Source organism: Hemiscyllium ocellatum, chromosome 46 (assembly GCF_020745735.1).
Source record: "Hemiscyllium ocellatum isolate sHemOce1 chromosome 46, sHemOce1.pat.X.cur, whole genome shotgun sequence".
NCBI lineage: Eukaryota > Metazoa > Chordata > Chondrichthyes > Orectolobiformes > Hemiscylliidae > Hemiscyllium > Hemiscyllium ocellatum.
Genome location: NC_083446.1, coordinates 19458134 through 19602312, shown reverse-complemented (window position 1 = coordinate 19602312; position 144179 = coordinate 19458134).

Sequence of the window (144179 nt, the reverse complement as noted above, 5' to 3'; positions counted from 1 at the left end):
GAGGGGATGAGAGAGAGGGGTGAGATAGAAGGGGTGAGAGAGATAGAGGGGTGTGTGAGAGAGGGAGGGAGGGGTGAGAGAGAGAGGGTTGACGGAGGGGTGAGAGGGAGAGGGGGTGAGAGAGATAAAGGGAGTGAGAGAGAGGGGTGAGAGAGAGGGGGAGGGAGAGGGGGATGAGAAAGGCAGGCGGGTGTGAGAGAGCGAAGGGGTCAGAGAGGGGGTGAGAGAGGGGGGATGAGAGAGAGGTGTGAGAGAGAGTGGTGAGAGAGAGGTGGGGTGAGAGAGAGGGGGATGATAAAGGGATGGGAGTGAGTGAGAGAGAGGGGTTGAGACAGGTGGGTAAGAGAGCAAGAGGGTGATGAGAGAGAGGGGGTGAGAGAAGGGGGTGAGAGTGAGGGGGGTGAGAAAGATAGAGGGGTGTGTTTGAGAGAGAGAAGGGGTGAAGGGGGTGAGAGAGAGGAGGTGAGAGAGAGGGGGTAGTGAGAGAGAGAGGGGTATGAGAGAGAGGGTGGTGAGAGACAGAGGGGGTGAGAGCGAGAGAGGGTGGTGAGAGAGAGAGGGGGTGAGAGAGATAGAGGGGTAAGTGGGAAAGAGGGGTGTGAGAGACGGAGGGGCTGAGAAAGGGGGGGTGAGAGAGAGAGAGGTTGTGAGAGAGAGGGGGTGAGAGAGATAGACGTGTGTGAGAGAAAGGGGCTCAGAGAGAGGGGTTGAGAGAGAGGGGTGTGAAGAGAGAGGGAGTGAGAGAGAGGGGCTGAGGGATGTGTGAGAGAGAGAGGGGGGAGGGAGGTTGAGAGAGGGGTGAGAAAGAGAGAGGGGGTGAGAGAGAGGTGGGTAGTCGATGGTGTTGGACGAGGTTGGGGAGGGGGCGGTGTTGGACAGGGTTGTGGGCGGGGGCAGTGTTGAACGGGTCTGGGGAAGGCGTGCTGTTGGAGGGTGTTGGGGTGGGGGCAGTGTTGGATGTGTTTGGGGAGGGGGCGGTTTTGGACGGGTTTAGTGGAGGGACGGTGTTGCATGGATTTGGGGAGGGGCTCAGTGTTAGACAGGGTTGGGGAGGGGTCGGTGCCAGACAGGGTTGGGGGAGTGGGTGGTGTTGGAGAGGGCTGGGGAGGGGCGGATTTGAATGGGGTTGGGGGATGGGGCGGTGTTGGACGGTTAGGGAATGGGGTGGTGTTGAACGGGGTTGAGGGAAGGAGGTGGTTTTGGACGTGGTTGGGGAAGGGGTCAGTGTTGGACGGGGTTGGCGGAGAGGGTGATGTTGGAGGGTTTGGGTGAGGGGTCAGTGTTTGACAGGGTTGTGGGCAGGGGCAGTGTTGGACAGGGCTGGTGAAAGGGGTGGTATTGGATGGCGTTGCGGGGAGGGACGGTGTTGCATGAGTTTGGGGGAGGGGCCAGTATTGGAGGGATTGGGGAAGGACGGTGTTCGACGGGGTTGAGGGAGAGGGCGGTGGTTTGATAGTTTTGGGGGAGGGACGGGGTTGCACGGGTTTGGGGCGGGGTCATTGTTGGACGAGGTTGGGGGAGGGGCGGTGTTGGACGTGGTTGGGGGAGTGGACGGTGTTGGACGTGGTTGGGGACGGGTGGTGTTGGACGGGATTGGGGAGTGGACGGTGTTGGATGGGTTTGGGGGAGGGGGCGGTGTTGCACGGTTTTGGGGAGGAGTCATTGTTGGACGGGGTTGGGGAGGGGTGGTGTTGGACAGGGTTGCGGGAGTGGACGGTGTTAGATGGGTTTGTGGGAGTGAGTGGTTTTGGACGGGGTTCGGGGAGTGGGCAGTGTGGGACAGGTTTTGGGGAGGTGTCAGTGTTGGACGGGCTTTGGGTAAGGGTGTGGTGTGGGAAAGGGAAGGGGAGAGGGCGATGTTGGACGGGAAAGGGGAGGGGGCAGTGTTGGAACGGGTTGGGAAGTGGGCAGTGTTGGACGGGTATGGGAGATAGGGCTGTGTTGGACCGAGTCCGAAGTCGGGGACACTGAGAATCAGGCTGGTGGTGGTGTGTGGATGGTGGTGAGTGTCCGGCTGGAGGCAGTGTGTGGACGGCCGTGAGTGTCAGGCTGGGGATGGTGTGTGGATGGCGGTGAGCATCAGGCTGGGGACGGTGGTGAGGGTCAGGCTGGGGGTAGAGTGTGGACAGTGGTGAGGGTCAGGTTGGGGGCCCTGTGTCGATGGCAGTGACGGTCAGGCTGTGGGCAATGTGTGAATGGCTGTGGGGTCAGGCTGGGGGCCTGAATCCTCAAGTGGCCAGGAAGATGGCTTTTGGAGGAAAGAAGCAGCATTCGTGAGAAGGCTGAACAGGAAAATATTTCATAGGTAAATCGCACAGCAAGATCCCAGGTTTTCCCCACTCAGAGAGACAGACAATTTCTCAGCAACATCCAAACACAAACACTTCGGGTGATGAGTTGAGTTTTCATGTCCGTGTATGGGTGAGTGAGACCATGCCTCTGGATGTGTGAGAGAGAGAAAGTGAGAGAGAGAGAGAGAGAGAGACCATGCCTCTGTGTGTGTGTGTGTGTGTGTGTGTGTGTGTGAGAGAGAGAGAGTGAGATCATGAATCTGTGTGTGTGAGACAGAGTGAGACCATGCCTGTGTGAGTGAGAGAGAGTGAGACCACGCTTCTCTTTGTGTGTGTGTGTGTGTGTGTGTGTGTGAGAGAGAGAGAGACCATGACTGTGTGTGTGTTTGAGAGAGCGAGAGAGTGAGACCATGCCTGTGTGTGCATGAGAGAGAGTGAGACCACACCTCTGTGCGTGTGAAAGATAATGAGACCATGCCTCTCTGCGTGTGTGTGTGAGATAGACCATGCTTCCGTCTGTGTGTGTGTGATAGAGAGTGAGACCATGCCTCTGCTGCTTCTAAAGCAATTTTGTCTATTTACTCCAGTTAAGGACATCAAACTGCACAATGCACAAAGAAAGCAACTGTTTGCAATTTCAATGCTTTCGCAGAAACAAAGCGTTATTTCATTATCTTCTGACACTTCCTCTATCTGCATGATAACTTTTTTTGTGATTAATGAATGAGGACAGACAAATCTCTCTGGATCACCAAGTTGTGGTATGTCTCTCCATTTCAATCTTTTACTGTTGTTTGATCCTTCGTGACATAATATTCAAGTTCCCATAATTTATGTAATGCTATTGTTTCTGATGACTGCTTTTTCACTCACTTCCCCTGCCTATGTCCCACCGGAGAGTCTCGTACTCCACTTGACAACTTATGGAATGACTACCTTGATGCATGAGTTAATTGAACACAATAAATTAACTGCCCTCATCCAAATCATTCAGAAAGTTTGTAATTTGTTGAGCAGCCTTCACTGATATCTGTGGCTCTCCACTAATTACAGCTTTTCAAACCCTACATTTATACAGTTATCCATAGTTTTTACTACCTTAATGTTGAAGCTTTAAAAGGGCTCCTTATGTGCTCAATAACGTAAACTTGATTCTATTTTGTATTTTAGAGAAAATGAATGTTCTATTCGAGGCTAGCAATCCTGGGTGATTGAATAGTCTTCCTCTGCCACAATAGCAGCCTCGAAGGATTGGCTAAGAAAGTTACACAAGTTAAAAACAGTAATTGGCTGTTGTGTCCCTCGAACCTGCTGTACTATTAAGAGATCATTGCTGATGTGATTGTGGTTGAACATCCCGCTCCTGTCTGTTCTAAATAAGCATTGGCTCCTTTGTCCATCCGTGAACTTTGAAGCTCAAATTGAATAGTTTCTATAAGCCAGGCAGTCCTGCTTCCTGGGAATGAGAATTTTACATTCAGCACAGTCCTCAGGAGAAAAGAATATCCTTATGACAATCTGAAAAAGGAGAGTCCTTATATAGAAATTATTTTACTTCACACCAGATTAATAGCTGTGTGATACAAATGCAAATATAGGAGCATATGCAGTTCATTCACTTGATCAATCCTGTTCCACATAACCTTTAATTTAGTATTCAAACAGGAATCAAAAGCTTCTATTGCTCCCTAGAAAGATCAGCTAAAATTACAAATTACATTTGTGATGATGCTTTCACTTTAACAAGGTGAGTTTGTCTTTTTTTTTAAAGAGACGTCCCAAAGACAGAGGTTCTGAGCGGTCTCGGAAGAGCTTAGTTTAATCCCTAGAGCTTTGTTTAGCAAGGGCAGGAGAATGGCCAGTTCTCCCAGTTCAGCTTTTTTCCTCGTTTGCTCTACCTATGGCAGTCACAAGATGCTGGAGACTAGGAAGTTTGCAAGCTTTATCAAATGATTCCTGATTGTCTTTCTTTGGGTTTGTGTTTGTCTGAGATAAGGAGAGGTAATTACAGCAATAGCTTGGCATTTAACTTTGGTGGAAATGCCATTGGAATCTTTGTAAATGACTAGAATTCAATGGCAGATGAGGCAGGTTGAACACGAAATGGAACAGAACCAGTATGAATTACAGTTAATTCCAGAAGAAAAAGAAAAACAATGCATCACCTTCGCAGAACAAAAAAAAGAAAGATTCATTTGGCCAGAACAAAACGAAAAGAGGAAAGATTAGATTACTTACAGTGTCGAAACAGGCCCTTCGGCCCAACAAGTCCACACTGACCCGCCGAAGCGCAACCCACCCAGACCCATTGCTCTACACTTACCCCTTCACTAACACTACGGGCAATTTAGCATGGCCAATTCACCTAACCTGCACATTTTTGGAGTGCGGGAGGAAACCGGAGCACCTGGAGGAAACCCACGCAGACACGGGGAGAATGTGCAAACTCCACACAGTCAGTCACCTGAGGCGGGAAATGAACTTGGGTCTCTGGCGCTGTGAGGCAACAGTGCGAACCACTGTGCCACCGCCACCGTGCTGCCCACAAAGATAAGGAATAAAGGGAAAACGAGAGAAAAGAAAGGAATGAAGAAAGAGAGAGAGAGATTAAAGTTAAGAAATTGGCACTTAGACAGTGAAGTCGCCATAAGAAGATGAAAGTGAAGGTTGTACGACGGCTTAATGAGGAGCAGATGAGCAACCACTTCATAGCCAAAGTACTGGTTAGGATCTCTTCAAACATACCCAAGCATTGCCTAAATTTGATGATACGAAAGTAGAAACGTTTTCAACTTAATTGAGTAAGTTGTTAAACAAATGAAGTGGCCAGTGACCATATGGGTTTTGTTGATCCAAGTAAAGCTGGAAGGTCGAGTTAGTGAGGTACTCGTATCACTGTCAGAGGAGGTATCTGAGGCATATGAGGAGGTGAAGAAATCCATCTTAAGTGCATATAAGCTTGTGCCAGAATCCTACAGATAGCAATGCAGAATTCGAAGGAGGGACTGTAGTCAAGCGTAAATTGAGATTGGAAGAATCAAAGTAAGGAATTTTGATAGGTGAATAAGGGAATTTAAAAAAAGATGAAACATGTGACACTCTTAGAGAGGCAATTACTTTGAAAGAGTTCAAAACTTGCTGAGATAATGAGAACTCAAGTGGAAGATCAGAGAGTTAAAACAGCAAGATTAGTATTGAAATGGCTGATGATTATGACTTGGTTCATAAATCAAAGTTGGGCTTCCAAAATCAATTTCAATCCACGAGGGATAGAAATTGAGAAACAGAGAAATCCTCACACAGTGAGGGAAAGATAGATCCCGATTAAGATAATAAAGGGTAAAATGGAAACCCACGAAGGGGAAAGAAAAGTCAAAAGCTCCGGTGTTTTCATTGCAATAAAGTAGGCCATATGAAGTCACAGTGTTGGTGAGTCAGAAGAAGTATTGCGAAACTTGATTTAGGAAAACAGGTTAAGCAAGAAGTCATTTTGAAGTAGTAAAGGAAAGCACAGTGAAAACGATGCACCACAGTGTACAACCTGGTCGGAGGCTGGTTAAGGAAGAAATACCAGATTTTCTTAAACTATTTACATGCAAAGGGATGGTTTACTCACACACGCCAAGAGCAGCAGTTAATGAAATTACATTATTTAGAGATACGGATCATGTCAGTCTTTGATGGTGAGACTTGAGGAAATATGTAACTACACTGATGCTTAAAAATATCAGAATATGAGATGAAACAGGAAGCAGATAAGAAATCAAAAACTCTCACAATTTTGCTATCAGAGGTAAAGTGTTAATATTGCTTCCAATGATATGTGAACATTAAAAACAACATTTCATTGACCTTATTGAGTCGAAAGGAGATTGAGTGAGATGAACTATTTGACAAGGACTCCAGGCAGAAAGTAGTCTCACAGATGTTCTTCGACCTAACTTAGTACTTGTGTTTTACATTTTTAAAATTTAATGAACAGAGTGATTTCAATAAATCATGTAATCAAGAAAAAAAACACTCACTATTTCTAGTTACTACTGTAAACATAAAGTAAGGTTACATGTTAAAAACTATAGCTTATTGTTTCTGTGCTGTGAAATAGGTTCCTCCATGGTCAGCTGTGAATTTTACTGTTTTTTAATTTTTCCTAGACGCACTCCGATGTGCAGAGATCCATGAACTCAAGCAGAAATGGCAGTAGCTGCGCAGATTCACTTCTTTGTCAATTAGCAGTTTTGCAGAATTCAGCAAATTGGTCGAACGACTTCAGGAGAGAGGCTTGGTGATAAACCTGGCTAAGAGTGAATTCGCTAAGGACAAAGTCACGTAATGGGTCATGTTATCGGACCTCACAGAATGTGAAAACACAGATTATTGCTGAGATTCCCATACCCTGTACAAAAAGGGATTGCTGGGATTGAGTGGGTTATGTTGAAAATTCATTCCGAAATTTCAAAGTGTGGCTGCTCCACTCACTGAATTATTGAAGTAATGCAGGAAATTTCATTGAACGGCACGCTGTCAGAAAACATTTGACAGCTGTGCTACTCGCTGCCACTGTATTAGCCACACCTAATTATGCAAAGTATTTCAAGGTGGCTATAGGTGTGAGTGATGTGGGTGTAAGTATTGTACTCTTACAAGACGACAACTAGAAGATAGAAAGACCTATTGAATGTTTCTCCAGGAAATTGAAAATTTGTCAACAGAAATATACAGCACTTGAAAAGGAGACTTTGAACTTGGTATCGGCATTAAAACATTGAAACATTGATGTGGCCAGTAATGTGACTGATTCGAGAGTGTGGTGCTGGAAAAGCACAGCAGGTCAGACAGCATTCGAGGAGCAGCGTAATCAACGTTTTTATCATAAGCCCTTTATCAGAAATGAGGCTTGTAGGTTGATTGCATGAGAGATAACTGGGCGGGGAGTGGATCTGGGGTAATGTAGCTGAGAGTGTGATAGGTTGATGAAGGTGAAGGTGAAGGAGGTAAGTAGGAGAGAAGGTGCAGTGGATATGTGGGAAGGAAGATGGGCAGCTAGTACAGGTCAAGTGGTTGGTGCCAAGTTGGCGATTTGTTCTGGGATATGATGGGGGGGGAGGGGAGAGCGGAACTGAGGAAACAGGAGGCATCTGCATTAATGCCGTATGGTGGAGGTTCCCAAGGTGAAAGATGAGGTGTTCTTCCGCCTGGTGTCGGTTGAATAGCGTTTGTCGATGGAAAAGGCCCAGGACCTCCATGAGCTTGGGAAGGGGAGTTAAAGTGTTCGGCCACGGGGCGGATGGGCTGGTTCATGCATTCATCCCGGAGATATTCTCTGAGCCATAATCCAACATTCCAACTCAGCACCGCCCTCATGACCGGTTCTACCTGTACATATTCCTTCCCACATATCCGCTGCACCCTCCTCTCTGATCTATGATCTCTCCCCCAGCTTCATCTACTTATTGAATGCTCAGCTCCATTCAACATCACCCCCCCCCCCCCCCCCCCCCGCATCCCTCATTTATCTCTCAACCCACTGGCCAATAAGCTTCATTCCTATTAAAGGGCATATGCCTGAAACGTAGGTTCTCCTACTACACGTATGCTGCCTGACATGCTGTGCTTTTCCAGCATCACACTCTGAACTCTGATCTCCAACATCTGCAGTGCTCACTTTCTCCGAGTAATGTGTCTGAGACAATCATATATGCCGATTATAACCAATTAAAACTGTTGACGAAAATTATAGACTGTTGAGATGAAGCTTATTATTAAATCTATTCAATTGGAATAGTATACATGTGCTAGGACGAGAAAATGTAAGTGTTGATGGCGTTGTGGAGACCGATTTCTGTTTGTTTTTTATTTGCTTTTGAACAATGGCATATGCAGATTCTCACTCGCCTTTAATCAATGGGATTATAATTCCTAAACAAATTTAATTCAACAACATTTGATCATATTTCGCTCTGATGCACAATGTATCATAAAGATCTTCAACTCATAAATAGGCCCTTCAGCCCATTGTGTCAAAGGAAGGAATGGAATTCGCCATGCACAATTTTCCACTCACTTGTCTAGATTATTCTATTTTCCCTATATATATAATATATATATATATACACACACACATACATACATATACATATAAATATATATACATATACACACACACACACACACACACACACACACACACACACACACACACACACACACACACACACACACACACACACACACCAGCAGGTTAATTTACTTCCCAAATTTCGTACTCTGCAAATTGCGAAAACAATTTGATACTGAATTTGATGGAAGTTAGAATGAACCTGGTCAGTATCTGAGAACATTCGACTGGAATGTTACAGCAGTGGATCAGAATATGAAAATATTAAACTGGCATGTTATGTCAATGGACAGGAGTTTATCCCTTGGTCTTTCCTGGCTTTCTCAGGATTGGCCATCCTTGCCAACACGGATCATGTGTGTACTTTAGGTGATCCAAGCTGGCTACTATCCCATCCTCGCTAACGTTGGTGTCACTGGTAAGTGTCTCTATCATACTATTTATTGTATTAAACGTTTTGCACAGAATTACTGTCCTTATTTTAAATTCTAAAAGGATTGAAACAAGTGTCATAATATCCTGTCTTAGCTTTATCTCTTATCAACCAAGTTAAAGCTAAAAACAAAGATCAGCAAGGCAGCCTACATGTAGAACCCCAGGAGATGGGGGAGGTTTAATTGACAATTTTGCATTAATGTTTACTGTGAAGAAGGACATGGAAGATTATAGAATGTGGGAAGTAGATGGTGAAATCTTTTTTTTTAATCAAAAGTTCATATTACAGAGAAGGAGGAGTTGGATATATTAAATGCAAATAGATGGACAAATCCCCAGGACCTGACTAGGTGTACCCTAGAACTCTATTGGAACCTCGGGAAGTGATTGCTGGGCCCCTTGCTGAGATATTTGTATCATCCCTCGTCACAGGTGGGGGGCAAAGAGACTGGGGCTTGGCTAACATGGTGCCACTGTTTCAGAAAGGTGGTAAGGAAAAGCCAGGGAAGAATTGACCAGTGAACCAAACATCAGTGGTGGGCAATTTGTTGGAGTGAATCCTGAGGGACAGGAATTACATGTATTTGGAAAGACAGTTACTGATTTTGGCTGGACAACATGGCTCTGTGTGTGCAAAATCATGTCTCACGAATTTGATTGAGTATTTCGAAGAAGTAATGAAGAGGATTTATGAGAGTACGTGTGATCGATATGCATTTCAATAAGGCTTTCGACAGCATTCCTCGTAATAGACTGGTTAGCAAGGTTAGATCTCATGGAATACAGGGAGAACTAGCCATTTGGCTACAGAACTGGCTCAAAGGTAGAAGACAGAGTGTGGTGGTGGTGGAGGGTTGCCATTCAAACTGGAGGCCTATGACCAGGGGTGTGCCACAATGATCAGTGTTGTTTCCATTACTTTTCATCATTTATATAAATGGTTTGGAAGTGCATTTTGTAGTATAGTTATCTGCAGGTGACACCAAAATTGGAGGTCTTGTGGACAGCAAAGATCGTTATCTCAGAATAAAATGTGCTGAGGAGTGGCAGATGGAGTTTAATTTAGATAAATGTGAGGTGCTGCATTTTGGAAAGGCAAATCATAGCAGGACTTCTACAATCAATGGAAAGATCTTGGGGCTGTGTTGCTGAACAGAGACCTTGGAGTCCAGGTTTATAGTTCCTTGCAATTGAAGTCGCAGGTATATAGGAAAGTGAAGAAGGCATTTGGTATGCTTTGTTTTATTGGGCAGAGCATTGAGTTGGGAGTTGGGAGGTCAATTTGGGGCTTTACAGGAATGGTTCAGCAATATTTGGTAAATTGTTTGCTGTTCTGGTCTCGCTCTTATCGGAAGGATGTTTTGAAAGTTGAAACAGTTCAGAAAAGATTTACAGGAATGTTGCCAGTGTTGGAGAATTTGAGCTATAGGAAGAGGTTGAATAGACCTCTTTTTTTTTCCTGGACCTCCGGAGGCTGCTGGGTGACTTTGTAGAGGATTATAAAATCATGAGGAACACGGATAGTGTTAATAGGCAAGGTATTTTTCCCTAGAGTGGGCATATCTAGAACTAGAGGATATTTGTTTAGGGTGAGAGGGGAAAGACTTAAAAGAGATGTAAGAGTCAACTTATTCATGCAGAGAGTGGTACGAATATGGAATGAACTGCCCAAAGAAGTAGTGATGCCTCGATGGATATATGACTAGGAAGGGTGAAGAGGGATTTAGGCCTAATGATGGCAAATAGTGATGGGTAGCCACAGAGAACGGTGCTGGGAGCCCAGCTATTTGAAATACATATTCATGATTTGGATGAAGGAGACAAAATTGAACATCTCACGTTTGCAGATGCAACCAACTTGGCTGGGAGGGTGAACAGTGACGAGGATGCAGAGATCCTTTACCATAATCTGGGTGAGTCGGACAAATCGATGGCACATGCAGTATAATTTGAATAAATGAGAGGTGTTTAAAATTAAAGCAAGACAAGAAGATGTATTATCGTCTGAATGGCTGTAATTTGGGATTCTGGAGTTCGCAGCGGGACCTTGGTGCCCTGCCTAATTAGTCTCTGATGTTTGTCATGCAGGAGCAGCAGGCGGTAAAGAAAGCAAATGGTATGTTGACCTTCGTTGTGGGGAGCAGGGATGTGTTATTGCATGATTCCAGGGCATTGGTGAGGCCACACCTAGAATTCTGTGTGCAGTTTTCGATTTCTTTTCTGAGGAACGATTTTACTGCTCTTGAGGGATAACAGCGAAGATTTACCTGGCTGATTCCGGGTTTGGCGGAACTGAAGTATGAGGAGTGTTTGACTAGGTTGTTTTCACTGGAGTTCAGACGAATGAGTTGTGGGATCTCAGGGTGAGTCATAGAATTCTAACAGGACTACATAGGGTAGATGCAGGGAGGATGTTACCGATGGTGGGTGTGTCCAGACCTGTCAGTGTCCAAGGATTCAGGGTGGACCATTTACATCAGAGATGAGGAAACATTTCTTCACTCAACAGGTGGTGAGCCTCTGGAAATAATTGTCACAGGAAGTAGTTGATGTAAAAAAAAATAAATGTTGTGAAGAGGTGGGTCGCTATTGCACTTGGGGCAATGGCATTGAAGGATATGGGGAGAAAGCAGCATTAGGTCACTGAGTTGGATGATCAGCCATGCTGCGATGAATGATGGAACAGGCTCAAAGGGCCGAATGGCCTCCTCCTAGCGTCTGTGTTTCTACGTTTTCTATGTTTCAATGTTACTTTAATAGGCACCACTGGTGCTAGTGTTTAAGATGCTGACCAACAGAAAATGGTACAATATACACTGTCATTCATTTCTCTGGAGAGATTGAGTGTCTCAATATTCAGGTTATTGAGATTACTTGAACATCTGACACTGTCTCCAAAGAAAGGGAAATGGACAGAAGAGATCAAAGACAGGGAATGAAACTACTTTAATCACCAATAAGTGGTCATGCTGTGTATGTGTGGAATGTAACTTACTTATCTCTATGGAAAGTAATTGGAGAGTTGTGCTGGAGCTGCAGCATAGATTCACTGAGGATATGAAATGTGACTGCCAAACTGAGCAAACATTTTAGAATGGGGAAATCCGTGTAAAGAAGTAGGAAGCTGATATCGTGCTCGGGCAGGGAGTTGAGGCAGTTTGGATATGACCAATACATCCTGAGTTTTCCAGGAACACTTTCTCAACAAATTGGGAAAGCAGTAGCACAGAGTGAGGGAAGTCTTCTTCAAGGAAGAGGCTGTGTCACAGATGTGTCACCCAATTGCTTTCAACACATTATTTACATTTACACTTGGTGAAGACTGGGCTCACATTAAACATGAAGGTCACAGTTTTATTGAGTGCCTATGACGCAGAGCTTCCCAGGCTTGATTGTTTCTTGGTCAGCTGATGGCTATTTGGTGTAGATGGAACCAAAGTGCCATTCAGAGGGAATTCTAAGATTTCGACACAAAAACCCTGAACGAACAATATGTTTCAAAGGCAGGATGGGCAAGTCACTTGCAGAGAAACTTGTCAATGATGATGTTCCCACCTATCTGCTGATTTGTCCCTCGGGGTGGATGCGTTTGTCGGTTTTGAAGGTGCTGGCTAAGGAAATGTAATGATTTACTCTGAGGCATATTGCAGATTCCATGGCAAGTAATTACAAATAATTGCATGAATTTAATAGGTGAGGAATAGGGAGCAAGAGGAGCTGAATACGTGACTAAAGGGAAGATGCAGGATAGACGGTTTGGATTCGTGGATAACTGGGTCTCTTCCTGGGGCAGATAGAACATCTCAAAACCGGATGGTCTTCACTTGAACCAGAGGGCTACCAATAGCCTTGGTGAGGGGGAATTTGCTAATACTCTCCATAACAGTTTAAGCTAATTCCGCAGGAGTATGGGAAGCGAACTTGTAGTTCCAACATACAGGAGGTTAAGAATAGTGAGGTAAGAAAAATTGTTTGAACGTCACAAGAGGGCACCGTCAAGCCAGAAGCTGGTTTATAGTGTGTCAACTTTAAAGCAAGGAGCATGCAGAATGATTTGGCTGAACTTACAGCATGGGTTAGAATGTGGTAGTTCAATGTTGTGGCCATTTCAGAGACATTGTAGAGCTGAGATAGGAATGGTTATTGCAGGTTCCGGGATTTAGATGTTTCAGTAAGAAGAGGGAAGATGGTAAGAGATGGGGGCCGTTGGGGGGATGGTGTGGCATTGTTAATCAAGAACAGTATTACAGTGTCAGAAAGGACGTTTGAGGACTCGTCTGCTGAGGTAGTAAGAGCTGAGGTTAGAAACAGGGAAGGAGAGGTCATCCTGTTGGGAGTGTTCTATAGGCCTCTGAATAGTTACGGAGATGTATTGGAAAGGATAGCAAAAATGATTCTCGATATGAGCGAGACTGACAGCGTAATTGTTATGGGGGACTTTAATTTTCCAAATATTGACTGGGAATATTATAGTTCAAGTACTTTAGATCTGTCAGTTTTTATCCAATATGTACACAATATGTAGATAGACTAACAAGGAGGGATACTAGATAATGAATTGAACAAGATTTCAGATTTGGATGTAGGAGAGCACTTTGGTGGTAGCGACCACAGTTTGATTATATTTACTTTAGCGATGGAAAGGTATATACGGTATACAGTATATACAGCAGGGCAAGAGTTGTAGCTGAGAGAAAGCTAATTAGATACAATGAGGCAAGATTTAGGATGCATAGGATGGGGAACTAAACTGCAGGGATTGGGTACAATTGGAATATGGAGCTTATTCAAGGAACAGCTACTGTGCGTCCTTTATAAGTAAGTGCCTGTCAGACGGGAAGGAAGTGGTCGAGCGAGGGAGCTATGGTTTATTAAAGAAGTTGAATCTTTTGTCAAAAGGAAGAATAAGTCTGATGTTACAGTGATACAAGATGGGTTCAGTTAGAGCACTTAACAGCTACAAATTAGCCAGGAAAGACCTAAAGAAAGGTATAAAACGAGCCAGGAGAGGACATGAGAAGCCGTTGGAAGATAGGATCAAGGAAAATCTTAAGGATTTTTCAAGGTATATCAGGAATAAAAAAATAAATAGACTAAGATTAGGGCCAATCAAAGATAGTAATGGGAAGCTGTACATTGGGTCAGACGAGATGGGAATGCGCTAAATAATATTTTACGTCATTATTCACACTGGAAAAAGACGATGTTGTCGAGCAGTATACTGAGACACAGGGCACTAGACTAGATGGGACTGAGGTTCAAAAGGAAGAGGCGTGAGCAATTATGAAAAGCGTCAAAATAAATAAGTCCCCTGTGTTGTATGGGTTTATCCTAGGATTCTCTTGGAAAGCCAGGAAGGAGTTTGCAGATTCTTTGGCTTTGATATTTATGTCGTCATTTTTTACAGGAATCGTGCTAGAAGACTGGAGGATAGTAAATGATGTTCCTTGTTCCAGAAGGGGAGGAGGGAGTAGTGATGTCGTGGATATGGATTTCAGTAAAGCATTTGATAAGGTTCCCCACGGTAACCTATTTCACAAAATACGGAGGCATGGGGTTGAGGGTTGTTTCGTGGTTTTGATCAGAAATTGACTAGCTGACAGAAGACAGAGGGTGGTGGTTGATGGGATATATTCATCCTGGGGTTCAGAAAGGATCTATTTTGTGTTCACTGTTCATTGTCAGTTTTACACATGAGCTGGTTGAGGGTGTAGTAAGATTTGTTAGTAAATTTTCAGATAATACTAAGGTCAGTAGAGTTGTGGAGCGTGCCGAATGATGTTGTAGGTTGCAGAGGGACACAGATAAGATACAGAGCTGTGCTGAGAGATGGAAAATGGAGGTTAATGTGGAAAAGTGTGAGGTAATTCACTTTGAATGGAGCAATACGAATGCAGAGAACTGGGTTAATTGTAAGATTCTTTGCAAGGTAGATGAACAGAGATATCTCGGTGTCCATGTACATAGATCCCTGAAAGTTCCAACCCAGTTTGATAGGGTTATTAAGAAGGCATACAGTGTATTAGCCTTTATTAGTGGAGAGATTGAGTTTTGGAGCCATGAGGTCATACCGCAACTGTATAAAAATCCAGTGCGGCTGCACCCGTCGCCGCATTATATAAAGGATGTGGAAGTATCGGAATGGGTACAGAGGAGGTTTACTTGAATGATGCTTAATATGAAGGGAAGGTCTTATGAGGAAAGGTTGAGGGACTTGAGTCTGTTTTCGTTAGAGAGAAGAAGGCTGAGAGGTGACTTGACTGAGACATATAAGGTAATCAGACGGTTAGAAAGGGTGGACAGTGAGGACCTTTTTTTCCACGGATGATGATCGCGAGCATAAGGGAACAGCATTTTACATTGAGCCGGGTAGATATGGGACAGATGTCCAAGATAGTTTCAGCACTCAGAGAGTAGTAGGCGTGTGGAATGACCTGCCCGCAACAAAAATAGACATGCCAAATTTAAGGACATTTAAATGACCTTTGGATAGGCATAAGGATGAAAATGCAATAGTGTAGGTTAGATGGTGTTTTTGAAGTTGGCTCTGTAGGTTGGCACGTCATCGAGGGCCAAAGTGCCTATACTGTGCTGTAATGTTCTAGGTAATATTGATGAAAGGGAGGTCATCCGGAAAGTAATTGTACAGGAATATGGAACTAGAAGCTGATGTGGGCGATTTGGCACCTCGCTTTCTGACATTCAACAAGATCGTGATTGTCTCCTTTCTAATTTGTATCTAACATTCTCCTCTACCCTCAAAATGCTTGATCCCCTTCTTAACAGGAATATGAATACATGCGCCCCCACCCTTAAACATATGCAAATAATCCATTTCCATCACATCTTAATGGTTTGAAAAACGTAATGATAAGTCAGATGAACAAGCTGAAGCAAAGGTATGAGATGAGGAATTGCGAAATCGTCAATTAGAAGAAAGAAAATAAGATTAGAGATGACAGAGTTATAGGATGCAATGCAATCTGGGTGCACTTTTGCTTTATTTGCAAAACGTTATATGCAGGTACAATAAGTAATGAGGCAACGTCACAGAATTATATCAGTTATTGTGAGCAACATTGAATATAAATGTAGATGTTAATGTTTCAGTTGTGTCAGGGATGGGTGTTGGTAAGTTAAGTTGCCGAGATAGCTACTTTATCAAACAGAACGATACTAATAGCATGGGTTTAATTCCTGCTCTCGCTGAGGAAATTGATAGTTTAATTGTGAATAGCATGTCTGCAAAAAAGATCCGCTGAAAGAGAAGCATTTAGGATCTATTTTGGGGATGATGACCTTTAACCAGTGCAGTGCCACAGGGACCAGTGCTGGGACCGGAATTGTTAACTGCACAATGACCTGGGTGATAGAAATGAAGGTACTACCTCCACATCTGTGAGTAACACAAACAGAAGTGGGGAAGGCAAATTGTGAGGATGATGCAAGGAGTTTAACATGAGATGAAAAAAAAGTGAGTGCACACAAAATTGGCATCTGACATATAGCATTGGAAAGTTTATATTGATCAACATTGTCAGGCAAAATACAAGAGCTGAATCTAATTCACAAGAAAAAGGACTCAGGAATTTCAGGCCCTCGGCTGGACAGTCAAAAAGTTGGCATGCAATTAATCAATGATAGGAAATTGGATTGCACTATTAGCAATTATTTTAACTGTGGTGGTGCATAAATATCATTCTAAACACGTACACATTTCTCCGCAGACTGAACCTGCACAAATGTGAACGGTTCTGGTCTAAATTTCTAAGGAAATATGTAGAGGAGATAACAGACGTGTTGGTAGCAGATGGGAGAAGCTCCACAGAATTAATCCTGAGAATTGAGATATTTTCTTATGGAGTGAGCTTGAGTAGCTTAGTCAAAAACTCATTGGAGTTTGGAAGAATGAGAGGAGATCTTAATGAAAACAAAATCAGATTCTTAGTAGGCGTGACAGGGTTGTCTCAATTTGTGGGAGAGTCCAGGACCAGAGGCTATAGCCTCAATCAAAGGGAGCATATCTTTATGATGGAGTTGAGGAGTACCTTCTCTGTCAGAAGGTTACTGAATGGTAGGCCTGTTGAAACCCTGTCGCTAAGTCTAATCAATGCAGATGGTGGACAGATTTCTAAGCAGTAACGGAATCAAGACCTATGGGGATAAGACAAGAAGCGGATTTGACGATCATCAATCAGCCATGATGGTAATGAATTGTGGAGCAGACTGGATTTGTCGAATAGACTATGTTGGCTCACGGTCTGATAAACATCCTGTTGGATACTGACAGTTTAGCTGTGGATAGAATGCTTCGAATTACGTGTAACATGCAAACTTATAGTTCATTTGTTAAACATGAGGGATCACCCATTCAAAACATCAATTAACTTTCGTTTCTGCAGGTGATTTTATTTTGGATTTCTCTCCCTGAAAATGTTGTGTAAGCAGAGACCCTACACACCATTTTTAAAGGCAGAAGTAGATAGGTTCTAAGTCAGGAAAGAGCTCAATAGATCTGCAGAAGAGTTGGGAATACAGGTTCAATGCTATAATAAATTCAGCGTGATCTTATTCAATCAGGTTAAACACAGGGGGCTCAATGGCATGCTCCCAGTTCGGCTGCCTCCGTTTGTACGTTCTTTAACATAGTGTTAAAAAATCGTACACAACTCATCTATGATATCAAAATATAAATAGCAATGTTAAAACTGTAGGTGGACCCAACAATAATTTATATCATCATTTTCACATGCACGTTGTGACTATTATACAGCGCTTTATGAATTCATTCCTCTTACCTGAGCACACTCATTTAGACAAGGCCAGTTTATCACCTTCTCTGAAAAGATAACCTGAATATCTGAAGCTTCAAATGAGTAAACTTCCTTTGGACAGCATACAAGGTATTTGCATACTTATAAAAACGACTGACAAAATGTGCAAATAGGATTCAAGGTGTAAACTGATGAATCCCTGCATAACTGTAGTCCAGCATCCTTACTGAAATGTTCAATACCACTCCCCACCCACCCCCATTTCCGCGCACACATACAATGAGGGAGTTGTGCTCTGCATCTTACACAGGCCATGCTTTTATTTTGATGATCAATCTTCTGGAAGCTGTAATATTGTCAAAATTGTGAAGTCCTTCTTCTAAGTATCGTATCAATGATATAATTAGTGACATGTTCTATTTTTATCAATTCGTTTCGATTTCTGCCTGCTGCTCCATATATAATTCCTGCTTTAATTAGTACTGACTGTTCTGTTATAACACAGGAGCATGTATTACCAGACTCTTCTGTGATCTCTCACATGCACTGACTTTATTCCTCTTCCAGCTTTTACCTGAGCTTGAACAAATTTGTGTATAATCTCAACATTCTATTTAAAAGTGAATTGAATTTCTTCATAATGTTCGTATCTGACACCGAAACGTTCCCCATTTCCCAGCTCTATTGCAGACTCGATCTGTATCCCTGCCTTAGACACTCTGCTTCTGAAATCTTCATCCATGTCTGGGTCCACTCCAGTCTCAACTATTCTAATAATCGTCTCATTCGCGTCTCACTTTATACTCTCCATGAACCTCAGCTTATCGTCAACTCTGCTGCTTGTCCATCAACTCACACGGAGTCTAATTCAGTTTTCACCCCGATAATCGTTGACCTACAGTGGCTTCTGGTGTGATAATATCTCATTTTCAAGTTCTCATTCTTGAAGCTCGAGAATCACTCCTCCAATTAGTCTCATTCCTCAAGTAATTTCTCATAGATCCCTCAAGTTTGCTTTCCCTTCCAGAATTGTGCTTAAAATGGAAATGTTTCTCTCTGTTTCCCTCCTTGACCATGATTTAAGCCCCTGTACAGTTGGTGGTACTGTCTCATTGTTTGTATTTTTGTTCACTTCCCAAAGTGTCACATCTGAAGCTCCCTGTCAGACAAAGACATCATTGACTTTGACTCATGACTTTCACAATTATTCTCTGTCAATCCATTGAAACGCCATGTCAGTTATCGTCAGCTCATCATACTTTAATCCACATGGGAAAAGCCCTTGGAGGTTTGAGAAGAATCAGGCATGAATTACAGAATTTTGGTCTGCAAGGACAAGAAGTGGTTAGGAAGGCAAATGTAATGTTCTCCTTTTTTGCTGAAGGGGTTGAGTTTAAAAGCAGAGAGGTAATGTTGCAGCAGTACAAGGTGGTGGTGAGATCACATCTGCAGTACTGTGTGCAGATTTCGTCTCCGTACTTGAGAAAGGATGTACTGGCACCGGAGGGGGTGCAGAGGAGGTTCGTTCCGGCGTTGAGGGGGGTTTATTTATGTGGAGAGACTGAGTAGATTGGGATTATATTAATTGGAATTCAGAACAATGAGGGTGATCATAGAGAAACATATAAAATAATGAAGGGAATGGCTCAGATAGAAATAGAGAGGATGTTTCCACTGGCAGGTGAAGCTAGGATAAGAGGGCACCGCTGCAAGATTAGCGGAAGCAGATTTAGGACTGATTTGAGAAAGAATGTCTTCACCAAGAAGGTTGTTAATCTGTGGAATTCCTTGCCCAGGGAAGTAATTAACGCTATTCAGGAAACTGTTCTATGGTAACGTAGTTTTCTTCTCTAACAATGGAGGAAATAACGGATACAGTGAGAGGTTGGGTAAGTGGAGCTGAGTTCACACAAAGATCAGCCATAATCTTATTGAATGATGGAGCAGGGTCGAAGGGCTGGACGGCCTACTCCTACTCTTAGTTCTTATGTTCTAATCAACAGCTTCAGCACTTATTGTTAACAATGAGCTGGAAAAAAAAGAACGAAAGGACGTTCAGTTTACCATTGGCAGACATTTAAATTAACATTTCACAATGATCAAATATGGTGGGGAGACGATGGCCTTGTTGTGTTATCACTAAATTGCAAATCTATAGACCCTGATAACGTTCTGGGACCCTAGTTTAAATGCTGCCACGGCAGATGGTGAAAGTTTATTTCATTAAAAACAATCTCGAATTAAGAATCTCATGATGACCATGAATCCATTGTCAATTGTTGGACAAACCTCTCTGGTTCACTAAAGTCCATTAGGGAAGGAATCTGCCATCCTTACTTGGTCTGGCCTACATGTGACTCCAGTCCCACAGCAATGTGGTTGACTCATAGCTGCCCTCTGTGCAATCAGAGATAGGCAACTAATGCTGACCTAGCCAGTGATTCCCTAATTCCGTGAACAAATTTAAAAAACATCAAAAAGGAATTGATGAGATGGTAAACTGTGTATGATAAGCAATTGTAGTCAGGGTGAGTACCCAATGAAAAGAAAGGCGCAAAAAAATGATGAAAACTGCAGGTAGACCAGAGGTTTGGGACTTTTTTTGAGAGCCCACCAGAGGAAAGACGTAAAGCGAATAAAGTTGGATACAATTAATTTAGGAAGGTTAATTGTTGTAAAGTATAAACAAAAATAGGACGAGGCTCCATGTGTAAATAAAAATAAGGAAAAAAATGATAGCTAAAATATTTTTTGGAACAATTTGAAAATGACATCGGCAAATTCCAGAATAAACGGAAACTCTCAAATAACTCAAACAACTATTATGTATTGGTTTTGAAGCTGTTTTGACAGAGAATATTCCAAAGGATCGCAGGCCTTATCTTCAACACAACCCGTTTGATAAAAGATATGATTACGGATAAACTATCCACCAAAAGCCAGTGATCTGTTTCCTGGATTTCGAAAGAATGTGCTCCAGACATATTCCTGGCATTTGTTGAAATATCACTACAGTCCATGGGGATTACAGTGGATTCAAAGGTGTTACTGTGATGCATGTCTTCAAGGAGCGGGTAAGGCAGAAAGCAGGAAAATAAAGGCCAGGTCGCCTTATGTCTATTATTCGGAAACTGCTCGATCCCATTATTCAGGAAAATAAAGTGTGAATTACAATAATTTATTGGAATCAAAGAGACTCAATATAGTTATCTGAAAAGGAGAAGCATCGATAATAAAAGTGAACTCTTAGATTGTGTAATTAAATTTGGTAAGCATTTTGTAAAATACCAGAAAAGCATGTATTGCACAATGTTGAAACTTGGGGGTTATTGCTCATTGTAATAAAGTGTGAAGTCAAACACTTCAGAAGGAATAATAAAAAAAGCAAATGGTTATTTATATGGAGAGAGACTGAGAAAACAAAAGACCAGCGTAGAGAGATTTGGTTGTTGGTGTGCGTGCAAGGTCTGAGAAACCATAAGGATCGATCAATTTCCAGGACCAGATCATGTGTATGCCAGGGCATTGTGGAAGGAAAGATGTGTAGGTTGGAGAGTTGGACTGAGAAATTGCAGATAGGGTTCAATCCTATCAAATGCGAGGTCATGCATTTTGGAAGATCCAATTCAAGAGCGAATTATACAGTAAGTGGAAATATTCAGAGGAAAATTAATGCACAGAGCGATCTCTGGGTGTTCAAGTCTTTTGATCCCTGAAGGTGGCAATGCAGGTCAATAGATTTGTCAAGAAGACATATGAAATATTTTCCTTCATCAAACGAGGTATTGAGTAGAGGATTTGGCAGGTCATGTTACAGTTCAATAAGACTATGGTTCAGCATTATATCTGGTACATTTCTGGTCGCCCACATTACCAAAGCGATGTGGATGATTTGGAGATAGTGCAGAAGAGGTTCACCAAGATATTACCTGATATGGAAGGTGCAAGCTATGAAGAGAAGTTGAGTAATTTCGGATTATTTTCATTAGAAAGACAGAGATCGAGGAGCGGGAATCTGAATCAGGTCTACAAAATCATGAGAGGTATAGATAGTGTGGATAGCAAGAAGATCATTTTTCCAGACTGGCGTATTGAATTTCTAGGGGCCACGAGTTCAACATGAGATTGGATATGCTGATGGGAGGTATATGTGGTAAATTCGTTATGCAGAGGGTGGGGTGCTTGGAACGCATTGACAGTAGTGGTATTAGTAGTGGGCACAATAGCATCATTTAAGATCTATCTAGACAAATATATGAGCGGGAAGGGCGCAAAGGGATACAGATCCTTAGAAAATATGCTTAGATAGAAAAACTGGATCGGCGCAGGCTTGGAGGGATGAAGGGCCTGTTCCTGTGCTGTAATATTCTTCATAATTGTTTTCTTTGCTCTTTGTTCTTGGAAACTATGGGAACCCAGCAGACATAGTTGAATCATATATACACACAAGTGAAGTACTGGAGACTGCAGGGTGGCTAATGCTGTGCCTTTGGAAAAGCATGGAAACAATAGACTGTGTGTCTGACTTTGGTGCTGAGTAAGTTGTTGGAAGAGATTCTGAAGAAAAGATTTACATGCATGGAGAGGGAAGGGCTGATTTGTGTTGGTTAGAAAGGTTTTATTTGAGAGGAATCATGTCTTATAAACAGGCTGTAGAGATCGAGGGATTTTGGTACATAATTCTTTGAACTTTGTATCACACTTGGAAAAAGTATTTTAGAATTTATTTAGCACGTTTGCCTTCGTCGCTCAGACGTTTCACTATTGGAATCAGTATTTCGTATTGAGGTTGTCCAAGGTATTGATAAAGCCTCTTTTGAAGTACTGGGTCAGGTTCTGATCACTCAGTCAGAGGAAGGACATTATGAAGTTGTCAGTGTTAAAATATATTTACCGGAATGTTGCCAAGAACGGAGGGATTGGGCCATAAGGAGAGATTGGATCGGATCATACGTTTTATTCTCTGCAGAGCAGAAGATCCAAGGGTAACATTATAAAATCATGAGGGATATTGATAAGATAAATGGCATGTTTCTGTTCCCTCGGACGGAGGAATTCTAAACCAGCGAGAATATTTTAAAGTGAGAAGAGAAAGATTTCAAAAGTGCATGCGGGGCAATTTGATCTTACATCGAGCTATTAGTGTGTGTAATGCACTTTCAAAGGAAGTGGCGGGTGCAGGTACAGTTATAACATTTAAAAGACGTTTGGATAGGTACAAGAATAGGAATGGTTTGGAGGGATGTGAGACAAACTTAGGCTGGTAGTATTAGTTGAACAAAGGGTGTGCTTCCATGTTGTTCGACTCTATGACCATGATTATTTTGCTTTTTATAAAAAAGTTAATGACTTTCCATTATCTGTGTCAAAGTGAATACTTATTCTTAAAATGGTTTTCCTAGTTTTAGTCTCCCATACAAGTGGGAATGTCCATCAGGTATTCACCTGATGCACGGTTTTCAAGTTCTTGTTTAGTACAGCAGAAAAATCACTTATTCTGAGACCGAAAATGCATATCCTTCATAATACAAGGCCTTCAACTCAGGAACAATAAAATGAAGTACCTTCGGAAGTTTCTAAATCAAATGTTTGGTTTTTTTTCCCTGGAAACCAAAAGAACTGTGGATAACGGATATAGATTGATTCCTGGAGCACTCCACTGGCTTCAGTTTTCTAAGCAGAAAATCAATATAAAACTCTACTCACAACGCCTTGCTGACAATCAAGAACAAAAAAAACAAGAATCTCCTGGAAAATCTCGGTGGATCTGGCAACTTCTGTGATGAGAAATCAGAGTGAACATTTTGCGTCTGGTGAACCTTCCTCTGAATGGTGTCTTTCCTCAAATTGAATCTTTCTTTTTGTCAGTTTAGGATTCAAAACAGTTCACACTGCATCAGGTGTGATCTCAGTGATTACCTGTACTGATGCAGTAAAACATTCCTACGATTTAACCCGATACCCTTTGCAGCATCATTCCATTTGCCTTCCTAATCATTTGCTGCACATGCTGACTAACTTTACATGACTAATACAACAGTACTCACGAATCCTTCTGTGTCCCTGTTTCCGCAAACTCTCACATTTAAACAGCTACTGCTTTTATATCCTTCTGCCAAAACACTAACTGTCATAATTCACATTAAACAGCCTCTGTTGAAGATTTTCACACTAAGCTACCCCTGTCTGTATCCCATTGCTGAGTCTCTATGTCCAGTTGACAATGTATTGAATGGCTATATTGATAAATTAGCCCTTTGACCTTCAATCCATCGGGTCATTCAAATAACTGTAACCAGTGGAGTGTCTCAGAGATTAATCTGCATCAGTTCTCCAACCTGCAAGCCAATATTATCTCTACGCACTACTTCCTGTTATATTAAAGGATCTGCTGTGCTTGTGCAGCACCTGAGGCAGTTTGATTGGCCTCGTCCTGTGACGTGTAGTGTGTACCGAAGTGCTGAATAACATCACCATGTTTCTGTCTAAATTCTTAGAGTGGCAGAATGGACTCCCGCTATCTCATTGCCTCCCTAGCTGAATATCGTCTTTCTCTCCTTTAACTACATCGAGGAGTGGATTGAGGGAACAACACTGCAGCTAGAATCATCATTTGGCCAATTGGCCCCTCAGGCCTGCTGCAACATTCAGAATGCTCCTGGCTGATGAGATTGTGTCTGAGTATCCCTTTCTTGTCTGTTCCCAGACTCTGTTGTCTACCAAAGTTCAGTTGAGCTCAGCCTAGAATACCTTACTTAACCCAGTCTTCACTGTTCCCTGGGAATGAGAAAATCCCCAAGCAGAAATAGTGATCCTTAACTCAGCCTTAAATGGAAGCTGCTTTTTTTCTATAATCTGGTAACTTCACAAAAAGAATACCACCACTTTGCGGAACAGGAAACAACAATAATTTGGAATAGGCAAATACCATTCAGCCTTCCAAACATGCCCCACATTACCACTGACTATGATTTCGTTAATTAACTATTAAAGCTAGCATGCACAGCACACTCACAAAGACATTTCCAGTTATCAAAGAATCATAAGAGACGAGAAAAGAATTAGGAAATTTGCTCCGCCCAATCTGGTCTTCTGCTTAATCATGGCTGGTTTGTTTCTCAACAACATACTCCTCAAATCTCCCCACTAACCTTGATTCCCTTATTAATCAAAAGTTTACATAACTCTATCTGAAAGACACTACCGTGTCAGTGTGCTTGCATGTTTGTTCATATATAAGTGTCTGTATGTGTGTTTGTGCGAGCATCTGTTGTAGATTTAAGGATTTTTTTTTATCCTGGGCTCCTTAAAGTAGTTTCCAGGCACAGGTACCGAGCAATTTTCTGGAGCAAATAGTTTGTGAGGCCTTGGGTTTTTCTCAAAGTTGGAACAATAGAAGCAGCCTCAATGAGTACAGTCAAGGTCTCATAGAACCAGGGCATATAGTCGGCAGTTTTCAGCAGTTGTAGCCGGGATTTCACCAGGGTTGGAAACTGTACCACATGTCGCTGGCAGCTACTCTCTGAATTTTCATTTCTGGGTTGAAGGAGTTGCGTGTCCTGCAATTTGTTTTTCTGAATTTTGTGTCCAGTGTGTATTTATGAGCTGTTCCCACACTGGAACAATTACTCTTTAGGAGTAAAATAATTCTTTAAGTTTTGCTAAGTTTTCCAATAAAGTTAAGTTATTCCACGTTCATCTTTCTTTGATTATACTTTTACTATAGTGTTCGAATTATTTGTGTTTTGCATTATGTCAATTAGTTTGATCAATTCAGTTAGATCTGGAACACAGCACCTTACATTTACCTTGAAAATAAGGAAGTGTTAGAGTCCAGGCTAACTTCTTAATCACTTTTCAGAGTCCTGATCTCATCTGTGACACTGTGTAATGGGATCGCTCTTATTTTAGGGACAGTGGATTAATTGAAATGGGGGATGATACCTTGTTTTATTGTGTGTTTGAAATGATGTAATACCGCCCTCTGCTGGTTCACCAACCCCACTGTGCAAGCAGCAGTTTTCATAGAATCCGTTCAGTGTGGAATTCAGTCCATCTAGTTCACACTGACTTGCGATAGAGTGTCGTGCAATCATTCCCATCCCGGTAACCCTGTGTTTCACATGGCTATTCCATGGGCATTATGGGTAATTTTGCCTGGTCCGTGTACCTAACCTGCACATCTTTAGACTGCAGGAGGAAAGTGGAGAACTTATCATTTGTTTGAGAATGCATACATGACTATGAATCAGCCACATTGTGTGACTGCGCGATTCTTCACAGAATAATCTTGGCAACACAGAGGAGTTTGTCTGATCCCTTGCAATGCTTTCACAATTATCATTTGTCAGAGCGTAGAGCAAATAAAATGCAAGTAAGAGAACGTGCAATCAAATTATCTCGTCTCATTCCAGCATTGGTTCACTGGAGACAACGGCTGTTGAAACACTCCTTAATATGTATACTGTTTGTCATTAATACCTCCCAAAGACAACTTAATTCTACATTGCAGAGGGAGCCCAGACGTTTCTCCATATAAGCCTCAGGACAACTGCAATTCTCTCTGTACCCCTCTAGACAGAGACTGTGTGTGTGTCTGTGTCTGTGTGCCTGTGCATACTCTTACTGATGTTGCTGTTAGCTTCTCTGATGCTGTGACCTGTTGCCCTCCGTCTCTGACTGAATTCTAGACGGTTTCACCCTCCATCACTGTCTGTGCAATGGAGTGAAAAGACCAGCAGAATGTAGAATTCCATCACATTATGCAACGCAGGGATTAACACACCAGTCCCACACAGAGATACACACAAAAGGTAATACACACAGTTACACACACTAATACATACACGCAGATGCAGTCATCCGAATAAATGGGCGTGCGCGCACACACACAGACATATACACTGACATGAGACAAACATGCGAGTCGATCGGTATTTCTCTTTCTCTGTGGCTAATAATCTCTATTTCACCTACTCTGTAAGTTGGGCAACATTGTTTCCATTTCTCTGTTTGCAGCATGTCATTTCTTTTCTCTGGGTCTTTGGGATGTGTGTTGTTATTTCTGACTCTCGTTTGGTATCAGTGTATGCCTTAATCACACCCGTGAGTCTGTCAGTATTTCAATTGTTCTGCAGGAGAAAGTAAGGACTGCAGATGTTGGGCATCAAAGCTGAGAGTTTGGTGCTGGAAAAGTACAGCAGGTCAGGCAGCATCCGAAGACCAGGAGAATTGGCATTGCAGGCATAAGTCCTTCATCAGCCCTGTATGCAATCCGAATTCTGACTGGCCTGTTGTGATTTTCCAGTACCAAACTCTCGGCTTTGACGTCCAACATCTGCAGTCATTACTTTCTGACCTGCTGTACTTTTCCAGCTCCACATTCTCTTTCAGTTATTTTGACTGGAGTGTGGCACTCTAACATCTTCGATACTTGTTGATATCACCAAACGTGGGAGAATTGTAAAGTGTGTGGAGGACAGAGTACAACAACAATAGGACAACGCTAACTTGGTGTAGAGTTCAGATATATTTCATACGACGATCAATACAGGACAGTGTGAGGTGATGCGCTTTGAAGGGAAAACTAGCTGTACCGTTATAAAAGGGATGCAGGAGCAAACGGACCTGGGTGTATTTGAGCACAGATTATGGAAAATGTCAGGACAATTGGGGAGGGCAGTAACTATCACAGATTAGTTTCAGTATCTGAGCTGTTTACAGGAGGAGGTGTAGGAGGGAGTCACGGTGCTCCCTTCCTGGGAGGTGGTGGTGACGACGTGTTTTGAGCCCATCCTCCTCCCCACCGAAACCATGTGGATTCCAGTTGTACCAGCTCGACACAGAAGTGGGGTGGCATCACGGCCATGGCTTCTAAGTTGTGCCGGGGGAAACGGAGGTGTCAGTAGGTTTAAAGTGAGAATTGCCCTTCACTGAACATTGCTCCTTACTCGGTCGGTGGGACGTGCATGTTTCAGAATTTCCACACGAAGCGTCTCGGCTGTCTCAGCTCATATTAGGGTCCTCCCCACATGGCGGGGGAGGGGGTAAGGGAACGGATATTCGGCACTCCACCAACCGGCCTGTCCTTTTCTGTCCTATTCCAGGCTGTTCCCCCTGTATTGGGAGAAAGGGAGGGAGAGAGTGAGGGTGGGGATTGCTGATAATATGCTCTAGGTGTGGGGGGGGCGCAATGAAGAGATTTTTGGTGGGGGTCTGTCCACAGTGTTGTGCATATGAAGTGTTATTAGTGTTGGGTGTATACTGGAGATGAGAGAAGCAGAGAGAGACAGAGAAAGGGAAGATGCTGCATGCATTAGTGACAGAGGTGAAGCATGAGACTTGTTCGGGGCTGGGTGCCATAACAGATATACAGTGAGTGTGAGGGAGCAGAGAGAATACAGTGGCCCTTATCCTGACAGCGTTGGGAAAGTTATTCATGCTTGTCCTGTGTTTCTGGATATTTCTTCAGACTGAAGATACTACACTGAGCTGGGTGGTGAGCTCAACCCTCTGCGAAGAGAATGGTCCTTCTCTTAGCTAGCTTACTCACCAGGACCTCCGTGCATCTGTCTGCAAACCGTGGTGTAATTGCCCCTTATCTGCCATGCTCGGGGTAAACTGTGCAGGGCAGGTCCGAACCGAGAAAGCTCAACCGTGATCCTGTTCCTGTGGATACTTTGAATCCAGTTCAATTCCTGTCTCCCTCCTTGCATCAGCTGTGTTACTCATGCGTCTCTCTGTTGATCTACTCTGTTGCAAATGTGAACCATTGTCTCTCTGTCCTTCTTATTTAAATATTGGGAGCTTGGATGTCATTGTAGTCTATTATGTTTACAAACTCCATTTCCTTCCTGGGATTCCATCCCATCTCGTGCCAACATAATTTATTTTCATTGATTTCTTGGACTTGGGCATCGCTGGCTGGCCAGCATCGATAGCCCATGCCTACTTACTCTTGAGAAGGTGTTGGTAAGCTGCCTTCTTGAATTGCTGCAATCTACATCCATCGGTTGACTCATAATGTCGGTAGGGAGGAAAATCCAGGATTTTGACTCAACGACTGTGAAAGAACAGCAGGGGAACTTGCAGGTGGTGTTTGAAACAGATGAATCACAACTTTGGTGATCCGTTTGGTTATGAGCTTATTCCTGACAACGTGCCCTGACAATTGTTAACTTTTACTGCACACTGCTACAGAATAAACGTCAGTGTTTTGACTCATCTGCTGTTTGAACCTTGAGCTGTGAAATACAGTCTTAATGATGACAACAATCTGCTGCTGACACTCTCAGGTTTAAACCTGCAGAAACAAATCTGATTACAATTCAGACCCAAATCCCATCCGTCTGACATTCCTGTGCATGCTGATCTATATTGCTATTGTGTCTGTAAATGCCTCTATTTCAATATTCTCAAACACTTTAATTCATCTGTTCATGAAACTTCCCTCAGTCTCTCTGTGTCGATTATCCAAATCCCTGCCATTGGTTCATATTTAACCTGGTTTCCTTCACGTGTATTTTCTCTCACGCAATGTTTTTTGCATTCAACCACGCCAAATGCATCACACACAGACACAAACGCACGCGCCCGTGTGCTTGCGCTTGCGCGCGAGCGTGCACACACACACACACACACACACACACACACACACACACACACACACACACACACACACACACACACACACACACACACACACACACACACCGTCCCTTATACTGGTCCAATGGAGATAGAAATCCTCCTCTTATCGACAGTAATCTGATGAGTGTATCGTCTCTACATGATAGTAAAGTTTTGCAATACTCCCCATGCTGGGCAGATAGTGTAGTTTTGCTGACTATCACATCAACATAGTCTGCACAGCTGTCCATACTGGGCTGTCATCTTGTCCCAGCTTATGTTGTTTGAAGTGAAAGGTGAAGAAGATTCAGAAGTTGATTGAACAAACCATTTCAACTCATCTGAAATACCTTTATTCAATGTTCCCAATCTTGTAATTTTTCTCTCGAAGGATTCATTCCTTCAGTTAGTCCCACTGCCCTGACTTTTTGTCCATATTTCCACAACATGCTCACAGGTACTTAACTATCTGTTCCTGTTTTTAATTTGAATCCCTCTGACCCTCTGTACCTTTCCGTGGCCTTGGTTTCTGCTTCCCTCGTGTATCACCGCTGGAATTGTGAAGCTCAGAAACAGCGAAATGGTGTGTATCAGGCTGTTTTTCACTTCTCGTTGTTTCCCATGTGGTGCTCCATGGGCAGTGGTGTGTGTGTCGAGCTGTTGTTCACTTCCCGGTGTGCCCCATGTGATGATCCATGGACAGTGGGGTATACGTCGAGCTGTTGCTCATTTCCCAGTGTGTCCCATGTGGTGCTCCATGGACAATGGGGTGCGTATCAGGCTATTGTTAACTTCCAGGTATGTCCCATGTGGCACTGCATGGACAGTGGTGCGTATGTCAGGCTGTTGTTTATTGGAATCCCTATCAGAGGAGGTATCTGAAGAGTATAAGAAGGTGAAGAAAGCCATCTGAATTGCATATAAGCTTGTGCCAGAAGCCTACAGACAATGTTTCAGAAATCTAAAAAATGTCCCTGGTTAAACGTGCATTGAATTTGAAAGAATCAAACAAAGTAACTGTGACAGGTGGGTAAGGATATTGAAAACAGAGAAAACCTATGACACTCTCAGAGAAATTCGTATTTTGAAAAAGTTCAAAAATTCATTTCCTGCAATAGTAAGAACTCGTGCAGCAGAGCAGAGAGTTACAATGGCAAGATTACAAGCTGAAATGGATGATGATTTTGAGTTTATCCACAAATCAAAGTTTAGTTTTCATGAGGGATGGCGAAGAGTGTGTGAGATCTCACTGGCATATGCCACCAGCAGCAGGTAAAGAGGTTACAGCATTAAGAGGTACAGAAACGTGTAGTTCTTTTATGCTGAGACATGAGGAGACATGCCATTGAGAAGGACTATTGGCGAGATGAGAAGTGCTCCATTATGTAACGTGTGTTTGGTGTGTTCAGTGAATCCATCAACAGAAATATTTCGCAATTGGGAAGGAGACTTTGAGCTTGGTGTTGGTGTAACAAAATTTCAGAATTTAAATTGCCAATAACGTTTAGGCTGTAGGTTTGCTCGCTGAGCTGTCGGATTGATATCCAGACTTTTCATTACATGGCTAGGTAACATCATCAATGGCGACCTCCAAGTGAAGCGAAGCTGTTGTCTCCTGCTTTCTATTTTGTCACTTTCTCCTGGATGGGGTTCCTGGGGTTTGTGGTGATGTCATTTCCTCTTCGTTTGCTGAGGGGTTGACAGATGGTATATAGATCTATGTGTTTGTTTATGGCATTGTGGTTGGAGTGCCAGAGACATGCCAGAGAATTCCTAGAAACCTGTCACTCCAACCATAACGCCATAAACAAACACATAGATCTACATGTCATCTATCAACCCCTCAGAAAACGAATAGGAAATGACATCACCACAAACCCCAGGAACCTCATCCAGGAGAAAGATATAAATAGAAAGCAGGAGACAACAGCTTCGCTTCACTTGGAAGTCGCCACTAATGATGTTACCTAGCCAGGTAATGAAACGTCTGGATATCAAACCTACAGCTCCGTGAGCAAACCTACACCCTAAACCTCAACCTGAGCTACAAACCTTGCCAAAAACGTGTCTGAGATGAACTGATATACTGATCAAAATGTCGAAATGCTTTGGAGAAATTTAGGGAGAAAACGTCTAGTCTATTCAATTTGGAAGTTTTACAGGTGACTAGACGAGAAGCCATAATTGCTGACAAGTCGTCGAGACTTGGATGAAGAAAAACAGAGGCGTTCTGTGGCAGGAGTAAACTGGCTGAAATAGAATGGAGTTGTGAATATTTGCATGCTTACTGTCAATGTCATATATAAGTATTATACTCTACTAAAACAGTCAGAATAATGAGTTTAAAATGTGTATTGATGGCTCATTTTCTCCAAGGGGGTTTTTGTGAGGGTACTGTCATTTTGAAAATGATATATTCTCTTGTGTTTTTTTTTGAAGAAATGTCTTAAAGGCTGAGATGCCGAACTGCCGATTGAAAATGGCTGAAGTAAATAACTGAGGAGGCCTTTAGGTTTTATTAAAACGGTGTTAACATGGAAGGACAGCGGCCAGCTCTCCCAGACCAGGTCTTCTCGTTTTGCTTTGAGCTGCAGCATTCGGAAGCTGTTCGGTGTCCCAGAAGGGCTGGAAGTTTCAATACATAATCCCCAACAGCTATTTTCTTTGAAAACTCGCTGGAAGTTGCTTCCTCTTGGATTGGAGTACTGCACATAAGATTTTGTGTTTGAATTTACATTTTTGCCAAGGGGTACGTTTATGGGGTGATCATGTATTAGCACAGTTAATTAGTAGAATGTAGTATATCAATTGTTTGTTCCAATAGAGAAGCTATTCAACTTATTCATCTCCTTGGTTGTGTTTTGATTAGAGTGTTTTAATGGACTGCATTTTGTTTAACGTTGAAAGCGTTGACCAATCGCAACACATCTGGAACACACAGTTCACATCTACGTTTAAAATAAGGAAAGGTTGGGGTCGAGCCTGTCTTCTTAAAATATTTTGTGGTTGTCTAGCCTGTCCCATAACACTTGAAGCTGAGAAGCTTCCGATTGTCTCCTGTCATTAAAAAGTTAGTGGAAGTGCCGGGGATGGTTTGCTGGAGGTTGTGCTGTGAGTTACATCAGACTTTCCGGGAGACCTGAAGATTTGCTGACCCAACTCTGGATGAAGCATGGGGACTGTAGTAACAGCATCTGGATGTGTAACAAGAACAATAGATGGAGCAGAGGCCGCAGAGAGGGGAAGCTCTGAAAACACGGAGTGAGTGTGGGTGGGGTAAGGGATCTGCTGTATCGACCCCAGGTTTTCCAGGAACAGCTTCCCAAGCTACACTTAACCCAGGAGCAGAGTGTGAGGGGATCCTGATTGAACAAGGAGCTGGTCACAGAGCGATGTCACCTCATTCAACACGACCTCAAGCTCCAAACCAGTGGGAGGACGGTGCTGCCAGTGGCTGTTAGGGTGACAGTTTCATTCAGCTTCTATCTTCTGGAACTTTCCGAGCAGGAGTGGGTGACCTATCCCTCATCTCCCAATATCTCAGCATCAATGTCACCATTCAGTAACGAAGGATTTATCTGGTGTATGAGGTGAATGTTTTCTCCCTCAGCAAGGAGATGCCAGGTGAATCCATGTTTTGCCAGTATAGCAGGGTTCCCGAAAACGTACATGGCTCTGTGGGGTCCCACTATCGGTATCGAGAGCTAGAGGAACTGAAGGACCTCTCGCCTCATTAATGTTACAGTGTTCCCATGCACGGGACATCATGTTGGTGAATTCTGACTGCCCTGGCAGCAGCCACAGCATCTTCATTCAGAAGCAGTCAGCCATCCCCATCGTCTTTAGGTCTTCTTAAAATATCGTATTGAGAAGGTTCTCGGCCATGATGAAAATGTGGGAGGCTCACCGTGTTGAATTACCTACTCCTTTCCCAATGTTTTTATGCAGTCTGTGGGAAAGCTATGTCAGTGTTATCACAAGCTCTCACATGTTAGGAAGGAGGTCTCTGTAGGGTTGACAGGCCTGTGTTTCCCTTTCCCAATGCAGAAGCTGGTGCTGAGTGTTCTGTCCCGTTTTATCCTTTAAAACCTCGGAGCAATTTGATACAATTGAGTGCCTTGCTTGGCTGTTTCAGAGACCATTGAAGAGTTTATCACACGCCTGTGTGTCTGGAGTCACTTTTAGGCTAGACCTGGAAAACACGGGAGAATCACTTCTTGAAAGTACATTGGGGAATCAAATTGGTGTTTATGATTGACATTGGGCTCAAGGTCATTATTACTGACACAAGATTTTAGATCTCGATATTTTACTAATTGTTATAAACGTCCACTAGCTGTCAGAGCATTAGTCTGTTCTGGATTAGAAATCCAGGGACATTTCCATCTCCACATAGTAACCTATCACAAACCACACTGACCAGTTTATTTCTGTGCTGCTTGACAACTTTGTCAAAAAGAACCCCCAACAATGTGACTGTCATGATGCAATTGAGGGGGTGATGTTGATCATACTGTAATTATTCTCCTCTTAAGGCACTTGTCATAGTTGAGTAATTTTCCACATGGCCATGTAGATGTCAGAGTTGGAACTGGAATGAAACAGCTTCCCCAGGGGCACGGCTTGTTGTACATTGCCTTTGTCATATCTACTGTGTTAAGATGTTTCTTCAGTCACATAGAGCGAATCAGATTGTTTGGAAACTGCCATTCAAAGTTTGTGAGAAGATTTGTAGCTCGGGTGCTCGTTGTTGTAGTTCTGTTCGCTGAGCTGGGAGTTTTGTTGCAAACGTTTCGTCCCCTTTCTAGGTGACATCTTCAGAATTACTGCCATCTGTAATTCTGTGGGCATCCTGACGAGGTGAGGTAGATCATTGACTCAATAATTCTGGCTGAGTATGTCGCAGATAACTACATGGTTGCCTTTTGCACTGATGTGCAGGGCTGTTCCATTATTACAGAGGGGGACATGTGTTGAACCCTCTCCTGCAGTGAGTTGTTTAATCCATTTATGACTGGATGTGTCAGGACAGTAGAGCTTCGATCTGATCTTTTGGTCTTGCAATCATTCCGCTCTCCCTAGCAGATGGTAGTTCAGCTGTTTGGAATGTAACCAGTAAAGTGTGGTAGCTCTATGGTTTGCTATCAGTTTTAGGTACACATAGTTCTGCCCTGGCATGTTCACCACACTCATAACTGAGGCAGAGATTCACCTATTGGTAATGGTAAACTGAGGGATAATCCAAGGCAAAAAGTTGCAGATTATGCTTGAATATAATTTTGCTTCTGTTGCTGTTGTGGTCTACAACATAACATGGAACACACAGTTTGAGCTTCAAAGTCTACAATATAGTCCTGCTGCCTGTCCCCCAGTTCACACCAAGTCCCACCTAACCATCAGCCCTGTACTCAGTGACCTACCCTGGTTTCTGATGTGGTACATTTCTAATTTTATACTCTCATTCTACTGAGGGTCTCTCCATGGTGTCACGTTTATAATTTGTCTTATTGCCCAACACCCTTTAACAGAATCATCTGAATCCTTTCCTTTCCAGTATATGGTTAGAGTGAAGGCATGTCCCTCTGTTTCTCTCCCTGACTAACAGTAAGAATTCTGTAGTGTCAGTGATGCCAGCTTTACGTCATTTCAGAGACACGGAGATTGTGCATCTTGTGTCATCTTTCACTTCCCGGTATATTGCGCTCCAGGTTGAACAGGGCATTTGAGCGACATGACACATGTCTTTGAAACGTGGTGAAAAGCAGAAATTGCTGGAGAAATTAAGCAGGTATGGCAGCATCAGTGGAGTGAAATCAGACTTAATAATTTGGGTGCAGTTACCATTCTTCAAGGATCACAGTTTTGTTTTTTTTGTTCTCGTTTCAGATTTCAAGTATCCAGAGTTATTTGTTTTATTGAAAATGTGTTTTGTTGATTTCTGGAGAAACACAGCAGATCTGACAGCATCTGCAGAGTGAGAGAAACACAGTTAGCGTTTAAAGTCCAGTGTGACTCCTCTTCAGAACAGAAAAGGATTGGGAAATGGGCTTTTAAACCCCGTGACCGAGGGAGAGGAGGTGTGACAGGAAGCAAGATGGTGTGGAGGAGCAACGTCACTGACAAATTGACTTTTATTTCTGGTAAAAGAGAATGAAATGTAAAATGTGTATTAATTAGATTGCGAAGGGGGAAATGGGTTCATTAATTAAGTGCAAGACAAACGATTCACAAACAGGGCGAGTTCATTGGGAGACCAGGAGAAAGAATGCGTGAAGAATGGAGAACAGCCATAATGCGGTCAGGCTGTGGAAGTATGGAATTGAATAAAAACTCCTTCAGGATAGAACGTACCAAGGCCTAAAGTGAGGTTTACTTGAGGTTGGGCTGTGCTTCATTGGAGCATTACAGCAGCCCAGGACTGAAATGTTAGCATGAGAGCAACGTAATTTATTGAAGTGGGGAGCAATGAGAAGGTTAGGGTAATTCCCACAGACAGAGTGGGAGTTTTCCTCAAAATAGTTTCTGTTTGGTCTCACCAATGTAAAGGAGACTTCATTGTCAGCTGCAATGACAGGAGACTGGATTGAAACAGGAAAAATGAAATGCTGTTACATCTGGAAGGTGTGTATTGGGTTGTTAAGAAATAACGCATATGTCCACGATCATTTCAAATGTCCAAATTTGTTTCTTCTTATATGTAGACCACCTAGTTCCACAGCTTGTAGAGAGGAAGTACTATAGGTGCGGGAGGCCAGAGTTAATAAGCTTGGAGCTGGATAAACACAGCCGACCAGACAGAACCAGAGGAGCAGGAAGAGCAATATTTTGATCTTGGACCTTTCGTCAGGACTGGTGAGGGGGTGAGGAGCCCAGAAATGAAGTTATTGGATATGGAAGGGCGGCGGGTAAATATGGTGGTGGTAGGTACATGCAGGTATGAGGTTACTGTGATTGGTCAGTGGGAAGGGTGGAGAAGATACAGGTGTGTCTGGTCAGGGAAAAGGGACATGGGATAAGGCTGTGGGTGGAGGGTTTGTGAAGCGGCTTCAGGCAATATTGAGGCCATTGGGCTATCAGCTCCAAAGGTAAACTCTCAGGTGGTGTTCCTCTGACAGTGGACAGGCTAAGGATGGGCATGTCGCCGGGCAACTGGATGTTGGAATTAAAATGAATGGTGACTGGAAAGTCGGGTTGGTTGTTTCCTGCAGAGCACTGATGCTCCACACAGAGCATGATCCCTGTCCCACCGAGCTCGTCTCCAACTCCCAACGTGGTCTCCTTTATGTTGTGGAGACGGAAGGGAGACTCAGGGACATATTCATGGAGCATCTGCTCTCTGCATGATTTAACAAACTCAGCATTCCAGTTATCATCCATTTCAATCACTCCCCGCCCTGTGTTCATCCGGCAACAGGTACATCTTTGGCCGCCTCCGCTGTCAGAATGAAGGCAAACAGAAACTGGGGAACACAACTTAATATTTCAGCTGGAGACCTTACAGTTCAATGATCTCAATATTGACTTCACTGGCTTCAAAATGTCTGCTTCGAACCGATTTCCTTTGTTTTAACCGTACTTGTATCTTTGCTGTTCGCAATGGCATTGTAAATGTAACTCTTGTTTTGCTGTAGCTTAATCACACCATTTCAATATACTTCACAACTTCCTTGTTCTTATACTCCATTCATCTATTCATAAACACAAAGATCCAATACGTCCTTCGATAATTTCCTGTCTTCTGTGTCCCTCTCTCCTTAAATGGGGAGGTTACATTTAACAGTCCTCCCTCACTCCAAAGCTTCCTGAAAGATTACCAGCAATGCCTCCACAATCGCCTTCGATGTCTCTTTAGAACTGCGTTGTCCAATTGGTCTCGCTGATTGATCCAACTTCACGTTCCCCAGTACCTCCTTCTTACTAAGGTCAGTATACTTGTCTCTATTCCCTGACTGTCTTGAAGTTCTGGCATTTTGCTGGTGTCTTCCACCGTGAAGACTGACATAAAGTATCTGTTCAATTCCTCTGCCATTCCATTGCTTCCCATAACTACTCAAGCCTCATTTTCTAACAGTCATTTGTTTTTTACTCCCTGTCTTCCTTGTTATATATCTAAAAATCACTTTCTTTATTATTTTACTTGATTAAGAAGAGTAAGATCATATTTCACTCTCTTGTCCCATTTGCTGTTATTATTTATCCGTGCTGGAATAGGTAGGCTTCGTAATCCTTTGGATTTCCAATAGTCTTTACCACATTGTGTGCATTTTCTTCTGTTTTTATGCTGTCCCTGAATTTGTTATCACTCACGGCTAACTTGTCTTCTGCTGAATATTGTTCTTCTTACTTGGGATGAGTTTCTGATGTGCTGATGAATTATCTCCAGATACCTCTGCCATTGCTGCTTCACCATCTTCCCGTGCTCAACTTCCCTTCTAACTAACTCTGGCCAACTGCTCCCTCATGTCCTGTAGTTCCATGACTCAATTATAAGACATCACATCAAAATGTGTGCAATAGATGTAAACAGAAGGAGGGACATCTGAGGCATGGGACAAAAAGAACGATTGGAGGATTTATCAAGTAGATTAAAAGAGAGATCGAGAGAGTCAGAGAGAGAGAATATGTAGAGAAGTCTATATGACTAATAGATATAGATGTACTTCTGTATTTGGTTTGACAATTCCTGTGTGCTGTGGTCCTTTGTACAGTGTATGTGCAACAGATTAATATGTCGAAATCCTGGGTCTGATGCCAGAACTTTTATCTCCATCAATATGACAGGCAACAGCTGTTGACAGAACCCAGCAGGCCAATGTATATTTTTACCGGTAGAAAATTGGTTAACTGGAACAAATTGGAACACCAGAAACAGGAATGTATAAAACACATCCTGATAAGAATTAGAGGCAAGGAAGAGGCAGGAGGCAGAGGTTACGTTGAGAGAAGGGGAACATGACATCTCAGCTGAAGACTAAATAACATGTTATCGTTTTATAAATTTTGTACATTGCATGCATTATTTTTGTTAACTATGTCTCTCTTGTTCACTCTGAATATGGTGCATACATATGAACAGTCTTACCTATCTGCAAACACACACAGAGACACCCATAGACACAGACACACACATTCATTCACACACAGACACACATACACACACACACACTCACACGTACACACAGAAACACACGCACACTCTCTCTCACACACACAAACACGCACACAGGCAACCACACACACAGGCACATTCACTCACACACACAGACACACACACTCACACACACAGACACACACACATACATAGCGACACACACATAGACACACACACTCACACACAGAGACACATATACACGCACTCACACGCACAGACACATACACACACACAGACACACACAGACAGACACACACATTCACTCTCACACACAGGCACGCACACATTCACACACAGAGACACACAACCACTCACACATACAGATTCTCTCTCTGTCACACACACAGACAGACACACACACTCTTTCTCTCTCTCTCACACACACAGATCAATTAATGTTCGGCCATTCCTTTTCAAATTATCCTGTTTTATTTACACTGTCACTTGCCTTTCCTTCTTCCTAATATATTCTGTTTCTTTCTCTATATTTAATTTTATCCTGTCTGTCAATAAGACATTGGGGCCTGGGAGGGGATGTCACTTTACTCCTCAGCAGTCTCCACAGTCACTGTCTTCTCTTCCTTTCTGTGTCTTAGCCCATGAAAAATACATACTGTGTCTGACCCTTGAATCCCGAAAAACAGGTCATTTATTTTTTAGGTACCCTACAGTATGGAAACAGACCCTTTAGCCCAACGAGTCCACATTGACCCTCCGAAGAGTAACCCACCCAGACATATTCACCTACCCTCTCTTCAACCCTGACACTATGGGCAATTTAATATGGCCAATTCACCTAAACTGCATATCTTTGGACTGTCGGAGGAAACAGTAGCATCCGGAGGAAACGCCTGCAGACACGAGGACAATGTGCAAACACCACACAGACAGTTGCCCAAGGCTGCTCAGCAAACAAAACATTTACTTTTAGGCTAAGGCTACAACAAACCTAAAAAAGAAAAGGCATACAAACTGCAATAAGATGTTTGCACCTTTGCAAGCAAATTTTTGAATCATAATGTGTAAACGATTATTAACTGATAAAAGGCATGAGTGTATAATCCAGCGAAATCCAAGCACTGTGAGAGAATAACAAGCGATTACATGTAAACATGAGGATTATGGACAAGCATTTATTATATCCAGAAAAAAAGATGGCGATTTTGTGAGATATTGCACTTTCTCCATGATATGTAATTCCCAGTAGTTCACGTACCAGTGTGGAGACCCCATGTTGGTTGAGAGGGAGCTCCAGGCTCTGAATGAATTCTCACCGTCTCAATGTGCAGTTGATGTGTGTCTCTGCACTGTTCATAAATCTATTAGCAACCTTATTGCCTTGCTCCTGATAAAAAGTTCCCATTCCCACCAGCTTCGGACCTCTATAGGAGTACAATAATGTCTCCTCGGAGGTAGAAGGCATTTCCTTGAGACTTGGCACAAACCATTCACTTTTCCCTCTCACGTTCAGCAAACAAAGTTAAAGTGACACATGTGTACCACGAGCAAAGGAACCAGGAGGAACAACATAGAGCAGTCTATCTGAGTAGACTCTGCTTTACTATTTGTCATGTTGGGGTATCAAAGCCATCTTCCTATTTCTGTACTCATGGTTCGATAGGCTGAATGGCCACCTCCAGGTCATCTGGAAGCTGCTCAAGGACCTGACTTGGCGACTCCGTTCAGGTTTAACATCTCGATGTGCTGACTACACTCCTTTTCTTCTTGTGTAATAGGCAGGATGATCTGAATGGGCTGTCCCTATTCTTGTTCAATAGTTTCAATGGATTGAATGTCATTCGTGTATTCCGTTGAAACCACGTTTCGGTCTCAGAAACGGCGGTTCTCCTGCCCCTCGGATGCTGCCTGACCTGCTGTGCTTTTACAGCGCTACACTCTCGAGTCTTCAGTCACTGAATGGTCTCCTTTGCTTCTGTGCACCAGATTATCGGAGTAAATGAACTCCAAATGCTCCTGTCTTGCAGGATTGAGGAACTGAATGGTACATAGGGACATAGGACTGAGGAGTAGGAGTGTGTCATTAGACACATAAAGCACTCTCAACTAGGCTGTAAGATCGTGGCTGATCTGGCCGTGTTCTTAGCCCCACTTCCATATTTGAAGTTCATTCTCCTTTACTGTCCAATATCCAACTACCATTGCTTTGACTAATTGCAAACACACAGGCACCACAAACCTCGGGGGAAGAGCATTCCCACTCAAACAAACCTTTGTGAAATTCTCCTCATCGTTACATAGTTTCAGTCTAGTACACTCTGAAAATATTAGCTACTCATATAACAAGTACTTGCAAGCTCTCAATGCGGAACAGCACTCAACTTCATCACAGTGGGTTAAACAGTGGTAATGTAGAGCTGCAGCAAAACCTCACAGCTCTGAAACTGAGATCCCCGGCTGTAAAAGCCAACACATCATACACCTTCTACAGAACAACTTTGAGGCAACTTTGAGGATCTATAGACATGGACCACAAGATCCCGCTGCTCCAGATTTATCTCGATCTGTCACTTATCAGCTCAGTTCTGTCAATGTCCTGTTGCAACCTACAACAGCCCTCCATCCTAACCACCAACTCCACCAAAGTTCGTGACATCAGCGAACCTATGAACTCACTCTTCCAATTCATCATCGAACTCTGTTATTAAAAAAAAACACAAAGAGCAGAGGTCCCAGGACAGATCACCAAGCTAGTCACCAAGCTCCAGGCTACACCTGTTCCATCTACCACCACCGTCTGTCTCCTGTGGGCCAGCCAATTCTGCATCCAGGCAACCTGGTCTCCCTGTAAGCCATGCCTCCTTATCTTGTGAATGAGCTTACAGTGGATAACTCTATCAAACGCCTTGTTTAAATCCATATATACCAAATCCACTGCTCTAATTCATCAACGTGTTTTATCACATCCTTAAAGAATTCAATAAGATCTATGAGGCATGACCTGCTCCTCACAAAGCCCTGCTGACTGTCTCTAATCGTTTATAATTTTCCAAGTATTCATAAATCCTGTCTCTCAAATCCTCTCCAATACTTTGCCCATCACTGGTGTAAGACTGTTTAGCCAATAATTCCCAGGATTATCCCTATTCCCTTTCTTGAACCAGGGAATAACGTTTGCCAGCCTCCTGTCATCTGGCACGACTCCAGTGGACAGTGACGATGCAAAGATCATTGCAAAATGCGCAGCAATCTCTTCTCGCTTCCTGTAGTGTCCTAGGGCATATCCTGTTTGGCCAAATAAATTTATCTATCCGTGTATTTCTCAAATGTTTCAACACATCCTCCTGTTCTAACATATCCGCCTATTCCATGCTGTCCTCAGAAACGTCAATGTCCCTCTCATTAGTGAATACTGAAGCAAACATTCATTAAGAAGCTCCCCTACCTCCTCTGACTCCTGGCGCAAGTTTCCTCCACTATCACCGATCAGCCCTACCCTCGTTCTAGCCATCCTCTTGTTCCAAACATAAGTGTAGAACGTCTTAGGTTTTACCTTAATTCTACCAGCCAAGGGTTTATCATGCACACTTTTATCTCTCCTGAGTTCATTCTTCATTTCCATCTTGGTTACCTTGCAACCTTCTCGAGGACTATCTAAACCTTGCATTCTCAACCTTATGTATGATGGATGAGAGCAATAGGCCCGCTGGGAACATCAGGCAGCAGACGATCATGGTGATGGAGCAACACTTGCCATGACTGAACGGCTCAGAGTGAACCCACCAGTACACACGGTATCATTAAGTCCAGTAATCCCTGTGTATTTCAGTAACATACTGCCTGCCGTTCTACCTGGAAGAAAATGACAGGTTATATATGACGTTAAATCCCACCTGCTAAACCTTTATTCATTGATTAACGTGTCCATATACATTTACAGACTCGACAACTTGCATTGATTATTTATTTTCCTGTTTATCTTAGTTCCAATGGCAAACTTAGTTATAGTGCATTTGTTCCACTCCTCTAGATTATTGATACAGATGGTAAATAGCTGAGGACCCTGCATTGGTCACTGTGCGACACTACTGGTTACATTATTTTAAACTGATTAAATTGATTTATCCGGAGGGCCTGCTTTCTGTCCGATGACCACCCCTCCCCCATTCCTGTGTAACACGTTCGAAGGGCTGAAGAAGGACGAGGAACATCAGTCAGCAAGCCAATCCCTCCAGCCTGCTCTACCATTGAATACAATCACACTTGATGTCAGCCTGCTCTATCATTGAATACAATCATATCTGATGTCAGCCTGCTCCACCATTCAATACAATCATGGCTGATGTCATCTCGGTCTCAGTCCCACTTTCTGGCCCATCCTCCATATCCCTTCAGTTACTCAATATCCCAGCATGCATCGCACTCTGGAACAGTGAATTACACAATCCTTTGAGAGACGTTCTCTGATCACTGTTTTAATTCCTCTCCATTTATCCTAAAACTATGGTCTCTTGTTGTAGATTGCCCCACATGAGGAAATACCCAATGCATATCGACATTATCAATTACCTTTAGCATTGCCCAGTCCTCAGTGACATCTCCTCCCATTTTTCTAAACCCCAGAGAGTATAGGCCTGAATTGCTCAATCTCTCTTCAGAGGAAAAACTCCTTATATCTGGAATCAGTTTAGTAAACCTCTTCTGAAATGCCTCCATGGTAATTACATCCCTCCTGCAGTCAGGACACCAAAACTGTACACAGTACTCAATTGCGATCTCACAATGGCTGGCATTATTGCAGCAACACCACCCTCGCTTTATAATCTATTCTTTCAGAAATAAATGCCAAATTTGCAGTTGTCTTTCTCATTATCTGCTATACCTGCATCTGTGCTTATGGATGAGGATACCAGATCCCTCTGTACCTAAGCTCTCTGTAGTTTCTGTCTATTTGGATCGTAAGTTGCCTTTCTGTTACACCGACCAAAACGGCCTCATACTTTTCATTGTTTCATTTCATCTGCCAAGTCATGGTGCAACCTATCCTTAACCATTCATTACAATTTCTCACTTGAGTCAGTGTCTTCTGAAAAACTGATTAGAGCATGTCCATCCCCTCAAATAAGTGAGAGTATTGATTGCTAATATTTGGGGCCTGGGGACTGAGCCCTATGGTCTTTTTGGAAACAGAAAATGAACCAGCTATTCCATCTCACTGCAATTCTTTGTTTCACCAATCCTATATCCAAGCGAATAAATTACTTCTAAACATATGCGATCTTATTCTTCAGATTAATCTTTTGTGCACACCTTATTCAATGTCTTCTGCAAGTCCTGATTTTGCATCTCCAGGATCCCCATTATGCTGCTTGCTTGCCACATTCTTAAGGACTCAAATAAGTAATGAAAATACGATTCATCCTTTGCAAAATTATATAGATTCTGGTGGATTGTAGCTTGACTCTGCGAATGTCCTTTCATTAACTCCTGAATAATCGATTTTAACAATTTTCTTAAATTCCAGCAGTTTTCTCACTACTTTATATTCCATCGTGAAGGAGGTGAGCTTGAATCCTCACCTCTCTATATTCTCTTCGTTCCCTCCAATCCTGTATAATTGACACATGGTGTGAAATGACCTACTCTGGTTGCTGTGTAAGAAGCATGAGTGGCTGAATGGACTCATTATCTTCCCTGTGCACAAAATCAATGGGCTGATATCAAAACAAAATCAAAACAAGATATAGGGTAAACCGAGCTGAATTCAATTAAACTAAATTACATGAAGTTACAACACTCAGCACAATCCTACCAAAGCTCCCCATCACCGGTAACAGGAGTTGTAATACCCGTACTTGTTCAGAATTCTTCCTCTCAGAGCCCTCACTGTTGCACAAATGTTCTGACCAATATAGTCAATGAAACCATGTATATATGTTTGAAATAGGGTCGCCACGTCCTATAGCAATGTTTCTTTTTCTGGTGCCCATACTCATAAGGAAGTACAGGGGGTTGAACTTCATAACTAATCTACACCACGATCAGAGTTCTGGGAGGTTTCCTGGAACCCAATTCATCAGAATGTTCTTCCTCGCACAAAGTGAAAGAATAGTAAACAATTTATTCCTATGCAAGTTCAAAGAGGGAAGGTTCAGCGAACCCAAGAGGAGGGGCACCAGATTTGCCTTGACTTCCGTTCCCAAAACCCGTACCAAAACACTTGCTATAGTGCACCAAAACCTACGAAGCTTGTGGCATGATCACAAGCAATAAGTAAGTATACCAACATCTATTGTACATTTGGGGCGCATTGGGGACCATCCTGTCTTAAATTTGACAAGCTACTCCAGTGACAATTAAACCCTGTGGAGTACCTTCAACTGCATAGCCTACGTCCTATTGCACATTGAAATCTTCCTTACGGTCTCCCAAATATTTTCCCTCTCCTCTGGTGAGATCTCCACCCACAATTCCTGAGCCATGATTCCAAGCAGCAGCTCTATATCCTTTGAGACTCTACCTCTTAATAAATGATAGAGGGTGGACCGACGCAGTATTCTCTCCATTTCCGAGCTATGGGGACTAACCATTAACTTAGTCTTTTTTTTCTGTATAAAATTCCTCCTCTGAAAGTAACGAAACAGTCCCCTCCAAGATAGCTCAACTTTCTGGCTCAGCTGCTCTAAAACCATCCTGACCACCACGTCAAATAATTCTCCCAAACAGGAAACTCCTCTGGACTCCAAGAGCCGAAAGCCAGAATCCATCAATCCCAGCTGGGATCCTACCAATCCTACAATGGGAGTAAAAGGGGAAGTTTATTTTTGTAAATTGCCCTCACTTTGTCGCATCATTTTCCAGGCTTTAACTATTTTAAGGACAATTGGATCTCTGCAATGGTCCATAACAGTCCTCACTGTCCATGAACAACAGATTTATGAGGGGGCATTTTGCCTGGGATGCTTCAATGGCCAGCCAAACTGACCGCAGATCTTTGCAAACCCAATCAGTCAAATACGATTGCAGAGAACTTAGTTGGTATTTCTTAAATTCCAGAAAATTCACACCCTTCATCTCCCGCAGCAACTGCAATTTGTCGAGCTTCATAAGAGGCCACCTGTGGATAAACAAGCTTAACCAACTTTAAAGCCTCAATAGTACCGACCTGGAGAGCTTCAAAAGGACCATTCGCGTGGGATAGAAGAAAACGAGGAAGTGCATTCATTATAACCGGAGGTATTCTACCCAACCTGGACATTGGAATATCTTCCCAGAGCCGAAGGTCCTGTCTTATCCTCTCGAGCACCTGCGTGAAGTTTGCTTTATATAATTGACAGAAGGCCGGTGTGACAAAAATGCCTAAATAGAAGAAACCACCTTGTGACCATCTGAAAGGGAATCGGATCGCACCACCCATGATCAAGTACTCGAATAACATTTCAACAGGCATGGCCTCTGATTTCATAAAACTGATGTGATACCCTGAGAAAGATCCAAATAAATCAATCACTTCTATTAAACGGGGCAAAGATATCATCGGGTTAGTTAGAAAGAGAAGAATGTCATCTGTGTAAAGGATGATGTTATGCCTTCCTGACCCTATCACCCATTCAGTTATATTGGCGCCCCTCCGGATGGCCTCTGCCAACGGCTCAATCACCAATACAAATAATAACGGCGAAAGGGGCTTCCTTGTCGGCTGCCTCTGCCGATGCTAAAATTATACCATTCGACCTTACACCATTAGTGAGAACTGCTGCTTCTTTAGCGTCACTAGCTTTAGCGTCACTATATAATTCTCCATCAACCAGGCAAAGACAACTCCAAGGCCAAACAGTTCCAAGACATAAAAGAGGTGTGGCCACGACACCCAATCAAATGCTTTCTCTGCATCCAGCGAGACTACCAAGCCTGGAATTGACCTTGAGGGCACACCTGAACCATATTTAGCACTCTCCAAATAGTAATAGGGGAACTGCGACTCCTAATAACACCTGTCTATTCCTCTTGCACAATGAAGGACAAGATCTTCTGCACCCTCAACGTTAGTATTTTCGACAAAACTTTAAAGTCCACAGTTTTAATAACAGTATTACAAATAGGCAATCCTCTGCTTTTTTCCCTCTCTTGAGAATATGAGAAATATTTGCTTTTCTCTGAGAGACTGGGAGGCAGTCCTGTCTACAAAAATAATTGAATACATCCAACATTGGCCCAGCCATCGTGTCTATGAACTCCTTATAAATCTCACTTCGCAAGCCATCTGGGCCGGTCGGTTTGCCACTCTGGATCTGCCTTACTGCATCCTCTATCTCATGGATTGTCAGAGGGGCATTGAAAAGAGACTCCTGCTCTGAAGTTACACCTGGGAGGTCCAGGGTCTTAAAAAGGACTTCGTCGTCACCAATCTGTCCGCACAATCCTCTGACTGGAACAAACCATAGTATAACTTACTGAATGCTGCATTAACCCTTTTCAGATCGTAGGCAATAGATTGGAGGCACTCTTCCTTCTGGCGAAGTGCGCCAAGTACAGTCTCAGTTTAGCACCATATTCAATTAACCTCTGCTTCACAAAGGAAATCTCCCTCTTTGTTGTCTGAGTGAGCGCAGTGCTCCGAACAGCCCAGAGGGCTGTAATCTGCTGCAACTTAGTTACAGACAGTCTGTCAATGTATGCTGTCTCAGCTGCCTTCAGCTAAGCCTTAAGCATGCGCTAGTACTTTCCCTTCTGCCGCTTCCGTGTCACTGAGTAAGAAATGGTCAAACCCTTGGCAGTCTTCCAGAACACTGACGGATTATTGGCCCTATCCAAGTTAATGTCCCAATAAAAACTGAAATTCCCGCGAAAAGTACTCCATGAATTTGCTATCTTTCAGGAGGCAAGGATCCATGCGCCAGTGCTGCAAGCCTGTCCCATCGCAATCGGCCTTAACATCCACATACACTGCTGCATGATCAGAATTTCGCAGGGCAGACTTGAATTTAAAAAAGACCAATGGGGCAAAAAATATGCCAATCCTGGTATAGCCCTTTTCTATAGGTAGGTTAGGAAAAAGGTGAAGTCTCTATCTTCAGGGTGAAGACATCTCAAACGTCCACCAACGCAGCTTCCGGTTCAGGTCCACCAGCTGCCTTGATGATGGAGAAATGCCTGTGAGACCCCTTGACATCCTATCCACTTCGGGGTCTATAAGTCGGTTCAAGGCTCCCCTTTAATTGTACGATGTTCACCAATGATCATCAATCTGGAGAGTGCGTTCCATTACAAATTTGAGGGGGTGTGCTGGGGGCAATATTATACAATGTCCCATATTTCTCTCCATGTATTAAAACTTTAAGGATCAGAAACCATTCACGTTCGTCCTTAATTTGGTCAATCAGCTGAAGTGGAAGGTTTGTATGGATGAGTGAAGGTTCTCCTCTACTTTTCGAAGGAAAGGATAAAATAAAAACCGGGCCGAACTTTCCCTGCTGTAACTTTAAGTGATCCTTATCAGTTAGATGTGTTTCTTGTAGCAAGGCTAAATCGACCCCTTCCTTTCTGAGGCTTGAAAGTATCTTTTTCTCTTAATCGGTGAGTGACTCTCCTTAACATTCCACGTGCTCCATTTAAACGAGTGGTTAACCATAGCCATCCGAAGCAGCCCATAACCCACTGTGAGAAGAATCCCATTTATAGCGCGTCAATGGAAAGCAGTGAACAGTTCATACAAACTTGAAAATATAACTACAATAACAACCAAATCAAAACTTCTCACAACTATTTCTACAATGAACCAGCATATAACACAAATAAATGGAGACTTTCCCCCTTCCTGCAGAGGGCGTTCATATTACTCATCTATCCCCCATGGCTCCTCATAGCTGAAGCCGCTCCCCAAACCAAGGCAAAACAAAGTTTTTAAAAAATTGCACGCGTCCAACAACAAGAAAATTAAAAGTGTGCATTCAATCCGTCCCATCCATACATTGAGCCGAGGCAGCCCCTGTGAAAGAAAAAGTAACCACCCCCACCATTCCCAAACCCCCTTTCTCATTCCGAGGTAAGTGAAAGAAACGAAAAGCAAATGATAGAAAAACAAAGGAGAATGGGAATGGAGGAAGAAAGGAGAAGAGAGAGAAAAGGGAAAAATGGGACTTCCACATGCTAACAAAAATGAGGTAAACCAGGCAAACCCCAGAGAAATCAAAGAGAACAAAATTATCCATATTATTTGAACCAGCCAGTCTATTTTAATGTGTACAGGAAGTCCATTGAGTTTTCCGGTGAGTCAAAAGTAGACAAAGACCCTCCATGGCTGAAACGTAATATTGCTGGATATCTTACCAGAATATTCACATCCCTCAGACTCCTTTTTACCTTATCAATGGCCTGCCTCTTGCGGATCACAGCCGTAGGAAGGTCTTCGAAAAACATAATTCATGATCCTTTGTAGATCAGAGCCTATGAATCCTTCCCCAGAGCTCGAGAAGCTAAGAACACTTTTTTTTTCTATCGTGTTGGACTTGCACTTGGACCGGGTGGGGGTGCTGATGTGATCCGGTCTTGAACACTGCGACCCGCTGCGCCCACTCAACACGCACTCAATCTGCACTTACTTCCAGCTTCAAAAATTGTATGAGTCATTGCTCCAACAAGCTGATGAGTTGGCTTTCTTCTTCTCGTTCTGGCAGCCCGACCAGGCTGATGTTCTTCTGACGGCCCAGAATTTCGAGGTAGTCGACCTACTCTACTAAGGCCCTTACCAACTATTCCAGGGCTTGGACACGACACACCGATGATTCTGCCGTGGTTTCCATAGACGCGGTTCGCAGTTCCACATCGACGATGCACGGCCCGAGACGCTGGGTCTCCTGGTCCTAATTCTGCAGCTTGGCTGAGATCAGTTTCAGCCGGGTTCGGGTCTCCTCGATCGCTGAAACAATCTTCTCTCGCAGGCTCTGAACTCCGACACCAGGCTCTACTCCACAGATAAGTCCCCTGGGGCGGTCGCAGAGGCCGACGTCACAGCCGCGGGCGTATCCATTGCAGAAGTGCCCTCCTGGTTGTGATCCTAATGGTCCTTTTCCCTTAGTCATTTTCCTGAATCGCTTAAATGGCATAGAGCAATACTGGGGATCAAAAAGGACCGATTTTACCACAATAAGTAAGAAAGAGCGGGTGAATGTATAAATTTGTCTCGGTCCTGATGCAGAGCTCAGCAGGGCAGACCTACTGGATCTCCGCCATCTTGGATCTCACGCGAATAATCAATGTTAAAAAACATTTTTTGTAATGGTTTGCAGATGTTCCTTAGGTAAAAACAATGACTACAGATGCTGGAAACCAGAGTTTAGATTAGAGTGATGCTGGAAAAGCACAGCAGTTCAAGCAGCATCCGAGGAGAAGTAAAATCGACGTTTTGAGCAAAAGCCCTTCATCATGAATACATCAGAAGATGTTTCTTGTAGGGGAGACAACGGAGGACTATTGGATGTGATATAGTTAGATATTTATTTGGATGTTTAAGAGTTCAGAAAGTGAATAGTAAATAAAATTGAACCAACGTGGTTCAGGAGCGACTTTTGGAACTGCAAGGGTAAAAGTGAAGTTGGCCTTCAGTTAATGGAAATTGGAATGTCGAAGTAAAGGTATTCTGCACAGATTGCATGCAGTGTGGATGATATTATACCTGTGTTCTCTACTGTTTGAAAGAATGAGAGGTGATCTCAGGGAAACTTAAAAAATTCACCCACGGCAGACTGACTAATACAGGGGCATGGAGAAGTGCAGCAGGCAAAATTAGGGGGAACCCAAGATGTTCCACAAAAACCTCAAGCTGAAAGGAATAGCTAGGGAAAAATTAGGACCCATTTTGAAACCAAGCTGGTAATCAGTGTGTGAAAGTGGGGAACATTGATAGACTGTGACATGAGAGCTTCTCATCTGTTGTAGTTGGGAGAAGGAAGATGCTGGGAAGCTCTCGAACAGATTGATATAAGATGCAAATTTTGATTAATGTTTTTGGATGATGTAAAGTCCAGATGAGTTGTGTCGCAGGATGCTGTTGGAGACAAGAGCGGAAATGTCCTGATCTAAATGTTTAAGTCGAATATGACCACACAAGGGAGTTGCTAGAGAACTGGAGAACAGCAATGTGGACTCAAGTTACTGGAAAGGTGGTAGAGATAAATCAGTGTCTGGTTGTGTGCCACAGCGAACAGTGTAGTGTATCTAATTATTTGTGGTATTCATAAATGATGTAAATGTGAATGTGGAGGGGGTGGTGGGGGTGGGGGCTGAGCGTAATAAGAAATTTTGTGTTTGACACAAAGATTGGCCAGGTGGTTGACAGTGAGGAGGAAGGCCTTATGTTACAGGAAGATACAGGTGGAATGGTCAGATGGTCAGATCAATGTCAGATGGAATGGTACCCTGATAAATATGAGGTGATGCACTTTGTAAGATGGAGCCAGACAGGGAAGAATTCAATGAATAGCAGAACAATAGGGAGGTCAGAGGGTGTTTCTCCACACATCACTGAATGTGACTGGACAGTGTAATTGCCAGTTACGAAATCACACGGGACTGCAAGCATAGTGTGTATTCATCGAGGCGACATAATATGAGTTACACATGCCATTGGTTAGGGCATAGATGGAATATAGCGTGCAGTTCTGCCAGCCACATTACAGGAAGTGTTTTGGTTTCTCAGTAACATCAGAAGCTATTGAGGTCTCAACAGAGTTGAAAGCTTCAGTGGTAGTCTCCTGACTGCAACTCTCTCTAAATTTTCACTTGATTTGTTTTCCCTCCTAGACTGGAGACCTGCATCTGAGAATCTGTGTCTGATCTTTCCTTTTTGCCAAGTACATATTTATGAGATAGTACTGTATCAGAACACTTAATTATTGATAGTGTCTAGGCCAACGCCTTCAAATATTTTTGAGGAACTCTGCTGTCATCCATAACACGTGACTCCTTCTCTTCCTGTATAATTGTTTGGATGCACTAAATGAGCTACCTGTACACTTATCCAATAATTTCATTGAGCTGAATGACTTCCTCATATTCCTGTGAAGCTAGCGTGAGGAGCTGAATAATCTCCTCCTTTTAACTGTGGAAATGTGCAGTGTCCAGCTGCACTGTTGCATGAATGTTACCAATACTTCCAACAGCACAAGCCTGAATGTTGTACAGGTTTTGCTGCACATGTACACAGACTAGTTCATGAGTTGAAGGGGGACATTTTTCCTAAATATTGTGTGACCTTCAGTGAACGCCCCACTTCTAATCTTTATGAAGCAGCTGAAGATATTTGTGCTGAGAAAGTTACATTGAGGACCTTTTGCAGACATTTCAGGACTGCATGGACTTTTGTACACAAACCACAATCATTGTGCTTTATGCTTTAAATCATTCTAACCAAGGAAGTTTACAACTCATTCCCATTAAGTGCTTTCCTGCTCAGGCTCCTAGAGACCATTCTTAGTTAATGATGCCTCGATGTCAGAGACGGTCACTCTTCCCTGAGCCCTTGTGTTCACGTCTTTTGCTCATATCAATAGGTCACAGTGTGGAGGCAGTGAGTGCTTTTTGACCAGTCAGAGTTGAGGGCTGTGAAGAATTTAACATGAAAGAATATATTAGACTCTATGATCTTATTATGGGTGAACACCTGCTTTTGGGGTGTGGGGTGGTGTGGATGAATGGCATACCCCTGTTTATGGCGTTCTCACATTCTATTATTGGAAAGTAGAGGCTGTTATCTTCCTGCAAGCTCCGTTATTGAATGTTGCCAGATTGTGTGGACCATCTCTGGTTGAGGTATTGGGGTTGTATTCACAGTGAAACTGGGTCTACAACGTGACCAACCAATGAAGAACAAGTTGCAGAGAGGACACGCTCTATAAAGAGAAATGAGGGGCGTCTTTCATACCCAGCCTGGGTTTTCCAATTACATGTCCCAAATCACCTCAAAGCGCGTGGGACAGTCTTGAGGGGCTGAATGGTCTCCTCTGTTTCTGTGCACCAGGGAATAGGAGTAAGTAGCTTCTAACTGCTCCTGTCGAGCAGGTTTGAGGGGCTGAATGGAACACAGAAACATGGGACTGAGGAGCAGGAGTGGGTCATTAGACACTTTGAGCCTTCTTCACCAGGCACTAAGATTTTGGCTGATCAGGTTATGGTCACAGCCGCAATTTCCTGTCTGTATCCCATTATCCATGACTCACTTCTCTGTCAAATATTTAACTAACTCAACTTTGAATCAATGTAAACAAAGAGGCATCTCAAACTTGTGAGGAAGAGAATTCCTACATGAAATGCATGTTTAGAATGTCTCATCATCCCTCTTATAGAGTCATGTAGCATGCCAATTTGTCCATACTGATCAGACATCTCAATCTGATCGAGTCTGATTTGCCAGCATTTGGCTCATATTCTGCTATACCTCCTTATTCAGATACAGATCAAGACGCCAGACTCCACCACTTCCTCTGGCAGATTATCCCATATGCACACCTCCCTCTGTATGAAAACATTGCGTCGAAATTCCATCGAAAATATTTCCCCCGCATCCAAAGCTTATACTCCCTATTTTTGGAATCCCTATTCTGGGAAGTAGACCTTGTCTATTTACAAAATCCATGACCCTTACGATTTTATAAACATCGATATGGTCAACCCTAAGCCGTGATTCTACAGGGAAAACCGCTTTAGCCTATTCAGCCTCTTCGTATAGCTCAAACTCTCCAAAACTGGCAACATCCTTATAAATCTTTTCTGAACGATTTCAAGTTTCACAGCAACCTTCGTACAGTAGGGAGACCAGAACTGCACACAGTAAACCAAAATGTGGCCGCACTAACATCCTGTACAGCTGCAACATGACATCCCAAACTCAATGCTCTGACCAATGAAAGCAAACATGCCAAACACCTTGTTCACTATCCTGGTCACTTGTAAGGAGCGTTGCACCTACATCTCTCTCTCTCGCTCTCTCATTGCTCAGTAACATACTCGAAGACATTTCCTTAAGTACCCCGATTTGCTTTCCAAAGCGGCACGGTGGCGTTGTGGGCGGCACGGTGGCGCAGTGGTTAGCACTGCTGCCTCACAGCGCCTGTAGACTCGGGTTCAATTCCCGACTCAGGCGACTGACTGTGTGGAGTTTGCACGTTCTCCCCGTGTCTGCGTGGGTTTCCTCCGGGTGCTCCGGTTTCCTCCCACAGTCACAAAGATGTGCGGGTCAGGTGAATTGGCCATGCTAAATTGCCCACAGTGTTAGGTAAGGGGTAATGTAGGGGTATGGGTGGGTTGCGCTTCGGCGGGTCGGTGTGGACTTGTTGGGCCGAAGGGCCTGTTTCCACACTGTAAGTCTAATCTAATTACACAGGGACCGAGATCAAATGGCCTGATGAATCTTAGAGTTGTCCATCACTGAATCAAACACTTTTGACGAACTCGTCCATGCCAACTTGATTTCTCAAATTAATCATGCCCTACTTGGGGCGGTGCGGTGGCTCAGTGGTTAGCACTATTGTCTCACAGTACCAGGGACCTGGGTTTGATTGCTGGCTCTGGTCACTGACTGTGTGGATTTTGTACATCCTCGCTGTGTCTGTGTGGGTTTCCTCCCACAATCCAAATTTGTGCAGGTTATGTGAATAGGCCATGCAAAGCTGCCCATAATGTCAGGTGCATTAGTCAGGGGTAAATGTGGTGAGATGGTTCTGGGTGGGTAACTCTTCAGAGGGTTGGGGTGGACTTGTGTTACACTTTAGGGAATCTAATCTATTTGCTAGCAATTGGCCCATATCACTCTAAATCTTTCCTCATAATATACCTATCTGGGTGCCTTTTAAATGTTGTAAATAGACCAAGCTCCACCACATCTTCTGGCAGTTCATTATGTACACGCTCCACTTTCTGAGTGAAAAAGTTGCCCCGAGGTTACATTAATATCTTTCCCCTCTCAAATTAAATCTATGCCTTTTAATTTTGGACTTCCAAGCATGGGGAAAAGATCTTGACACTCACCCCCTATCCATGCACTTCATGAATTTTAAATCTCTAGAAGATGCAAATGTGCCTCCCACCCAGGGTCTGTGCTTCCGGGGTTTAAATTCTGAAATTCAATACTGACACCTCTTCCATCTCGATCAAACCACAATTTTAAAATCATTTTGGTCAACACGTTCAGACATATTATAAAACACCTTTAGTAGGATTAGCATCTAGACTTTTGGGGCCAGAAGTAGGGACACTACCGCCACTCCACAATAGCCCCAAAAGCTGCAACATTATCCTTCTGTGTGTTTGTTCATTAACCTGTTCTGACATGCTGCACCTGAAACCAAACAATCTGGTCTCGAGCTACGGATACTACAAGACATGTTCAGGAATTGGAATAGAATCCAGAGCTCTGCCTCTGAGGCAGGGAAACTACTTACTATACAAGATCTAAACCATGCCCAAATTTTAGACTTTAAATGCCTGCTTTCAGATCGGTATGGATTCATTGAAATCTGGTTCACTTTACTGAATTTCCCAGTTAAAATAATGAGGTTGTTAAAAAATGCAAGGTACTTGCCTCAACTGTAGGATGTCGAGTTTATGTGCTCTGCTTTCGAGATAAACTATGAACATCTTTAAATACTTGTCTATTATTTCCAGTTTAAAATACCTATTATCTGTAGTCTGCAATATGAGGGAATGAAATCCTGCAGACACACGCTGCTCTGTGAAGGATCTCGAATACATATCACCACTGAACATCAGAGACAAAGACAGAGCATACTTTCTGGCCTGAAACGCCGATCACTGTTTCCCACCTCTAACGTGTGACAGCCCTCTTCCTAAAACCATTAAATGGTACAAGGCACCTGATTACTTTCGCGCCTTTCTTCCCCAGTATTATCACTCACTTTCTTCCCCAATATTATTACCCAGTATTATCAGATGGAGTTTAATGTTAACAAATGCAAGGTAGTGTACTTTGGTAAAACAAACTAAAAAAAACACATATACAATAAATGTTGAGTCATTGGTAGTGTTTTAAAACAGAGCCACGTAGGGTTTCTGTCATAATTCTTTGAAGTTTGCTTCATATGTAGACAGGGTGGTTATGAAGGTGTTTCGCTTGTTGGCCTTCACTGTACAGACATAGAGTAATAGAGATGTACTGCATTGAAACGGACGCTCTGGTTCAACTTGTCCAAGTCGTCCAGATAACCTAACCTAATCTTGTCAATTTTGCCAACACTTGCCAATATCCCTCTGAACTCTTCCTGTTTATATACTCATCCAGATGTCTTTAAAATACTTTAATTTGACTAGCCACTGGCAACTAATTCGATACACAAACCAGCCTCTGTGCATAAAAATTGCCACTGAGGTCCGTTTTAAATCTTTCCCCTCTCATCTTAAACCTATGCCTCTAGTTGTGGACTCGCCCACCTCGGGGAAAACACATTGTCTATTTACCCTATGCATGCCTCTCATGATTTTATAAAACTCTGTAATTCACCTTTCATCCTCTAATGATTCAGAGAATACAGTCCCAGCCTATTCCGGTTCTTCCTACCGCTCAAATCCTCCAGACCTGACAACATCTTTGTAAATCTTTTCTGAACCCTTCCAAGTTTCACAACATCTTTCCGATAGGAATGAGACCAAAATTGTACACAATATTGCAAAAGTGACCGAACTAATGTCCTGTACAGCCGCAACATGACCTCCCAACTCTTGTACTCATCTACTTCACTATCGTATCTACCTGCAACACTACTTTCAAGGAAATATGACCCTGTACTCCAAGCTCTCTTTGTTCAGAAACACTCTCCAGGACTTTATCATTAAGTGTATAAGTCCTGCTCTGATTTGCTTTTCCAAGATGTAGCACATCGCATTTATCTAAATATATCTCCATCTGTCACTCCTCAGTCCATTGGCCCATCTGAACAAGATTCCATTTTACTCTGTGGTAATATTCTTAACTGTTCACTACGCCTCCAATCTTGGTGTCATCTGCAAATTTACTAGCTATATCTCCTATTTCACATCCAAATCATTTATATAAATGACGAATAACAGTGGACAGTGCTTTGAGCACAAGAGTTGGGACATTTGTGAGACATGTCCTGCAGGACTGTGTGCAGTTCTGGTCGCCCTGTTATATCGAGAATATTATCAAGTTCGGGAGAGTTCAGAAGAGATTTATCAGGATGTTGCTGGGAATGGAGTGTTTGAATTATAAGGACAGGCTCAACAGACTCGGACATTTTCTACTGGAGCGTAGGAGGCTGAGAGGTAACCTTGTAGAGGTTTATAATATCATGAGAGGTATCGAAAATTTTGAACAGTAGGTGTCTTTTCGGTCGAGTTTGGGATTGTTTTAAGATAAGAAGAGGAGGTTTCTTAAAAGACATAGCATCATAGAGCTGTATAGCACGGAACCAGACCCTTTTGTCCAACGTGCCCATGACAACCAGATAACCAAAATTATTCTCCTCCCATTTGCCGGCATTTGGTCAATTTCCATCTAATATCTTCCCATTCATCTGTCCATCCAGATACCTGTTAAATGTTGTAATTATGCTAGCCTCAATAATTTCCTCTGGCAGCTCTTTACACATGGACCATCCTCTACATGACGATTTGCCCATTAGATCCCTTTTTTTGTCTTTCTCATCCCACCTTAAACATTTGCCATCTAGTTGTTGACTGCACTACCCTAGGGAAAAGACCTTGGCTATTCAATCTATCCATTGCACCCATGATTTTACTAACCTCTAACATCAACCCTCATCCTCTGATTCCCCAGGGAAAACAAGCTCAGCCTATTCAACCTCTCCCTGTAACTCCAACCCTCCAACCATGGCAACCTCAGTGTAAACCCTTCTTGAACCCTTTCGAGTGTGACAACATCCTTCCTACAGAGCAGGGAGATCAGAATTGCATGCAGTATTCCAAAGTGGCCGAACCAATGTTCTGTACAGGAGCAATCCAGTCTCCTAACGCATATACACAATGCACTTGACCAATAACATATCAAATACTTTCTTCACTGTCCTATCTACCTGCAAATACACTTTCAAGGAACGATAAACCTGTACTCTGAAGTCATTTTGTTCAGCAATACTCCCCAGGACTTTACCAGTAAGTTTATAAGTCGTGCCCTGATATGCCTTTCCAATATGCAGCACCTCACATTTATCTAAATTAAACTCTGTCTGCCACTCCTCGGTCCATTGGACCATTTCATTACGATCCCATCGTAATTTAAAGTAACCTTTTTTGCTGGCCACTATACCTCCAATTTTGATGTCATCTGCAAATGTTCTATCTGTCTTATGTTCATATCGAAATAATTTATATAAGTGACGAAAAGTAGCGGACCCAACACTGATCCGTGTGGTCACAGACCTCCAGTCTGCAAAACAACCCTCCACCACAACCCTCTGTCCTCTACCTTTGAGCCAATTCTGTATCCAACTGGGTAATTCTCTCTGTATTCCATGTGATGTAATCTTGCTAATCAGTCTCTATGGCGAGCTATGTCGAATGCCTAACTGAAGTCCATATAGATCACATCCAGCGTTCTTCCGTCATCAATCCTGTCCGTCACTTCTCAACAAAAATAAAATCAAATTAGTGAGACAAGATTATCAACGCACACCCTCATTTCACTATGCATATAAAGGGCTTTTGTCCAGATCATCGATTTTCCTTTTCGTCAGATGCTGCCTCACCTGCTGTGCTTTTCAAGTACCACTCTCGTCTAGACTCTGATCCCCAACATCTCCAGTCCTCACTTTTGCCTATCCCTAATCAGTCCTTGCCTTTCCAAATGCTTGTAAATCCTGTAGCTCATGATTCCCTCCAACACCGTGCCCACCCCTGAGGTCAGGCTCCCCAACCTTGGCTTTTTCTTTCCATTTTGTTTAATAGCAAAACTCACGACTTCCAGCATCTCACCTGTGGCTATTGATGATGACAACATCTCAGCATCACTTCCTTTGCTTCCTACAAATTTGTTGGGTCCACCTGATCAGGACCTGTGAGGTGATTCATTTTTTACATAGCATGTGGTTCGTGAAGGGAATGAACTTCCTGAGGAAGTGATAGATTGTGGGTAAAGTTATAGCATTTAAAATGCATTTGGTTAATTACAAGAATAACAGAACATTTGGACAAATCTGGGCCATGCACAGGCAGGTGGGACTGGGTTAGCTTGGGACTATGGTAAGCATGGACTGTATTGGCCAATAGGCCTGTTTGCAAATACCCTGTGTAACTCGATGAGTCTATGTGTGTTTTTATATCCAAGTATGTAACTGCATATTTCTGTTCATGTTTATCTATTCCTATGTGCCTATATCTGACTCTGTCAACCTCTGTGTGCATGCCCCTCTCTCTGTACTTGTTACACATATTCCTGCATTAGTGTGTGGATGTCTGTCTCTGCATCTCTGTGCAATTGTAACTCTTCTCGTTTTTGGTTTGAACCACTGAAACGGGGTCAAAACCGTTCTCCTTTCTACTCCCTTACCCTCTTTTCGTTAAAGTGAAACAATCCCACACTCTGCTGGTCTGATTTAGGTTTTTTCAACCCCTTCTCACATGTCAGGTTACTTGTAAGAGTAAAACATTAAAAAATTCCAAGCTACAGGAAGTGCATTAAAATTAATCTCATCGCCTTGGAAAGTGGCTCACTCGAAATTGCTTGGATATAATTGCAAAGGAAATATGCTTTAATGAGTACACTGTGTGTTGGAATTACTATCCAGCGACAAACCATTTCCACATTGCAGAACGAACGCAGACATTTCTCCACACGAACATGTTCCACACTGCAGGCCTATGTACAATGACAATCCTCTCCAATCCAACTTAGTGTGTGCATGTGCGTGAGTGCGTGCACACACGTGTATGCATGTGTGTGTGTGTGTGTATGTGTGTGTTTGGTGCAATCAAAATTCAGGTTGGATTGTGCTGCGAGCTTCTGCCCTCCCTCTCTCCTTCCCAGACTGAATCCCTGATCGTTTCGCACCACGATTACAGTGGCAAGGATGGTGGGGGTGCAACAGAGATTGACAACACAGAAATCTCAGCAGCTCTGGAAGCATCTTTGGACAAAAATGAAATTTGGCGTTTTGGATCGAGTGGTCCTTACTCAGAACTCATATCGGGGGATATTACATCACTTTAAACATCACAGAGACTGGCAGACCCGCCCCACACAGATACACACACGAATACAGACACGAATACATAGAAGCACTCACTATACATTGACAGTAATACAGACATGGAGAGTGTGTCAATATTTCACTCGCTCTGTTTGGTGTGTTTCAGTATTCTTGCGTTGCAGATACCAAACCTGAAAGAATTGTAATGTTTATTGAGTACGGTGTGGAACTCCAACAGGAAAGTTATATGCTGGTGTAGTGTTCAGCTGTATAGCAGATGAGGATCAATGCAGCACAGTGTGAGGTGATGCTCTTTAGTAGAAAGGACATTGAAAGACAATATAAAATAGGTTGTACCGTTAAAAAGGAGGTGCAGGAACACAGGGCCCAGGGTGTATATGAGAACAGATTATTGAAGATGTCAGGACAAGTGGGGAGAGCAGTAAATCTCACAGATTAGTTTCAGTGTCTGAGCTGTTTACAGGAGGAGGTCGAGGGGGGAGTCACCATGCTCCCTTCCTGGGAGGTGGTGTTGACGATGTGTTGTGAGCCCACCCTCCTGCCCACCGAGATCGTGGGGATTCCATTTGTACCAGGTCAACACAAAAGGGAGGTGGCATCAGGGCTACAGCTTCTAAGTTGTGGCGGGGGGAAACTAAGCTGCCAGTAGTTTTAAAGTGAGAATTTCCCTTCACTGAACATTGCTCCTTACTCGGTCGCTGGGACGTGGATGTTTCAGCATCTCCACACGAGGCGTCCCGGTCCTCTATAGCTCCTACCAGGGTCCTCCCGACATGGCGGGGGGAAGTGGGGGGGGGGGTGAGGGAACGGATATCGGGCACTCCACCACCCGGCTTGTCCCTTTCTGTCTTTATTCCAGGCTCTTTCTCCTGGAATCGGAAAAAAGAAGGGAGGGAGGGAGGGTGGGAGTGGGTAACCCTGCTGTTCGTGCCAGTGTAGGTGGTGAGGGGGAGATATGGTAAGGTGTCTGGAGGGAGTCAGTGCACAGTGTCGTATTCATGCAATGTTATTTGTGTGTGTGTGTGTGTGTGTGTGTGTGTGTGTGTGTGTGTGTGTGTGTGTGTGTGTGTGTGTGTGTGCACACGAGGGTGGGCGGGGGAGATAATCGGGAGAGAGAGGGAGAAGGTACTTAAAGCAGCTGTGAGAGTGGTGGAACATGAACGTTGTTCTGGGTCGCTGCTGCAACTGATATACAGTGAGTGTGAACGAGCAGAGGCAATATGGTGAGCCTTATCCTGACAGAGCGGGGAAAGTTATTGATGCTTGTCCTGCATTGCTAGACATTTCTTCAGACCACAGATACTGCACTGAGTTGGGTGGTGAGCTCAGAGCATGCCAGTTTGGTCTGATAGTGTGACACATCTCTAGGAAGAGAATGGTCCCTCACTGTACTAGCCCATCCACCAGGGCCTCCGTGCCCCTGTCGACCAAACGTGGTGTAATTGCTCCTTTTCTGCCATGTTCAGTGTAACCTGTGCAAACCAGCTCCGAAATCAAAAAAGCTCAACTGTGTGCCCACCAGCCTTTTAAAGATGGTACCAGTGCCAGGGATCACATAATATCCAGGGGCATCTGTGCGATGGTGAGTACCTCCAGCCGTGACGGGTGGGAGAATAGGGCTGGTATTGAATGAGAGGGGCACCATGGGGTAGGGAGGTACTTAATAAGGTGAGTTCGATAAAGTAGCACCAGGAAACTAGCACGGCCTTGTGCAGACAATCTCTCTGTCACACTCAATAAAAATGGCACTGAGATAAATTATTGTTCGATTCAGCCCAATGAGACGAAGACACTGTTGACCCCAATCCCAGTTACAACGCTGCAGTTGCTTGACCAATGCTCTCCATCACAGAGAAGGTGCGAAACATCACCTTCCCCTTGGGAAATATGGCAGGGCAGGCGTTATCAGTGGGAATGCACTTTGGGACACATAATCATACTTCTATTAGTTTTAAAATAGAGATGGAAAAGGATGAACTGGGTCTAAAAGATAATGCTGTAAATTGGAGGAAGGCCAACTTTGATGATATTAGCAAGAACGTCCTAACTGGATTGGAACAGATATTTGCAGTCACGGGGCCAGCTGAGAAGAGAGAAGCCTTCAAAAATGAGATGTCAAAATCACAGAGACAGTCTGCCTCTGTTAGGGTGAAGAGTAAGACTGGTAGGTGTAAGGAATGCTGGAGTACTGGAGAAATTGAACGTCTGGTCACGGATAAGAGGGAAGCATATGTCAGTTGGAGAGACAGGAGTCAAGGTTTTTTTCAGTACTTATTCACGGGATGTGGGTATCATTTGTTGGGCCTGTATTCATTACACATCACTAATTGCCCGCAGGGCAATTACGAGTCACACACATTGTTGTCGGTCTGGAGTCACATGTAGCCCAGGTCTGGTAAGGATGGCAGTTTGCTTCATTCAAGGCCATCAGCGAACCTGATTGGTTTTTCCAAAAATCGAAAATGGATTCATCATCGTCATTTGGTTGTTAATTCCAGATTTGAACTGACTGTCGGGAAGGGTCTGAAGCCAATAGGAGTATACATAAGAGGGAAATCCGGAGGCCATAAACGGGGCATGAGACAGTTCTGGCAAATAGGGTTAAGCAGAATCCAAAGGGAATCTACACATACATTAAGGACAAAAGAGTAAGTCAGGACAGTTTTCGGCCACTTAAAGATCAGCAAGGTTGCCGATGTGCAAAACTGCTGGAGGTGGAGGTGAAACTAAACAAGCATCGTGCGTCAGTATTGACTATGCAGAAGGACCTGGAAACTAAAGGGTTTTGGAAATAAACTGTGACATCGTGACAAGTGCCTTTATTACAGAGAAGGAGATGCTGGAGTTCGTAAAGCCCGTAAAGGTGGGAAAATCTCCAGGACCTTAGCAGATGTACCCTAGAACTCTGTGGGAAGCTAGTGAAGTGATTGCTGGGCTCCTGGCTGAGATATTTGTATTGTGAATTGTCACAGATGAGGTGCCGGAAGACAGGAGGTTTGCGAACATGGTGCGATTACTGACAACATTTAAGGATGATAAGGAAAAGCTAGTGAGCCAGACCTCAGTGGAGGGCAAATTGTTGGTAAGGATTATGAGGCACAAGGTTTGCATGGATTTTGAAAAGCAAGGATTGATAAGTAATAGGCAACATGGCTCGAAGCATAGAATGTTGTGTCTCACTAAATTGACTGAGTATTTGTGAAGATGTGACTAAGAGGATTCATTGAGGCAGAGGTGTACATTGTTGATATAGTCTTCAGGAGGGCATTTGACAACTTTCTGCATGGTAGATTGGTTAACAAGTTTAGTTCATATGGAATACAGGGAGAAATAGCCATGTGCATACAGAATTAGCCCGTAGGCAGGAGACAGAGGGTGGTGGTGAAGATTGTTTTTCGAACAGGACGGTTATGACCATTGATGTGCTACATGGATTGGTGCTGGCTCCGCTGCATTACACTATTCACATAAATCATTTGGATGTGAACATTGCAGCAATAATTGCTAAGTTTGCAGATGACACCAAAATTGATGGTGTAGTGGACAGCAAAGAAGGTTTACCTCAGAGTCCAATGGAATCTTATTCATATGGGCAGATGGGCTGAGAAATGGCAGATGATTTTTCATCTAGATAAATGGGACGTGCTGCATTTTGGATATGCAAATCAGTGCAGGATATATACACTTAATGGTAAGGTCCTGGGGAGTGTTGCTGAACAAGATACCTTGGAGTTCAGGTTCATAGTTTCTTGAAAGTAGAGTCGCAGGTAGATGGGATAGTGAATAAGGCATTTATTGGTCAGGGCTTTGAATTGGGTGGTCATATTGCTGCTGTACAGCACATTACTTTGGCCACTTTTAGAGTACAGCATTCAATTCTGGTCTCACTCCTTTTGGAAATACATTGGGAAACTTCAAGAGAGTCTGTAAAGATTTACAAGGATTTTTCCAGGATTGGAGCTAGAGGTAGCGTGTGAGTAGGCTCGGTTCTTTTATTCCTGTAGCGTGAGGAGCACGTATATTGTGTATAGCCAAGAGCTTTTGCCCCAAAACTGGAGGGCATGGATTTCCGATGAGAAGGAAAAGATTTTAACATGACCTTAGGAGCAACTTTTTCCGAGAGAGGGTGGTGCATGTGTGGTATGAGCTGCCAGAGGAGGTAGTGGAGGATTTTACAATTATAATGTCTAAAAGGCATTTGGATGGGTACATGAAGAGGAAGTGTTTACATCGACATTGGCCAAATGTGATTAGTTTCATTTGGGATAACCCATCAGCATGGACGAGTTGGACTGAAGCGTCTTATTCTGTGCTGTACATCTCCGAGACTGTGACTAATATCGTATTAATTTGTCATTCCCGGAAATACTAAACTATGTTGCTAGATATAATCGAAATGTCTTCATTACAGCATTCTGAAACCTGCAAAAACATCCTTCCATAACACTGAGCCAGAGTCTCTCTCCCTCTGTCTATTTCCCAAATCCCCCCCCATTTGTTGGTGTTTAAACTGCATTCCCGCCATCCAGTTTTAATTGTCCAGTTATAACGTGAATAACTGTCCTATATCTTTTCCTGTCCTTGAATGTTGCTCACCCAAGAGTATCAGCTTCCAACACTAAGAAGCTTAGAAATAATGTTCAAAAAGCATTGCTTGCGTTTTCTTTGACTTCTCAGTGTCCTGTCCTGTGCTCCATGTTGGATAGTGGGGTTTTAGCAGTTTTGAGTCGCACCTCTTTAACTTACTCTGTGCCTATTCATTGAACGACTGTGTTAATCACTCTCTGCTGCTCATGTGCTCAGTAACATGAGGAATCCCCACAACTGTTAGTAATTCAGAACAGGCTTCTCATTTACCTTTGACTGACATTTGACTTAACTCTAGTTTTTGTACGTGCGTGGAAATGCTAGGGATGGTTTCCCGGAGGCTGTGTTTTAAGCTGCTGTGGAAATTCAGGAAAACCAGAAGCTTTGGTGACCCAACTCTGGATGAAACATGGTGACTGTAGTTACAGTATCTGGACTTGCAACATGATAACAGATGAAGCAGAGGCTGCAGCGAGGGGAATCTCTGTGAAATGGAATGAGGGAATTGCAATCGGATCAGCTATGGTTTTGAAGAATGTTGGAGCAGGATTGAATGGCTCGCTCATGCAACTTATTCAGATATTTCTGTTAGTACCAAGCCAATTCCTCTTCTCTCCCAGCGTCCCAGACTGGTGGGTAGTGAGTCGCCTCCTCCTGTTCCTGCGGAACAGAAATCTGGGGCCTCACTCGCCTCCAGATTTCCCTGTATCCCAGTCTCGAACAGTTGAGTCACGCCCTCCTGTGCCTGTCTCCCAGTCTCTAACAGTTGAGTGACTACCTCCTGAACCTGTGTCCCAGTCTCAAGCAGTTGAGTGACTAGCCCCTATTTCTCCCTGTTCCTGAGCCGCAGTTTCAATGCTCTGAATGATGTCACAAGGTTAAGAAAGGACTCGATAACGGGGAATTTCAAACTTGGAGCAGCATTACACAAAGATATTCAGAAACCTCTCCACCAAACATTTTATGCAGCTCGTCTGTTATTTTATTCCTGTCTCCTTTCATACACAGAGTAAAACATATACAACAGTGCAGTGTTCCAACAATGCTCCCACACATTGGGAAGATAGATTACAAAAATTGAAAGATTTATGGTCTATCCCTCAGCAACCCTCAATCATTCCATCCAAACCGACTAAATGTTCCCTTTTATTGTGTTATGAAAAATTATGTAAGGCAATTGTTAACTGAACCTGCTTGTTTGGTGACTGTGACTAATGCCAGTCTCCGTGGATTCTAATTATCCCAGTGGAGGGTTTCCATCTTTTAACGAAAAAAGGGCTCCTTTCAACGGTGGCACAGTGGTTAGCACTGCTGCCTCACAGCGCCTGAGACCCGGGTTCAATTCCCGACTCAGGCGACTGTGTGGAGTTTGCACGTTCTCCCCCTGTCTGCGTGGGTTTCCTCCGGGTGCTCCGGTTTCCTCCCACAGTCCAAACATGTGCAGGTCAGGTGAATTGGCCATGCTAAATTGCCCGTATTGTTAGGTAAGGGGTAAATGTAGGGGTAGGGGAATGGGTGGGTTGCGCTTCGGCGGGTCGGTGTGGACTTGTTGGGCCGAAGGGCCTGTTTCCACACTGTAAGTAATCTAATCTAATCTAATCTTCAAAATATGTTATCCCATTGCATGGGCGGGAGCACCACCGATAGCATTAACAGGTATCGGCTGCTCTAGAGAGAGGGAGAGATCAGAACCTGAGAACAGTAGACTGGAAAGTTCCAACAGTGGATCAGTATCTGAGAACATTATACTGGAATGTTACAACAACGGATCAGAATCTGAGAACAGTAGACCAGAAAGTTTCAACAGTGGATCAGAATCTGAGAACATTATAGAGGAATGTTACAGCAACAGATCAGAATCTGAGAACAATAGACTGGAAAGTTAGAACAATGAATCAGAATCTGAGAACATTCGACTGGAGAGTTCCAACAATGGCTCAGAATCTGAGAACAATAGATTGGAATGTTCCAACAATTGATCAGAATCTGGGAACAAAAGATTGGAATGTTCCAACAATGGATTGGAATCTGAGAACAAACGACTGGAATGCTCCAACAATGGACAGGTGGTTATCCGATTATGTTTGGATTTTTTCTAAATATTATTGGTGGCCGTTATCATCGCGGATCAGATATGCACTTTACATTATTCCATGTTTTTATTATCCTATCCTGGCTATTTTTGGTGTCCCTGGCAATTTTCACTGTCGATTTGCTATTTGCGTTAGCCATGTGCGACTGTATTACTGTTCTTTTCATTTACTGTACTGTGTAAGTATTCACGCTCCAAACCACAACAAACAACAGTGAACGTGTTCATTCTTTCTCTCCTTCTTTAGTTCTGGCACTGGGCCTTGTTGGTTGACCTATGCACTTTCTGGTATGAAACAAGATTCATTGCATCACTGCTCTTGTTATTTATATATCGAAAGCTTGGAGGTCACTGTCTTCTGTTCTGGATACAAACTCCATTTCCTTCCACTGACTCCATCTCATCCCTGGCCAATAACTGAGGCTGAAACAGACGAGTCCCAACTGTGGTGATCCCTTTGTCCACAAGCTGATTACTGACACCATATCATGACCATTCCTAATTTTAACTATTGACAACTGCAGAATATACTTCACTGATTCATTCCATCTGCTGTTTGAACCTTCAGCTATGAAAAACATTCTTAATAAAGCCAATAACCTGCTGCTGCTGAATCAAATCTGAGTAGGTATTCCATGGCTTGTATTTAAAGGCAGACTACACACACACACACACACACACACACACACACACACACACACACACACACACACACACACACACACACACACAGAGAGACAATCTCTTGCCTTATATTTTGGTAGTGGAGATACAGAGCTTTACATTTGTTGAAGTCCATTTATTGTCACTCACTGCATGAGTTGCAAATCTTCCCGTGCAAGATATTTCTGTAGTGCAAGTATAGTAACAATATACTGGCAAAGGTTTGCAATGATCCCCATGCTGGGCAAGTAGTCCCGTTTATAAAGTAGTCCATGAGCATAATGTGCATAGCTTTCCGTTCTGGCTGGTCCCTTGTCCCAGTTTATGATGTCTGGGATGGTTCTGTGAGGCAAATTCACAACTTGCAGTAACTAACCATTTCAACTGATCTGGCAATAATTTCATTGAATGCTCTCATTCTTGCGATTGGACCCACCATTTTCTCACTTCTCCAGTTACTTCCACTCCCCTCTCTCCTTATGCATATTTTCACAACATGTTATCAGTTAATTAATTGCATGTTTCTCTGTACCTTTCTCTGGTGTTGTATTTTAGCTGGAGGAGAAAGTGAGGTCTGCAGATGCTGCAGATCAGAGCTGAAAATGTGTTGCTGGAAGAGCGCAGCAGGTCAGGCACCTTCCAAGGAGCAGGAAATTCGACGTTCCAGGCATAAGCCCTTCCTGAAAAAGGGCTTATGCCCTAAACGTCGAATTTCCTGTTACTTGGATGCTGCCTGACCTGCTGCGCTTTTCCAGCAACACGTTTTCAGCGTTGTATTTTAGCTCCCCAGTGTATTGAGTGCTGGCATTGTGAAGCTCAGAAACAATGAAATGGTATGTGGCGGGCTGTTGCTCCAAGTTGGAAAGGGGGTTCCAGCAGCTTTGAGACACGTCTTTGAAACTTGGTCTGCACCTGACCACTGAAGGCCTGTGTTTGTCCCTCTCAGATGATTGTGCGGTCCATAACATGAAGAAACCCCTCGACTATTATCGTCAAGGAACAGGCCTCTAACTTGGAGCTGAGGGGCTTCTGACTGACTCCTGTTATAGAAAGGTCAGTGGAGGTGATGGGGATGGTTTGCTGGAGGTTGTGCTGTGAGCTGCCTCAGACATTCAGGGAGACCTGAGGATTTGTTGACTTTACTCTGGATGGAGCATGGGGAGTGTCGTTACAGCATCTGGGTCTGTAACATGAATAAAAGGAGCAGAGGCTGCACAGAAAGGAAGCTCAGAAACCACAGAGGGAACTGCCAAATCTGCCTGTGTTTTAACTAGGAAACACATATCATTTTGCTCTCCCCTTTAAATACAACCATGCAAATTCAACCTCTCCTCCCCGCACACAAACATGCTCCCCCTCTCTCACACGCATGCACACTCTCTCTCTCCCTCCCAAAGACTCACATACTCCCCCTCACTCTCTCTCTCCCTCCCACAGAAACTCCACCTTGTTTTCAAATACACACACGCACGAGCGTACAAACACGCAGGCATATGCACACATCTAATCGGTAGGATGAATTTTCATTTGTCAGATGCATTATATTTACTCAAAAATATACAATTTGTAGACAGTCATTCAATGCGATATTTTATGAACTCCGACTTTGGAAATAAACCCAGTCTGATTCCGGGTGAAGACATATACAGACTCCAAACAAGACTGAATGCTTCAAATACGTTGTCTGACTGGAGGGGTCACCTCCTTTACATCGACAATATGTGAGGGTATCTCCATGCCGGGCTTGAAAGGAACTCTGGGATTTGTTTATTCATCAATCAAAACCTGCATCTCCATTCTAACCGATTAAAGCTTGAGCAGCCATCTTAGATGTGTTCACTTCATATGCATGTGTTGTACAACCCTTTCCTCTTTTCCTTATAAATTTTGTGCCTAAGGTCTTCTCTCCCTAAAACCTGACGAAGAAGCAGGACAATGGAAACGTGTGTTTTCAAATAAACCCGTCATACTATAACGTGGTGCCATGCGATTATTGACTTTACTCAACACAGTCCAAAGCCAGCACTTCCTTATCATGAATTTTATTGGTTAGCCAATCTTCTCTCCAAGCAAATAAACTTTCCTAACTCGTGTGCTCTTGTCTTATTAATCTTTTGTAAAGCATGTTATGCATTGCCTTCTTGAAATCCAGATATAATACATCTTTCAGATCCCCGTTATTCAACTTGTTTGTCACACTACTTAATACAAAAAAGTTAGAAAAATCATTCAAACACGACTTATCCTTAATAAAATCATGTCGACTTTGATGGGTTGTGGTTTGAATTTCAAAGTCTCCTGTTGTTAATTCCTTAATAACAGATTCGAACAATTTGTCTTCAGTCCCAATCATTTGCTCATACCTTTCCATTGCCGAGTGAAGTTGGTTATTCTAAGTTCTTCCCTTTCCATAACCTCGACAGCCGTTTCAATTCCTGTGAAATAGGCACTAGGCTGTAAGAGATCGGCTCCAATTGCTGTGTAAGAGGCATGGGTGGCTGATTGGACTCATTCTGTTCCTGCTTTACACACACGGTGGGCTGAATGGCCTCGCGGTGTTCCTATACTATAGTTTCGATGGCTTGCATGCCCTGCCCCTGTTCCTGACCAAGCCACTCAAGATCTCACTGTCCTCATCTTGAGTGCGGAATTCCAGCTCTCTCCAAGATATTCCCCTCCTGGTTTGAAATAAAGTTCCTTCTAAAAGTAGACTACAAATTCCACATTCAGGCTCAGTTTCAAGGCTTGCAGAGCGGATTGTATTCCTGCTTTAGCTGAATACACTGAGGGTGTATTTGGCAGACAGAGGGATCCTGAGTCTGGGATTTGCTGTTCAGCTGGTGCCAGAGACGGTCTCCCATAAGAGTGAAAGGGAGCTCGCTTTAGACAAAAAGGGGCCAAATTATCGAATTGTGTTGCAGCGAAATTGCTTTTAATAAACACACCTTTATTGGATAACTGCCTGTAATATGGAATGGAGTATCAAAATTGATAGACCAAAGCGAATACACTCGTTCCTATTTTATATGTTCCGATGTTTAAACATACTAAAGGATATGAACACTGTGTGGGGAAAACTGAAGTGAGGAGATTTTCACCATGAATTAGAATGGAGGATGCTCAGTGTGTTGAACGACCCACTCCTTTCCCGATGTTTCTGTGCAGTCTGTGGGAAAGCTCTGTAAATGTTGCCACCAGCTCTCAGATATTAGGAAGGAGGTCTCTGCAGCGTCACCAGGATAGTGTTTCCCATTCTAATACTGAGGCTGGTGTCGGGTGATCTGTACAGTTTTATCCTTTCCGACCCCGGGAAAGTTTGGTACAATAGAGTGTCTTGCTTGGCCGTTTCCGAGACCATTGAGGAGTGTTTCACATGTCTGTGTGTCTGGAGTCATGTTTAGGCTAGACCAGGTAAGCACGTGAGTTCACTTCCTGAAAGTACATTGAGGAAGAAAATTGGTGTTTACAATCGACATTGGCTTCAAGGTCACTGTTAATGACTCCAGGTTTTACATCTCGATATTTTATTTATTATAACTCCCACCAGCTACCAGAGCATGAGCCTGGTCTGGGTTAGTAATCCAGTGACATTTCCATAACAGCACCATCTCCACATGGGGACCGATCTGAAACCACACTGAGCTGGTTATTTCTGTACGGCTTGACAGCTCTGTCAAAAAGAACTCCCACCGATGTGACTATCGCGACGGGACTCAGGGCGTCTTAAATGGTCAGACTGTAGTTATTCCCTTGTTATGGGATTGTGCATAGCTGAGTAATTTTCCACATTGCCAGGGATGAAACAGCTTCCCCAAGGACACGGCTTGTTTTGCAGCACAGGTCTTCAGTCCTATTGTGGGAATGGTGTCAAGGCCCATTTCCTTTGTCGTATCTATTGTGTTCAGCTGTTTATTCATGTCACATAGAGCAAATCAGATTGACTAAAGACTGGCATCTGTGATTCTACGGGTAGCATGGCGAGGGTGAGGTGGATCATCAATTCAACACTTCTGGCTGAGGACGGTGCAGGTATGCAACCATGTCTTTCACACTGATTTACAGGGCTATTTCGTTATTTAGGATGGCGATATTTATGCAGTCCTCTCTTCCAGTGAGTTGTTTAATAGTCCATCGACATTTATGTCTGGATGTGACAGCACTGCAGAACTTCGATCTGATCTCTTCGTCTTGGGATCATTTCGCCTTCTGTATCGGATGTTAGCCCTGCTGTTTCCAATGTAAACAGTCAAGTGCGATAGCTTTAATGAATTGCCATCAGGTTTAGGTACACAGGGTTCCGACCCTATTATGTTCACTCACACTCGTCACTGTACCATAGATCAACTTGACGTTAATGGTAGGCTGAGGGATTATCCTGGGAAAAATGTAACAGATTGTAGTTGAATACAATTCTGCTGCTGCTGTGATTCTACCACACCACATGAATGCCCACTTTGAGCTCCAATATGTTCAATTCAATTCTACTGACTACCCCCCAGTTCAAACCAAGACCCATTCACCCATCAGCCCTGTACTCAGTGTCTTACCCTGGTTTCTGATGTGGTAACACTTGCATTTTCCGATTGTCATTCTGCTGAGGGTCTCTCCCTGGTGTCACACCTCCAAATTGTTACTTTACTCAAACCCCTTAACATATACATCTGAATCTTTTCCATTCCCCCAATGCCATTCTCTGTGTTTGATGTGAATGTGTTCCCCTACGTTTCTCTCCCTGACTATGATTAAGAGCTCTGCAGCGTCAGTGGTGCCAGCCTTAAGAAGTTTCAGATCAAGGAATTTGTGCTCCTTGCATTATCGATCACTTCCCAGTGCACGGCATTCCATGTTAGACAGGGCGTTTGAGCAGCTTTAACACACGTCTATGGAACTTGTTCAAAAACAGAAATTGCTGACGAAACTCAGCAGGTCTGGCAGCATCTTGTAGAGTGAAAGCGGAGTTAATCTTTCAGGACCAGTGACAATTCTACAAAGGTCCTATTTGCTCCAGCAATTTTTGCATTTTCATTCCCAGTATCCATAGTTATTTGTTTAATTGATTATTTTTTCTGAGGCTATTCATTCCTGGAGAAACCCAACAGGTCTGGTATCATCTGCAGAGACAGAGAAACAGAGTTAGCGTTTCAAGTCCAGTATGACACTTCTTCAGAACTGAAAAGGACTGGAAAATGAATTGTATAATCCCTCGACAGATGTGGGAGTGCGTTGACGGATAAAAGAGGGTGTGTCAAAAAATAAACATGCTTTAAGTAGTGGTGAACATGAATATCACGTGAAATAGATTTAAATTAAGATGTGAATGGAGAAAAGGGGCTGTCTCTATTGAGTGAAAGGTAAAGAAGGTACAACCAGACAAGGTCATAGGGAGCCCAGGAGGGAGATTGTATCGAAACTGGAGAACAGTTATAATGGGGTCAGACTGTGAAGTTATGAAATTGTTCATTAACTCCTACAGGTTTTAACGTGCGAAAGTGTAAAGTGAGTTGTTACTCGAGTTTGGGTTGTGCTTCCTTGGAACATTGCAGCAGCCTATGGCCGAAATGCTGGCATGAGAGCAAGGTAGGTTATTGTAATGGGAAGCAATGAGAAGGTCAGAGTTATTTCTACAGACAGAGTGGGAGTTTTCCTCAATGCAATTTCTGTTTAGTCTTGCTAATATAGAGACACTGCATTGTGAGCAGCAATGACAGGAGAGCAGATTGAAAGTTTACAAGTGAAATGCTGCTTCACCTGGAATGTATGTTTGTGGCCTTGGACAGTGAGGAGAGAAGTGGTGAATGGACAAGTGTTGCAACTTCTGCAATTGCATGGGAAGGTGCCCTGGGGGAGTGTGAAGTTTTCGCCGTGATGGAGGGGACAGAGAGGGAACGGTCCCTGTGAGATACTGACAATAGGCGGGTGGGGAAGATATGTTCGATGGTGCTGACCTGCTGGGGATGGTGGAAATGGCATAAGAAGATTATGTGAATGTGGATTCTAGCGCAGGAGGAAGTGTGGACAAGGAGGAATCTATCATTGTTCTGGGACGGAGGGAACGGCTTGAGGGCAACACCGTGGGAGACGTGAAAGTGAAAGCTGAAGGCCCTGGCCACCAGAGTAAGAAGGTTTCTGGTTTGAAGAAAAATGAGGTCACGTTACACGCAACTCACAGGAATGTGGCATTATTCAACAGAAATAACAGAGATGGATAAACTTGGAGAATGGAGTCAGCCTCCCCTGGTCATGTGTTCAGCACCATGTAGAAGTTCCCCCTGAATGATTGAAAAGAACCAGGCATCTAAATTGAGGATTTCTGCCTCACATCTAGTCTGAAGCGGATTTTGAAAATATACCCAGAGGAAGGTCAGTGAGTATACGTGAGCAGACATTCAAGCAGATATCCCAAACCGCTCAGTAATTATTGTTTTTGTTCAAAAAGAAGAACTCGATAAGAACGTGAACCATCCATGGTTGACTAAAGTTCTCAAGGACACTCTTGATGAGCATTAGTGGAGGGCCAGATTTATAATGTTTATTTCAGGGACGATAAGCCGATGTTAGGCATGAAATTCAGCTGTGCTTCCTGATTTACCCTCAGAAAACACTGCCATTGCTGCTCCATCCTCTTATCTGCTCGTCTCCCCTTCCTGATTCCAGGTTCTTCCTCTAAAATTACAGAGTGCATTATCTTACATTATGGGTCCCTACCGACTTCACCTAAAACACTGTGATCTACCTACTCTGCTGAAGCATCAAGCTGCGTTTTGTGCTGCCACTTTGCCTTTGGTGTCAGTGTGGCTCAGCCTCTCCATTAATGCTGTTTTCCACCTCCCACTCACATCTCATTCTGGAAAGTTTCCTTCTTAGCATAAACCTTATTGAAAATACCTCTCCGCCTTTGTTCTGAATACACACTGTGATCCAAATTTCAAAAAGTATACTCAGCCTTCATCTCACTCTGCTAAAGGAAACTGCACGCTGACGGTGTGTCCAAGAATTCCCCATCTTATACGGTTCAGGCCAGAGATGCGCTTTCACGGTAGAGATCATCACCCCATTTGGACAAAGCAATTCAGGTGTTTGACGTTTCCTGCTGCGTTAGTATTGTAACATGGAGAACAACAAATCACAGTATGAAGCTTGGTCTGAGTGTTATTTACCTGTCATTTGAATACTGTTTCAAATTTGCAGTGTATTTCATTAAAAGCTTGTTCGTAAAGTTAGCGTCAGATAGAGTGTAGGAAGTTGAGGGATGACATTGTAGAAGCTAATAAAATCATGAGAGGTATGAATAGAGTGAATAGCCAAGGCCTTTTCCACGGAATGGTCTAGTTCACCCATAGGCGGCACAGGTTGAAGGTGAAAGAGGGAAGATTTGAAATGGATGAAGGGTCAATGTTTTCACATAGAGGGTGATATGTATATATGGAATGAGTTGTCAGAGGAAGAGTGGGAGATGCAAGTACAGCTACAACATTTAAAACTCATTAGGACAAACACATGAATGGGAAACATTTAGAGACAAAATGCAATCAGAAGGGACCAGTTTAGTTTGGAAAACCTGGTCAGCATGGACAAGTTGGACTGTTTGTGCGCGATATGACTGTACCAATCTCGAAAGCGAGGAAAAGGGGAGAAAAGACATAATGTAGTAAATTGGCAAGAAATACAAAAAACAAGTAGCATGAGCTTTTCCCAGCATATAAAAAACGTTCACGATGAGTGTGTGACATTAGGTAGAAATTAAGTCAGGAAAGTATATTGAGGATAATTGGAGGGTGTGACTGAAGAATTGGCTACGGGGAGCAGACCGATAATTTACACCCACGTTTTATATCTTTCCTCACAGTGGAAGGCACAGAAAGTATTTCAATGATGGAAACAAAATGGTAACAGGAGGGAAGTTCTTGAACCGTCTCTAACAAAAGGAACAAGGATTTTTCTAACAGACAAGAGCAAGAGTAGACAGGTCAGCAGTAATTCATAGCTGGTTTTAAATAAGTGGTCACAGTCTTGGGGTCATGGCGCCCGCTCTATCAGATGATAGTTCTGCTGTTTGTTAATGTAAGCAGTAAGCGCGGTAGCTCGAACGGGTTGTCATCAGGTTTAGGAGACATGGTTCTGACTGTGGCATGTTCACCCACACTCATCACTGAATCGGAGATAGGCTTCATGGTAATGGTAAACTGAGAGATTATATTGTGTTTGAATATAATTCTGCTGCTGCTGCTGCTGCGACTACAACTACTATGATTTGCAGCATCACATGAGTGTCCAGTTTAGCTGCAATATCTGCAATACAATTCTGCTGCCTGTCCTCAATTCGCACGGCGACCTGGTCATGATTCTCCCCTGTACACAGTGCCCTATCCCGGTTTCTGATGTGGGAACGCTTCCTTTTTTAAAAATTCTCATCCTGTTTGGGTATCTTCATGATGCCATGCCTCCAATTTTTATCATTCCTCAAAAGCATTTAACGTTTTCACCTGAATCTTTTCCCCTCCAGTAATGGCATATTCTGTTTAAAGCGAATGTGTTTCGCTCTGTTTCACTCCATGAGCATGATAAAAAATTCTGTCGTGTCGGTGATGACAGCCTTATGTAGTTTCAGAACAAATGAGTTTGAATACCTTGCGTTATCGTTTACTTCCCGGTGTATGGCGCTCCCTGTTGGACAGGGGCGTGTGAGCAGCTGTGCCAAACATGTTTGAAACTTGTTCAAAAACAGAAATTGCTGAAGACACTGACAAGTCTGACAGCATCTGTGGAGTGAAAGCAGAGTTAATCTTTCGGGACCTGTGACTGTTCCTCAAAGCACCCAGTAAGTTCAATAATTTTTATTTTTTTTTCAGATTTCCTGCATCCAATGATCTTTGCTATGTTGAAAATGTGTTCTGTAACTTTTCATTTTTGAAGGAACTCAGTGATCTGGCAACATCTGCAGAGACAGAGAAACAATGCTAATGTTTCAATCCAGTGTAAATCTTCTTCAGAAGTGAAAAGGATTGGAAAGTGAGCGCTTTAGTATCTTGGCAGAGGTGGGAAAGTGTGTTTGGAGGCCCAGTGCAAAAGACAAATGGGCTTTAAATTGTGGTGAAAGAGACACAGATATATAATGAGTATAAATTAATGTGCAAATATTAGAAATTAATTTTCTCTGTTGAGTGCAACATAAAAAAAAGACACGATCTTAGGGAGTCCAGGAGGGAGAGTGTACGGAAAATGGAGAACAGCCATAATGAATTCAGGCTGTGAATTTATGGAATTGAATATTAACACTTACAGACTGTAACGTACCAAAGTGAGAAGTGAGGTGTTACTCGAGCTTGGGTTGTGCTTTATTGGATCATTGCAGCAGCCTGCATTTTCTTAGAATCCCTATAGCGTGGAAACAGGCCCTACAGCCCAACACTGACCATCCAAAGAGTAGGCGAACCAAACCCATTCTCTATTCTAATACTATATGCAGACCTTTAACTATTGAACCTAACCTCAACATCCCTGTACACAATCGGCAATTCAGCATGGCTAGTTCACCTAACCAGCACAACTTTGAACTGCGGCAGGAAACCGGAGCACCCAGAGGGAATCGAACCCAGTTCCCTGATGCTGTGAGGCAACAGTGCAAACCACTGAGCCACTGTGCCATCCATGACCGAAATATTATAAGGTAACAAGACAATACGAGCAGAAATCAAGCAATTCGGAACATCAAGTCTGCTCCGCCATTCGATCACTATTGATAAACTTTCAATGCCATTTCCCTGCTTCCTCTCAGTAGCCTTTGATCCCGTGTCAGTCAAAAACTTATCTGTGTCTGTTTTAAATATGCTAAATAGAACATAGCACATAGAAAAGTACAGCACAGAACAGACATTTTGGCCCACGATGTTATCCCGAGATTTAATCCTAATGTAAAATATAGTAACTTAACCTACTCACCCCCCAACTCACTGCTGTCCATGTGTATGTTCAGCAGTCGCTTAAATTTCCCCAATGACTCTGCTTCCACAACCAGAGCTGGAAACGCATTCCGTGCATTCCCAACTCTCTGCATAAAGAACCTACCTCGGACGTCTCCCTTTGACCTTCCTCCTAATATCTTCAAATGATGACTTCTCGTACTAGTCAATCCTGCCCTGGGGAAAAGTCTCTGGTTATTGTCTCTATCTATTCCTCTCATTATTTTGTACACCTCGATCAGCTCTCCTCTCTCCTCCTTGTCTCCAGAGAGAAAGGTCCAAGCTTTTTTAAACTTCCTTCATAAAGCAAACCCTTCAGCCCAGACAGCATCCTGATATACCTTCTTTGCACCCGCTCCAAAGGCTCCGTATCTTTCCAAAGTAGGGCGTCCACAACTGGACACAATCTGCCAAGTGTGAACTCACCAGGACTTGTAGAGCTGTAGCAAAACCTCTCGTCTCTTAAATTCGATCCCCCTGATAATGGAAGCCAAAATACCATATGTTTTCTTGACAGCTTATTGACTTGGGTGGGAATTTGAAGGATCTATGCACTTGAGCACCCAGCTCCCTTTGTTCCTCCCCACTGCCAAGAATCCTGTCTTTAATGCTATATTCAGGATTCGAATTTGACCTTCCAAAACGCATCACTTCACATTCATCCAGGTTGAATTCCATCTGGCATTTATCAGCCCAGCTCTGCACCCTCTCTATGTCACGCTGCAGCCTACAGAAGCCCCCTACACTATCGATGACACTCCAACCTTTGTGTAATCAGCAAATTTACTAATCCACCCCACAACCTCCTCATCCAAGTCATTTATAAAAACTACAAAGAGCAGAGGCCCAAGAACACAACCCTGTGGGATCCCATTCAACACTGTCCTCCAAGCAGAATGCTTTCCAACTGCAACACTGTCTGCCTTCTGCCAACCAGCCAATTCTGAATCCAGATATCCAAATCTCCCTGTATCCCATACTTTCTGACTTTATGAATGAGCCTACCATGGAGAACCTGAACAACTGCCTTGCTGAAATCCACTTGCACCACATAGACTGCTCGACCGTCGTCAACATGTCTTGACATCACCTCAAAGAAATCAGTAAGATTTGTGAGGCATGACCTGCCCCTCATAAAAAACGCTGACTGCCTTTAATCACGCAATGCTTTGCCAAATAGTCATAAATCTTATCCCTCAGATTTTTTCCAAACTTTGTTGACCACAGACGTAAGACTGACTGGTCTCTAATTGCCAGGGATTTCCCTATTACCCTTCTTGAAATAAGGAACAGCATTCGCCTCCTTCAAATACTCTGGTCCAACTCCTGTGGAGACTGAGGAGGCAAATATCCTCACTAGTGGCTAAGCAACCTCCTTTCCCGCTCCCCAAAGCAGTCTAGGATAAATCTGATCTGGCCCTGGGGACTTATCCATCTTAATGTTTTCCAAAATTGCTAGCACATCAACTTCATCACTCTTGATCTGGTCAAGACTCATCTGGCCCAGCTCCTCTAAGTTTTCATTTATGCAAGTTCCCTTTCCTTGGTGAAAATCGAAGCAAGAAACGCACATAGGGCTTCCCCTATCTGCTCAGACTTCAGGCATAAGTTCCCTACGCTATCCCTGAACTGCCCTACCTTCTACCTGATTATTCTCTTATTTCTCACGTATGAGAAAAATGCCTTTGGATTCTCCCTAATCCTTCTTGCCAAGCCTTTTTCGTGCCCCATCATGGCTCGCCTCAGTCCATTACTGAGCTCCTTTCTAGCAAGCTTGTCATCCTCCAAAGCTGTGCTAGAACCTTGCTTCCTCCATTTTTCGTAAGCTGTCTGCTTCCTTTTGACAAGAACTTCCTCTGTTCTCGTCATCCAAGATTCCTTAATCTTGCCCCTTCTAACCAGTCTCAGAGGACCAAATTTGTGTATCACTCGCAACATCTGCTCCTTAAACAGTCTCCACATGTCTGCTGTACCCTTTCTGTGGAACAATTGCTCCCAGCCTGTACTTCCCAACTCCAGTCTGATATCATCATAATTTTCTTTTCCACAATTAAATATCTTCCTTCGGAAACTGCTCCTTTCACTCTCGCAGACAATGCTACATGTGAAGCAGTTGTGATCACTTTCACCAAAGTGCTCTTCCACCGTAAGTTCTGACACCTGTCCTGGCTCATTGCCGGGCGCCAAATCTAAAATGACCTCGCCGCTCGTCAGTCTGTCTACATACTTAGCAAGGAAACCCACTTGAACATACCTGACAAAAACAGCTTCATCCACACCATCTGCATCCGAGGAGGTTCCAGTCGATATTGGAAAAGTTGAAATCACCTATCACAATAACCCTGTTACATTTGTATTTTTCCAGAATCTGCCCGCCTATGAGATCTTCAATCTCTCTACTGCTATTACGTAGTCTATAGGAAACCCGCAAATGCGGTGACTGTTCTCTTGCTGTTCCGAACTTCCACCCATACTGACTCAGTAGACAAATCTAACTCAACAACCCTCATTTCTGTAGCAGTGTCGCACTCTCTGAAAAGCAATGCTACACCGTCTCCTCATTTTCCACTCACCCTGTTCTTTTTTAGATTAGATTACTTACAGTGTGGAAACAGGCCCTTCGGCCCAACAAGTCCTCACCAACCCTCCACAGAGCAAACCACCCAGAACCATTCCCCTGCATTTACCCCTTCATCTAACACTACATCTTCACCCAATCTGCACATTTTTTGGATTATGGGAGGAAACAGGAGCGCCCAGAGGAAACCCGCGGGGAAATGGCAAACTCCACACAGACAGTTCCCTGAGGTGGGAATTGAACCCGGTTTTCTGGCGCTGTGAGGCAGCAGTGCTAACCTCTGTGCCACCGCGCCGCCCCTAAAAGATTTTTAAACTTTCTAAACCTGGAACATCAAGCAACCATCCCTGCCACTGTGAAAACTATGTCTCTGTTATGGCCACGACACCATAGCACCAAGTACTGATCCATTCTCTAAGTTCCTCACTCTTATTTCGGACATTCCTTGCATTAAGGCAGACGCACTTTAACCGATCCCATTGTTTCATCACGTGAAAAACATTCCTGATAGATTCAATATCCCCTGTCACTGTCCCGTCTGCAATTAACCCCCTCTTAGACGTGTGGTCTGATTCGTCTCCCCTTGCCAAACTAGTTTAAATCCGCCAGAATCACACGAGCAAACCTCCCAAACAGGACATTTGTGCCCCTCCAGTTCAGGTGCAACCCGTCCTTCATGTACAGGTCCCACCTTACCCAGAAGGTATCCCGATGGTCTAGGTATCTGAAGCCCTCCCTCCTGCACCAGCCTCGCAGCCACGTGTAAAACTGCACTCGCTGACTGTTGCTCATCTCACGAGCTCGTGGCACTGGTAGCAAACCTGAGATCACTACTCTACTCGTCCTGCTCTTCAGCTTCCAACCTAACTTTCTATAGTCACTTTTCAGATCCTCGGTCACTTTCCTGCCTATTTCGTTGATGTCAAATGATCTGGTTTCCACAGCCTTCTGTGGTAAGGAATTCCATAATTTCACCACTCTCTGGCTAAAGGTGTTTCATCTTACCTTCATTCTAATGGATTTTCCCTTTGCTCTAAGCATGCGCCCTCCTGCCAGTGAAAACGGCCTCCCAATTTTGTCTGTATCCAGGTCATTCAGTATTCTGTAAGTTTCAACTGGATCCTCCCTCATCCTTCTCATCTCCATCGAGTATAAACCCAGAGTTCTCCAACGTTCCTCATGTGTTAAGCTTTTCATTTCTGGTGAACCTTCTCTTGACACACAGCAAGGCTAATACATCCTTCCTGAGGCATGAGGCACAAAATAATGGTAGTGTGGTCTGACCAGAGCCTTAGAAAGCCTCAGAATCCCCACCATTATATCCTACTCCTCTCTAGATGAATGACAACATTGTATCTGCCTTCTTAACTACAGACTGAACCTGCAAGTTCATCTTCGGGAATCCTGGGCTTGGAATCCCAAGTCCCTTTGTTACTCAGATTTGGGATTTTCTTTTTCCCATTTAGTAAATAGTCCACGCCTGTATTATTCATACCAAAGTGCATGACCTCACACTCTCCCTCATTGTGTTCCATCTGCTACTCCTTTTCCCACTCTCCTCAACTGTCGAAATCTTTCTGCAGGCTCCATGCCTCCTCAATACTACTAGCCCCTCCACCTATCTTTGCATCATCTGCACACGTAGCCAGAATGCCTTCTGCCCCGCCACTCATATCATTAACCTGTAAAGTGAAATGTTGTGGTCCCAACATTGGCTCTTGTGAAACACTGGTGGTCACCGGCTGCCGTCCTGAGAGGGACAATTTTATCCTCACTCTGCCTCCTCCCAGAGAACCAACCTTTTATCCATCCTAGTACCTGGCCTCTGACGCCATGGGTCCTTATCTTACTCTGCAGCCTCCTGTGTGATACCATATCAGAGGCCTACTGCAAGTTCAGATAGGTAACGCTCTCTGGTTCAACCCGTCATTAACTCCTCAAAGAATTCTCATAATCGTGAGAGCAATGTAGGTTATTGAAATGGGGAGCAATCAGATGGCCAGGGTCATTTCTACAGACCGCATTATGAGCAGCAATGACAGGAGCCTGGATTGAAAGTGTACAAGTGAAATGCTGCTTTACCTGGAAGGTGTGTTTAGAGCCTTGGGCAGTGAGGAGGGAAGAGGTGAATGGGCAAATGTTGCAGCTCCTGCATTTACATGGGAAGGTGCCATGGGGTTGTGGGGAAGTGTTCAGGATGATTGAGGGTGCCACAGACGGAGTGGTCCCTGTGAAATACTGACCGTGGACGGGAGGGCAAGATGTGTTTGATGGTGCTATCCTGCTGGAAGTAGTGGAATTGGCGGAGGATGATTCGGTGAATGCAGATTCTAGTGCAATAGGAAGTGAGGGCAAAGGGAGATCTATCATTGTTCTGGGAAGGAGGGGACGGAATGAGGGCAGAAGTGACGGAGGCGGAACAGTCACAGCTGAAGGCTCAGTCCCTCAGAGTGACGGGATTTCTCGTTTGAGTGAAAAGGATGACATGTAGGAAGGTTCCCAAAGGAATGTGGCATCTCCTTACAGAAATGAGAGAGGCAGGGAAACTGGGAGAATGCAGGCCCCCTCAGCTGATCATGTGTTCAGCCACATATGTAGGTTCCCCCTCAGTGATTGAAAAGAGTCAGGCATTTCAAATGCAGATTTATGTCATATATCTGGTCACGTACAGAATGTGAAAAGACACAGGTGAAGGTCAGCAGATGTGTGTGGAAGGAGGGGGTCATTTAATAACGCTCAGTTATAGAACATAGAACATAGAAAAATACAGCGCAGTACAAACCCTTTGGCCCTTGATGTTGCGCCGATCCAAGCCCACCTAACCTACACTAGCCCACTATCCTCCATATGCCTATTCAATGCCCGTTTAAATGCCCATAAAGAGGGAGAGTCCACCACTGCTACTGGCAGGGCATTCCATGAACTCATGACTCGCTGAGTAAAGAATCCACCTCTAACATCAGCCGTATACCTACCACCACTTAATTTAAAGCTATGCCCCCTTGTAATAGCTGACTCCATATGCGGAAAGAAGTTCTCATGGTCAACCCTATCTAAACCCCTAATCATCTCATACACCTTTATCAAGCCACCCCATAGCCTTCTTTTCTCCAATGAAAACAGCCCCAAGTGCCTCAGCCTTTCCTCATACGATCTTCTTATCATACCAGGCAACATCCTGGTAAACCTCCTCTGCACCCGTTCCAGTACATCCACGTACTTCCGATAGCATGGCGACCAAAACTGCACACAATACTCCAGATTCGGCCGCACCAGAGTCTTAAACAACTGCAAAATGATCTCAGGACTCCGGAACTCAATTCCTCTACCAATAAAAGCTAGTACGCCATATGCCTTCTTCGTAGCACTATTTACCTGGGTGGCAACTTTCTGAGATCTGTGTACATGGACACCAAGATCCTTCTGCTCATCCACACTACCAAGTATACGACCATTAGCCCAGTACCCCATCTTCTTGTTACTCTTACCAAAGTGAATCACCTCACGCTTACCTACATTGAACTCCATTTGCCACCTTTCTGCCCAGCTCTGCAGCTTATCTATATCCCGCTGTAACCTGCCACATCCTTCCTCACTGTCAACAACTCCACCGACTTTCGTATCATCCGCAAACTTGCTCACCCAACCTTCTAGACCCTTCTCCAGGTCATTTATAAAAATGACAAACAGCAATGGTCCCAAAACAGATCCTTGTGGAACACCGCTAGTAACTGTACTCCAAGATGAACCTTTACCATCAACTGCTACCCTCTGTCTTCGTCCAGCCAGCCAATTCCTAATCCAAACCTCTAATGCACCCACAATGCCATACCCCCGTATTTTTTGCAGTAACCTACCACAGGGAACCTTATCAAGAGCATTACTAAAATCCATATATACCACATCTCCATATTCACCCTCGTCCACCTCCTTAGTCACTTTCGCAAATAATTCAATAACGTTTGTGAGGCACGACCTGCCCTTCACAAAACCATACTGACTATCATTGATCACATTATTCCTATCCAGATGTTCATAAATCTTATCCCTTACGATTCTCTCTTAGACGTTGCCAACAAGAGAATTGAGACTCACCGGCCTGTAGTTACTAGTGTTATCCCTACTCCCCTTCTTGAATAATGATTGACTCTTGTCAAAAAGAAGATGTTATGAAGATGTGAAGATGAACAACCCATGATGCACAAAGGCTGTGAAGTATGCTAATCAATCTCAAACAAAAGAATTCAGATTGGGGAGCCCTAGCGTCGGCCACATTCGGGAAGTTTACTTTTGGAACCAGAAGCAGATTGTATAAAACAAAATACAAAGAAAAATATTCCCAAACTGGCAAGAAAGATGAAAAGAAACTAACTGCAAGAGTTTTCCCATATCGAATAAAAAAGGTACATAATGATTGTGTGATCCTTGGAAGAAAGGCAGGGAAGAATATGTGGGACACCGGGAGGATGTGACTGGTTTCAGGAAACAGGCAGGTAATTTTAAACAGTATTTTACATCTTTTCTCTCAGGGGAAGGCACAAAGAATTTCAATATAATAAACAAATTTGTAGTCAGATAAAGTTCTGCATTGTCTCTAACAAAACTAACAAGGCTTTTCTCAAACAGAAAAAAAAACATGGGTAAACAACTCATCAGCAATTCATACCTTGTTTTAATAGAAGTGGTTACAGAGTGACTGGTGACACTGTGTGAAATATTGCATAACTCTCGAGATTACCGGCGTGTTCCAGTGAAACTGGCGAAACTCCAATGTGGTGCATGTCTTCAAGATGAGAGTGAGTCTTCAAGTGTTTAGGTTCTCCCTTTACCTGAATAGTGGAGCATGTTTGAGAGGATTAACGGCCTCATGATGCATTGTCATCCTGAGTGATTTTCAAAAAAGTAAAACTCTGCTCCTTCCTCTCATGCGTTACATACTGGGGGATGTACATTCTGCTGAAATTGAATTATTTTGAAAATTATCTGGAACATTGTACAAACGACATCATCCAGAGAATTCTAGAAACAGCACTCATAAGAACATTTTATAACCATGGGGGTATTGCGTAGGTGTGAGAGAGAGAGATAGAGAGAGAGAAGGTGCTGCACTGCAGTGGTGAGAGTGCTGGAGCCTTATTCTGGGGAAGGCGCGAACAGATATACAGTGAGTGTGAGAGAGTAGAGAGAATATGGTGACCCTTATCCTGACAGAGTGGGGAAGGTACTTTTCCTGTTTTGCTTCACTTTTCTTTGGACCGTAGATACTGCACTGAGCTGGGTGGTGTGCACTGATCATGCTCGATGAGTCTGGTGGTGCGGCTCCCTCTGGGAAGAGAATGGTACCGCTCTATACTAGACCATTCACCATGCCCTCCATGCCCCATGTCGATAAGCTGTGGTGTAATTTCCCTAATCTGCCATGCTCGGGGTAACCTGTGCAGGGCAGCTCCAAACTGAGAAAGCTCAACCGTGTGCCCATTGGCCTTTTAACAATGGGAGCAGTGCCAGGGATCACTGAATATCCAGGGTACCCGGGAGATGGTGTGTACCTCCAGCCATGATGGGTGGGAAAATCGGGCTGGTGTTGAATGAGAGGGACATCATGGGGTGGGGTGGATAGTTAATGAAGTGAGTTCAATAAGATAACACCAGGAAACTCGCTCAGCCTCGTGCAGACATTCCTTCTTTCAGACTCAATGAAAATGGAATTGAGACAAATTATTGTTCGATTCAGCCTAATGAGTCGAAGACTCTGCTGATCTTACTCTCAGTTAAAACGCTGCAGGACAAATGCTTGTCCAAAGCTCTCCATCATCTTAACTTACACCAATATCCTGTTCACCCATCATTCCTGGAAACAGTGACCTATATTGCAAGATGCTACTTAAATGTTTTCATTTCACAATTTTTAAACATACCATCAGATCCTTCTGTGAAATTCTCTCTCAATCTCCCCTTCTCTTTGAACCAAGCTCCTCCCATTTGTTGGTATTTAAACTGATTCCCCCGCCATCTCTCTCTGGCAGTGAGTTTCACATCCACATCACCCTTGTGTCATGCCACAATGGAGATATGGAGCTGTAAATGGAGGGAGCAGCACATCCTGTCACTTACAGTGATCTAACACTGTGTTACTCAGCAATGCAGTCATTGGCGTACATAGCTGTGTATGCTGGGAAGATAACTGCTCCACATTAATAGATAAATTCACGGCTATTTACTGCACAGCTCCCCATGCTGCACAAATATCCAGTCCTTGTGTATAGAACAATGCCTATGTGTGTTCTGCGCACCGCCCTGTGCTGAAAAGATTATGTAGTCCAAGTTTATAGACCAGTGCACTGTTGACAGATAAGTAGTGAACTGGTGAGTTCTAAACAGTGTTCGATCCTGGACGGATTGCTAAGCAGTACACTAGCCTTGTCTACGCAGTGCTTCATGCTGATCAGGTATCTCATCAGGGCTAATACGTATCCGGGCTGGATCTGAGAGATGGATTCAGTATCCAATATAATTTCTGACATGATTATCACTCCTCCAGCTCGGCCCATTTCGCTGGTAAATGTGAGGTGATGTGTTTCAGATAGAATTGACTTGTTCAAAATGTTCGACATTAAGCAAAACACAATTTATTCGAATACTGTCGAAAAAAGACAACAAAAGGAAGAGGAACTTGCAATAATTTAATTCTGTTGGAAAACTTAGCAGAATAATAGTTTATTTAACAGCTATACAGTAACTGCTCCAATATGGCATTGTCCATTCTGCACACAAATGTCAAATAACAAATGCAGGAAACAGATTGTCTCACATGCAGTTCTCCAATCCAGGGGAAAAGAACATCAAACGACAGTTCCGAGAGAAATCACAGACAGAATTTGTAGCACCAGGGAGAGATTTCCTGCCTTCCAACTCTGCTGAGACCCCAGCAATAACTACCGAAAGGTAAAACTAAGAATCCTGGTTCTGTGTGAGTTTGACCATCACTCCACAGGACCAGGCCGCGCCTGCAAGAACACAAGGAATGGACTGTATCTACATCGTCTATGGCTCTTTACGTGTCTTTCAAAAATGCCTAAACCCACAGAAGCCGTTTAAGGCTGGACAGGCAAAAGTCAAAGTTAAACATAAATAAATAAAACGAAAAGATGCAGCAGGTCTGGTGATCAGACACAGCCGCCCTCTGGAGCCCAGCAATTCCTACGCTGCCAAAACACAGCAAAATCATCGAGCTTGTGAACAGAAAACATTATCTCTCTCCCTCACCTCTATGGTAACAACTGGAGGTATGCCATTAGACCAATGTTCAGTGATATCAAAATCCCACCACACCAATTATTATTGTGATATATCAGAGTTGCCGTGAAATGGGTTAACTGGAGCTGTTTGTTCAGTGATTGTGATTAATAGCAGTCTTCCTGGAACTAAGTGGGTCACTGGAGGAGTTCCCTCTTCCATAATTAGGGACTTCTTTCAACTTGTTATGTCATAGTATTCGGGGCAGTGTCAAACTCAACAAGATTGGGATCAGCAGCTACAGAGAAGGAGAGAGAGAGAGAGAGAGAGAGAGAGAGAGAGAGAGATCAGAATCTGAGAACATTAGAATGTTTCAACAATGGATCAGAATCTGGGAACATTAGACTGGAATATTCCAACAATGGACAGAAGTTTATCCTGGGGTCTTCATTGGCTTTCTCAGGATTTGCCACGGTTAGAGTTGCGGATACGAGCTGTTCTAATGATTATTCAAGCTGGGTACTATCCCATCCTCGCTATTATTGTTGTTCTTGGTAAGTCTATCTCTGTCAATTCTATAAATGAAGCTGCATATTATTGCTATTCTGGTTGCTATTCAGTCACAAATGCCACTTACTTCTCATGCGTTTCCAAACTGCTTACTCATAAACATCTGAGAAGGAACAAGACTGTTCAGAACATTGAGCCCCTTTTTACTGTGAAGTGTTTTATGTCTCCATATTCTCTCTGTGATCAAACCTGCTGATATCCCCTTCATAATATCCCCAATTTCCAGCTCTGCCTGAGTTCTGTTGCTGACTTTGCCATCACCTACCCCTTCGTTAACAACAGATTTTATGGCTGTAGTTCTCTTCTGACCTCTCTTCCAGTTACAAATCATTTGACCACAAACTTGTTCTTGTCTCTACAGTTACTTCACAACAGGGACTCTTAAACAGAGTAATAATGCCACAGACTGTGTAATTCAGAGGCACGGGTTATGACTCTAAAAGCATTGTCTGAAATCCGACCACAGTCGATGACTAAATTTAAATTCGAATGACAAAAATTGGAATGAAACGTAATTTCACTCATGGCAACCATAAACCATCAGGATTTTCTTTTCTTATTTTATTAATAACCATTGGTAAAGAAACCTAACATTTTTGCCCTGTCTGAACGAAGTGTCACCTCAGACCCACAAAAAATCTGGTTGCCTCCATATTGCCTTGACAAATGGCCGCGTGGTCAAGGGCAGTAAGGATGGCCAACAAATGCTGCCCTTGCCAGGGATGCTGGCATCCCGCGAAACAACAACATTAAAGGTGAAATAGCCAAGGAAATGCGGATGCTGGCGATCTGAAATAAAATTCTCCACCGCCTGAAAGAATGTTGGAGAATCTTAGCAGGTATGGCAGTCTGTCAGAAGAAATACAAAGTGTGTTTCGAGTTCAGTGAACCTATCAAAACTGAATGCAAGTGAATATTATTGTATCAGGGATGGTTGGAAGTGTTAGCGGAGGTTTGTGTTGATTGGATGATGTCCAGCAAGAGAGACAGAGAGAGAAAGGAAAAGCAAGCAAAATGATTGCTGATGATGGACTGGAAGGAAACAGAATGGGAGGTTATTCTAACATTTTCCCTTTTCACATAATCTTGAATATCATATTTATTATGGGATGTCCTTGCTTACCGTGATTTATATTCCTCCATCTCCCGTCTCTGAGTGTGGTGATCAACTCCATCAGCAATACTTATAGTCGCTGAGATAGAGAGAAACGTAATGTTCCACTGTCAACTGCTTCTTTGGAGAGAGGAACTGTTACTGTGCGACTGCGTGGAGATGTAACAACTTTCTCAGCCAGGAGGAGAAACTGAGGAGACTGAGGCATTTTCAACACAGAATGGATGTACTATGGGTGTGGCAATTGACTTGCTGCTGTCATCTAGTAAGTCAGTGGAGGCTCTGTGGATGGTGTTCTCAGGATTGTGCTTTCAGCTGCTGACTTCATTCAGAGAGACCCGACGGTCTGGTGATCTCACTCTGAATACTGCATTTACAGTGTGGCTGGGTCCATGGTAAACAAATTGAGCTGAGACTACAAAGAAGGGAAGCTGTGTAAACTGGGAGGAGCAGGGCACTCCACTATACTCTCTGGGATTTCTAGGAAGATTTGTCTAAGCTGCACCCCGGTGTAAAGTGTAAAACCAGCTTGTCTCAAAATTGAGGTGGTAATTGAGCTGTATCCCCTCCTTCAGTATCACACCAGGGACAGGACTGTGCTGACACTCACGATGAATTAAACTGGATTGATTCTGGAACTTTGCAGGCATCAGTGGGTAATATATCCACCATCTCTGAAGTGCAGTCCTCCAATGTATTCACAAGCGGTCGGAAACCACCTGCCTGCTGAGAGGAATGCGTTGGTTCCATCTCCACAGGGGAAGGTACAGAAACTATCTTCTAGAAATATTAGGGAACAGAGTGATTGGTAAAAATGGGAAACTGCAGGAAATCAGAATTAATGAAGTGTATGTTTTCGAAAATCTAATTGAATTGAAGTTTTGTACGTTGCTGCATCTGATAAGCTACATCCCAGAGTGATTCAGATGAGAACAGAGGTAATGAAAGAATTACTGATTATTCTTCTAAGCTAGTTAGATTCCTGAAAGAATGCTGCAGACTGGAAAACAACTATAGTAAACTTAAATATTTAAAACAGGATGGAGAGTGAAAACAGAAAACTAAGTTGCTTGATGTCAGCTGTGAGAAAAAAAATTGGAACGTTTTATAAGGAACGTGACAACTAGATACTTGGAAAATAATGATGTAATTTGGTACATTCGGCCGAGATTCATGAAAGGGAAATGATCTTTGATAAAGCTGTTTGTGGAGATTATCCATTGTGACATCGAACTTTGAGAACAAACGGGAGTGGAGTATTTGTAATTTTAGAAGATGCTTGACATGTTTGAATACAGGTGAATGGGGAATGTTCGAGTCCATGGGTAGGTAGGGGTGGATTAAAATTTTGCTAATGGAGATACGAGAAGAATACTGTTTTTCTGTGGACTGAAGGATTGATGGGTGGCATCAGGATCAGTGTTTGGACAATAGATGTTCACAAGGTATAATAATGATTCAGATGTGAACAACAAATATCATCATGTACATTTACATTAATTAAATGGTAGAGAGGTTGGCGAGTGCTTTTGCTGAAAAAGTTCTGGATGTCCTTGGTCATAAGTCACTGACTCATAGGGGCAGGAAGTAAATTATATGTGGCTCTTCATGCAAAATTATTGAAGTACAAGAGTTAGAATATCTTTTCGTGTTTTGATCGTGTTTTGTTGAGAGAGTATTTGGTGCATTGTGTAAAGATTTGGTCTGTTTTATAAACAATGATCCCTTTGTCACTGAGAGAGTGCAAAGTAGTTTGGCCAGACTAAACACTGGCATGATGTTACCATGAGGAGAGAGGGCTGTAACTATGTTTAATCTGTCGCGCTGTGAGAGAATAAGAAGTTGAAGCTTGATGGGTATGGACAGAAACTCATTATGTCCCAAACAGCTAAATAGGGTGAAAAATTCATACTTTTCATTGGTTGTTTGATTCACGACAATTTACATGCATCTGCAGAGACTCCATGTCGATTGACAAAGAGGTACAGGCTCGGAAAATCTCTGAACACTTTAATGCACAGTTACTGTGTGACACTGCATTGAATGTCACTTTGTACACAATCCTGTCAGCAGCCAAAATACCATCATTCTGAAACAGTTAATTATTTACCAACGGCTTCTGACCTTCACGGAGACCATGGGCCTGCCAAATTGGAGATGGAAGATGACTTGGAGAATGGCTAAAAAAGTTGGTTTCATTCCCACTGCCAGAAAACCATGTTAAAGTAACAAATATGTACCATGAGTAATTAAGCCATGTGGACCAATTTGGAGAATCTGTCTGTGCAGCCCCTGATCCATTTGTTTGTGATGTTGGAGCATCTCTGACACCTTGCTGTTCCTATGGTAGTTGCTTGAGAAGCTGAATAACATTTTCCTGTTCCTTTGTAAGTGACTCTGCGTGTGAAATGGTTCTTTCTGATCCCACGTAAGTCAATGTGGGAGACAGCAGACTCCCTGTCTTGCTGTGCAACAGGCAGGAGGGACTGAATGGTCCATCCCTCTTCTTGCTCAGTAGTTTTGATGGATGAATAGCTTCTCCACATTCTTGTGAAACCAGATTCAGGTGCTGAATGAATTCCTCCTTTTACTGTGGAAATGTACTGTGCTGTTACAAAAATGTTACCCAGACGTTAACAGCACGCTCTTGAATGTTGTCCAGGTCTTGCTGCACATGGTCACAGACTGTTTCAAGAGCTGAAGAGGGACAACTTGTTCTGAAAATTTTGTAAACTTCAGTGAAAGGCCCCTCTTCTACATTAAAATTATGCGACCTCATGACAGACATTTCTCATAAAATGCTTTTGGCTATTCACTCTCTATGCCTCACATCATCTTGTACACCTCTATCAAGTCACCTCTCACCTATTTTCCTCCAGTGAGAAAAGCCCTCACTCCCTCACGGTTTCTTCATAAGACCTGCCCTCCAGTACAGGCAGCATCCTGGTAAATCTTCTCTTTACCCTCTCTAAAGCTTCCTTTTCCTTCCTAGAATCAGGAAACCAGAACTGAACACAATATTCCCTGTGCGGTCTGAGCAGGGCTCTATCGAGCTGCAGCATAACCTCGCGACTCTTAAACTCAATCCCCCTGCAACTGATAGCCAACACACCATACGCCTTCTTCACAACCCGATCAACTTGGGTAGCAACTTTGATGGATCCGTAGACACGGACTCCAAGATCCCTCTGTTCCTCCACACTGCCAATAATCCTCCCTTTAACTATGTATTCTACATTCACATTCGAGCTTGCAAGGTGAATCACTTCAGTTTGAACTCCATCTGCCACTTCTCAGCCCAGCTCTGCATCCTGTCTATGTTCCGTTGCAACCTACAATAGCCATCCACATTCTGTACCCCTCCAACCACCTTTGTGTCATCGGCAGACTTACTAGCCCACTCTTCAACACCCATATGCAAGTCATCTATAAAAGTAACAAACAGCACAGGTCACTGGACTGCTCTCTGAGAGACACCACTGATCCCTTTCAGTGATCTAGCTCCCCTAACTCTCTGCGTAAGAGAATGCCTGATATTCACTACACTCTGTTTGAAGAAAACGTCCTCTGCGTCTACACCATGACCTAATGATATGAACAAAAGAGGTAACAGAGGTGCTCAGATAAGACAGACTGGCTCTGAACTCAAGGCAGCATTTGACTGAGGATGACATCGAGGAGCCTGAAAAAAATCGTACTTAATGAGAATTAATTGTGACGTCTACACTTTTTGGAGTCATTCACGTCACAGGGGAAGATGATTATCATTGGTGGGTATCAATCATCTCAGCCGTGGGACACATCTTCAGGAGATCCTCAGCGTAGCTTCCTCAGTCCAGACATCTCCAGTTTGTCATCATAGAATCCCTACAGTGTGGAAGGAGGATATTCCGCCCATTGAGTCTAAACTGAGCAGATTGGTTTCGCTACAGTGTGGAAACAGGCCCTTCGGCCAAACCAGCCCACACCTACCCTCCAAAGAATAACCTACTCAGACACAATTCCCTCTGACTAATGCACCTAATATAATGGACAATTTAGCATTGCCAATTGACCTGGCCTGCACATCTTCGGACTGTGGGACAAAATCAGAGCATTGGAGGAAAACCTGCAGACTAGTAGGGAATGTGCAACCTCCACACAGACAGTTGCCCACGGCCGGAATCGAACCTGGAACACTGATGCTGTGAAATTATTGTGAGTTACATATGAAAGAAGTGAAACTATCATGGTATTCTAACAGATGAAAGGCTTAACCGACAATCAATTTTTCAATGTATAATTTCAGTTAAATCACACTGTAAATTTCTGCTATAAATTCTGTGTTAGGATTTAGCCCTCCACTATCACCTGATGACGAAGCGAATGTGCTTCCAATTAAACCTGTTGGACTATAACCTTGTGCTTTGTGATTTTTAACTTTGTACACCCCAGTCCTACACCGACATCTCCAAATCAGTACTGTTCTTTGTTTTGTCTTCTATAGAAGTGTTCAAGAAGGCTTGGACATTAAGGAAGATTTGAGACTAGGAACAAGTCAGCCTTGATCTTAGTGAAGGGCAAGACGGCTTGGGATGTGAATGACCTGCCCCTGTTTCTGCTGTTCTCCCATTCTGTTACTGGAAAGTTAGTAGGTGTTACTTTCCTGGAAGATCTCTTATGGAATGTTGCAATCAGGGAGACCAGCGGATTGTGTGAGCCATCGCTGGGTGAGATTTGGGGACTGCTTTCACAGTGAATCTGGGTCTACAGAATGATCAACAAATGAAGTACAAGTTACAGAGAGAGGAAGCTCTGCAAAGAGAGATGAGCAACCACTTTCATATCCAGCCTGGGTCATCCAATTATATTTTCCAAATCTCACAAACCGTGTGGGACAGTCACAAGGGGCGAAATGGTATCCTTTGTTTCTGTGCACCATGCTATAACAGCAAGTGGACTCCAACTGCTCCTGTCTAGCAGGTTAGAGAGGTTGAATGGAACACAGGAACATGGGACTGAGGAGCAGGAGTGGGTTACTAGAGAATTCAAGCCTTTTCCACCAGGCACTAAGATTGTGGCTGATCAGATTGTGGTCTCAGCCTCATCTTCCTGTCTGTGTCCCATTATCCGTGACTCACTTCTCTGCCAAATCTTTAACTAACTCGGCTGTGAATACTTGTAATCAGAGAAGCACCACAAACTACTGCGGAAGAGAATTCCCATTCGAATGGCCCTTTTAGAATTCTTCCTCATCCCACTGTGAGAATAAGAGAGTCTCACAGTGGGATGAGACTCCCTGTGAAACAGGTCCTTTTGTTCAAATTGTGCTTGCCAGTCAGACATCTTAATCAGATCTTGTTCCACCTGTCTGCATGTGGCCCACATCCCTCTGATCCATTCCTATTTATGTACCTATCGAGTTATATTTTAAATGTGTAATTGTATCCGCTTTCACCACTTCCTCTGACAGTACACACACCAGCCTCTGTATGAAAAATGTTCCCCTCATGTCCCTTCTAAGTATTTGCCCTGTCACCTTCATCCTATACCGTCTAGTTCTGGACGCCCCTACACTGGGAAAAAGGTCTTGCCCATTCCGACTATCCATGCCCCTCAGGACTTTTTAAAACCTCTGTCATGTCACCATTCAGCCTCTGACAGTCCAGGGGAAAAAGCCTCAACCTGTTCATCATCTCTCCGTAGTTCAAACCCTCAGGTTCCATAAACTCCTTGTAAATCTTTTCTGCGCCCTTTCAAGCATAACAACATCCATCCTTTAGCAGAGTCAATTGACATGTACGCAGTATTCTTAAAGTAGCCTCACCTACGTCCTGTACAAGCGGAACATGCTCCCCCAACTCCTGTACTCAATATTCTGACCGATTAAGGCAAGCATGCCAACCACGTTCCTCACCACCCTCTCGACCTAATCTCCACTTTCAAGGGATTATGAATCTTCATCCGTAGGTCTCTTTGTTCAGCAACATTCCCCAGGGCACGACCCTGCTTTTACTTACCAAAATGCAAAACCTCACAAATATCTAAATTAAACTCCATCTGCCAGTCCTTGGCTCATTGATGGTCAAGGATTCCATTATATTCTGAAATAATCTTCTTTACTGTCCACTACACCACTTTGTCGATGGTATCTGTAAACTTACTAACCATGCCTCTGATAAACACATTAAAGTGTTTTATATCCGTGATGAAAAGCAGTGAGCTCAGCACTGATTCTTTCAGCATACCGCTGGCCACAGGTCTCCAGTCTGGAAAACAATCCATTACCTCCAATCCAATTTTGTATCCAATTGGTTTGCTTTTCCTAGATTACATATAACCTAACCTTAGTAATCTGTCTACGATGGGGAACCTTATTAAGTGCCTTGCTGAAGTCTGTGTAGACAATGTACACCACAGTGTATTCTTCAATTTTCTTTGTCACCTCTGCATAATACTCAATCACATTAATTAGACATGATTTGCATCACACAATTCCATATTGAATATCCCTAATCAGTCCTTGTCTTTCTAAATAGATGTAAATCCTATTCCTCAGAATCCCCTCCCAGGAACTCATCGACACTGACGTTGGCTGATTGAGTCGATAACTCCCTGTGTTGTTTTGGTTCACTGCTCCATTTTATCGCCCCACGCCTCCACAAAAAATAATGATAACTATGTTGGTGATATGGCCAATGATATTGTTCTCAGAGCGTGTCAGGGTCAGTGTTAGGAACAGGTCAGAGAGATTGCTGTACTCTGTTAAAACAACACGTCTATGACCAAAACAAATTTGCTCAAACTATGATGGAAAGAGGAATAACAAGAGGATTTTACAAATATGTACATTGATACTTCCCTTTGAAAGATACTGAGAAACACACACACACGCAGGCACACGCGCACACACACACACACATGCACACACACACACACACACGCACACACACACACAAACACACACACGTAAAGTGGAAATCAAAATATCTGCAAAGATAACTTGAAAGAACATTGTCCAAATATGATTGGAACTGATGACCAAAGGAAAAACGATAGTTTGACCCAAATGCTGTTCTATTTGTAGAGTCATCAATTCCTACAGCATGGAGTATGCATTCCCATCTCTTCAGGATGACTAGGGAGCTCACCTCCCCCCCCCCCCCCCCCCCCACCCGAGAAAACCTCAAAAAAGACAAAAACATCGTTATATTACCTGCAGACACGGGTTGGCTCACAGTCATCCTGAACAGAAGGGACTACATAAAGAAAGCCAATGCACTACTCGCAGTAACCAACACCTACCAACAGGTGGCGCTAGACCCGACCCCACAACTCTGAAACAAAATTCCATATCTCCTCAGAATATTGTGCAATATCGGCCAATTAAACAAGACAGAATTGCAGAAAATGCAACCAGACGGGACCAACACCCCACGATTCTACAGACTACCAAAAATCCATAAAGGAGGAGTCCCCCCCCACAGACCCATAGTCTCACTACCCGGAATACCAACTTACGGACTGGCCAAAGAACTACTCGCAAGACTGAAATACCTAGTAGAAGAGTCACAGCACTCCATCTACTCCACCCAGGAATTCCTGAAAATCATCAAAAGCACCAAAATAGTGGAAGACGAAACAATGATCTCATTCGACGTAACAGTACTGTTCACCACCATCAACATCGACCGAGCAAAGGAAACACTTACCACACATTTAGAAGAGACCGTCCCACACACCCCACCCACCATCAATCACATTATCAACGAAAACATGAAGAAGCTAGTGGACCTGAGCCTCACCACTCACTTAACCTTCAACAACATAATCTACAGATAAACCAAAGGCACACTCATGGGATCTCTGCTTTCAGGATTCATAGCAGAAGCAGTAATGCAAAGACTAGAACAAGCAGCCCTACCAACCATCAAACCAAAAATCTGGGTCCGCTATGTAGATGACACCTTTGTCCTCACAAAACGGCACAAGATAGAAGAGACATTTAAGATTAGATTAGATTAGACTTACAGTGTGGAAATAGGCCCTTCGGCCCAACAAGTCCACACCGACCCGCCGAAGCGAAACCCACCCATACCCCTACATTACCCCTTATCTAACACTACGGGCAATTTAGCATGGCCAATTCACACGACCCGCACATCTTTGGACTGTGGGAGGAAACCGGAGCACCCGGAGGAAACCCACGCAGACACGGGGAGAACGTGCAAACTCCACACAGTCAGTCGCCTGAGTCGGGAATTGAACCCGGGTCTTCAGGCGCTGTGAGGCAGCAGTGCTAACCACTGTGCCACCGTGCCGCCCACAAACATCATCAACAACACGCTCACAGGCATGAAGTTTATCAAGAAGGAAGAAACCGACAACAAACTCGCATTCCTGGACGCCACAGTCGAAAGAAAGGACAATGGAGAACTACAAACCTGCGTATCGAGAAAACCAACAAACACTGACCAAATGCTTAACGACACTAGCAATCATACCAACACACACAAACGAAGCTGTATCAGAACATTATTCCAACGAGTCACCACACACTGCAGCACAGACGAACTTCGGGAAACAGAGGAGAACCACCTATTCAACGTATTCAAAAGAACAGATACTCAAAAAATGCAGTCCGTAGATTCCTCAAGAACAAACATGACAAGCAGACCAAACACAGCCAGAAACCCTAACCACCTTACCATATATCAAAGAAGTTTCAGAAATGACAGCCAGACTACCGGGACCCATCGGAATCCTCGTAGCACACAAACCCATCAACACTCTCAAACAAAAACTAACAAACTTAAAAGACCCAGTACAACCCATGGACAAAACCAAAGTCATCTACAAAATTCCATGCAAGGACTGCCACAAACACTACTTAGGACAAACAGGAAGAAAGTTATACACTTATAAAGAGGATAAACAAACACTGGCAAGCCACAAAAAGACACGATCCTCTCTCCCTCGTAGCCCTACACACGGATTAAAAAAACACCAATTTGAGTGGAGCAACATATCTATCCTGGGGCAGGCTAAGCAAAGACATGCCAGAGAATTCCTAGAGGCCTGGCACTCCAACCACAATGCCATAAACAAACACATAGATCTAGATGCCATCAGACCCCTCAGAAAACGAACTGGAAATGACATCACCACAAACCCCAGGAATCCCATCCAGGACAAACATTTAAATAGAATACACGAGACAACAGCTTCGCTTCACTTGGAGGTCGCCACTGATGATGTTACCTAACCAGGTAATGAAATGTCTGGATATCAAACCAACAGCTCGGCGAGCAAACCTACACCCTAAACCTCAACAGGAGCTACAAACCTTCACAAACCTTGCACTAACCTCATATCCCAGCACTCACTCATTTCCCACTCACAAAGCCATGCAACCTTTCCACTCTAAAAAGAACTAGTAATAATAATTGTTAAAATTAACAATAACAAACTAATAAATAATAATAAGATGACACTTTCAGTGGGGAATAAATTATCCATGGTATGTGATACTGGAACGTACATCATGGGTGAAGGGCAGAATAGATTTTGTCCGTGTCATTGAACTGTGATAAAAAAAAAAGCAAGGGTAGCATGGTGGTTCAGTGGCTAATACTGCTGCCTCATAGTGCTATGGATCCGGGTTTGGTTCCAGCTTCGGGTGACTCTCTGTGTGGAGTTTGCACATTCTCACTGCGTTTGTGTGTGTTTCCTCTGGGTGCTCCAGTTTCCTCCCACAATCCAAAGATGTATAGATCAGGTGAATTGGCCGTGCTAAGTTACCATAGTTTCATGTGCATTCGTCAGGGGTAAATCTAGGGTCGGGAATGGGACTGCGTGTGTTACTGTTTGGAGGGTCGGTGTGGCCTTGTTAGGCCAAATGGCCTGTTTCCATACTGTAGGGAATCGGAAAAAAATTCTGAACAAACCCTATCTTTCCAATTGCATGTAAATCTCAGCCCCCAGAGCCTTCTCAAGTAACCTACCTACCACAGATGTTAGGTTTCCTGGTCTATAGATCCCAGATTTTTCTTTGCTTCCCTACTTGAATAATGGCACAAAATTTGCTAATCTCCAATATTCTGGACCCTAACCAGTGGCTAACGATGATGCAAAAATATCAACCAGTGTCCCCGGAGTTTCTTCTGTAGTCTCTTGCAGTGTTCTTGGATGCATCTGTTTAGGACCAGGAGATTTATCCACCTTCATACATTCTAGTGCATCCACCACGTATTCTCCTGCGATATTAACTCACCCCAAGATAACACTATGACCTTTGTTAACGTCCCAAGTATTCACGTACTTCTCCACGGTAAAGACACAGGAGAAATATTCATTGTGAATCTCGCAAATCTCCTACGGTTTTAGACATGCATGTCCACTTTGGACCTTGAGGGGTCATATTCTCATTTAATTATTCTTTTTACTTTAATATACTTAAAGAACGCCTTTGGATTCATCTTAATCTTCTCAGCCAAGGCTGTCCTGTGCTCCATTGATCTCCTTTTTCATTAAACTACTGTATCCCCTGTATACTTCCAGGGATTTCCTCGATACCAGCTGCCTGAACCTGAGCCACACCTCCTTTTTGCTGGTCAAAGCTTCAGTATCGCCTGACATCCGAGATTCCCGCTTCCTAACAAACTTGCCTCTTACAGGAATTTATAGACTTTGAACTGTAGACATTTCACTTTTAAAGTCCTCCCACTTGCAGGAGGTCCCTTCGCCTGCAAACAAACTTCTCCAACCAACCCCTACAAGCTCCTGTCTAATTCCATCAAAATTCGCCTTATCCCAATTTTGAACTTGAACTTGTGGACCAGTTTTGTCCTTCTCCTATTCTGAACACACTTAATAGATGCACCCCATCTCAGTCCTTAATTCTATGTCATTCCTAGTCTATGTTTGGAACATAAAAATGTCCTACTAATGCAATCCTATTGGCCCTGCAAGTCTCCCCAGTCTGTCTACATATTTTTGTTTGCCTAATTCCTCGTTTACTTTTTGGGGCCTATAGTATAATCCAAATACTATTACCATTTCCTTCTTATTTCTTAGCTCAGACGACAAATCCTCACTGGATGATCTATCAGTTATTTTATCTCTGATTACTGCTGTGATACGCACCTTAATCAAAAATTAAACTCTCTGTCCCGTCCTTCCACAATCTCTGTCCCGCATTAAGCACCTGCACCCTGGTACATTAACCTGCCAGTGCTGTCCTTCCCTTAGCCACGTATATGTAATGGCTGTAATATCCCAGTCCCACGTACCTATCCATGCCGTGAGTTCATCGGCCTTACCTGTCAGCCATCTTGCATTGAAGCAGTTTCAATTTAATCCAACAGGCATTCCTTGCTCCCTGTTGTGTTCCAGCCTGACCTGTGTCTTCACTTTATTGTTTCTGATTACTGTATCTCCTTCCAGCCTCGCATTTGCGTCCCTGCTGTTCAGGATCCAACCCCTCACCAACACCAACCAATCTAGTTGAAACCCTCCCTTGTCCCAGTTGTAAACCTGCCTGCCAGGATATTGGTCCCCTTCCAGTTCAGGTACAACCCGACCTTCCTCAACACGTCACCTCTGCCCCACAAAAGATCCCAGTGATCTAAAAATCTCTGCCCCCTGCACCAATTCTTGAGCCACCCCTTCATCTGCCATATCCTCCTGTTCTTCCCCTCAATAGCACGGAGCACTGGAAGTAAACTGGATAGTACCATTGTCATGGCCCTATCTTTTATCTTTCTCCCTATCTCTCTACAATCACTCTGCAGGTTGTCATCACTATTTCTACCTGTGTCACTCTGTCATTTGTACCAATGAGCACAATTACCACTGGCTGCTTCACCACTCCCCTCAACCCCCGGTGATAACGTTCTGCAGCCGCTCTGAGACATCCTGGAACCTGGCATGTGGGAGGCTACACACCATTCCGGATACCCATTTGCAACCACAGAATCTCCTATCTGTTCACTCACTATCGAGTCGGAAATTACTTCTGTAGTTATTCTGCTCGCACAACCTTCTGCCAATGGATTTCTTCCTGAAACAGTTGAATTTTGTTGAATTGCTTTGCTTCAGGCAATGGGGAGATTCCAATGAATCCTCATCAGGAATCCTTCATTACTGGGAATGAAGACTGGGATTTTTTTCACTCCCACACATTGATGTGATGAGCGACAGGGAAACAGAAAGGGAGCAATAGACTATTGCTCCACAGATAGGCTACATTTTCCATCTGTAACGTTAAATCTGTAACGTTATCGGTCACACACTGGACTATGTGAGCTCTCCTTGAACATTATCTGAACTATACGATTCCATCACATTCTCGACTCCAGATCAGTGCGTTATTGCAGAATCAATTCATTACCAATAAATGGTCCTACTTGTTTTGAAGATGTCTTAATATGTGCTTGCATAATGTAAAAAATAAGCCTTTCATGTCTTCACAATATCTGTGTTAAAATGAATATTCTTAAACATATACAGCAATTGCTGGAAAAGCTCAGCCTGTCTGTCATCATCTAGGAACAGAACTCAGAGTTCAATGTTTCGGTCCAATGAACTTTCCTTTGAACCTGACTTATTCTTAAAGTAGTTCCCCAGTTTTATTCTCACACACAAGGAGAAATATCCATCCGGTATTCACCAACTACACTCTCCTCAAGATCTTACATGGTCAGTAAAACATCCCTAATTCGCAGGCCGAACTGTTAATTCTTCATATCAAGAACGAATAAAGAGAAACATCTTTGAAACGTTACGAAAGCATTTTATTTTCCAGTTTAGGCAATTATAACCAGACATAGTACATCAGATGTAATCTCAGCAATGCCCTGTACTGATGCAAAAAAAGCATGGCTGAGCTCATAGCCAACACCCCTTGCATGAAACAGAATTATTCCATTTCCCTTCCAAATCACTTGCAACATCTTCAGAGTAATTTGATGTGAATCATGTACTAAAACACACAAACTCCCCTGTACCACTGAGTTCTGCATTCTCCCTGCATTTAAATAATTTTCTGCTGTTTTGTCTTTTCCATGAAACAAAATGTTCCCATCACCTACGTTGTGCTGATTTTATTTTTTGCTGAAGGTTTGCTCACTGCCGTCCTCTGACTGTGTGTCATTGCAGATGCGCTGCTCTACCCCTCTCTCTATCCCATTGTAGACGCTATGCCGCCCCCTGTCGGTATCTCATTGCAGACGTGCTGCCGTTCCCCAGTCTGTATCCCATTGTAGACTTTCTGCCGCCCACTGTCTGTATCCCATTGCAGAAGCCCTCCCCTGTCTGTAATAATGGCAGATGCTCTACCCTCTCCCTGCCTGTCTCCCATTGCAGACGCTTTACCCTCCCCCATCTGTATTTCATTGCAGACGCGCTGTCCTCCTCTGCCTGTATCCCAGTGCAGACGTTCTTCCCTCCCCCCGTCTGTATCCCATTGCAGACACTCTGCCCTCCCCCTGTCTGCGTCCCATTGCAGACGCTCTGTCTCCATTTGACATCTTATTAAATGACTATCCTGGTGCAAGAGCTAACTGAGTTCCATCCCCTTCATCCAATTCATTGGTTGGATTGTAATTTTTGATGACCTCACACAGATCCCTGAAGAATTTACTAATTACAGCTTTCCAAACACACAATGAGTAATGATCTCTACTCTGTCTTCCTGACAGCTACCCAGGGCACCCCTGTTCCAGGGCAACAGCCTGGGATGGTTATATGGTGTCCCCCTGTGCTGTGTAATTTAGGGAAATGACTGAATATTTCATTCTATTCCTGTCTAACCTCATGGAGGGTAATTATGGCCACCCCCTGCTGCGTTGTCAGATGCTGACTAGCTGAATGGGAACATTCTCTGCCTCTGTAACAGCCTCGAAGGGTGAATTGACAGAACCAATGTGTGAGGTAGGAGCAGCAATTGGCTATTCGGACACTCCAGCCTGCTGCTCAATTTAGAAATATCATGGTGGGTCTGACTGTAGCTGACCACCCCATCTCCTGTTTGTTCCCAATGAACATTCACACCCCTGACCATCAAAGGTCAGTCAATGTCAGCCTTGAATATCCTCAATGACCCAGGCTTCACTGTTCTCGGAGGATGAGAATGCCACAGATCACACAATCTAAAGGAGAAAGGAACAACGTTATCTCAAATGGAAATGGGAGACCCCTTTCATTTTAAAGTGTATTAGTTTCACAGCAAGTCACCTCCTCTTTTCCGAAACAAGGACACAGAAATAGGAACAAACATAGAACATTCAGTCCCGCAAACCTATCCCACAGTCCCATTGACTGTTTATTGAAGAATTTATCAAACTTCGCTTCTACTGCACCCTTGGCAAAATATTCCTGACACCTTAAGGCAACACAGCATAGGAAATTGGAATTAGACCATTTGGCCCAGCAAGGTTACTTTTCTGTTTGATCCTGTCTGGTGTGTTTCTCAACACAATTTGCCCGCCTTCTCGTTTGTTCTTTTAATCTAACCTTTGTCTTAAAGGCATGGTTGCATCTGTGCCTCTATATGTATATTTGTGTGATTGTGTGTGTGATTATGTTTGTGATTGTGAGTGTGTGTATCTGTTTAATGGCAGGAGACAGAGTGGTGGTGGATGATTGTTTTTCGAACTGGAAGCCTGTGAGCAGCGATGATCCACAGGCAAAATTGTTGGGTCCACTTTTGCTCGTTATTTATATAAATGATTTAGATGAAAATTATAGAAGGTATACTTCGCAAATTTGCAGATGACATCAAGATTGGGTATACAGTGGACAGTATTTATATAATGGTGAACAATTGAAGATTACAAAGAGATCTTCATTAATTAAGTTAATGATTCAGAGAGATGTACAACAGGGAAATAGACCCTTCAACTAACTCATGCCATCCAAATATTCTAAATTAATCTAGTCCCATTTACCAGCATTTGGCCCATATCCTACTAATCATAAAGCCATCCAGTTGCCTTTTAAATGCTGTAATTGTTCCAGCCCCTTCAGTTTCTCTGGCTGCTCATTCCATAGAAGCACCACACTCTGCAGGAAAAAAAAGTTGCTCTTCATTGTCTTTCAAATATTTCTTTTCCCATCTTAAACCTATGCCTCCTAGTTTTAAACTCTCCTACCTTGGGAGGAAGGATCCTTGACCACTCACCCTATCCATGTCCTTCATAATTTTATAAACCTCTAGAAAGTGCAAGTGTGACTCCAATCAAGACGGTTGACTGTGCTTTCAGTCATCCGGGTCTATAGTCTCAAATTTAGTTGGCGTACCTCTTCTTGCTCCATCAAGGCTCGATTCCAAAAAAGTTTAATCAACTTGTTCAGTTATATTATGAAACAGCTCTGTGGGATTCTAAACTAAAATTTTCGGCACAGTGATAGGGGCACTACCATCACTCAGCGTTAGCCCCTAAAGCTGCAATATTGTGTTCCTGTGTGTTTGTTCATTAGCCTGTTGTAACATGCTGTGAGACACCTCCACAGGACATGAAAACACACGACCGTCTCCAGAGATAGGGGCACTACCGCACATTCATGAACTGGAAACGAAATCAGAATTCCGGCTCAGAAACGTGGGCACAACCTACTACACAAGGCCTAAACCATGCCCAGATTTTGGGTCTTATTTTAAGTATTTGAATTTATTAAATTCTGGTTAACATTACAAAATTATACAGGAGACATTTCTCATTGAAAAAAGTACAAGTTATTAGCCTTAACTATAGGATCCTGAGTGCAGTGGATGTGCCATTGAGATAAACTATAAACATCTTCTATTGCTTGGCTATGATTACCGGTTTAAATGGCTGTTATCAGTCGTCTACTGTATCAGGGAAAGAAATCCTGCAAATACACTCTGCACTATGAAGGTTCACGAGTAGATATCAATACTGAACACCAGAGACGAGGAAAGAGCACAATTCTGGGCCCAAAATACCAGTCACTATTTCAAATCTCTAACATGTGGCTTTCCTCTTCCTAAAATCATGAAATCACACAAGATAACTGTTCACTATCCAACTTCGCCTTACCCACTCCTCCCTCTGCCTGTGCAAGGGAAACCAAGCTCTGCATCTTTGTAAAGTCTACACTGTTGTTTCTGGACCTACTGGAGAGAGGAGTGTCGTTTTAATCTGAAGGGGGAATGTAGCGGGGGTAGTAATATCACTCACTGCGCTGATGTCTAGCAGATGGAGTATAACTTGCTTACATGCAAGGTAATGCATTTTGATAAATCAAACAAGGGGAGGGTTTGTACAATTACTGCTGGGCTTTGGTAGCTCCGCAGAAAAGAGGGACCCGGGGCGCAGGTACAATTCCTTGAAGTGTGTGCTTTCAGTGTCTTTAAGGTTACCTCATTGCTCAGACCTTTGAGATTAGAAGTTGAGAAGTCATGCTCAGGTTGTGCAGGACATTGATGAAGCCTCTTCTGTTGTACTGTGTTCAATTCTAATCGTTATGTTATAGGACGGATGTTATTAATCTGGAGAGGGTTAGAAAGAGATTTAGCAGGTTATTTCTATGAACACTTCATCTTCTGCCTTGGGAGCCTACAAACACAAGGCATGAACATTGAATTGACTACTTTTCAAACCACCCTCACCCACCCAGATTCCAAATCCAACTCTCCGACTCCGGTCCACCCTCCTGAGGGAACATACCTGTCCATGTTCCTTCCCACTGACCACTCCACACTCCCCATCGACCTATCACTATCACCTCCCACCTTCCTCCACGTATCACCTATCTTTCCCCAGCCTCACTCTACCACCCATTTTCTCTCAGCCCTCTTCCCCCTCCCCAGTCACGAAGAAGAGTCCTGACTGAAAAGTTGACTCACTTGCTCCTCGATTGTTGGCTGACCATCCGTGCCTTTACCACCACCACACTTTATCTACACCGAATTCTCCAACATCTGCAGTCCCCATTGTCTCTTACGTACAATTCGCTGTTAACATAATGTCCTTGTCTGTTGCAAACGCAGATAGTCTCAGGGACATTTTCTTCAAGCTCATGGGTGATAAAAGTTCTCTAAATGTTTTATTGATATCGTAATGCCTGAGCAGCAGTTACAGGATTTATAAGCATTTATAAACAGAGAAGTATTTTCATGTTCCGATAAATCTCCAGCATTACTCCCATATCCAAGCCAGATTGAATTGAGTTGACCTCCGAGCCCGAACATTCGTTTCCTTAGTCACCTTCACATATCCCTATCAGAGTGTGTAAGTATTAATCATTATTTGAAATTTTAATAAGATAGTATTGAATTGAAACGGGTTAACTGGAGCTATTAGTTCATTGAATGTTATTGATGTCAGTCTCCGTGGATCCCAAATGTGTCATGGGAGGATTTACCTCTTCTGTTAATTAAGGATTCAGTTCAATCTGTTATCACGAAGTGTGAGCAGGAGCTCACCGAGAGCACTAACAGGGATAAGCTACTCCAGAGAGAGGGGGAGGAGAGATCATAATCTGAGAAAATGAGCCTTGAATGTTCCAAAAATGGATCAGAATCTGAGAACATTAGATTGGAATGTTCCAATAATGGATCAGAATCTGGGAACATTAGACTAGAAATTTACAACAATGGATCAAAATCTGATAACATTAGACTGGAATGTTCCAACAATGGACAGGAGTTTATTGTATTGTCTTTACTGGATTTTCCAGCCTGGGATATCATTATCATGGTGGAGGTATAATGTTCTGCTGGTTATTCAAGCTGGTTATTATCCCATCCTCGCTATAGTTGGTGTTCCCGGTAAGTAATTCTACCCATTCATAAAGCCAGATTAAACTGAATTGTGGCTCATATTATTTAAAATTTAGAAAGGTGGACGTCAACATTTTCAATTCCAAAGAAATGTTCCATTTCACCCAAATTATAATGAGCAAATTAATCATGACAAATTACTCACCAATATGCGAGGAGGAACCAGACTATTCTGAAACTCCATAATCCTCCTAGCCCTGCACAGATGTACGTTTCTATATCCTCCCCACTCATTAAGCCTGTCCAATAGCACGATCATGATATCCCCGTCTCCTCCTCCGCCTCAGTGCATCTTCTGAATAAACCATCAATTATGCCTTTGTTAAATCTGAACACATGTTACCAGTCCCTTCTGACCACATGTTAACTACAGAATAATTGTGCTTGAGTATGTTGAACTTGTTCACTGCACAGCTTCTGTCAGACGGGCAGACACTGCATGCTGCTTAATACATTGCACATAATCTAGAGGCATAGAATAATAATCTGTTGATATCTCATGAAGGAAATTGATGAAATTGAAATGAAACTATCATCATTTGTGAGAAAAACCCATCTGCTTGCATCGTGTCCTTCAAAGAAATCAATGGGTTATCCTTTCCCAGTCAGGTCTGTACAAACTCACAGCAATGTGTTTTACTCTTTACTGTCCTGTGGAACAGCTTAACCAGTAACTCAGTTCAAGATCCGTATAACAGGCTGGCCTGGCCAGGGCTGCACACATCCCGTGAGGGAAGAACAAAAGTAAAGTTAGCTCCCTTACTGTGCCTGTTTTCCTTATTTCTACACTTCATTTCCATTCAGGTAAGTGACCATTCCCTATTTCCAGTGCAATCTTTCTAACTGAGTCTCTCCCCAACAGTGATGTTCATCTCCACCGGCACCTCTAGTGCTGGCTTTACTGGTGCTGACATACAGCTGTAAGGAAATTTTAAATTCCACATCAGTGGCAGTGCATAGAAAAGGCATGGGTTTTATGTCATAATAAAGATACGGAGATCAGTAAGTGAGGGAAAGGAATTATTATGATCATCACTGATATTGTTATTGAGGCAGTATTTGGGATACTGTGGAGAGCTTTTCACTACTTTAAAAGGAATGATCTCATTGCAACAGAGACAGTGTAAAGGAATTACACGAGACTAATCCCTGGGCTGATGGTAAAAGAGGAGTGAGTGAAGGTTAATATGTAACACTGCCAAACGATAAGAGGTCATTGCATTGAAACTTGATGGTGATGGACAATCACTCGTTATGAACTACACAGACACTGCGAAGGTGATAAATTCCATGGCTTGTATTTTTTTAAATTTAAACAGGATGCATGATTCTGGATATTTAAATGCCTCCAAGGTAAAATGTTCAGTCAAATCCTGCTTTGATAACAGGGTTAATCCCTCATACCTGAGCAGATCAGTTAACCCCTTTTGTCAATGTTAATAGGATGGTGTCTGTGTGGAGAGTGTATTCTTCTCACAGAGGGTAGTGAATGTTAGCAATTCTCAGGTCTACAAAGTTAGGGAAGCTAGATCACTGCAAGTATTTAAAGAGGAGATAGATGGATTTTTGACCTGTTGGAGAGCTGAGAGGTTTGAAGAATTGGGCCTTAAAAGGAGTTAATGCAAGCAGTAGGTCAGACATGATCGCATACAATGGCGTGAGCATCCGAATTACCTACTCCTGTTTCTTATGTTCTCATATTCTGTCTTTGGAAAGTGAATGGTTGTAATTTTGCTGGAGTGCTGTTATTGAATGTTGAGGACAGTGAGAGACATGTATTTTGTTAACCATTTCTGGGTGAGATAAGGGCCCGATATTCACAGTGAATCACAGTCTACAACATGACCAACAAATGAAACCCCAGGGGCAGAGGGGAGACACTCTGTAAAGAGATGGGAGGCTTCGTTCGTAACTAGCCTGGATTTCCCATCACATTTTCCAAACCACACCAAACCACACCGTGTTGAGGGACTAAATGGCATCCTGTGTTACTGCGGACCAGGTATTTGGAGCAAGTGGTCTCTATCTGCTCCTGTTCAGGTGGTTGTAAGAACTGAATGGAACGTAGGAAATAGGACTGAGGAGCAGGAGTGGGTCATTAGACACTTTGTCATTGCTCGACCAGATAGTAAGATCATGGCTGATCTGATTGTGATCTACATAGCACTTTGCTGTCGGTCCACAATTTTCCTCCATTCACGTCTGTCAAATGTTGAATAAACTGAACTTTCAATAAATGCAAATACCTAAACAATACTAGGAAACTGCACAATGTCAAAGTACACAGGGAGAAAAATTCTGGAAGGCAACGTGCATTTATCTATCAGTCTTGTTCCTTTCCAATTAGTTCTGCTGCAGTTTATCGGTTTTGATTTGTTCATGGAATGTGGCTGTTGTTGATAGGCCAACATTTATTATTACGCTGGAAGTGGTGATGTTGAGCTGCCATCTTGGGATGAAACTTCTGGGGAAGAGAATTCCCATTTGAAGTGTTTTGTTCTTGCAGCATAAACCATGGAAAACAAGTGGAAGTGGTGTGTTTGGATTTTCAGTTCTTTATGTGAGAAATCGCATAGTGAGTTCGTAAATGCAATTAACGTGAATTGTATTTGGAGGAATGCATGAAATTGGAAAGTTAAGTTAAGGCTGGAGTTGTTTAAGGGAATCGGAATATAAAAGCAAAGACATCATGAAGCAGTTACATAGAGTGTTGGTGATAAAGAACCTCGAATATTGTGTACAACTGAATATAAGAAAGAGTACACTGATCACAGAGGACTTGCAATGGACATTCCCCAGATTAATCTCTCAGATGACAAGATTTTCTGATGGGGAGACTTGTCTTGTGACCTCTCCAGTTTCAATGAACAGTGAAATTTAGAAACTCTACGAAACATGTGACAAAGTGGGAGTAAACAGGATGTTTCTCTGGGTGTCTACTCTACATTTAAGCAAATAATGGCAGGATAAGGGACAGGACATTTAAGACCGTAATAAGGAATAAATTCTTAACTCGGAGGGGACTGAATAACACAGGTGCATGGAAATCTGCTGGCAGGGCAAGATTAGGGAGAATCCCCAGATATTCTACAGGTACCTCAGGTGGAACAGAATAAACAGTGAACAGGTAGGACCTATTAGTGACTTACCAAGTTGCATCCAAAATCAACTTCGGGGTAGAAGGTGGTTTGTGTGATTGGTGACTCATGTGCCCTGGTATACCGCAGATATCAGTGCTGTCTCCCTTATTATTTGTGGTTTTCATAAGTGTTATTAATGTGAAGTGAGTGGTGGGGTGTGATAAGCAAGTTTGTGTTTGACATAAATATTGGTCGGGTGGTTGGCAGTGAGGTGAGAGGTCTTAAGTTACAGGAAGATATACATGGAATGGTGATATGGGCAGATCAATGGCTGTTGGAATGTAACCTTGATAAATATGAGGTGATGCACTTTGGAAGAAGGAACCAGACAGGGGAGTACTCAATGAATGGCAGCACACTACGAAGCTCAGCGGGTGCTTCTCCACACATCCATGAACGTGACCGAACATGATAACTGATTAGTTAAGCAGGACCGTTGATAAAGCCTTTATTCATTGACCTAAAGATTGTAAGAGTTGTATATAGCACTTTGGTAAGGCTAAATTAAATACTGTGTGCAGTTCTGGGAGCCAAATTACAAGAATGATGTGAGTGTATTGGATGAGGTGCAGAGGAGATTCACCAGGATGTTCCCTGGGATGGAGTATATCAGCTATGGAGAGAGGCTGGATAAGCTTGAGTTGTTTAGTTTGGAGCAGAGAAAGTTGAGTGGGTAAGTAATTCAGGTTTACGATTACAAGGAGCATTGACAGGGTGACCAGACAACAGCTGTTTTTTTTTTAAATCAAGGTGTCAGCTTCCTTGCAGTCTGAAACCAGGGAATGGAGAATGGAGAAGAGAGAAACATGGCAAAACAACTTCACTTTTTTCTTCACAGAAAACGACATAAACAAAGCCTTCCCAGCAACAGGAGAAAACCTGAGTCTGATGAGAAAAGGATATGGAATTAATTATTAAATAAACTAATTTGGAGAAAGTATTGGAATGAAAATAATGGGCATACATATTGATGAAACGGGAAACATATTTGTTAAACTGACTGGTAGATTAATTACTTAAAAGCAATAGAGGCACTGAACTTGGATTTTCAGCAAGAGATTTAATAGTGTCCCAAGCATCTTGTGCAAAGTAAAAGCACAAGGGATCGGGGATAATATATGGACATGGTCATGTGTATGGGAGAGCTGACAGGAAACAATGAGTAGGAATAAATGAATGGTGTGGAAGGCTCGTGTGGCATCGCAATCATTGTGCTTAGGCCCCAGACATTCACAATACATCTCAAATATCTGGTTGAGGGAATCAAATGCAAAGTTTCCATGTGTGCTGAGGGAAACTAGGGTCTTGAAAAGTGAGGAGGATGTGAAAAAAAAACTTCAAGGCGGTTAAGACAAATGGAGTGAATGAGTAAATATGTGGCAGGTGAAGAGCAATGTGCATAGATGTGATGTTGACTACTTTGTTGGGAACAATAGAATGCCAGAGTAACATTTGAAAAGGGAGTGTTCGATCTATAAAGGGAACTACACTCGCTTTGTTTTGTTTTTGTGTGGACAGACCTCCAGGTTCCATGCAGAGCAGTGAGTTCTGAAGAAAGGATCCAATACTATGAATGCATTGGCACACAGAACAGTGTACATAGACCCACCAAGTGGGGAGCTGTAACATTGTACAGGATCAGGGATCTCCCTGTACACCAGTCACTGAAAGCAAAACTGCAGGAACAGAAAGGCGACTGACTGTGTGGAGTTTGCACGTTCTCCCCGTGTCTGCGTGGGTTTCCTCCGGGTGCTCCGGTTTCCTCCCACAGTCCAAAGATGTGCGGGTCAGGTGAATTGGCCAAGCTAAATTGCCCGTAGTGTTAGGTAAGGGGTAAATGTAGGGGTATGGGTGGGTTGCGCTTCGGCGCGTCGGTGTGGACTTGTTGGGCCGAAGGGCCTGTTTCCACACTGTAAGTCTAAGTCTAAGAAAGCACTTCGGAAGATAAATGGCGTGATCAACTTCATAACAGGAGGATTTGAGTCCAGGAGGAAGGGTGCCTTACTGCAGATGAATAGGGCCTTGGTGAGACCCCACCTCCAACATTGTGAAGTATTGTGTGCAGATTTGGTCTCCTTACCTAATAAACGACAAACCTGACATTTAGGGAGAGTAGTGAAAAATGACCAGACTGATCTCTGGGATGACAGATTTGTTGTGGGAGCAACGTTTGGGACGACTGAGCCTGTTTTCCATGGGGTTTAGGAAAGTGAATGGAGATATCAGTGAAATATATAAAACACTGACAGAGCGAGACCGATTGGAAGGAGGGGTGCTAATTGTCCTGGCTGGGAAGTCTAAAACAAAGGGCCACGGTTTTAGGTACAGGCAGGTCACATTGCATTGAGAAAAAATGAGGTCTGCAGATGCTGGAGATCACAGTTGAAAATGTGTTGCTGGTTAAAACACAGCAGGTCAGGCAGCATCCAAGGAATAGGAAATTCGACGTTTCGGGCATGAGCCCTTCATCAGGAATGAGGAGAGGGTGCCAGGCAGGCTAAGATAAAAGGTAGGGAGGAGGGACTTGGGGGAGGGGCGATGGAGATGTGATAGGTGGAAGGAGGTCAAGGTGAGGGTGATAGGCCGGAGTGGGGTGGGGGCGGAGAGGTTAGGAAGAAGATTGCAGGTTAGGAGGGCGGTGCTGAGTTGAGGGAACCGACTGAGACAAAGTGGGGGGAGGGGAAATGAGGAAACCGGAGAAATCTGAGTTCATCCCTTGTGGTTGGAGGGTTCCCAGGCGGAAGATGAGGCGCTTTTCCTCCAACCGTCGTGTTGTTATGTTTTGCCGGTGGAGGAGTCCAAGGACCTGCATGTCCTCGGTGGAGTGGGAGGGATAGTTAAAGTGTTGAGCCACGGGGCGTTTGGGTTGGTTGGTCCGGGCGACCCTGAGGTGTTCTCTGAAGCGTTCAGCAAGTAAGCGGCCCGTCTCCCCAATGTAGAGGAGGCCACAGCGGGTGCAGCGGATGCAGTAGATGATGTGTGTGGAGGTACAGGTGAACTTGTGGCGGATATGGAAGGATCCCTTGGGGCCTTGGAGGGAAGTGAGGGAGGAGGTGTGGGCGCAAGTTTTACATTTCCTGCGGTTGCAGGGGAAGGTGCCGGGAGTGGAGGTTGGGTTGGTGGGGGTGTGGACCTGACGAGGGAGTCACGAAGTGAGTGGTCTTTGCGCAACGCTGATAGGGGAGGGGAGGGAAATATATCCCTGGTGGTGGGGTCCGTTTGGAGGTGGCGGAAATGACGGCGGATGATACGTTGTATACGGAGGTTGGTGGGGTGGTAGGTGAGAACCAGTGGGGTTCTGTCTTGGTGGCGGTTGGAGGAGCGGGGCTCAAGGGCGGAGGAGCGGGAAATGGAGGAGATGTGGTGGAGGGCATCGTCGATCACGTTTGGGGGGGAATCTGCGGTCCTTGAAGAAGGAGACCATCTGGGCTGTGCGGTGTTGGAACTGGTCCTCCTGGGAGCAGATGCGGCAGAGACGAAGGAATTGGGAATATGAGATGGAGTTTTTACAGGGGCAGGGTGGGAGGAGGTGTAGTCCAGATAGCTGTGGGAGTCAGTCAGTTTGTAGTACATGTCTGTGTTGAGTCGGTCGCCCGAGATAGAAATGGAAAGGTCTAGGAAGGGGAGGGAGGAGTCTGAGACAGTCCAGGTGAATTTGAGGTCAGGATGGAAGGTGTTAGTAAAGTTGATGAACTGTTCAACCTCCTCGTGGGAGCACGAGGCAGCGCCGAAACAGTCATCGATGTAGCGGAGGAAAAGGTGGGGGGTGGTGCCAGTGTAGTTGCGGAAGATGGACTGTTCCACATATCCTACGAAGAGACAGGCATAGCTGGGGCCCATGCGGGTGCCCATGGCAACTCCTTTAGTTTGGAGGAAGTGGGAGGATTGAAAAGAGAAGTTATTCAGGGTGAGGACCAGTTCAGTCAGTCGAAGGAGGGTGTCAGTGGAAGGGTACTGGTTGGTGCGGTGGGAAAGGAAGAAGCGGAGGGCTTTGAGTCCTTCGTGATGGGGGATGCAGGTGTACAGGGACTGGATGTCCATTGTGAAAATAAGGCGTTGGGGACCGGGGATGCGAAAATCCTGGAGGAGGTGGAGGGCGTGGGTGGTGTCCCGAACGTAGATGGGGAGTTCTTGGACTAAAGGGGACAGAACCGTGTCCAGGTATGCGGAGATGAGTTCGGTGGGGCAGGAGCAGGCTGAGACAATGGGTCGGCCGGGGCATTCAGGTTTGTGGATTTTGGACAGGAGGTAGAAACGGGCGGTGCGGGGTTGTGGGACTATGAGGTTGGAGGCGGTGGATGGGAGATTGAGACGACAACAAAGTGTGCACTCAGAGACTAGTGAACCTAGGGAATTCTCTCTACGTAAGGCTGTGGAAGACAAGGCACTAAAGACTAATAAAGATGTCTCGACACTGAAGGTCTGGGGGATGGAATAGGAGTATGGTGTGGAAATAAAGGGTCAGCCATCATTATATTGAATTGGGTTAGCAACCTCGACAGACCAAAGGGACTACTGCAGTTCCATTTTATAGCTTCACAACGTTAATCACATGAAGGGATGTGTACAGTGTGTGGGGCAAGTGTATTGAGGAGATGTTCAGACATGAACTAAAATGGGGGAGGCTTAATGTGCTGTATGGCTTACTCCATTCCAGATGTTTCCGAGCAGTCCGTGGGAAAGCTCTGTAGATTTTGTCACAAGTTCTCAGATGTTAGCAAGGAGGTCTGTGCAGGGTCTACAGGACTGTGTTTAACATCCCTTTTTCCGATATCGAGTCTGGGGCCTGGTGTTCGGTACGGGTTTATCCTTTAAGACCTCGAAGCAGTTTGATACATCTGAGTGTTTTGCGTGGCCGCTTCAGGGACCATTCAAGGGTTTATCACATGGCTGTTTGTCTGGAGTCACTTTTAGGCCAAACCAGAAAAGCACAGGAGATTTGCTTCCTGAACGTACATCGGGGAAGCACATTGGTGGGTACAATTGACATTGGCTTCAATGCCACTGTTACTTACACCAGATTTGAGATCTCGATACTTAATTAATAGTTTTTATCTTCCACTAGCTGCCAGAGCATTAGCCTGATCTGGATTAATAATCCAATGATATTTCCATAATAGTACGATCTCCACATGAGGACTGATGATAAACCACACTGAGCAGGTTATTTTTGTGCTGCTTGACAGTTCTGTCAAAAAAAAGCTCCCACCAATTTGACTGTCGTTGTAGGACATGATGGGGTGGTAATTTGTCAGATTGTAATTATTCCCCTTTTAGAAACTGAACATAGTTGAGTTATTTTCCACATTGACAGGGAGATGTCGGAGTTGGAGCTGGAATGAAACAGCTTCCCAAGGGATGCGGCTTGTTGTGCAGCACAAGTCTTCAGTCCCATTGCAGGAAATGGTGTCAGGACCCATTCCTTTTGTCGTATCTACTGTGTTAATCTGTTTCGTCATGTCACGTGCAGCGAATTGAAGTGTTTGAAGACTGGCCTGTGTGATTCTATGGACATCTTGATGAGGGTGAGGTGGATCATCGACTCAACATTCCTGGCTGAGAATGGTACAGATACTATTTCCGTGTTTTTTACACTGAAATGCAGAGCTGGTCCACTGATCGTATATGGATAATTGTTTTTGCCCTCTCCATCAGTTGGTTGTTTAATCGTCTATCACAATTTTTGGCTGGTTGCGGCAGAGCTTCGATCTGGGTATGTTGACCTTGTGAGAATTTCTCCCTCTCGATCATCTGATTTGGTTTAACTTGATTTGATAGGATTTATTGTCGCATGTATCGAAGTAGAGTGAAGCGCTTTGTTTATGCAGAGTTCTGGCACATCGTAGTGAGGGTTGGAGCTGCCTAATTTTGTTTTAGAGACATGGAGTGGCCGAAGTTTAAAAGTCTACTTCAACTGTCTGTTTCTGAAGAGCCACAAAATAGACAGAATTTAAATTAGATTGCTTCAGCATAAGACCTTTGAGAAGAGAATGATTCCAAACAAAAGAAAGGATAACCTGATTTCCAAGATTGTGATAAAGAAGTTTTTTTTTAAAATGATGATTTGTAACAGATCACAGACGAAATAATGAAATCGTAGCACAAACACTTTGAAGAATCATGACAAAAAGTAATTTATTCTGATCTCATTAAGGAGGTGCTCAGCCACAAAACCAGCTACTAAAATTATGTTGAAGAAGCTAGCTGTGCCTTTGAAAGTATTTGCAATCGCAATAAGTTCTAATTAAAGATTTGGTAAATAATCATGGAGACAGATTTGAACGGAATTATAAAACCTTAATGGGATGCCTGGCATGTCTTGTCTAATTAGCTGAAAAACGGTTAACAGTGGAAATAATAATAATGTTACGTGTATTAAACAGAATCAACTTTATAATGTAAAATGTGATAATGGAATTTGTTAAGAGATAACCTAATCAATGGAGAGTAGAATCATGCCATCCTTCTACATAAAAAATGCAGGTATCACTAAAAAGAGCACAGCCACTAACTTTGGATTGCAACATAGAAAGATCCTAAGGCCTAGAGATATCAAAAATCGTTAAACATCCGAAAAAAATAACAACCTAGGGCTGTCCGTGGGAGTGTCCATCATTGATCAGTTGTTTTACAAGATTGGTTCCGAAGAAGCGAAGTGGAGGGGAAACTGAAAACTTTGTGTGTAATCATTGCAACGCAGAACGTATAAAAAATACTGTTTTTTTGCTGCAATATCGTAGTGTAACATTGATCTCTCTGCTTTGCTGAGCTGAGGATTAAGGAAACGATTGTCTTCTTTGTCAAAACCAGATTCGAGGAAGATCCTTTGATACTCTCCCTGGTATTTACCCGTTTTTGCTTGAATTCAAGTCCACTCCGTGCCTGTGTCCTGTCTGCCTCCAGAGCCTTTGTCCCTAGCCAGGGAAACTCGATTCTACAGTTAGCAAGGACATACAGATCAGAGCGGAAAGACAAAATTTAGACTGAGGCATACAGGCTACAACACAAAGGGCATGCAATAGCCAAGATCAACGCGAGCAAGACCAGCATTACTTGAAGTTAGAGAGTCCATTCCTCAGTTTAAAAATGGCTGGGCAGATGTTGTTCATGAGATGCAGGTTTGTGTATTCAAGTTTCGGTCTATCTGATAGAAGAGATTTTAGGAGATCCACGGTACAATGGATCAATGATACTGTTGTCAGACCTTCCGCAGGAGCAAGCCGTGTAAATGGGGTCAATGGAAGTGAGGTTGGCTTCCATAACAGCATGCACACAACCTACTGTCATTTCTCTCACTGTCCTGGGTAGAGCTATTGCCACGCCAGGCCATTATGCACCCGGATGGTTTGCTCTCAGTGGTGCATTTGTAGAAACTGGTGAGGGACCGGGAGACTTGCCAAATGTCCTGAGCTGCCAGAGATAGAAGAGGTTTCTGTGCCACCTCGACACTCCAAGGAACTTAATGCTCTCCACTCTTTTAACTTCAGTTCCATTGATGTAGATGGTGGCATGTCCTCCTCCTTTCTTTCTGAAGTTATTGATCAATTGGTTAGTTCTGCCGACGTTGAAAGAGAGGTTAGTCTCAGTTCAGCCCATCACGAAGCCGTGTATTTCCGTTGGCTATGTTGACTTGCCATCATTGCAAATCTGTTCTATTATGATGATGCATCAGTGAACATGAAGATGGCGTTCGTTCTGAATTTAGTAATGCAGTCGTGGGTATACAGGAGTATAGTAGGGGGCTGAGGACACATCCATTGGGATTTCTGTGTTGAATGTTATTGTGGAAAATACACAGTTACCTATCTTCTCTGATTGCGGACTGTAGGTCAGAAAGAGGATCCGTTGCAGAGGGTGGAGCCGAGTCTGAGGTTACGGAGTTTTGTGTTCAGTCTGAAGGGTGTTGAAAGTGGAGCTATAAGCAATGAGCAGGAATCTGACGTAGGTGTTCTTGCTGTCCAGATGTTCTAGGGATATGATACCCACTGTGGACCCATTCCACTGGTAAGAAAATTGGAGGGGATCGAGGCAGGCTGGGAGACTGGAACTGATGTGGGCCCCGAAGCACATCATGCCCCCCCTCAATGTCCTGTGCTCTAAAGAGAAATGTCCCAGCTTATCCAACCTCTGCCTATGACTCAGACTCTGAAATCCTGGCAACAACATTGTAAAGTTATGGTTTAATAACATCCTTCCTAAGAGCAAAGTGACGAAAACGGAACACAATGTTGAACTTGGAACTATTTGGAACTCTAAGTTTTACTCTGCTGACAATTATCGTGCTGTTGTGATATTGCTTTATTATTTGTATTATTCTGAAATCTTATTATGCATTAAATCCTCCGATGGAAATCCCCTCAGGTGAACGTCCTGCTGACTGCTTGAATTAGAATCAATCTATTTTGTTTGGACAGATATTTTGAAACCACTGCATATCAGAGAACAGGAAGAGATGATGGATGATTGTGCAGTGTGTGTCCTTGACTGGACCAGCTTGGCTCTCCAGGCACATAAAGCGGTTATTGTGGGTAAGAACCACAGAATTGTTACATCACAGAAGGAAGCTATTCAGGCCATTGTAGGTCCATGAACATAGAACATTACAGCACAGTACAAGCGCTTCAGGTCTCAATGTTGCATCGACCTGTGAAACCAATCTGAAGCCCATCTAACCTGCACTATTACATTTTCATCCTTATGTTTATTCAATGCTCATTTAAATGGCCTTAAATTTGGTGAGTCTACTATTGTTGGGTGGGCAGCATATTCCACGCCCATAAAGTAAAGTAATTATTTCTGACATCTGTCTGAAATCTATCACCCCTCAATTTGAAACTACATCCCCTCATGCACGCAATCATCATCCGAGGAAAAAGGTTTTCACTTTCCAAAATATCAAATCCTCTGATCATCTTGCATGTCTCTCAAGCTTTTTGTCTTTCATGAAAACTGCCCCACGTCCCTCAGCCATTCCTGTAAGACCTTCCCTACATTCCAGGCTACATTCTAGCAAAACTCCTCTTCAACGTTTCCAAGGCATCGACATCCTTCCAATAATGCGCTGAGCAGAACTGTACACAATGCTCAAAACATGGCTGCACCAGAGTTTGTAGAGCTGCAGCATAACCTCATGGAGAAGGAAGACTCCTTCTTCCTCTTGACAAGCGATTCAACGTCTTCAGTAAACCACAGCAGCCTCACTCGACCACTTCCTTCTTTCCTGACAGATATAAACTTATCAAGGATACACAGTAGCTGTTCCTTGATAAAAGCTTCAAATTTGAATTGTGCCCATCCCCTGCATCTTCCATCCCAATCCTATGCATCCTAAAACCTTTCCCAATTGCATCATGATTTCTTTTCCCCCAGCTATAAAACTTGCCCTGCGGTATACACCTGTCCCTTTCCATCGCTAAAGTAAACATAACTGAATTGTGGTCACTATCACAGAGGTGCTCATCTACCTCCAAATCTAACACCTGGTCTGGTTCATTACCCAGTACCAAATCCAATTTGGCCTCGTCCCTTGTTGGCCTATTGACATAATGTGTCAGGAAACCATTCTGCACATATTGGACAAAAACTGACCCATATAAAGTAATTGCACTGTAGCGTTTTCAGTCAATATTTGGAAAATTAAAGTCTTCTGTTACTATTGCTCCTATCCAGTAAGATCTTCGTAATCCTTTCCTCTACATCTCTGGAACTTTTCAGAGGTCTATAGAGAACTGTCAACAGGTGACCTCTCCGTTTTTGTTTCTAACCTCTTCCCATACTACCTCAGTAGACGAGTCCTCGTCAAACATCCTTTCTGCCACCGTAATACTGCCTTTGATTAACAATGCCACCCTTCCCCCTTTTAGTACCTTCCCTGTTCTTAATGAAGCATCTAAACCCTGGAACCTACAGCAATCATTCCTGTCCCTGCTCGATCCATTTCTCCAAAATGGCCGCACATCAAGCTGTACAACTGCACAATTTGGAAACAGGGAGTGATTGGAAGGGTGTTAAACGAGGGTCAGTTGGATAGATCAGAAGACAACATGAGGGGCGATAGACAGAAATAGTCAGAAAATGAAAGTTTTATTTAGAAATTTATCTGATGCCATACCCTGTGAGCACTGTGCTGATATTCACTGTGGTCCCAGATCATTTATCTTCAATAATATCACAGAGCTTAGTTGATGACGGTTAAAAAGAGACCAACAGGCCAAATGTTTATTATTTTACCGGGAGAAAGTAGATTAATTTAAATCGAACAGCAGCAAGAACTGCGAACGCCCTTCGATACTGAAATACTGTGCCAGTGAATCTCAGTGAGGCAGATCACTGATAGAGGGGGAATCAGCATCTCAGCTGTGGATCAAACAATGATTGATAAAGTTTGCACACCACTTCCATGGTTTTGTCATATCCATTTCAATTTATGTAGCTCAATATCTTGAGTGTATTTTAAATATCTTATCTCTATGTACTTTCCATAGTTTGTGTCAATGTTTTACTGAAATTATAATGCTTGGTCAGTAGTTACAGAATGTATGTTTCCATTTATAAACAGACAACCATGGTTACATTCTGATAAACTTATGGTATTACTCCCAGATTCAAGGCAGGTTGAATGGTTACACTCAACTGATGTACGAGCCTCAACATTTGCTCCATCAGTCACCCTCACATACCCCATCCAGAATGCAAAAACAATTCATCATTGTTTTGAATTTTAATAAAACAGCTTTGAATTAAAAGGCGTTGGTTGAAGCTATTTGTTCAGCGACTGATGCGATTCATGTCAGTCTCTGTGGATGCTAAATGTGTCACTGGAAGGTTTGCCTCTTCTATTAATTAGGGACTAGGTTCAATGTGTTATCCCATAGTATGGGCAGGGTTATCATCTACAGCCCTAACAGGGAACAGCAGCTTGAGAGACGAGGGAGGAGAGATCAGAATCTGACAACAATAGATTAGAATGTTCCAACAACAGATCAGCACCTGAGATCATTAGACTGGTATGTTCCAATAATGGATCAGAGTTTGAGAACATTAAACTGGAATATTAGAAAAACAGACAGGAGTTTATCCTGGGGTCTTTACTATCTTGCTCAGCCTTGGATATCATTAGCCTCACGGATCGAAGATGTCCTTTGGATTATTGAAGGTGGTTAGTATCCCATCCTCGCGATAGTTGGTGTTCCTGGTAAGTCATTCCATCTGACCATGAAACCGAGTTGAACTGAATTGCTGTTCAGATTTAATTTTTAGAATTTGGAAGTCATCAGTTTCAGATCCAGTCAAAAATGTTATTCCTTGCAAATTATAACTGCCAAATTACTATTCACAAATTAATCTCCAATACCCGAGGAGAAACCAGACTCTTCTCAAACTCCATGATCTTCTTTTCTCCATTCAGATTTACATTTCTACATATTCTCCCCATTCATCAACCCTGCCCAAGACCACTATCAGGATATTTCAATCTCCTTCTCAGCCTCAGTGCAACTGCTGAATACTCCATCGTTTGTGCCTTTGTTAAGTCCAGATATAACCGTTTCAACTCCCTTATAACTATGCTTCCGTCACAAAATATTTGCACTTGAGATGGTTAATTTGTTGTCTCCACAGAATCCGTCAGATGGGCAGACAGTGAACGGTGGTCAAGTCATTGACTCGCATCAAGAGGCACAGAATAATAATGTTTTGGTGCCTCATGAAGGAAGTTGATGGAATGCAAATTAAATCATCACCACTTGTTTTAAACAGAAGCCTATCTGTTTGCCTCATGCCCTTTAGAGAAGGCAATAGGTTATCCTTCCCTGGTCAGGTCTCTGTGTGACTGCAAACCCACAGCAACGTAATTTACTCTTTACTGTCCTATGGAACAGTTGAAACAGCCACGCAGTTCAAGATCGGAATAACATTCTGGCCTGTCCAGGGCTGCAAACATTCCATGAGGGGAGAACAAAAGGAAAGCTAGCTCCCTTCCTTTGTCTGATTTTCATGTTGCTGCAAATCATTTCCGTTCAGGTCGGTGACCATTCCCTGTTTCGAGTGAATTCTTTCTGATTGAGTCTCCCTCCGAGAGTGATATTCATCTCCATTGGCATCTCTGGTGATGACTGAAGCAAAGATGTAAGAAACTTCAAAATTCCACATCATTCGCAGTGCAGAGAGAAGGAATGACTTTTCATACCACCGGAAAGACACTGAGACAGCTAAGTGAGGGAACAGAATTATTGTGATCAACCATGAGAGTGTTGTTGACATAGTATTTGGGGTATTGTACACTGATTTTCTCTCCTTTATAAGGAATAATCCTCTTGGCAGAAAGAGTGTAAAGGAGTTTCACCAGACTAATTTTTGGGATGAATGTACCATCAGGAGTGCATGAGGATTAATCTGTAGCACTTGGAGAGAATAAGAGATGATTGCATTGAACCTTAAGGGGATGGACAGTCACTCATTAGATTCCAAACAGAGAGTAATACGGTGATAAATTGCATGGCTTGCTTGTTTCTTGGTATACGTGATTCTCGATGGCTTAAAAGGCTGTGAGAATGTTCCTTTCACTCCACGCAACTCCCCGTTTCGATTGAGAGAGAGTGAACCAGTTTTGGCTAAACTTTTACAACAATAATATAGTGCATTTGGTGTGTGACCATACATAGAACTTCACGTTATTCACCATCCCGACAGGAGCCACAATACCTTCACTCTAAAACAGTTAACTATTCCCACAAGCTTCTGAACCCCACGGAGACCATGGGTCCGTCTTCTTGGAAATGGAAGATGCCTCCTTGAGGCTTAGTACAAAACATTTGGCTTCCTTCCTCACTGACAGCAAAACATGTTAAAGTATCATTTGTTCCACAGGCAATGGAGTCACGAGGAACAATGTGAGCAGTGTATGAGTGCAGTCTCTACTCCATTCGTTTTTCAGGTTGGAGTATCAATGACACCGCCCTGTTCCTGTGTAAGTATCTCGAGGGATGACTGGCCTCCGCTGGTTCCATAGCACAGGTTTAGGGGTCTGATTGAGCTCTGCCTATGACTGTTAAACAGCTCAAAGTGGTGACCAGACCCCTCCTCTTCTTATGGAACATGCTGGAGGATTGAATGGGCTGTCCCTCTTCTTGTTCAGTCGTTTCGATGGACTGAATGGCCTTCACATATCCGTGTGTGACCAGCTTGAGGTGCTGAATGAGCTCCGCTTTTCACTATGGAAATGTGCAGTGTCTGGCCGTGTTGTTACATGAATGTTACCAACATTTTAACAGCACAAGCCTGAATGTTCTTTGGGTCTTGCTTGACATGGACACAGACTGGTTCAGGAGCTGAGGTGGGACAAATGTTCTGAATATTATGTGATCTTCAGTGATCACCCCGCTTCTGATCTTGTAATCGATGCGGGGCGCAGGCGGTTGGGGTACGTAGACGTTGACGAAAGAGCTGAAGATGTTTCTGCTGAGGAAGTTAATCTGAGGAGATATCCCGGGACTGAGAGGATTGTCGGCCACCGACTACAAACATCTTTCTTTGTGTTCTGAAAGACCCCAACCAGTGGGGAGGTTACACCCGATTCCTATTAAGCTCAAATATTTAGGTGGTCCCGATGACATCCTTGATATCAAGGCCATTCACTCTTCCCTGAGCTCCTGTGTTCACCTCTTGTTCATATTAATAGGTGACAGTGTATGTGTGGAGTGTGTTTTCCTGTCACAGGAGTTAATCATTGTCAGGAATTATCTGGATGAGAGAGTTAGGGGAGCTACATTACTGAAAGTATTTCAAGAGGTGGTACATAGATTTTTGACCTGTCAGAGAGCTGAGGCCTGTAAAGAGCTGGGCATTAAGGAAGAGTTAATGATAACAGTAGATCAGCCATGATCGGATACAATGGCTTGACCGTCCGAATTACCTATTCCTGTTCCTTATGTTCTCATTTTCTGTAATTTCAAAGTAAATGGTTGTAATTTTCCTGGATGTTCTGTTATTGAATGTTGTCATCATAGAGAGCAAAGTGTTTTTGAGTCATGTCTGAGTGAGGTATGGAGTTTCTTTTTCAAAATGAATCCTGGTCAAGACCAAGACCAATAAATGAAGCACAAGTTGCAGAGAGGGGACACTCTGTAAAGAGACCAGAGGCGTCTTTCGAATCCAGCCTGGATTTCCAAATAACATTTTCCATTCTGTACTAATCTGTGCGTGACAGTTGTGAGTGATCAAATGAGATCCTGTGTTACTGTGGAACGGGCATTTGGAGCAAGTGGCGCCAATCTGCACCTTGCAGGAGCTGTGAGAGGCTGAATACATCTTATTAACACAGGACAGTGGAGAAAGAGTGGGTCATCACTCTTGTCACTGCTCTACCAGGGATATGGTCTGATTATGGTCTCAGCAGCACCTTTCTGTCAGTGTACCATTTTCCTACATTCATTTGACTTTCAAATATCTAACATAGACAATTTTGAACAAATGGAAATATCCAGACACCACAAACTTCTGGGGAAGGGAATTCACACCTTAGCAACCTGTTGAGAATCTCTTGTTCGTGTTCTGACCAATGTTGGAGGGTCACTCATGTCTTTCTGCACTCTTCTATTGGTGAAAGCAAATTTTAAATGTAACCAGTTGAGTGCTGTGTCCAATGATATAGGTCTCAGACAGGCTAATTTTCTAGAAAAATCTGAGACACAGAACGTTGAACTCTGAACAAATGGTAAAATGACACTGTCCCAAATGTTTTTCTGACTTTGAAATTATCCTGCTCACACAAATGTTTGGGAATGTGGATTTCTTCCTGGAACAGTTGAATTTGGCTGAATTCCCTTTGCTTCGAGCTGTGCAGAGATTCCTATGAATCCACATCAGGAGTCCTCCACAAGTGTTAAAAATGGCTCAGGATTTTTCTGCTCTCACACCTTGCTTTCGGGCAGAACAAAGTCACAGAGAGAGAGAGAGAGACCAATTGGCTGCTGCCTCTGAGCAAAGTAATATTTTTTTCCGTCTCTGTGTGGGAAAATACAATAATGTCAACTGAACACCAAGCTGGACCATGTGCACTCTCCATGGACGTTCTCTGGAATGGATGATAATAGACTGTATGCTGTATGCAGCATCATTGCTGTTGTTGTGGACAGTGCCTTTCATTAGCAAAAGAAAAAAATGTTCCCGCTTTATACTTTGGTGACGTTTATATGCATCTGCATAATTTTTTTAAAATGGGCTCATGTCTTCATAATATTTGTGTTAATACCAATGCATCTCATTCAAAAAAATATTATCTACCTTTAGTCTTCTTGACAAGAGAAAATATATATTCAGCTGAAGGACTTCTCTGAAAATCGTGATTCAATAAGATTTCTCATCTAAGATCTGAACAAATACGCCCGATAACAAAAGGCCATCATTTCAGGAATGAGTAAGGGGAAGCATCTTTGAACATCTTTGGAAGGAATTGTATCCGGTTTTTTTTTCGTTTCGAGGATCAAAACTGCATCCAGTGTATCTGATGTGGTCTCAGCAATGCTCTGTACAGATGCTGTGAAATATTCCTAATTAAACTCAATACCCGTTTCCACAAACAGCATCATTCAACTTAGCTTCCAAATCCCTTGGTGCATCTGCAAACATACTTCATATGATTCATGTACAGGAATATGAAAAACATCTGCATCACAGAGTTCTGCAATCTCTCTCCATTTAAATTGTTTCTGACTGCAATAGACAACTCACGTTATATTATTTCTGCTGAGGGTATGCTCATTACCCTTCCCTGTCTACATCATAATGCAGATTCACTACCTCCATTCGAATATATATTGAATGATAATTGTGGTGGACAGGGTAATTCAGCTTTGATCCATTCAGTCCCTTCACCCAGATATTTTACGTATCATATATCTCTACTGTCTATTTCCTGTTAATGACAGCATCCCTTTTCCTGTGCAGCAGTTCGGGCGGGTTGAATGGCCTCCTCCTGGGCTGTGTAATATACACAACGAGCTGAATTACTTCATTCTATATTCCTGTGTAATTCCTGAGACGGGCAGAATGGTCTCCTCTCGTCTCATTGTAATGATCAAGTATGGCTGAATGGGATGGTCCTCTACCCTGTAATCGCATTGAGGGCTGGATTGAGGGAACAACACATGGGGTAGGGACAGCAGTATATTTCTGTAGTAGCCTCGAGAGGTGGATTGAGGGCACAACACATCCGGTAGGGGCAGCAGTATACTTCTGTAACAGCCTCGAGGGTTGGATTGAGGGCACAACACATGGGGTAGGGACAGCCGTATACTTGTGTAACAGCCTCGAGGGATGGATTGACGGCACAACACATGGGATAGGGACAACAGTATACCTCTGTAACAACGTCGAGTGGTAGATTGAGAGAACAACACAAGGGTTAGGGGCATCACTATATCTCTGTAACGGCCAGGAGCGTGGATTGAGGGAACAACACATGCGATAGGAGCAGCAGTTGGCCATTTGGTGACACCATTCAGAATGCTCATGGCTGATCCGAGTGTGTCTGACCATCTGTCACATTAACTTTCCTGTCCGGCAAAGATCAGTCAAGGTCAACCTAGAATACCTTCATTAACCGAGTCTTCACTGCTCCCTGAGGATGAGGACACCACAGATAGCGCAACAGTGAAGGGAAAGGGATATCCTTCTATCATTGTGCCACCTATGTTTTAAAGACTGTGTTAACCTCACATCAAATCACTGCCCCTTTTCGAATATAGTGGTACAATAACTAGGAATAAGCATAAACATTGTACCCTCCAATCTTTTCCCACATTACCACTGACCCTTTCCAAACACATTTGCTGCTGCTGCTGTCTCAGGAAGAGAATACCTCATAACACCGCAGACCATTAAAAAAGGAACAGAATTAGACCATTTGGCCTATTGAGTCGGATATGCCATTCAGTCATTTCTAACATGTTCAGCGACATTATTCTCCTACCTTGTCCCTAGAATCATTGATCTCCTCATAAATCAAAAACATATTTATTTGTGTCTTAATGGCACTCATATCTGTGTCTTAATGTGTATTTGTGTGCGTGTGTGTCGATGTGCTTGTTATCTGTGTATTTGTGTGACCATGTCTGTCTGTGTTTGTATCAGCCTGTGTGATTCTATCTGTGTTTGTGTCTATTTGTGTGTTACTGTATATGTCTTTGCGTGCTTCTATGTGTGTGCATGCTTATCTCCTTGTATGCATTGTGCATGTTAGTATATTGGGGTATTTACCAATACGTCTGCGTATTTCACTGCCCACATCTCTGTGCAATGGGGTATCTGTTCTTCTGCAAGTGAGGGGGATGTGGTTGGAATTGACAGTAGGTATGAATTGAGAATTGTTCTTTACTAAACGCTGCACCTTATTCGGTCGGTGGATGTTTCAGAATCTCCACACAAGGCCTCCTGTTCCTCTCCGGCTCTCTCCAGGATCCTCCCCACATGTCGGGGTAGAGGAATGTGGGAACAATTATCCGGCACTCCACCACTCGGCTTGGCGCTTTCTGTCCTATTCCAGGCTGTTTCTCCTGGAATGGGAGAAAGGGAGGGAATGAGTGAGGGTGGGAGTGGATGGCTCTGCTGTTAGTGCTGAGGTAGGTATGGTGTGACATTGTGAGGTGGCCAGAGGGAGTCTGTCCACAGTGTTGTATCCATGCAGTGTTATTAGTGTGCGGGGCTATTGTGTCAGGGACAGAAAATGTGGGAGAGGGAAGGTGCTGAATTCAACAGTGAGAGTGGTCGTACTTGAGCCTTATTTGGAGATAGAGTGTGAGCGTTGGTCGAGGATAGATGCTTTAAGAGATATACAGTGAGTGTGAGGGAGCAGTGAGAATATATGGTAACACTTATCCTGACAGAGCGGGGTGGATATTGATGCTTGTCCTGTATTGCTAGACATTTCTTCAGACTATCTCAGCATCGAGGCGAATTTCCCCGAATGTCTTATACAAGTCTATCACTAATAACGACACAGGCTCTCTCCCTCAGATTCCATAGATTCAGTTTGGGTGGGTCTTACAAATAGCAAGGAGGAGCAAACTTGTTGTGTTATATATATGAACAAAAACTGTCGCACAAATTAGCTATGCAACTATATGCAAAGGGACACCGTCATACTCATATTATCGCTGGGCTCTTAACCCAGAGACCCAGGTAATATTCTGGGGATGTGGACTCAAATCCTGACATGGCAGATTGTGGAATTTGAAGTCAATAAGTATCTGAAATCGAGGGTTTATGATGATCAGGAATCCATTGTTGATTGTTGGAAAAACTCATCTGATTCACTGATGTCCTTTAGGGAAGGAAACGGCAGTTCTTCCCTGGTCTGGCCTGCATGTCACTCCAGATCCAAGGCAACGCTGTTGCCTCTTAACTGCCCTCTGGCATGTGCAGTAAATGCTGGTTATCCAGCGAAGCCTTCATCCTGTTAATGAGTAAAAAATACTCGTGGGTGCTGCAGTAATAATGGATGGTCTCAAGTTGCATCGAAACTGAGTTAACTAACTGACTGCTAATGTTGTGAAAAATAAATTTCATAAGTGTATATCAGGTAGGTTGAAGAGCATGTTGTGAACCAAACGACAGAGCAGATTATTTCGGATTTGGTGTTGTCTGGTCAGGAGGATTAATTACTACCCTTGCTCTGAAGAAGCTTTAGAGGAATAGTGACATTAATATGTTGTATTTTACACGGCGTCTGCATACAATATGGAACGTTTGAACATTCTAGTCAAACATCATGGAAGCCCAGAGGCTAGAGTGTCAAGTTCGCTCCAGTGAATTGGGGACGTACAATATAACATTCAGTCGGAGAACAATGGTTGTTAGACTCATAGAGTCTTACAGAACGGAGACAGGCCATTCGTTCCAAACAGGTCCATTCCGAACAAAATGTCCATTCACGCTAACCCCATTTCACTGCCATTTCCCCGTATCCTTCCAATCCTTTACTATCCATGTATTTGTCCAAATGTATTTTGAATATTGTGAATGTACCCGCCCAACCATTTTATGCTGGCAGTGTGTAAAAGAAATTGCCCCTCAGGTTCCCTTTTATTCTTTCCCCTCTGACGTTAAATGGATGCCCTCTAGTCCGTGATTGCCCAAACCTGGGGATAAAAACGACTGAGTGCATACCTACCATGATGTTATACACTACTCTCAGATCCCCCTCAGCCTCATATATTCGAAAGTAAAAACTTCTAGCTTGTTCAACTTCTCACTATAACTCAGACCATTGAGTCTTGGCAACATCCTTGTAAATTTCTTCTGCACACTTTCCAGTTTAATAACATCCTTCCTCGAGCAAAGTGAACAAAACTGAACATGACGCTACAAGTATGGACTCACCAACATCTTGGAAAACTGGAGCATAACTCCCCAATTTCGATACTCAGTGCTCGAACTGATGAAGGCCAGTGAGTCAAATGCCTTTTTCACTGCCTTGTCTACATGGGACTCCACGTACTGAGAACCGTGCCCTTAAACTCGAAGGTCCCTTTGTTCCACTACACTCCTTTAGGCCCTGCTATTCACCATGAAACCCCAAGCATGATTTGACTTTCTAAAATGCAAGGACTGACACTTCTCTGTGTTAAATTCCATTTGCTATTTCTCGGCCCACCTTGAAACTTACAAATCATGCCTGTACATTCTCATCTAAATCATAGACGTGTGTAATAATTGAATATTATATATACATATATAATCTTCTTCCTATCATCAAGCCAATTTTGGATCTGATTTGCCAGCTCCCCCTCAATTCCATGTGATCTCACCTTCCAGAACAACGTTCCATGTGGACTCTTTTTGAAGGCCTGACTGAAATCCATAGATTATATATGCAACCACACCCTTGTCAAAATTACTGGTCAGTTCATCAAAGCACTCTAACAAATTTGTGAGGCATGATCCCCCATTCACAAAGCCCTGTCTTCCCAAATGCATGTATATCTTCTCTCTCAAAATTTTCTCAAGTAACCTACCTGCTACAGATTTTAGAAATACTGGTGTATAGTACCCCAATTTTGCTTTGCAGCCCTTCTTGAATAAGGTCAAAGCATTCGGTACCCTCCATTCCTCCAGGACCTCACCTGTTGGCTACCGATGATGAGAAAGTATCAACTAGGGTCCCTGCTATTTCTTCCCTGTCGTCCTGCAGTCTTTCTGAATATACCTGGTCAGGACCAGGAAATTTATAGAACTACTACAAACTCTAAAAAAGTATGTCTATTTATTTCAGGTAAAAAAACCACCAAAGAGTGAGAAAGTGAATTAACAATGATTAGCATAACAAATTAAAGATTATATTAATCACAGGAAGTGATTTCAGAAGACTTCTAGACATTGTGGAATCCTGAGAATTCTCACAAATTTATGATAAAGAAAAGGAGAGTCATGAAACTGGTAAGGAAGTCAAAAATCGAACATGCATGCAAACAAACAGGAACACAAAGACTTCATAAATCTATATTCTACATTTCAAAGGAGAAAAAAAAAGCATAGTCAAATGTGGAAATCTGCAATCAGAAGAGATGTGTGTATTGTGGATAACAGGTTAATGGTCAAGCAAATGACCAGTTACTTTGCTTCTGTCTTCATGGAGGAAGATCGAGAAAATTACCCAGAAATACGAAGTGATCATATAGGTATTGTAGAACGAAAGACATAAAGTCAATTAATATCAGTAACAAGGCAGTATTGAACATGCAGCTGGATTGAGCATTGCTAACCTTGACAAACCAGATGTACTTCATAACAAAATCTACAGAAATAAATCACTTATAGAAGTATTAATTGCACTGTCGATGACTGTGTTCTATTTTCCAGTGCATTCTGCAGAGTGTGGAAGCCATTGCAGATAAATGGACATGATTAAACGTGAAAGTGAGGACTGCAGATGCTGGAGATCAGAGCTGAAAATGTGTTGCTGGAAACGCGCAGCAGGTTAGGCAGCATCCAAGGAGCAGGAGATTCGACGTTTTGGGCATGACCCCTTCTTCAGGAATGAGGAAAGTGTGCCAAGCAGGTTAACATAAAAGGTAAGGAGGAGGGACTTGGGGCGGGGCGTTGGAAATACGATAGGTGGAAGGAGGTTAGATCACCTGGGGGGTACAGTGAGAGAGGGACTCACTGAAATCCTTGTAGAGAGAGGAGTAGAGCTTCTTCAAGGAAGGCATCCTTGTAAGGGGATTCGCAGTAGGTTAAAAATCAACTAGGAGAAAGTGAGGATTGCAGATGCTGGAGATCAGAGCTGAAAATGTGTTGCTGAAATCGCTGGGAATGAGTAAACGTGATCCAAGCACTACAGATGAACGGAAGGGTTCCAAGCATCTACAAAGAGAAGAAGAGATAGTGTGGAGAACTGCAGATCAATTAATTTGACATTTGTTGGAAGCAGTTAAAATCTATTATATAGGATGTGTTATTCGTTATTTAGAAATCAACAGCAACATTGGAGAGAATCAGTATGCTTTTCTGAAAGGGAAATCCTACCTGACAAGCTTTGGAATTGTTTGAACTTAATGCTTACAGCATAGGTAATGGGGAACCAGTAGAATTAGCATATTTTAGATTATCAGAAGGATTTCTATAAGAACTTACACAATGAGTTCGTAAATGCAATGAATGTGAAGGATATTGCAAGGAATATATGCAAGTGGTAAGTTAAAGTTTGGATTGCCTTCCTTTAAGGGAGTCAGAATATAGATGTAAAGACATGTTCAATCAATTTATCGGCGTGTTGTTGAGTACTGTACCTGGAATACTAAGTACTGTTTTGGTGATCAAATCTGAGGAAGAATATACTGACCACAGAGGAGTTCAATAGACATTCTCCAGATTAATCCCTTAGTTGGCGAGATTGCATGATGAGGGAACTCGACCTGTGTTCTCTAGAGCTTCAAAGAATAAGGGGTGGGTGACTGTGAAATGTATAAAATTCACAAAACATGCCATAATTTGGAAATTAACAGGATGTTTCTCCGGCTGCCTAATTCACATTCAAGGCCAATGAAGGCAGGATAAAGGACGACCATTTAAGACTGATATAAGGAGGAGATTCTGTACGCGTAGGGGCATGGAAACCTGCTGGCAGGGCAAGTTAGGGAGAATTCCCAGATACTCTACAAGTGTCTCCAGCCGAACAGAATAACCAGGGAACAAGAAGGACTCATTAGTGACTTGCCAATTCGCATCCAAATGAACTTTAGTTGTAGGAGACAGAAGGTGGTGGTACACGGCTGCTTGTGTGACTAGAGGCCAGTGTCCAATGGTATACCATAGTGATCAGTGCTGTGTCCCTTATTATTTGTGATTCAGAGGGGCTGGTGTTGGACAGGGTGGACAATATTATAAATAACATAACACCACATTATAGTCCAACAGGTTTATTCTGCGACACGAACTTTTGAATTGCACAATCACAATAAAAGTGCACAATCACCTGATGAAGAAGCAGCACTTCGAAAGCTAGTGCCTCCGAATAACCCTGTTGGATTATAATCTGAAGTTGTGTGATTTTCCACTTTAATATCTGTGGTATTCATAAATGATGTAGCGGTGAATATGGACAAGTGTTGGGGAGTGTGATAAGTAAGTTTGTGTTTGATACGCAGATTGGCCGGTTGGTTGGCAGTGACGAGGAAGGCCTTAAGTTACGGGACACTACAGATGGAATGGTCAGTTGGGAAGATCAATGGCAGATGAAATGTAACCCTGATAAATACGAGGTGATATACTTTGGAAGAAGGAAGCAGACTGGGGAGGACTCAATGAATGGCAGCACACAAGAAAGCTCAGAGGGTGCTTCTCCACACTTCCCTGAATGTGATGACAGGTTAATACACAATTTGGGAAAGCATAGGGGAAAATAAACATAACCAAATTTCATTGAGGCACAGATTATAAGAACTATGCGGAACTTTGGTGAGACCAAGATTGAATACTGTGTGTAGTTCTGGGAACCACATTACAGGAAGGATGAGAGTGCACAGGAGGGGGTTCAGAGGAGAATCACCAGTATGTTCCCTGGGATGGAGAAAATCAGCTATGGAGAGAAGCTGGATAAGCTCGGTTGTTTGGTTTGGAGCAGGGAAGACTGAGGTAACCATGATTCAGAAGGATGGGGTTACGTGGAGCATGGACAATGTGGATGGACAGCAGCTGTTCGTTTTAGTCAAAGGGCGACACTTTTACAGTTTAGTGAGGATTTGAGCATTGGTTTTCACCCAGAAGGTGTTGAGGTCTGAAATGCAAGTCTTGAGAGGGTAGTTGTGATGGTAAACTCAAAACCATGAGAAAATACACGGTTTGCCTTAAGATTCACGGCGACGGTTATTGTGTCGGAAAGTGGGTCTAATGTAGACCGTGCTGTATTTCTGATAGTACAGAGTCTGTGCTTCTGTAATTGTGTGGCTATGGAAGGCCAATCACTGAGTACCTTAAAATAGGAATTGATAGGTTTCTGAAGAATATCTTAACAAAGTTTATAAGACAGAACTTGTAATATTTTCTGAAAATATGTCAATGGCAAAATTAAGAGAAAAACATGTGCAGCTTTCTTACAGTTTGATACCAGATAATTGAGGACCGGGAAATAGCAGGACTATGGAGCAAATACTTCAGTTAGGCATTCACAGAGGAAAACAAAACAAAAAAGAAAAGTTCCTAGCAATACTAGGGAAGTTTTGTCTGGTAAGAGAAAGGGAATAGAATGTAATTATCAACTGAACAGTTGAGAGAAAGTATCGGACTGAAACTAATGGGCATAGACAAAGGCAACAGAGATTTATGAAATGGGCATCATATTTGAGAAAGTGGCTTTTAGCAAAATTACGTAGAAGCTATCATTGCAATACGAGTGGAATCTCAGAAAGATTTTTGATAAAGACCAAGCCTATTGTGCAAATTCGAATCCTGTGGGACTGGGGCTAATACATGGTAGTTTTCGAAGGGCAGAGCTGGCAGGAAACAGTGAGTAGGAATAAAACAATGTTTTTTTTAAAAAATGGCAGGCTAGGAGAATATAGCAAGGATCGTGGCTTGGGCGCAAGCTATTGCCAATACCCATCATATGCCTCAAATGCAATATTCCCAAGTTTGCTGACAGCACTAAACAATGTCAGCTTGTGAGTGTGTGAGAAGGATGTAAAAAAGCTCCAAGGTGACTGCGACAAGTGAAATGATTGGGCAAATATGTGGCAGAGGGAAAGCAATGTGAAAGATATGATGTTGGGTACTTTGATGGGAACAATAGAATGGCAGCCTATCAGTTGTAAAGGGAATGGTTGAAAAATGATGCTCTATAAAGCACCTTAAGTTGCATTTTTGTTTATTTCTGTGCAGCCCTCCGAGTCCATGTGGGGCAGTGAGTTCTGAATCCAGGAGTCAATACTGGGAATGGCATTGGCACGCTGACCAGTGTATATAGACGCTGCAAATGGGGAGCTGTAACAGTGAAAGGAATCTGGATCTCCCTGTACACCAGTCACTGAAAGCAATATTGCAGAAGCAGTAACGACGTAGGAAGATAAATGTTGTATTCACATGCATTTCAGGGGGATTTGAGTAGAGGAGTAAGAGTATCTTACTGCAGCTGTACAGGGCGTTGGAGAGACACCATCACGTACATTGTGCAGCATTGTGTGCACTGTTGGTCTCTGTTCCTAATAGAGGGCAAACCTGACGCTGAGGGAGAGCAGCAAAGGAAGACCAGACTGATCTCTGGGATGACAGACTTGTTGTGGGATCTGAGTTTGGGGGGACTGGATTTGTGTCCCATGCGGTTTAGGAAAATGAGTGGAGATCTCAGTGAAATATACAACACTCTGATTGGGCGAGACAGATTGGAAGCAGGGATGGCAATTCCCCTGGCTCGGATGTCTAAAGCAAGGGGCAACAGTATCAGGTACGGACATGCCGCTTTGCATTGAGGTGAGAATAAATGTCTGCACTCTGAGACTGGCGAACCAGGGATACTCTCTCCCAGATCAGGCTGTGGAAGTCATGGCGCTGAAGATAAATAAGGATTTCTGGAAACTAAACGTATAGGGAGAGAGCAGGAGTACGCTGTGAAAATAGAAGATCAGCTATCAGTCCAGGTTGTTCTCCAATAACACGGTAGCTGTGTTTCTGTGCAACACTGTCTTGTTGAAAATCGTGCAATATTAATAATAGGGTCTATGGTAAAAAGAAGGTATGGGGCGAGCCCCAAAAATATCAGGAAAAACAAAAATTAAATTTGGTCTAGCACACACACTAGAACAGTCCAAATAAAGGTTTAAATCACTTCTTGTAATGGAACAGTGCTGTAAATGTAACACTTTCACACAACAGTCATTCGCTGGAGCACTGTACCTTTTACCAGAAAGCACGTGGGGGCTGACTGACCCCGTGATGCCGATGGGGAATTCCAGGTCTCCTCAAGATTCACTCCACAGTTTGAAATAAAGTTCTTTCTAAATGTAGTCTACAATTTCCAGTTTCAGGCTCAGTTTCAAGGCTTCCTGAGCATATTGCATTTCTGTTTTAGCTGAATACATTGTTTGTACATTTTGCAGAGAGAGGATCCTGAGGCAGGGTTTTGCTGTTCATCTAGTTCCCGGCAAGGAATCGCGTCACAGTGAATGGGAATTCACTTTATAGAAAAAGATGCACGAATCACATTGCCGTCAAATTGTATTTAATCAACACGCGTTATCAGAGAACTGCCAGTATATTTACTGGAGGAGCAAAACTGATGGGCTGAAGGCACTACAGAAGTTCTCATTTTATATTTCACAATGTTTAAACATATTAAGGGATATGAATATTGTATGGGGAAAACTACACTGAACAGATGTTCAGCCATTAACTAGCACAGGGAAAGCTCAATGTGTTGTATGACCTGCTCCTGTCACAATGTTTCTGTGCAATGTGTGGGAAAGCTCTGCAAATATTGTCACAAGCTCTCAGCTGTTCGGAAGGAGGTCTCTGCAGAGTCGACAGGATTGTGTTTTCCATTCCCTTTTCTAATAACGAGGATGGGGCCTGGTGTTCGCTACGGGGTTATCCTTTAAGACCTCAGTGCATTTTGTTATAATTGAGTTTTGCTTGGCCGATTCAGAGACCATTGAAGAGTTTATCACATGTCTGTGTGTCTGGAGTCACTTTTAGGCCAGACCAGGTAAACACGAGAGATTCACTTCCTGAAAGTACATTTGGGAAGGAAATCAATGTTTACAATTGATATTGAAAACAAAATCACTATTACTGTCACCAGAGTTTAGATATTGATATTGACTTAATTGTTTTTAATTTGCACCAGCTGCCAGAGCATTAGCATGGTCAAGGTTAGTAATCTAGTGGCATTTCCACGATAGCACTATCTCCACAAGGGGACCTACCGAAAACCACACTGAGCTGGTTATTTCTGTGCTTTTCCTTACTTTCTTTAATAATTACACTATGTGAGCAGCCCTCCAGTCTTTTGACACTTCACCTGTGGAATTCAATGATACAAATATATCAGCAAGATGCTGAGCAATCTCTTTATTAGCTTCCCACAAACGTCTGGGATAGAACTGATCAGGTCCCAGGGATTTGTTCACCTTTATGTGTTTTAAAATGTCCAACAACTCCTTGTAATATACACAATTTTCAAGGTATCAAGGTATCCCAGAACCTCGTTCCATTGCTGCTCCATGGTCTTTCCTGCTCAGCTCCCCTTCCAATTAACTCTGGCCAGCTACGCCCGCATGTCTTTGTAGTTACATTGCATAATTATTACATGACATCTTGAAGAGAGCGTTAGATATAAACTGAAATAAGAAGCTTTGAGAGATGGGACACGAAGAAAAATTGGTGGACTTCTGAACTAGATACAAAGGGAGAACGAGAGAGAGGATATAGATATGTAGATGTGGAAAATGAGAAAACTACATTATCGAAAGAAGTAGATGAACATCCCCCAATGTTTTGGCAATGCCTGTGTGCTGTGGTCCTTTGTACAGTGCATGAGAACAGAGTAATATGTTCAAATGCTGAATCTGATGCCAGAATACTTATCTCCAATAATATGGCAGACATTAGCTTTGGAAAGAACCCAACAGGTCCCGGTAGAAAAGGGATTAACTGAAATAAGTTGGGGCACTAGAATCAAGAATTTGGAGCAAACATCCTGGTAAGAATGATGAGAGATTAGAGTTGGGAATCCAAGAAAAGGGGGGAACATTGAGAGGATCAAATCACGTTTTATCAATTTTTTACATCATATGCATCATTTTTCGTAAACTGTGTCTATGTTGTTCATTTACAATGTGTGGTGCACATGTGAAAAATGCTACTTATCTTCACACACACATTGATTAAACAGTGTATATAAAATCACTTTTCCACCATTGACACTGTCCTGTTGTCGTGTTACGAGGATGCATGCACACCAATTGGCCACCAAAAGAATTGACCCCATATCACTTTGTTCCATACATACAGTCTAAGAAGGGCACCACTTTGCCCGGGACAGAGCACACACACATGCTAAGACACGCAAGGACCTTCTTAGAGGAATCCATCAATAAACGCATCAATTTAGATCCTGTCTTCATTCTCTTGTTAAAATAACTGGAAATGACATCACCCACCTGAAAAAAACCAAGACTCATAAATAGAGAGACGGGACATACCACCAGAGCTTCAGCAGATACTCTTACTGATAATGTTACCTAGTCATGGTGACGAAACTTCTGAAAACAAACCTTCAAGTTCAGCGAGCTAACTTGCATACATATAAATTGTTATTTTTTGTTTATTAATGGAATTTAGGTGTTCTCTGTCGCTCACGTTTTGACAGATTATGATGTGAGATGAACTTTTCTAGGTGTGTAGTTTAATTAACAGAGGGGTTCGACATTGATGTCATAACAGTTTGGCGCCTTGCCGCGTGGCACTTGGACAGACTTGAACAAATTTGGGATACAAAAGGTCCCAGCAAATTACAACTCATTGCAATTAGCGACTTTGATCTTCAAATAAAACCAGTGGAAAATTTTGTTTAATTTTGTTAATTGTGGTTGGTTAAATTAAAAGTGAGGGAAATGGCATTTAATATTACTAAAGAGGTTCCCAAATTTTCCAAGGAAGTTTAGAATGACAGAAGGAGGACATTTTTTAGAATTAGCACATAGGTTGGAATTGGGTTTAACCAGGGAAAAAGGGAAGCTGAAATTGTAATGGAGTTGGTTAGTACTTTGATGTATCAGAGAAATAGGCAACTGCATTAGAGTTAGAAAAAAACTTAAATTGCAAACGTGGCACCTGGAGTTAAAAGATATATAAAGGGACGGAAACAAAGAGAGAAGAAATAGAGGAAAAAGAAAGAGAGAGAGGATTTGAAATTCAGATGTTGGGAATTTGACATGAAAGTTAAATTAACAGGATGGAGATGAAGGGAGAACGTAGTGTTGTATACAACTATGTTAATGACTTGCCATATTTCGGTGAGAAAAATGTCAAAACCTTTCTTTATTTCATTTGAAAAAAAATGGCTTGGCAGATGACGTGTCCAGTGAACTTGTGGGCAATGCTAGTTCAGACTAAGCTGGTGGGTACAGCTGGTGAGATATGTGCAGCGCTGTCAGATGAGGGGTCAAGAGATTATCAAGATGTCAAATTGGCTATTTTGATTGGTTATGAATTGGTACTAGAAATATGTAGACAGAAGTTCAGAAAAATAGAGATGGAACCAGTTCAGACTGATACTGAGTTTGAAAGAATTAACCACAGTCATTTTGATAGGTGGGTGCTGGCCTTAAAAATGGATAAGACCTGAGAGGATTGAAGGGAAGTTAATCTGCTGGAGAAGTTAAAAGACTCACTTCCAGAGATAGTAAGAATTCATGTGAATGTACAGAAATTTCAAGAAGTGAGAAGCGCGGCAGAAATGACAGGTAAATATGCATTGGGGTATGAGATGATGTTTCGCTTCTGGCAGAATTTTCATCCTGTTAGGGATTGAAATTGGGAGAAGGAAAGTTCACACATTACAAAGCGAACAGTAGCACACAATGGTTTACGACAGGGGAAAAAAGAAGCCTATGGGGTGAAAAGATGGTGAAAGGCCTCAGGTGTTCTCACTAATAAGGGAATGGAACACATAAAATTACACTGCTGGTGTTTTAAGAAGGGCACAGGGAAAAAAAGTGTTTTCACTGCAGTAAGCTGGGACCCACCGTGCTGGGCGTTAGAGGAAGTCACTTTGTGAAAAGATGTGGTAGAAGAGGCTAAGCTCAGTGGCATTAGTGAAACTGGTGAAGGAGATTACAAGTGGAGCCGAGGAGCTGCAGGAGAGTGCACAGCCGAGGCAAGGGCTGGGTATGGAGGCAGTGCCTGATCTCTCTAAAGAATTCGCCTCTGTAGATAAAGTTCACTCAGAAAGAACAGGGGAGAAGGGCAAGAAATTATAATTTTGTGAGATACCAGATCTGCTCAGTCTCTAATAGTTGAGAAGAGAGGCGCCAGAAAAGTACAACAGATCAGGCAGCATCCAAAGAGCGAGACAATCGACATATCAGGCATAAACCCATCGTCAGGAATGTGGTGTTGGTGGGGGTGGGGGTGGGGGGGAACAAGGGGGCTGATGGATAAATACGAGAGTAGTAGCTGGGCTAGTGGGAGGGTCACTGGGTAGGCAATAAGAAGATATAGGTGGGAGTGATAGTGTTATGTCGGAGGGGAGGGTGGAGGAGTTAGGTGGAAAGGAAGATGGCCAGTTCGGCCAGTTCAAGAGGGTGGTGCTCGGTTGAACGGTTGGACCTGGGAGAGGTTGGTGGAGTGGAGACTTGGAATTTGGTAAAGTCAACGTTGATGTTGTACAGTTTGAGGGTTCCAGCTGTCCTACCACCAGTAGGTGTGCTATCACTCTCCTATCCGATCTATCACCATCACACCCCACCTGCATCGACTTATCGCCTTCCAAGCTCCCTTCCACCCAGCTCCACCCCCACCCTCCTATTTATTTCTCAACCTCCTTCCCCCGCCATTACCCTCCCCCCACTTTCCTGATGAAGGATTTATTTCTGCCCCTCGGATGCTGCCGACGTGCTGCGCTTTTCCAACCGCACACTTTTCATCTCTCATCTCCAGCACCTGCAGCCCTCACTTTCTCTCACCCTCTAATAGTAAAAGATGAAAATATTTTCACTCTTTCTGGCATGTTAATCAAGAGTGTGATAATTTGTGGAAAGGGGACAGAAATTAAGCATTCCCTTGTGTAGCATCGGGATAGAATGCCAAATCAAGAGTAGGGAAGTAACAGTGACAGTGATTAACAGTGTCATTTCCAGGAGTACAGTTTGTTCTAGGGAACGATTTAGCAGGAGGCGAGGTGGTATAGGCACCCCTTGTGGTGAAGAAGCCAAAGGAAGACTAGGGAATTGTTGAGTTAAAAGAAAATTACCCAGGAATTTTTCCTGATTGTGTCGTAACAAGATCCCACCGTCATAAGTTACAGCAGGAAGGAAAAAACGAACGAAAAGGACAAAATAGGTTGATGCTCAGTGAACTGACACCCTGTTTGATATAACGGTACAGGATAAACCTCAACAAGCAGAGGATCAGGCAGAGGTGTTTAGGCCAGAAAGGCTAATGGACTTACAGCAGATATATACACACACATACATACACACATATACATGCACACACACAGAAAAGGAATCAGAATATATTGTCAAACGCTATTAACTTAAAGATAAAATCCGAAAATTAAAATGGAGACCCCGATAGGTTACTGCAGAAGGGAAATGGGCCGAAGTGCACCAGATTGTGTTACTGGTAGCATACAGTGTTATGGTTAGCACATAAACTAATTGCACGCGGTCAGCTAGGTGTACAGAAGGCTCAGGCTAAGGTACAGAAGTATTTCTAGTGGCCTGGAATGCACAAGGACGTAGTTAATTTTTTTTGTTCATGACATACATACCAAATGGTAGACAAGTCTCAGGTAGAAATAAAACCAGCACTTTTGTTGCCAATTCCTGCAGTCAAAGAACAGTTAACGTGGGTTATAATTAATTGTGTAGCTCTCGTTTGTAAAATAGAAGTGGAAACAAATATTTGCTAACCATAATGGATGTGTCTATCAGATTGCCAGAGGCAATTCCATTACGAAATGTTAAGGTAAAAAGGGAGGTGGAGGGGTTGGTAGCTTTCTTTACTCGCTGTGGCCAACACAGAGAGATTCAGTCAGACCAAGGGTCTCATTTTATCGCTCAGCTGTTTAAGGACGTTATGGATACCTTCTGCATACAGCACTTCAAATCAAGGGCGTCGCATCCTGAATCCCAGGGAGCCTTGGAAAGTTGGCATCAGACGCTGAAGATCATATTAACAGCGTACTGTTATCATTACCCGAATGATTGGAATAAAGGTGTCCCATTAAATTGTTTGCCATTAGAGATGCCCCAAATAAATCTACTCAGTTTACTTCCTTTGAGATAATATTCGTACATGAAGCGAGAGGTCCTTTGAAATAAATTAAATATAAATTGACAGGACCAAAACTGGAAATCTCACGCTTGGATTATGTGTGTGAGGGGAAGGAGAGTGTAGATGGAGTAGGTGAGTTAGCAGAACAGTATCTGAAGAGCGCAACATAAATTGAAGCAGTTGGCAAATAAAAAAACTCTGAAACTTTGAAGATTTCCCGTGGCAATGACATATTAGTAAGTGGTAAGAAATGCCTTCAAAAACAGGTTTAGTTGCCCATTACAAATTAGGAAAAAAGTGGAGTCAGTTAAGCTATCTAGTAAAGATACTGGAGATGACAAAAAACTTTATCGAGTATTTCATTTGGATGAATAACGCATTAGCCACATTTAAGTCTCAGGAACAGAAATGTGGCCAGATGAACAAATTGTGCAGCTTATCTGTATGATGTAGTGATCTTTAGCAAGTGATTGAAAGCTCACATGTTACAGTTCACAGAGCACGTTGAACGATTACAAGAAGCAAACTTGGTAAGAAACTTAAAGAAAACAGATTTCGCGAAGGCAGAGGGGATGTTCTTGAAACATTGCATTGGGCATGGAAGGTTGACCCCATGGAACACAAGGACGAAGGGTTTTGAGGAATTTCCACTAACATCCTCGAAGAGGTGCATTGATTTTTGGAACTGAGTGGATTCTATCGGAAGTTTGTTGCAAACTTCAGCGGTGTATTGGCACCACTGATGGATTTATTAGAGATGAACACAGAATTGTGGTGGACAGAACAATGCCAGGATGTATTTGAGAATTTTCAAGCAGGTTTAGTCACCGCACCAGTTTTAGCTGCACCAAATATTTTGAAACCCTTTGAAAATTGTGTCTGATGCTCAGGATATAGGGATCGGAGATGTATTGATGCAGAAAAATGATGATGGAATTGAGTGGCCAATTGGCTACTTGTCGAAAATTCTCAATATCCACCAGAAATATATTCAACATCCCCATTATTGAAATAGAATAACTGAGTTTTGTACTGGCCTGACAATATTGTAATGTTTACATGACGAATAAATTGTCAGAGAGAGTTGTGGAAAACAATGGCAATCCTCTCGCATTTTTTAGATATTTAAAGATCAAAATATCAGACTGTTCCATTATAGTCTTATGTTACCGACTTCAACCTTAGAAAATTGATACGTTGTGGGCCGTAAAAATGTTACAGCAGATGTGTTATCATGACTTTAAAGGAAGAAGATTAGATAAAATTTGACCTATTCCTGTGTTATATATGTGTGCAGAAATAATATGAATGGTATAACTGAGATTAATACTTCAGTATTTCATAAAAATGGGATTAAGAATTAGAGGAAAAGAAATGAAGCCATATTTTCATTCTGGTGGTTCAAATTTGTTTTCCTAAAGGGGGGAGGTTTTATGAAGCCAAAAGCATGTCTGGACACTTTAAGACAGAACGGGTCTTGCTGAATAGAAAATACAACCACAGATGCCAGCTAAAGGTCAGGCTGTTCCACATGTCACCATTCGCTGGGAAATGGATAGCTGAGTTTTGGTTGCTGTTTTGACAGCAATTCAAATGCAATCAAGGAGTTTAAATAACGCTCAGGATGCCAGAAGCCAACGGAATTTGAATATTATTGTTTGGACACCTGGAAAGCAATCAAATGATGACAATTATTTATCATGAAAAGTATATAAACTCAGCATTTTGAACACTAGAGGGAGAGCTACTGCCATCTAACAGCAGAGTAACTGCTGTAGAACAGGAGTGCAAACTGACCATCTCAAACACTCTATCAAAGATACATGTTCATATCAAACCTACTTGGAGTAAAAAAAAATGACCCAGGGAGATCAGCAGCTGGAAGAGTGAACACAGCGGGGAAGATAGAGACTGTGTGGCCTTGACACTGTAATGTTTAATATGTGGGTTGTTGGAACAGAATATCTTTACAGAATTTGAGTCAGATAGTAAATAGTTCAGAAAAGAGGGGCTTGTATTTGTCGTTGGTTAGTGTTCACTATTAAAGTTAAGAACCTAACTTGATATTTTTGTTAAATAGTGGAATGTAGGAGAACTGTGTCACTCAGATTTTAACAGATTACGAGGTGAGGCCAGCTTTTCTTGGTGTTTGCTTTTAATTAACAAAGGGGTTCGACTCCACCTTGTAAATGTCCATCCACACTAACCCCATTTCCCTGCAGTTGACCCATATCCTTCTAGTCCTTTCCAATCCACATATTTATCCAAATGTGTTTAAAATGTTGTTAAAGTACCCCCCTCAGCCACATCTGCTGCAGCACATCCACATACCATCCCTCTGTGTAAAGAAATGGCCCCTCAGTTTCCCTTTTATTCCATTCCCTCTAACCTTAAACTGATCCCCACTTGTCCTCGATTCTCTACACCTTGGAGAAAGAATGAGAGCATTAACCCTATCCATACCCCTCATGATCTTATACAGCTCTATAAGTTCGCCTCTCAGTCGCCTACACGCTAAAGAAAAGTTCCTAGCTTGTCCAATGTCTCCGTATAACTCAGACCACTGGGTCCTGGTAACGTCCTTGTAAATTTCTTCTGCACTCTTTCTAATTTAATAACATCCTCCCTATAACAAGGTGCCAAAACTGAACACAATACTCCAAGTGCGGCCTCACCAAAGTCCTGTGTAACTGCAACATAAATTCCCAACTTCTATACTCAATATCCTGACTGATGAAGGCCAATGTGCCAAAAGCTTTCTCCACTGCCCTGTCTAACTATGACCCCACTCTTAGAGAAGAGTTTGCACCTGAACACCAATGTCTCTCTGCCCACTGCACCCTTTAAGGCCCTCTCATTCACCATAAAATTCCTACCTTGATTTGAGTTTCCAAAATGCAAGACCTCACGCATCTATATTAAATTCCATTGCCATTTCTCGGCCCACTTCCCCACCTGCTTAAGGTCCTGCTGCAATTTCTGATAAACTTCTTCACTGATCACGCTCCCTATTACTTTAGTGTCATCTGCAAACTCACTAATTAAGCCTTGTGCATTCTCAACCAAATCGTAGACAACAAACAGCAATGGACGCATGCTCCAGTCTGACGAGCTTCCTTCCACAAAACCCTTTGTTTCCTACCATCAACCCAACAGTGTATCCAATTGACCAGTTCCTCCAGCATTCCAAGTGGTGTAACCTTCCAAAGCAGCTTTCCACGTGGAACCTTATCAAAGGCCTTATTGAAATCCATGCAGACTACGTTTACCGCTCTGCCCTCGTCAACTATCTTGGTCACTTCATCAAAGAACTCTAACAAATTTGGGAAGCATGATCTCCCAGTCACAAGATTATGCTGAACGGTCTGAATCAAACCCTGTGTAAGTAATGGGTGCAGTCAATGGTATGCTGCCC